General features: G+C 45.8%; 1 protein-coding gene across 1 annotated transcript; it reads left to right on the top strand.

Annotated features, from left to right (window-relative positions):
• Positions 1–32692: 32692 nt before the first annotated feature.
• LOC144829274 (uncharacterized) lies at positions 32693–107504 on the top strand. The gene is made up of 2 exons (XM_078688230.1): positions 32693–33603; positions 105407–107504. Exons 1-2 carry the CDS (start codon positions 32697–32699, stop codon positions 105754–105756), a joined length of 1257 nt encoding a protein of 418 aa, XP_078544356.1. The 5' UTR covers positions 32693–32696; the 3' UTR covers positions 105757–107504.
• The last annotated feature ends 36675 nt before the right edge of the window (positions 107505–144179 follow it).

A 144179-nucleotide genomic window follows, 5' to 3' on the forward strand; every position in this document is an offset into this window, starting at 1 on the left:
ATCAAAGCTTTCTGATTTCGGCTGCTAGGTGTGTAACACTCATTAAATCAAAGCTTTCTGATTTCGGCTGCTAGTTGTTTTCCTGAGGAGCAAGAGGTATGTGCTTCAGTCTCAGCTTGCCCACGTGAACGTGTGTGATCTTGGCTAGATACATTTATTTACCTGTGCTGCGGTCCCTTTCCCTGCTAAATCTGAGAGCACTTAGAAAAAGTCTTAACAGGAACATGGAGAACTGTACGAAAAACAGATTTTTAGACAAAATGTAAGAACAGAGTAAATCCAAGTCTTTTTATTTAAATGCACTCTCTTTGGAACTTGATTAATAATCTACTTTAGGTCTGAAAAAACGTGTGCGGACATGTTTTCTCACACCTTACACAGACGCCCACGTTGACAACAGCACACAGACATGCAACAATGATTGTATGCACGTGGACACACATACATGTAGCCTGGACTTTAAACATGCAGCGATCTTTTTTTGTACAATGTATCCCCTTCCCAATTTATCCCCCCACCCCACCCCGTCCCTACGCTTGTATACTACCCCTTAATCTTGCAAAGCGCTCTGATACTCTCACGGGTCTGGTTTGCGCTCTATAAAACTATAAAATAAAAAGAAATAAATAATAAATAACATAGGCACACAAAAATACATAAGCCAATATGCAAAAAACTATAATGCAAAGTATGTGTCACGTTCTCTAGCAGTATTATTTTCAACGACTAGAGCTAGAAACATTAAAAAAAATCCAAATAATGTGAAATATGTGGCGAGTACATTTAAGCAGTAAACGATGCAGTTACAAGATCGTATAAATCCATTGGCCCTCACAGTTGTCCATTGTTTCATGAACAATTTATTCATAAAAGTTGTACAAAACCTAAACGTAAACGGTGCTCATTGTTACCTGTACTTTGAAGTCAACAAGTTTTTCAATGTAACTACCCCAAAGTGAACATGTAAAATAAAAAATATGTAACAGGTAACTGGTGAATTTCAGTGGTTTCTTTTGTTTTAAAACTGTAATATTTTTATTATTAAAAGACTAATATGTAACTCCACTTTAACAGTTGGTCTTTTCAGTGATTTTTTAAGGCTTTCTTTAAGTAGGTAAAATCTTACTCCTTACTTACGTAAACTTCCACTTAAACTTTTTTTTCCTAGTAAATTTCCATTTTTTTTTTTTAAGTAATGTAAGATCTTATTATGAAACATCCTAGGCCACCCACTGCCGCGTGATTGTAGGGTTGTCCGCAGTGTCTCTGCCTCAAACCCCACAGGCAGCCAACTGGCCACAGACCACCACAAAACAATTTTGTTAGTTCCCGCATCATGACTCCCCTAGGAGTACGACAGGACCACACGAGGAGCCGCACTGGCCACTGTAGGAATCCCGCGAGGTGGGAACAACTTTTTTTTTTATTGCACCCAGAGAGGGTCACTCTAGGTCCCCTTACCGCCACCCAAGGGGTCAGGGTATCCCGGCACTGCTTCCTAATATAGCATTTCATTTGATTTGTCAATAATTGGGAGACCAAGTCTGAGAGTACTGTAATGGTGACAACAACATTTTTAGGGCTCGCCTGGCATTGCAGCGCGAAGCGCTGTCGCTAGCGAGCCTTATTGTCGTTGTGAAGGCCTCCCCAAGTGGTACAGACCGGTGCACGAGCAGACACCGGTCTGTGAACGCGCGAGCCACAGGGAACGCCAACGTGCACGCTCACGGCGTCACGCTCCTGCCCTCCCACGTCTCTTCCAAGGCGCGCTCCAGGCCGACTTGTTGTAGGTTTGTTTACTTTCCTTTATGGCGCAGAATTCCCTACTGTCAAGAATGGCTGGCAGTTCGGCGTTGCCTGCATCTGCGTCCGCTGCCTGCTGTTGGAAGCCCGAGCCTGTAAGAGCTGCCTGCTGGTGAAAGATGCTGCAGAACATTGCCTGTTGTTTCTAAAACCTGCCTGCTGTTTCTGGGATTTAACTATTGCCGAGCTAAATGCACTGCTGTTGAACTGCGCTTGCTGCCGAGCAGCCTGCCTGCTCTGAATGGTACGGCTGCCCGCTGCTGATGAACAGGGTCTCCTGCTGCTGAGATCCACCTGTTGTGAGCCCGCGGCCGAGCTGCCTGCCTCCTGCTTCGGAGAGACACCCTTCGAAATGCTCATGAGAACTGTCTCTTTGTACCTGTGATAACTGCCTGTTTCTGTCTGTGGACTCTGACTGCCGTGCCTGTGACAGCAGCCTGCTTCTTCCGCTGCCTGCTTGAGCTGTGGCTTCTCGGCGCTGCTCGGCAGCGGGCAGCTCTGGCACCATGTGAGCTTGGGGCTCGAAGCCGCACCATGGTGGTCCTGGGCGGCTGCCCCAGGAGACACCTCTCATAGCGATTCATAGTGCAGCGGGTGCAGTGGCACCAGGCCGAAGGGTGAGAGGGGCTGTCTGCACCCCAGTTTGAACAGTTTACACTACCTAGCAGGGATTGTGGGGGGGGGCAGTCAGAATAGCACACCTCTGCGAGCCCCTGCCGCCCCCCGTCCTGCTCTGCTGGGCTCCGCTGCTGCTCTGCGCCCCGGAGAGCTCCGCGCTGGCAGACTTCTCAGGTAAGACCCTCTGCGTCACAGCCTGTCCTCTCGGCAGGTGCCTTCCTTACCTGTGGTCGTGTCCCGGCGGCAGCAGGCAAGAGCGTGCACAGCATCCCGGAAGTAACAGCCCTAAAGCAATCAAGGAGTACACCCCCCCCACAATCCCTGCTAGGTAGTGTAAACTGTCCAAACTGGGGTGCAGGCAGCCCCTCTCACCCTTCGGCCAGGTGCCACTGCACCTGCTGCACTAGGAATCGCTATAACACTTGAGCAGGCATGGTAGAGTTAACGCCACGCCTTGAATGGAACTACTAGGATGCACCTTACATGCAACGTGGGCACAGCGCAGGCATGACCCTGTGAACTGCACGCCCCGCAGGTGGAACAACAGTTTCTCATCCGGGGGTGCGCAGTCAGAATAGCACACCAGTCTTCTCTGCGCCTCACAGGCATACAGGGCGAGCAACAAAACACACCAGCGGAAGTACAGGCATGGTGACTGCACTTTACAGTCACACCAGGCGAACATTTGGCAGAAAAGTTGCGACAGGTTAGAACGTTCTGAAACAGGTACATTGCTAACACGCCTTCAACCCCTAGTCCATATGTGTGGTCTAAATGTCACCTTGCCCGGTTGCTATATTACACCGCCCGCCCTTTTCACCTCACCACTATTAAAGAGCGCGCGCCCTTAACCCCCCTGCGTGTTTGTGATTTCCTCTCAAGGTTTGGTTTTGCAGTTATTTTCTGTAAGGCGGCACTTGCTTTTCAAGACTATTATGGCTGGGAAGAGCTCGGGAGAAACTTTTAGCAATGTCTTGGAGCCGCCGTAGTGCGTTAGGTGACAACGGTTGGGCTTTCTTTTTCCAGATTTTAATTGTGGCACAAAATGAACCTCGGATGTGCCAACGTCACGGGATGGCAAAAAGACAACCTGGTTTGCAGATTGTGCTGATGTTAAGCATCATGTGCCGGAAGTGCCTGCTGTCTCTCCAGAGGCAGAAGTACTGTAGTATAGCAGAGACGTTTTAATGCATGGGCAAAGGGGGCCATTGCCCAGGGCCCCATTTTCCAAGGGTCACCCTGAGAAGATGAACTTTCTCATCATGTGACCTCTATTTATTCAATTTCTTCATGTAACCCTCTCTCCCTGTCTCTGCCTGTCTTTCTCCCTGTCTCTGTCTGTCTTTATCCCTGAATCTCCCTCCCCAGTGGCATTTGAATAATTTTTGGTTCCCACACACAACAAGTTTCTCAACGTTTATTGTATAATTCAGTACTTCAACCTTGCTTGAGTTGAAAGGAAATTGGTAATCATTTCAAAGTTATTCTAACAAGCATTTGCAATGCAATAGGTCTCGCAGTTGTGAGAGTTTGAGCTATTGGCCTTGTAAATGGCAACGCCTTTTATTTACGTGTTGGTTTTTAAAACATACATGAAAGGCATTGTCATTTACAATGCCAATAGCTTAAACTCTTGCAAATGCGAGACCTATTGCATTGCAAATGCTTGTTCTTTATGTTATGGCTGTCAATCATATTGTTTAGTCTGGCGAGTGTCCCATGGGCCCTGCCAATCAGCAAGCTTTTTTGTTGTTTTTTCCTGTGGTTGACCGGCTAGAGTCTTGTGGCAGTAGATATGGCTATTTTTAAAAAAAAAACGTAATTTCTCTAAAATGGCTTAAATTTATACCTAATCACAAAAAGCACACTTTCTGGATAAATATTTAGCCCTCTGCCAAATTTATTGTAATTCTAGTTAGTCCTTGTTTCTGTATTGTTGCCTAATTTGTCTTATGGATGTTGCATTGGGAAAAAGCTGTTTATGGTCCTACCCTTTTCCTGGGCCCCACTCGACGGGTCACAGCAACATTTTCCAGGCAGAAGCTATGGTGCATTAACTTTTTGGGGAACGTTTTGTGAACATTCATAAAACCACACCACATTTATCATTACTTCCACTCTGTAATATACATATCCACACCAATATATACACACACACTCTTATATGTACATATATAAATATATGTACATAGGTATATAATAAATATAAAGAAAACAGTTAAAAAAAGAAAATGATGGCAAAGAAGTGGTTGAGACTCTTGCTTATAACCCCAAGTGAAGTACCTTCTTTCTACTTTCTTTTTGTAGATCATTTTTTTCTTGCTTGGTGAGGCTCCTCTTGATTCTATCCACAGACACAGCTAACAGAGTGTTACCTTGAATTGTCTGCTTTTCGGCTTTACTCCTCGAGATCAGCCATACTTACTCTGACTCAACAATCTCACCAAGAGCGGTTAAACTCCTTGTCAAAGATCATGAACAAGCATAGCGTAACAGGGGCAAATCTTCAAGAGATGGAAATTAGGTCATAATAGAAGAAGAAATAATCAAGACTTAATCTTTAAGCCTGACTACCCGCTCTTGATCATATTGTGAATCCCAGTCGGATCACCGTGCTTTTCTGTTCCTCAGTTCTGTTACCTGAAGAAGGGAAAATGATCAGAAAATAGTTAATTTCCTCTAATAAGTGGTATATAAACTGAACATTTACACTTGCATCAATATCAAATTTGGCTTTAATAATTTGATCCCTTGTATTAACCAGGAATAAAAGTAAAAACACCCCCAAAAGGATAGTGGAAAATCAATTTTAATGGCGGCTAAATATTCAGCTTACAAAACTATAAACATAACATTATGAAATACAGTGTTGTCTTGTTTAAATTCCACATTTCCTAGTTGCAATTGTATCCAACTCAAACGCATCAATTTTCACAGTCCTCAATTCCAATTTTTTAAATGCCAAATGAGTTCCACTATAAAAAGATGACCTAATATTTTTCACAAATTCAGACATAAAGTTATAGCTATTTGTTCTAGTGATAAATCGAAAAAAACAGGTAAGCATAACATCATAATGTATGAAGTTTATAAACTGCTTTGTAAATAATCTAGGGCAACTTCAAAATAATGAAAATATCAGAATATGTCAAATAAAAATAGTGACACAGTGTTTAGAAAAATACAAAACAATTGATTCAAAATTCAGAAAATCTATTTTAGATATAAAAACATGATAGATCAAGTCTTACAGAGACCATGATTTGTACAACATCCTAGCTACAAACATCCATCACACATTCACACTACATTCTATTGTTCATATCAATATATATAGTCTGTTTGGTAATAATACGAATCACGGATAAGTCAAAGTTGATATAACAAAACAGCTAATTGAACACATGATTATTAGGGTGGTTTCCAGATTATCTCTACGTGCGTTTCGGCAGAACACTGCCTTCCTCAGGAGTTCAACCACCGAATGTTGTGCTCAAAATGGTAAGTATTGCAACAGATGAGGATGTAGGATAGAGAATGAGAAAAATTCCAGGTTCAAACCCAATATTATTTTGGATGAAGAATGCCTCAAAATGAGATGGAGCCAGAAAGCCACAGGTAATGTATTTAGTTCTTACAAGAGAAAGGAATACATATTGCAAACTTAATATACTGACAGTAAAGAGGTAGAAGATCTTCTATTATAGTATCTTAACCTTCAGACTGGTACATGATGAACCTGGCAGGGTGGACGAGCTGCCAATCCACTAGCTCTTGCAGCATGTGCTGTGTGCGTTCACGCTATGAAAGGTGCAGACAGCTCTTTCACTGACGCCGGTCACATAGACTGAAGCGCCAAGGTATAAAAATACTGTACAGGTGCACGTCTGACAAAAACTAAGAAAATAGTACAGAATCATTGTCATAAAAATATTTATTGTATTAATCTAGAACACTACTTAATGGACAATTTCCAAGACTCTATTATAAAGTATTTCCTACTGTGGCTACACATACTTCCGTTTTAAGTAAGCCAATGTAAATTTATTTGGAGCTGTTGCACTGTACAGGGATGCTGTCCTTCCTTATTGCATCTGTAGGGTGTTTTTTTTGCCAATGTGTTACTGTGACAATCTGGCAAGTGGTTATTGTTTATATCACTTTCTAGCAACTTTACATATTAAATCTTCACCAGTGGGCAGTTCTGGTAGGGTTAGTCTTGAACATTCAAATGTGCACATCTGTAAAAACTGATGGCAGATAAAGATATCCAGGCCCAGCTAGGACACTCATATCTCAAACAGCTGAAACACTATAGACAGAAGTTTTTCCCAGCTCGGCTTATTGTACCACTCATTATTATTATTATTATTATTATTATTTTTATTACTCAATATGTCTCTATTACAAGCCTATTTGAATGATGGTAATTTTGATGGAAATTATCCTACTAGAGGAATGTTAAATGCTCTTGTATAATTGTATAATTACAGACTCCCTCCTCCAAACCTTCTTTCATTGAGCTTTGCTCAAGGCATGGCTACTGAAATATACGCAGCTCTTCTACGTTATTTAAACTCGTACTTGTCTTCTATCAAGTGTCGTTCTCCTCGCCTTCAGGCTAGTGCATCTCTGTTTATAAGATTTCTCAAACTGGGTGTGTCCCTTCTTGGTAGTGCTAATCTTGTCATTCTGTACATGAAGATATGGCCTATAAAACATGCCCCAACACTTGTGATTTTGCTTTCATACTTATCCCAGTGCTTTCATATTTGTCCTAGGCCTCTATAGGATAGCGTTAGCATTACATGGTGCTACATTCTGACCTCTGGAAGAGCTAAAGAACTAGTAAGAAGAATGGTTCCTGCGAGAACATCATAGAAAACTGACACCCCTTAATCAGCCTTATTTTTAATTATATAAAGGCACCTGATATGGGGGAATTGGCTTAAATCAAGTGTATTAAAAATATTGCTGTTGTAGTGCTGTGTGCTTAAGGTAACTAAAAGCACTTTAAAGCTGTACAGGAATTCAAAGAACACATACTGGTATCATGAGGGTGGAGGCAGGTTTGCGGTTTGTATTCAGAATTATGTTTTCCTACAAGTTATTATATCACACAATGTTTGTGGCCTAATGGGATTGGATTGCTTTAGTTCGATCTACCGTAATCTCCAGAGCGAAAATGGTCACAATAGGACAAATCACAGTTTTTAACTTCTAGAGTAATATTTTAAAATATTTTATTTTTATTTGTTTATTGATTTAACCTTCTATTGGGCAATATAGTGACTGAATAAGATGATGTCACTATTTTCACCTGTAATCTGTACCCAGCACCACTTTCAGACCAGTGGTGGTAGTGTTCTGCTGTGTTTTTAGTATGAATCCACAAGATCATTTTCTTCACAGTACAAATGGCGGGTCTACCAAGTATGGGTGGTGCCATCATATAGTATTGGTTGTCTACCCATTGGTAAATTGCCGTATGAAATTTGCAGTTTCCTTTTACCATTATAAATATTTACTTTAAACCCCAACCACCACAAATTCTGTTGTCTACAAAGTCAGGACTGGTTGAATGTGGCACACATGAAACCAGTTCTTTCACAGGCTGGATCTTGAATCTTTTATATTTCTAAAAAAGGAAGGAATGGAAGATAATCTTCAAAATCTGTGCAGTAATTTTAGATTTTCTGCAAAAACAAGGGTAACTTTTTTATGGGGTGGCCTACATCAGTGGGTAAATGTGGAATGAATCCATGGCAGATTCCCCTGGCTGAACACTAATGTATATGATTTCAGCTTAGATGAATTGATGCAAATGCATCTTATAGACATATCCTGATCTTCTGATGTGGCTCCTGTCCTCATTGACCTAGGCTGGCCACTCAGAGCCTACATAGTAGCTTATATGTTGGCCATGAAACAAAGAGGCCCAAGCTTCAATCTTGGCTTGTACACTTGACCCCATTGTGTAATTTAAAATGAATCAGAATGTCGCTTTGGGAATCAGATCCTTGATTTGCAAACATTTTAGAGTATTCGGAGACAGGTTGAAGACCAAATTAAACCACTGTAATTGTGTTACCTGAATATTATTATTTTCAGCCTCATAGGTATTTTCAGAAGCATCACCCATCAAAAATTATTGAATTTTTTTTCCAGAATTGTTACTGGGATCATTGTTGCCAAGAAGTGTGAATTGTCACATTGTTGTAGTACATGCATTATTGTTTTTTTAGCGGGTGATGAGTATTGAAACTAAGGAATTCTTCTAATTTTCACTTATGCCGTAGAGTCCTTTCCTTTTAGACGTGATTATCAGCTGAGAGAGGGACAGCATTCTTAATTGGGCGTGTGGCTCAGTGAAATGCCGTAGGGTGAACAGTTTTTTTAGGTGGGTTGCTGGGTGAGTAGATTGTCAGATTTGATCTTGTATGTAGGTGGGTGAGGTGTACATGGGCGGGGAGGCCTGTGGGTGAGTGAGAGAGTGGACGGTGAGTAGGGGAATTCGGGTGAGGATTTATTAGGTAATGTGAGTGAGCAATTGGTGTGGAGCGAATTGGTTGATGTTTGGGTGTATGAGCACTCACCAATCGCTCTCACCACCAACACCACCACCACCACCACCAACACCATCTCCATTACTCCTCTGGACCCGACCTTATCTACCCTCCAACAACTCAAAGAGGATCTCCTACAAGTCAAAAAGGATGTCCACGACATCAAAGACCTCCTCCTCTCACGGCCCAGCCTACCTCCCACCATCCCACTACCCTACAAACGATGCACCCCCCCCTACATACACTCGCCTCAAACGATCCCCGAGATGGCCGACTATCCCCGTTCGCAATAACTCCCACCGCCCCCGCCGTGTCCTCAACTCACTGTCTGACCGCGACCTTTGCTCTCTCCTACACTCCTATGGCCCAGGTCCTGTAAAACACATATCCAACACACACATCCCCATACCCACAACTCACTCAAACCCTCTGAGGCTCCCAACCCATAGCAACAGAGTTTCCGTCCCTAGCAACCTCAGAAAAATCCCCCTCTCTCTAGAAGGTTCGACCACCCTTCTCACCCCCAAACTCAAATGCATCCTACTCAACTGCAGATCGGCCCAAAGACACTCCTCCGACATCGCTGATCTCGTCTCAGCAATGGAACTGGACCTAGCCATTCTGACGGAAACGTGGCTTACTGAAGCCTCTACCCCGATAATGGACATATTAGTCCCCCCCAATTATCACATCATTAGACTGGATAGGCCTGTCAAGACGGGCGGGGGAATTGCATGCATCTTTAGGAGCAACCTCTCCGTCACTAAAGCTGCCTCCCCCTCCCTCACCTCCTGTGAACTCCTCTGCCTCGATATCACCAGCGAGGGCAAACAAGTTTGTGCTTTACATCTCATCTATCACCCGCCTGGCGACAACCTCATATTCACCCAACAACTCATGGACACGATCACCTCCAATGCCGGTCGGCAGATCACCCAAATCTACCTGGGTGACTTCAACCTCCACTGGAATGATCAGAAAGACACAGAGGTGAACAGTCTCAAAACTCTCCTTAATGCGCTTGACCTCACCCAAATAGTTGATAGACCAACACACGACAAAGGCGCAATACTCGATCTCATCATCGCCAAGGAGGACTCCACCAAACTGGAGGCGATCGAACCTTGTGACTGGTCAGATCACCACATTATCACCTTCTCTATTAACGAAAAAGTTAAACCTAACCCGGTTCAGCCCACCAAATCCAAAATCTGGAAAAGGGACATGAAGAGTCTTAACCCCACTACGCTCCCTCCCCACCTCGACAATCTCCTCCTCCCCCCTCCAGGTGTCTCGGATGCCCAAGCACTGACCGACCACTACCTTGACTCTATGAAACTGATAGTCAATGAAGTCGCTCCACTGCAACTGAAGAGAGTCTCCAACAAAAGTTCTAACCCCTGGTACGATGGCAGACTCAATGACGACAAGCGCACTATGCGAATGGCAGAGCGTACCTGGAGATCTGACCCCTCATCACTGCATCTAAAGACGCTTAAAAAAAAGAGAAATGACTATTTCAGGAAAATAAAGCGCACAAAGTCTGACTTCTTTAGCCGTCTACTGGACCAAGCAAAAAACAGGCCAAGGAAACTGTTCGAACTAATCAAGACTCAAACAAAGGCACAACCCTTACAATCAAACAAAGCAACAAGCGACACCCCACACTGTGAAGCCTTCTCTGCTTTCTTTAAGCAAAAGACCGACAACATAAGAAATGACCTCGTCATGGACCTAAGCCGATTCCCCAATCACACCAGAATGTCCAACATTCAACCTAAAAACAATGCATCATGGCTGCACTTCGACAGCTACACGGAAGAAGATATATACAAACTACTCTGCACCTTGAAGCCCTCTAATCACCTCACAGACCCTCTACCTGCTAATGCGTTAAAAGACTTCACCCCCTTGCTCCTCCCTCTTTGGACCAAAATCATCAACAGCTCCCTTCAACAAGGTCTCATCCCAGACTCCCTCAAGGTGGGGCAAGTCACGCCTATACTCAAGAAACCCACAGCCGATCCGTCTGACCTGAACAACTACCGGCCCATCACCAATATCCCCACCCTGGCCAAACTGCTGGAGAAATGTGTCCAAATCCAACTAACAAAACACATTGACCAATTTGACCTTCTCAACACTCACCAATCAGGCTTCCGAGCGAAACATAGCACGGAAACAGCTATGACACACATAATTGATGACGCCCTCCAAATCCTTGACCGCAATGATTCCTGTCTCCTCATCCTTCTTGACCTATCGTCAGCTTTTGACACGGTCAAACATGAGAACTTATTGGAGCTGCTAAGCACTAGAATGGGTCTCTCGGGAACTGTTCTCAAATGGTTTGCTTCTTTCCTTCATAACCGGTCGCAGAAGTTCAAGATCGACAATGTGCTATCTAAACCAGTGCCTGCAGACCTAGGTGTCCCACAAGGATCCTGCCTCTCCCCCACACTGTTCAACCTCATCATGGAACCACTCGCCACCTTGCTGCAAGCATCCAATGTTCAATTCCATATGTACGCCGATGACACACAACTCTACCTAAAGCTACAATCCCCGGAAGATATCAAACTACTGAATTCCACACTTAGCAACACTCAATCCTGGCTGGCCGTTAATCACCTCAAACTAAATGCGCTGAAAACTGAGTTCCTACTCATCTCACCCCCGGCGAAAACTTCCACCACCCAAACGTGGCTCAATAACCTAACAGCACTCAATGTCCAACCTACTATCGTGGACTCAGCAAAATCCCTAGGCATCACAGTTGACGCCAAGCTCAACATGCAACAGCACATTAGCATAGCCACAAAAGGGGCTAATTTCCATATCAACACACTGAGGAAACTCAAACCCTTCCTCCCTGCCAAAGACTTCCAAACTGCTGTACAAGCTTTAGTCATCCCTCGCATAGACTACGGAATTGTGGCCCTCAGCGGACTCCCGCTATCCACAACAGCACCCCTAAGAGCCTCCCTGAACGCTGCTGCGAGACTCATTACTGGCTCGAGAAAACATTCGCATATTTCCCCAGACCTAAAATCTCTAAAATGGCTGCCTTTTGAAGCCAGAATTCAACTAAAAAATGCAATAATGACACACTCGGCGGTGCACCACAAAGCACCCAACTACCTCGCGCAAAAGTTGTCTATATCAGGAGGGTCGAGATCCAATCGTAGTACAAAAAACCTACTTTTGAAGCCTAGTAGATTCCGGAAAGAAAAAACATACAAGCGCTCCTTCTCAGGAATGGCACCCAGGATCTGGAATGCGCTCCCTCCGGAAACGAGGCTTATCTCCTCCACGGCACTCTTCAAGAAAGAGGTGAAGAGAATCCTTCTGGCCAAGATCTCCTGAACATTACAGAGACTGGAACTGAGTCTCCGCATCGCGCTGTATCTCTGATCACCCTGCCCTTTGGCACTATCCTACTACCTAGAGGGGCACTACTACGCTACTCTCGTCCTATCGACCAATATATGCTACTCTTTGTTGGATTTATATGACTTGTTTACCTGACTGTATTTTGATAGGTTTTGATATGTTTCTGTACATTATTGTTATCTATGTTTACTCTATGTTTATTGACCACTATATTGCTCCCATTATTATGTTCAGTCCTGTTGCCCTTGCCCCTGTCTCTGTGAAGCGCTCTGATATCTGTAAGGATCTTGTTCGCGCTATATAAAACTTTGAATAAATAAATAAATAAATAAGGAGCAGACAGATGAGTTTGTGAGTCAGTGAGGAGGTATTTCATAAACAGGTCGGGTAGGGCAGCGACTGAATGGACAGGCGAGTGGATGAGCTGGTGGGTGAGTGAGCTGGTTGGTGACTGAGTGAATTGGTAGAGCATGAGTGATTGAGCAGGTGAATGAGTGCAGATGTGTAGGCTAGAGAGTGCCACAGGTTGCCCTTCATGACCTCCAAATGACCTGCCTATTGGCGCTTCACTCAATCCTCTTGAGAAGACTTTCTGTGCAAATCTGCTCATCAGCACTATACCTCGCTCTGACTGCGGCACAGACGTAATAGGTGCTGACCTCTGCCCTTTGTCACCTCTGGACACGTCAGGAAAGAATCAACATGAGGGTACTCCATGTTAAGCCCACTCCTTTCCCAAAGGACGGGGAGGTTATCAAATGCTGAGCATGAGGGTCCCGCGGGACACGTGATGCATTAGGCCTAGTCACGCGCTCTGGTACGCCGCTACGCTTTGCATACGCATGGTGCCCAAGCTCATCGAGCGGCGCGCGTCAACCGCCCATCTGCGGATGACAGGCCAGGAGAATGCTGCTGAATTAAACACAGGGAGCACTGTAAATATTAATTAAGAAGCCCCCGCGAACATCATCAACGCCAACCCTCCCCGCTTATCGGTCTCCGCAGGAAGGAGCCAGATGGGCTGTGGACCAGCCTCTCCCCGGATCCAGGAGCAAGCAGTAGGCCTGGGCCTAATGAATTCCACCCTGGCTCCTCACAGGACGTTTTTACATAAAATCAATGGCAGGAAACAAGGCTTAAATATTTCATCAGGCGATCCATCTTCCGAGGTATGTAAATCTGAATGCCGTAGCTCGCACAGAGGAGGTGTGGGCTGGGGGAGCTGGGGGTGTGAAGGTCCCGGGCCAGCCATGGCGCTTCCAGCCAACTCTACTCAAGTTCTAACGGGGATGAGAAGCAGTAGAAACAGCTACAGCCCAGGAAAGCCTCGTGCAGGGCAACACCAACCAGCAAAAACATTGTCATTGTCACTCAGACAGAAAATATTTTCCAACAAAATTTCCATGAAAAAGTACAAATTGAAAACATCATAGTTAGAAGAATTTAGTGAATTTATTCTGTACAATTTGCATTTTTATGCAGCTTTTAGGACAGACTGTTAATAAAAATTCAGATTCTTTCCCCCAAAAAATGTCTGTGTTGATTGAAGCGACCCATCGAGGCTTGTATCCTCCAGATATTCTCAGTATGACGTCACAATAACCTCATCATACCGTCGTGAACACAAGATTGTCCCCTTAAGGTGGCCCCCGTGCACCTGCTCGGTGTGTCCCCCTTTCCTGAGGCTTGTGCAAGCACATCTTTTAGGGTTGTGTCGTCATATCCTGTGCACTGTGTGTCTGTACACACTGGACTGTGTAACCTCAAACCCGGATTATGCTCCCATTCTATAATGCTATGTTCGCAAGCTCTTTAAATTAGGTCTTCATTTATGTTTCTAATTTCACCCTCATTGGATTGAACTTGTATAGTGCTTCCGCTAAAGATTTAAATAGCAAAACTGAAATACTACAAAAAAGTGGTAATGCACACGAAAAAACACAGCACGATACATCTTGAGGAGAAGATGCAGGTGGTCAGTATAGCTGCTGGATCGTGGCATTTTACTTGGGATTACCTCACCTGTCTCTGGCCCTGATTACGAGTTGGTCGGTATATTCTGACCCGTGCCCAGGGCTCGAGTCGGGGTACCACGCGGGTGTCCCCCCACTTATTTTACCGGGAGCTCGATAACTGGAGCAAATGGAGCCACTACACATTCACTCTTTGGCCTCTCTGGGGCTAGATCGGAGCTCATTCAGAACGCTGCTCACGCGCTGGCTTCTCTGATGCAATCGCATCTAAGGGGTGAGCGAGGGGAGGCAATGAGTCTGATGGTGCAAGCCACCTTTCGTGACATCACTTCCTGTCGTGACATCAGCGTCCCCCCACTTCTTTTTTTAGGACTTGTGCCCTGCCCGTGCCTAAACCCCTGTTTAAACATTAGTCGGAATTATGAGTTGTTAGGTACTTAACACATCCGACCATTATAAGAAGCGTTTAATACCTCAACCTTCGCTACATTTCGACAGGTCAAACCTGCCGAAATTTAACAGGTCAAAGCATGAGGTATTTACCGTATCATGCAGTTTTGGTGCGTTGAACACCAAAATTCGCATGTTATTCTCCACCAACTCTTAATAGGTGTTATCTGTCGCACCCGATAAATAACATAGCACGTGTTATCATTATTTATCAGGTGCGATAAACAACATTTATACTTGTAATCAGGCCCTCTGAGTTTTGGGTCACCATGCCCCCAGGAGTGCCACAGTGCACCTGTGGGATTGCCCTTTTTACCTTAACCCCTTCACTGCGGCGGCTATTCCGCCGCAGTGCTAAGGGGGCGGGGCGGCCGCGCGGCGGGCGCATGCTGGTGACAGAACCGCTCCGTCACCAGCCGCGGTTGCGCTGTGCTCATGACGGAGCGGTTCTATCACGGCCCCGCCCGCTCAATGGAACGCTCAGCGCAGGCGCGGAATCCGCGCCACGCAGGCGTGCCGAGTGGGCCGTGACGGAACCGCTCCGTCATCAGCACAGCGCGACCGCAGCTGATGACGGAGTGGTTCCGTCACCAGCAGGGGAGGGGTTAAGGTTGCATCCCTTTTGGTGTGCATGAGTGTACAGTGGGGATTGGGTTCTACTTTAACCTTCATAATTCTAAATTCATTTATTGTTGGTTCTTTGCCATCCGTCCTCCTTGCTACTACATCTATCAAACTTAGTTCCAGTATCATCGGGTTTGTGTCTTCGACCATCTTGGGGATTGGCGCTATGAAACATTAAATTACTATATCCTCAGATTGGGGTCGCTGTGATACCTTTGCGAGTGAGCTATCCATCTCTAGGTTAAAATATCCTCAGACTGATCATGTACCCTACTAGCGATTGAGTGGCCTAAATTGAAGTTATAGTCTGCTTGGATTGGTGGTGTTGTATACTCCTTGGAATGGGGCTAACAACACCAAGGGCTGAACCTTCCTTGTTTACTAACCATCACAGAAATTTGGTCCCTGTCTCTTGCTTTAGACCTGCCTAATGTGCAAAGGTATTCATTTTTGCGTGTGGTCGCAGGTGGTGGCTGTCAGCTCTCAATTTTTTTGATACTGGGGCTTATTTTTCATCATAGGAGCAAGAAAGGCATAAAAGGGAGAAAGAAGGAGGAAGGGAAAGTTAAGAAAATAGTGGCAAAGGGAGAAAGTATGAACTATCACGGGCGAAAAAGAGATAGGAAATGTCAGGTTTAGGAAGACAGAGGCATACGCTCTATTTCTATTGGAATTTTTTGTTTTGTGTTACGCATAGTATGCCAGAAAGTGAACAGCGCCTTAGGCGTCACAATAACATCAATCAGAAATGTAAAAGAATAATAAAAAAGCTAAAAACCAAAGCCACATACAAAAGATCACAACATTTAACACAAAAGAGCCAACAGTTTGCTAGCATCTAGCATGGCACAGCACAGCCTAGGGAATCAAGATTTGGTAGCCATGGACTCAGCAGCCCCGCAGATGGCTCCTCAGGAACACTTTCACACAAGCACTTATTCAAAATGGAGCCCTGAATTGTAGTCGGGTCCCTGCCCACTCCGGTGGGGTGTGTGCCACCCACCTGCGACCCATGCTCAGTCTCATCAAATGCAGATGTAGATCAACAGCCATTTTATCAGATGTCACTGACCACATTTATAAGAGGGGTCTGTTCAAGATAGTTTGTGCAAAACTGAAACACATTTCCCTCCTTGTAATGACTTATCCCATCATGACTCTCTTTTCAAGCTGATCTAGGGTTAAGAGTAGGATGCAGACATCCGGGTATGACCTGCAAATCGCAGGATAGTTGAGAACCGAGATCTAGAAAGGCAGTCAATAAGGAAATGTTTTATTTAATTAATTTTCGTGGGTGCTCTTTATTAATTGCTAATATTTTCAGTATTATTGCACATTACAGGGGGGCAATTTCCTAAATAAACTAATATGACTCAGCCCTCAATGTTATCCACGCATACGCATTCATAGAGAGTAATCAAGTTGAATAGCCGCGTCATTGCACATCAGGTTGGGATTTGCACAGTTGCAATACATTTTAAATATTACTTTTACAGATATTTATACTTCTAGGCACAGGGACCGTAAGAGATTTTTTCAGAATCACGTAATTTACAGTCAAGTGGCAAAGCTGGGATTGGGACCCATCCCCCCCAGCCACTAAGCCAGCAGTTTAGTGTGCACCTCACACCTACTCTTATGTTTTCAGAAGCCAATGAAAGGAGAAGCAATCAACGTTCTACTGATTTGAACTATTGACTAGAGTTCCCAACCAAGCACGCTATTTGGGAAGACCTGGAAATTGTCTGCCAGGCCCTTTTAAGAACTGGGGGAAGGCACCACCTCCAACTATATCTAATCCTGTCTCCCTCCCTCGGGCACTCTCCTGCAGCGGCATCTAGGGGTAATATTCCTTACCGTAGAAACTGGGCTAGGCCAGACTATGGCCAGGTGGTGTCAGGCACCAGCTTGGCAATTGCACCACCGCGTTGTTGTATCTGGTTTGCCAGGAAGTCCTTAACGTTACCTTGCGGAGATTTAAGTTAGTGGCCATTAATATGGGACCAGCTGTACCCCATCTATGCTCTAAACTGGGATATCCTTTGGACCATCCCTCACACACACACACACACTCTGTGGTACATGCACGCAAGTGCAAGAAGCAATCCTAGGGATTGCCAGAGTGGGAAGCCTCGGCACTCCTTAAAAAGTATTCTCTGGAGTTGGGAAGCCCTCCTTCCATCGCAGAAGTACCACAAGGATTCCCTCTCTGGGTCTACGCACATTTGAAGACCAAAGAGACAATCCTCTGGGATTCTTCTTTTGGTGTGGGATGCTCTCACGCCTCCTGGGAGGTTAGGATAGAGATTAACCCCTTGCATGCTGGTGACGAACCCCAGCCGTCACGCTCCGTGGTGCTCGTGTGCTGATGACGGCTGGGGTTCGTCACGGCCCCGCCCTGTTCGTTTGTTTACCGCACAGCGGCGGAAACGGGCCAGCAGCGAAGGGGTTAACAATATATTCAAGATTACAAACATGACTGCACAAGTTTCACCCCTTTATGGGACTTAAAGAGTCCTCTGATCTCCCCTGGTATCCTGTCAGAATCCCACCCGCGTCAGCTCTGGGGTGAATTGGCGGGGCTCACAGACACACAGGAATATGAGCTATTGGAGCCCCAGCATGGTTGAATTGAGAGTCGCGAGCCTCTACCGGATTCAAACCTGGTGGTTCAGTGGTCGACTGCCTCTGCTCCTGCCCTCTATTGGCAGTCCAGAGATGGGTAGACAGATTTTAGTGGAAGGAGGCTAGCATCCTACTCTGGCAATCCATACCTAAATATACCCTGATCCTCTTTTATAAGAAACACCTAATCCATTCGACAACCCATATGTAGTTTTCTTAAGTGCAAAACACGCCATCTATATAGTTGAACATCTTCCGTTTGACCTGATGTTAGGGCTTAGTCATTATAACTGCAAATAAATAACTCTCCACTGCACTTCAATTCAATATAGTGCAAGTTATTATTAGATCTTGTCTGAGGCAGCTTTCGTTTTTTCTCTAGCCTCATGCAATAAAAGATATAAATAAAAAATACTAACAAATATACATATAAAGAAGGGCTCTGGGTCAACACTCGTTACCTATTGGCCTGTCAATATAACATTCACATCTCGCTTCAGCTCACCACAGCATACAGCAAGAGGCAGTGGGCTAGCCCGCTTCAATTATTGGCTCTCTTGCACTATGAAAGAGGGCATTTGCCTGATTGTTGGTAATAGTTATGTGTTGAAACTGTTCCTTCAGATTACAGTAATTTAAAGCCAGTAGTACCTTTTCTATATGCCAATAAATATATTTTTCATTATGCTAGAAAGCACCTTAATAATGCAATAACAATTATAAGTGATGATTCTGTTTTTAATTTAAAATTTGTATTGCAAGCATATTGCCACCATATTTAGCCTGCATGTTTTCTTATTTTTGTGGCATATGTCTGCAAATAAAAATAAAAATAAAACAATAACATCACAGCAGCTTCCCAAGGCCCGGCCTATTGACTTTAACTGTGCTTGTTTTTATACTTGAATCCATTGTTTATCCAGCCCCAAGTGCTCCTCACATCGAAGACCCAAACTTCATTGCATTTAGACTGCTTATTTTGTTTTTGTAAGTCAAGATTCAAAAGTTGATGCCTTACAATTGTGGGGGTGGGTGGGTTGGTTCTATTGTCTCCAAGCTGAGTACATTTAATAACATATGCATTGGTGTTGGGACACCCTATTGCTACATCAGCGTGTAGCAAGAGAACAGAAACTTCTCATCATCTGGCGTCCACTTCTCAGTTTCCAGCACTGTGGGCATCACGTTTGAGCTGAGGCGGGCTAGTTCTTGCAGCTGGTACAGTGCACATTGACCATTATGGCTAGCAATGGATGGGCAGGTGAAACTGATTGAGCCCACCATGTTGGGTAGAGCATATATGGGACATGGTGCAGCTAGACATTGGTAGAAGGATGCCTCAGTGAGTTACATGCTCGCCGCTGACACAGGAGGCAACAGGCCACCAATAGGAACTCAGCAAAGATGTCAGTTTTTTGTGTGCTTTTTATTGCTGCTCCTTGAGCAGTGGCGGCTGGTCCATTGGGGGCGTTAGGGCGTTGCCCCCCCGCCCGCACCCGCAGCTCCCTCGGCGTACTCTGAACTGAAGTAAACTCTCAGTTTACTTAAGTTCAAAACACCGAGGGACAAATGCCTGTCAGTCAGCATGACACAGGACGGCCCACCCCCTTCAGAGTCTGAAGGGGGTGGGCGGTCCTGTGTCATGTTGACTGACAGGCATAAGGCATTGTCTGGTGCAGGCAGCAGCATATGCGCACGAGTGGGGACGGAGGCACATTTTTCAGCCTTGCCCACGCATGCGCACTTGTGCCTGTGCATGCCCATTTGAAGAGCGAAACCTCGCTCTCCTAATGGGCAGGCGGGCAGAAAGTAACCATGCCCTGTGTCGATCAGGATTGGCTGAGGACGGAGGGCGGGGGTAACGGTTTCCATGAAGGCGCCAAGGTCGGAGGTCCCAGGATGCGGAGCTGACGGTCGGCGGTCAGGTAAATTAAAATTACCCTTTTTAATTCTCTGCTGTGAAGAAATGCAGCCGGCTTTTCGAAACAACCCAGAGCTACGTAACATAAGTGAGGTAGCAAGGCAGTCGACAGGCCCAGGTGGTTAAGGGGTGCGTGCGTTCAGTCAGTATTATTGCCCCCATAGTGTGAACAACAGTTTACCACTTTGAGTAACTGACCGATTTGGAAACCAGCAGCGGCGTTGGGGAAAATATTTAAATCAGCCCTGGATCTTTCCTTTCCTCGAACGACCTACCTTTCTCTTTCCATCAATCCATTCTCCTTCAGTGGGAGCGTGCAGTTTTTGGAGGGTTCTGGTATCTCTGCCAGGAGCATCCGACATACGGCTTCGGTCCCAGGGCCAGGGTCGAACTATTCTGATGGCTGGGCAGAGACTGGTGCACTTTGTGACGGCGGAGGGTGAAGCTAAGCTACTACCAGCAGCGGTGAGCCATGGACGGTAGTACAGACAAACTGAGACCTGTTTGTATTTTGCAGACAATGTTTTTCCTGAAACCATTACTTTGTTTTTTCTGCTCCTGCTGATTGTGTAGCGGCATGAGGCAGTTAATTTTGATTTGTGGTGTGCGCTGCATACCACTCCAGTCTACAAAAGGTCAACTTCTCCACAAAATCACATCGTTTTCCCCTGAATGGAAACGATAAATGAGAGGTCAGTGGTTTGGGAGGGAAGGTTGACGAATGTGGGATATTGAGGAAAGCCGTTCAGCCCTACGGTGAAACGAAATTCTCATGGTCTGTTGTGGGGGTGGGGAATTTTTATATTGGGTATGTTGAATTTAGGAATGGCCAAAATAGGTTTTATAATTTTCACAAATGCGTAAATCTGGGTTCAGCGAATACAGACAAAACTGAACTGAATCAATGTGTTTCTGTGAAAATGGTGTTGTTTTGCCTCCATTCTATTTTTCACAAATTGTTTTGTTTTCAAGAACGATTCGTTTCTACACAAATCAATTCATTTGTGACATAATTTGATGAATGTGTGTGAGCTTGTTTTCTTATTTGATGTATTTTCATGGAAACGTTTCTATGCAAATTAATAGTAAGCATGTTGCCTTACGATAAGGAGACATATCCGCATTGATTAATAACATTGGTAATTATTTTATAAAATGTAAACAATGCACCTACTCGTCTATCTCACATCATTGGAGCCTTTGGCCAGTAGGCGACTGCCAAGCTCTGCACCTCGTGCATGTACCCACTAAGTTATCTTATGGGGCATTTCTTGTGGTATGCAGGATAACCGCAGTCATCAGCAGTAAGTGCAATCACCCAGAGGGCTATCTTAATCGAGCTAAGATCTCCTCCCTGCGGGTTTTGTGTATTTCTATGCAGTTAGTATAGCAGAGATGTCTTTATGGGGTGCAGGCCGGACTGAGTGGAGGCCCGTTTTGTAGCAGCACAGTAACTTTAAAAGCATCAACTGCAGAGTCCCTCTACATCCAGTAGTTTCAAGATAACTCTAATGAGTAATGTTTTTCCTGGAGAAAGATCACAGTTTTGACTCATTGAAGGTAGCTGCACAGAGGGTTCATATGCCTGCTGGAAATAACATGTACTATACAGATTACAGAACAGCAGTTGATGTGCATAGCTTAGTGGGTTACTGCTTTTGTCACAGAGGTCCTTCTGTTACTGTGCAGTTCATACATTACAAGTGTATCTAACACAGTAGCTGCATGCAAGTTACCTGGTACAGGTTAGAACGTTATGTTTTTTTCTAAGTCTTTCATTATCCTAATGTTGCTAAAAAAGGGTTTGTTTGGATATAAATAAATTCTTATTAGCAAAGCTAACACTAACCACTGTGTTACGTCTGAATCCTGAGTTTGTGTTTCTCCATATCACCAAGCGCTCTTAAAAATGCCTACTAATATAGATGACCTGAATCCTACATCTTGTAGTCCCCTTTGTCTTATGTAATATTTTCTATACAATGATTTACACAAATATGATTCATTGTTAACTCAAAGTCTGTTATGCAGTTCTATGGTTATACTGAATAAGCAGCTGCCTAAGTCATTATCATATGTAATCTCTTTATTGATGTCATAACTACTGTTTCGTAATTATTTTATTAACCTTCTCACTTTCTCAAAATTGTTTGAAAATGCACCATTTGCCCACACTTGTTTAAAAATGTTCTTGTGGAGAGAAGCCCCCAGAAACACCCTTATGGCGATCATGCTCGCTTGCTACTCTTACCACAGGGCACTCAGAACTTTTACGCCCCACTAGTTTCAAATGTCACCAGCCGACTGCCCTCCGCCGTCACAAAGTGCACCAGTCTCTGCCCAGCCATCAGAATAGTTCGACCCTGGCCCTGGGACCGAAGCCGTATGTCGGATGCTCCTGGCAGAGATACCAGAACCCTCCAAAAACTGCACGCTCCCACTGAAGGAGAATGGATTGATGGAAAGAGAAAGGTAGGTCGTTCGAGGAAAGGAAAGATCCAGGGCTGATTTAAATATTTTCCCCAACGCCGCTGCTGGTTTCCAAATCGGTCAGTTACTCAAAGTGGTAAACTGTTGTTCACACTATGGGGGCAATAATACTGACTGAACGCACGCACCCCTTAACCACCTGGGCCTGTCGACTGCCTTGCTACCTCACTTATGTTACGTAGCTCTGGGTTGTTTCGAAAAGCCGGCTGCATTTCTTCACAGCAGAGAATTAAAAAGGGTAATTTTAATTTACCTGACCGCCGACCGTCAGCTCCGCATCCTGGGACCTCCGACCTTGGCGCCTTCATGGAAACCGTTACCCCCGCCCTCCGTCCTCAGCCAATCCTGATCGACACAGGGCATGGTTACTTTCTGCCCGCCTGCCCATTAGGAGAGCGAGGTTTCGCTCTTCAAATGGGCATGCACAGGCACAAGTGCGCATGCGTGGGCAAGGCTGAAAAATGTGCCTCCGTCCCCACTCGTGCGCATATGCTGCTGCCTGCACCAGACAATGCCTTATGCCTGTCAGTCAACATGACACAGGACCGCCCACCCCCTTCAGACTCTGAAGGGGGTGGGCCGTCCTGTGTCATGCTGACTGACAGGCATTTGTCCCTCGGTGTTTTGAACTTAAGTAAACTGAGAGTTTACTTCAGTTCAGAGTACGCCGAGGGAGCTGCGGGTGCGGGCGGGGGGGCAACGCCCTAACGCCCCCAATGGACCAGCCGCCACTGGCGGAGGGTGAAGCTAAGCTACTACCAGCAGCGGTGAGCCATGGACGGTAGTACAGACAAACTGAGACCTGTTTGTATTTTGCAGACAATGTTTTTCCTGAAACCATTACTTTGTTTTTTCTGCTCCTGCTGATTGTGTAGCGGCATGAGGCAGTTAATTTTGATTTGTGGTGTGCGCTGCATACCACTCCAGTCTACAAAAGGTCAACTTCTCCACAAAATCACATCGTTTTCCCCTGAATGGAAACGATAAATGAGAGGTCAGTGGTTTGGGAGGGAAGGTTGACGAATGTGGGATATTGAGGAAAGCCGTTCAGCCCTACGGTGAAACGAAATTCTCATGGTCTGTTGTGGGGGTGGGGAATTTTTATATTGGGTATGTTGAATTTAGGAATGGCCAAAATAGGTTTTATAATTTTCACAAATGCGTAAATCTGGGTTCAGCGAATACAGACAAAACTGAACTGAATCAATGTGTTTCTGTGAAAATGGTGTTGTTTTGCCTCCATTCTATTTTTCACAAATTGTTTTGTTTTCAAGAACGATTCGTTTCTACACAAATCAATTCATTTGTGACATAATTTGATGAATGTGTGTGAGCTTGTTTTCTTATTTGATGTATTTTCATGGAAACGTTTCTATGCAAATTAATAGTAAGCATGTTGCCTTACGATAAGGAGACATATCCGCATTGATTAATAACATTGGTAATTATTTTATAAAATGTAAACAATGCACCTACTCGTCTATCTCACATCATTGGAGCCTTTGGCCAGTAGGCGACTGCCAAGCTCTGCACCTCGTGCATGTACCCACTAAGTTATCTTATGGGGCATTTCTTGTGGTATGCAGGATAACCGCAGTCATCAGCAGTAAGTGCAATCACCCAGAGGGCTATCTTAATCGAGCTAAGATCTCCTCCCTGCGGGTTTTGTGTATTTCTATGCAGTTAGTATAGCAGAGATGTCTTTATGGGGTGCAGGCCGGACTGAGTGGAGGCCCGTTTTGTAGCAGCACAGTAACTTTAAAAGCATCAACTGCAGAGTCCCTCTACATCCAGTAGTTTCAAGATAACTCTAATGAGTAATGTTTTTCCTGGAGAAAGATCACAGTTTTGACTCATTGAAGGTAGCTGCACAGAGGGTTCATATGCCTGCTGGAAATAACATGTACTATACAGATTACAGAACAGCAGTTGATGTGCATAGCTTAGTGGGTTACTGCTTTTGTCACAGAGGTCCTTCTGTTACTGTGCAGTTCATACATTACAAGTGTATCTAACACAGTAGCTGCATGCAAGTTACCTGGTACAGGTTAGAACGTTATGTTTTTTTCTAAGTCTTTCATTATCCTAATGTTGCTAAAAAAGGGTTTGTTTGGATATAAATAAATTCTTATTAGCAAAGCTAACACTAACCACTGTGTTACGTCTGAATCCTGAGTTTGTGTTTCTCCATATCACCAAGCGCTCTTAAAAATGCCTACTAATATAGATGACCTGAATCCTACATCTTGTAGTCCCCTTTGTCTTATGTAATATTTTCTATACAATGATTTACACAAATATGATTCATTGTTAACTCAAAGTCTGTTATGCAGTTCTATGGTTATACTGAATAAGCAGCTGCCTAAGTCATTATCATATGTAATCTCTTTATTGATGTCATAACTACTGTTTCGTAATTATTTTATTAACCTTCTCACTTTCTCAAAATTGTTTGAAAATGCACCATTTGCCCACACTTGTTTAAAAATGTTCTTGTGGAGAGAAGCCCCCAGAAACACCCTTATGGCGATCATGCTCGCTTGCTACTCTTACCACAGGGCACTCAGAACTTTTACGCCCCACTAGTTTCAAATGTCACCAGCCGCCACTGTCCTTGAGGTCTGTAAATTGAGTACCATTAAGTTATTACTGACACTGTATAATATAGTGCTAAGAAATCACAGAAGTACAGTATGAAGTGCTACATAAAGTAACGGAATACTTTCAATATGTAGATTTTTTGCTAGGTTTCCTTGTTGGCTTCTGTCAAACATGTTCACAGCATTCATCAACATTTTTAGCCCACGATGGGGCTTTAATTTAAAAAAAAACTAAAGGAAATGAAAGTATCAGGTTCTTTCATTATTATTTTTAAAAAATGTAAGCAGAGCTCCACTTTAAAGTTTCTTCATCAGGCCTACCCGACAGATGTGGAGACTACACTGCACTGCTGAGGCCCGGGAAGGGGGAGAACAAAAAGTCCTTAACTTGTACGTCACAAACTGAGAGCGCCTCCTGAATTTCCAACAAGTGGTGAAATCTTCAATTAGTGGGGAAAAAGAAGAAAAACTATCAGAAACATCTGATACTGCGACCACGACTCGGGAAACTAATTTTTTTGTTACAAGAAATAGAGCCAGGGCCAATGCATGTGTTGGTCTGGTTCAGGGGAAACTGATTACGGTTTGCGACTTCATCCGCAAGTGAATGTTGTAACCATGAGGAACCTTCTCTCCGCCCAAGGCAGATGTGTTATAAATACAAGATTGTTGTTTCACCAATAATCCTAGAAGTTTTGTTTTCTCGCCTCCCCCCCCCCCCCCTTCCATTCTCCACACTGGTACATTCCTACAGTTTAGAATGCAGCGTTCTGAGGTATTCTCCTGTGAGAAAGTAAGCAGGAAATGGTGAATAAAGAGCTTTTCCTGACTTACCTGTGCTGAGTCTTATCTACGACAGTGCCTCACTCATCTGTAGACACTTTATGAAATAAAAGAACTGATATAGGCATAGAATGGTGATAAAATGAATTATTAATTAAAAAAATAGACAAAACGTAAGGATTCTGTGCACACTGGCCTATGGGCATATTTATAAGCCCCTATCGCCACAGGAAGGTCACTTTTCATGAGGATCCTAAACTTAGCGGGAAAGGGCGTGCAATGGGTGTTGCAGTGGGCGTTCCACTGCAACACCCATTGATTTTTACGCTGCCCCCTATTTACAAAGGTGTCGGAAATAGGAGGCAGCGCCAAAATTAAGATCATGGAAAACCTGGTCTTAACATGGCAAAACGAGGAGAAATTGTTAATTTCTTGTTTTTGCTGTTTCTATGTGTGCTGCATTACAATGCAGCACACATAGAAACAGCAAATCGCCATGAATGATTGTTTATGTGCAGGAAGGTGTCCCTTCCTGCACATAAACAATCATTAACAAAACTACGATTTACAACTTCTATGTGTGCTGCACAATGCATCACACATAAAATGTACAATTTGCCGTTGTGGATTGGTTTTGTGCAGGATGGGACACCTTCCTGCACATATACAAGCATTCCCTCCAATGCAGACACCCTTGCATTATGGTGCAAGGGTGCCTGCGTTGGGACTGGACAGTCAGATTTAGCACCAGCGCTAGGGGAAATGCAAGGGTGTGCCGCACTCTTGTGAATACGGCCTTTCAACCAACAACGTTATAGGCGCCATCTTGTAGAGCTGAGGGGGGGTTGTTTCACCTGAATGTGCTTTCAGTTGAATAGCATTCATACCTCTACATCTTATAATACTATTTTAACATGCAAAGATGGTCGTTATTTTTCGCGTGAGTGCGCTGTGACACCTTTAGGAAGGGAGGATTCTCTTTTCTGAGTAATACGGCAATTGGTCTGAAGGATTTGTGTCCTATCACATGATTGGGGCATATTAGTTTCTACTCAGAGTAATAGGAGGTCATCTAAAAGAAATGTGCTTCTGGACGATATTTCGTGCTCTGGCAAGAAGGGTGGAGAAAATGCGACTTCAATACGTGATGTCGCTCTCTAAGAGTGGCCTGCAGCGAATATCTCAGGGTCGCTTTACGCAATCAACTGGATGGATTGGAGTGATGTAACCAGGGCACTTGAGTTGTGTCATTCTGCAGTGGCTGCGTTGTCTGCACAGTATAGGATTTGCCACACTGCTGACCTATCAAAAAAGTTTTCTTTTCTAGCTCAAATGGATCAGAAGTTACTAAACTAAAGACTCCACATGTGCAGTGGGGAAGCCAGGATGCCATGGACCAGGGTGCAAGCAAGAAGAAATGGCCCTTTGACTTCTGTTGGGGTCGTAAAATACAGTAATTATCAGAGTTCAATGGACTTCAGTGCTCTGTGCCCCGGTGCCGCTGCACCTGTTGCATCATTGGTAGCTAATTGCTGGTCTCTGTGCTGAGGTGTTAAACTGGTATTAATGAGGTGAAACTTTTGCCCAGACAGTGTTAATGTGTGTTAAAATGACAAAATAGTATAATGATACTACCAAAGAATATGCTGCACTAGACAGTCTAACTTGCTTTTTCTTGCACAATAATGATGTCAACCCTTCCACATAATTAGCAACAGCGGCTGGTGACTTTTAAAAGTGGTCGGGCATTTCACGCTCCGTGTACGATCGCAACTAGTAGCACAGACTGCATTAAGCGCAATGTTTTATACAACTTACCTTAGCGCCTGCCTTCAACTTCAATAAGCTGTGCCCAAGCTTTTCTGCTGCATAGCCCGCGCTCCCTGCGCCACGCTCGGATACCTTCTCAATTCAAGTGCAGATGATGTTTCTATAAGTGAACAGTAGGACAGCAGCACCCGATTGGTTAGAGCGGGCATAGATAACGCTCACAGGGAGGCTAAGCTCACTGACGTAGCCCGTGATCCAAACCAATCCCGATGCTGCTTTCATACTCTTTGTATAAGTGAACAATACGCCAGCAGCATCCGATTGGTTAGAGCGGGCAGAGACAACGCTCACTGGGAGGCCGGGCTTACTGATGCAGTGCTAGTTGCAAGAGCTGAAGTACGCATGTCTGGTTGGCCGTGGTTAAAGAAACGCGCCAAACTGACATGCGCACTTCATCTCACAGGGACAGGCAGGTTGGCTGGCAATCATCATGCCTTAGCGAGCAGCTCACTTCTCTACCCGGGGTAAAGTAGTGGGCAGAACAGACAGAGAGCAATACTTGACCCGTATGTGACAGCTCGTTCACACATAGCGGGTCAACGCCCCTAGCGCTCCTTAGACGAGCCGCCCCTGGTAACTTGGTCCTCCATTGTCACACAATTCCATGGCCTGTATATAATGTCCTCCTAACTAGAATTGGCTGCAGTGGCTGTCTCCACTGAGTGAGGAGATGTCCTCTGACAGGAATGGCTGACCGAAGTGACTATGAGTGAAACAAAGTCCTCTGCTAATATGAAGTCTCAGCACAACAGAGCTGTGGTAGGTGCCATCTTTATCTAAACTTTGAATGGGTTGAAGTGGTGGCCTTCTGCAATCCATTTAATGTTAATGGAACGCCACCTGTCTCGTACGATTAAAATGAAGGCCTCCTAAGTGCTTAATTTATGAAAGAAAGTTTGCAGGAGCCGGAGTCTCTGCTCAGAAGCCTGTGGCTTGTGCAATTAAACGTCAGCGCACCGAATACCAAGGCCGGTAGTCCTTCCTCCATTAACAGACACTCCCAGTCCCATTTTTTTTCCTCCCGCAAGTTCCTGCTTTCTATTTGCTGTGCTTTTTGCCATCTTTTTCTTCCTCTGTCTTTCCGATTTGTTGTTTTTATCCCTGTTGTATTCAGTAAATATCTGATCCTGAACAATAAGTGCTGGTCCACAAAATAGGGCTTCCCAAAGGCAAACACTGGCTCAAATTAAGCACTGGACATGAATGGAGTACAGCTATGAAGGGATTGCCTTCTGTCTACGAAATGGTGCCCTCTAGTATGAATGGGCAACACTGAAAGCCACACTGAGTGATCTAATGAATGGGCTTGAGTGATTGTCACCTCTTTATCCCATCCTCTGATAGAAATGATATGGAACGTACTTTAAATGAAACCCCAACCTGTGCTCGAAGTGCAGGGGATCCATTCGGATCCCAAACCCGGCAGTTCTTTTTGAGTCAAAAACGCCCCGGACCAGTGAACTGTGCAGACTTGATGAAAACACCAGGGCACATTCATGTGTGTGGCACTGTAAGTGCTTGGTATTCAGTGCATCTACCTGCAGGGGCTAGAGGGGTCTCTTAGTTTCAGTTCCCACTGGGTGCAACATAAATGCCTCAATGTAAGGGCCATCAGCACTCCATTTGTTGGAGCCTTTTTCCTGGCTAGGGGCTAGCTGAAGCTTCAACAACTAGATGCCAGAAAGCAAACACAACCAGCCTGTCACTTCACAGGTACTCAAGAGAGAAACCATGATTTGGGGCAGGTTGTTAATTTCCTAAGCCTTGTAGGGAAGGTATACCTGCACTGTAAGAATGTCAGATAACCATTTATATAGCACTTACTAATAAATAGTTGTAACTGCCCAAAGGAGGCCTTTTTTGCAGCCATGGAATAATACAACATTGAGAATAAAACAGCAAGGCTCTAAACTTCTGCTTTGCTGTTTACACGAAGCTCCTTGACGCCAGTTTTTATCAGCAGGCTATATTAAAAGGATTGTAACTTGTGTCACAGTAGGGTTTGTTTATGCAACATAGGCTGTAACCCTCTGAGCTACCTGCATAAAATGCCCATCCGTGTAGCGCCTGCTACAAGCTGTGCTTCCCAGCAGGCACAATAGCCTTCTATTCGGTGTTGTGATTAGTCAAAGCTGTGACTAGGCTACTTACAGAACTCTCCACAAAGTGCATTGAAGCCCAGATGTATCGCCTCTCTCTTACAGTGACGCTGCCTCCTCGTGCCCAGCCAATAACGAATGAGAACACTGCCTGGTGTTCAGGCTTGGCTGACTGAGGGCCTCCAGCCCTCCTCAATAAAAGGAAATAAACATCTTACCATCAGTGTCACACACTTCCAAGCAGGCCTTGGCCCCACCACCCCCTTCCACTACTTGCCTCTATTTTGTAGTCGAATAACCGTCACGTGACTGCCTGTCACGGCGCGGGGTGACGCTAAATACTCCATGAGGCTGTCAATAATTCGCCATTGCCGTTTCTTTCTCCCAAGCCCAGCACTGGTAGTCACTAAAGCCAGACCTCTACAGTTTGGAAACCCTGGACTGTACAGGTCGCACAGCTAAAGCAGTCTGACAAACAGACCGATTTCTGTGGTTTATTCTGGGGCTATTGAAGTGTGCGTGATGACGTACTGGATTCGTGACGCCATTTGAAACCTTCCTGTCACATGAGTGCAGGCACAACTTAACGCTTGTGTCACACTAACGCTTGTGTCACACTATCAGAACAGAAACCTCGCTGCTTCAGCCCTGCGGCAGGCAGCTCAACAGTGTGCGCATAAAATGAGCCAGAAAGAATCTACACAGCGCCAAGACACCCCATGGGAGTGAACGACGTGCTAAACAAATATCCCAAATAAATAAATAATTTGACGATAAAACATTGCTTAAGTTACTAGCGCAGAGGAGTAGCTGTAACGCCTCGGTGATTATTAGGCGCAGGGATGTGTCCAGCTTCGTGGCACTAAGGAAGGATACGGGAGTATGAAAGGCTCAGCCAGTCCCTCCCTTTAAGGTTGCAAGCTGAGATCTGCAGTATGCGCATTAACCCGCTGATATACCTTACCAGCTGCTGAAGGAATTCAGTTTCAGGCAGCCCACGCAGTGTTCCAGCCCCTGAGCGTCAGGGTGCATGCTTAGCTCTCTCCCGTAGGTGCATTAACCTATTGACCGGCATGAGACGGATGAAAGGCAGAGAAGGATGAAAGGCAGAGAAGGATAAAAGGCAGAAGTGTACGATCATGCAACTCCTCCCCACTTCCTACAAGCATAAACACAGGCAGAGAGACAGACAGAGATATCTGCAGTGAAAGCTCACTCACCCAGCTATATGAATGAGTGTTAAACTGAGGCAAACATCACTTTCCTAAACCCGCCTCCGGTGAATGTCCTGTTCCTCCCCGTACGAGCGTGCTAGCTCCAGCCGTCTGCAGCCACATTTGGCAGTGCTGCTCACACACAGACCCAGGGCTCTAAAGCTGTGAATGAGTCTGTTAATGCGGCGACGAGGAAGAGGGGTTTTAATGGGCTCCGCCGCCCCAGCCCGGCCATTAAAAGTTGAGCGGGCGGTGGAAGCGGCGGGGCCGGGTGCAGCCTGCCATGTGTGCGGTGTCAGGATGATGGATGCGCGGGGGGAGCGGTGTGCAGAGTGGCTGCGCCGCCGCTCTCCGGCGGAGGCCCGCTTTAATCACGAGCACTCCCCATAAAAGCAGAAGGCAAGGCGGGAAAGGAACAGCCCCTCCAGGGAGGACGTGGTGAGGAGCTGAACGCATCTCATCTGCCAAAATACAACAATTAGGGAGAGCTCAGGTGGGCAAAGAACAGCAAGGGCGCGTTTTACATAGCGGCTAAACACCTGGGTATCGAGGCGCTGCTGTGCTAATGAATGTTACTATTGCCAGCCACATTGGCACCGGCGAAGGGTAACACGCAGAGTTTTGGAGCTTTCTGACGTCCTGCGCACAAACCTAAATACCTCGAAAAATACATATTTGATTGGGGAGGGGGGTTCTCCTACTCCCAAGCCTGCTGACAAGCAACAGATTTTTTAGACAGAATTAAACTGTTGTGCTGCTGTTTAGCAAAAAACACATACACAAGGAAAATGCAAACAGCGCTTCCAAGCGATTAGCGTGCAAAGTTTTGCGGTATATCACGTGCAGGTAGTGTTTAGCCTTAAAATTCTCCACAACACTATTAAAAAGTGTGGCGCAAACCAATTGAATACCCTCCTCAAAAACACCGACCACTGTAGTGAAAACACAGGACCAGAAAAACAATTTGAAAAGAAGCTGAAGTTTGCAACAACTGCGGCGCCTGGGTGCAGCCTGGACGGGGTACGGGCCCTCGCAGGGTTCATTCTCAGAGGGATAACTAACGCCACGGGTGTTCTATAGCGCCTCTTAGGGGGTGCCTCATCACACCGCCCCACTGACGCATCACTGACGAGCAGGGGGAAAGATCGCTGTGCTCTGCCAAAGTGTCAGGTCACACACACAGCAGGTGGTACACACACCGCACCCCTCCCCCGCAGCGCTGGACAGGGTGCGGACACAGCGATCAGCGCCTGGCACGCACTCTGGGCATCTCCTCACCTCCGCGTTGACAGATCTGGGAAGATCTTTACGACTGTGGGGGTGAAAGTTATGGTTGCAGACACCTGCTGACCCCCAAATGTGACAACTGAACTAAAAGTCCAATGGTGAGACTCACTGGGACAACGATCCAATGAGGGAGTGGGTGAATCGAACATTCATTTATACAACGCAATCAAAAACAAAGGTGCCTCTAAGCGCTAGAAAAATAACAAAGTTAATACAAGGCGCTGTATTCAGCAAATGGTGTTTCGTGGACAATCTTGTGCCCCCCAGCAAACCCTCGCGCCCCCAGACATCCACTTCTGGTTCCATGACAGTGTTTGAGTGTGCAACTCAGAGCACAGCGCCACACCCACACACACAAACTCTTAGATCGCGCGCGCCGCACACCCACGCGTTACTCTTTTCCACAAACACGGGCACCCCATGCCAGCCCCGTCACCCCACAATGTGCCTACCTCTGGGCTCCACCGGTGGTCCAGGAGCCGGCGCGCCTCGCAGTCCGGGCACAGGGGCAGAGATCTGTTGCAGAGACGGCTCCCTCACGCTCCCCTGAGTGGAAGAGAGAGCGCTGAGTCTGAAAGTTACGGCTCGCAGCCATTAGTCCATCACACGCACCCCCCCCTGCCAGTGAACCCGGGCCATTGGCCGGGGGGAGCTCACGTGATGCCCTGCCAATATATCGAATTTCATCTTCGCGTCGGTCCCCACCTCTCCCCCCCGTCAGTGGGCTTCGGGAAGCAAGTGTCCAACTTGACAGGCTGGGGTGAGGCTGGCAGGGCAGGTGCCACAATGATGAGCCCTTACCCCCAGGACCTGCGGTGCGTTGGGGAGGGCAGTGCCACCTACCCAGGGGTGTGCAGTAGGGGGGAGCCCAGGCTGCAGGATCCACAGAAGTCCTACAGTGCCAGCTGCACAGGAGAAGGATGGGCGTCCTCCGGCCCAAGGGGGCAACTTCAGCTATCAGTGCATGTTCACCAACCCCACCCACACCACCTGCGGCACCCACCCAGTCAGCAGGCGCCTCAGCGCCCCTACAGCTCCCCCCACCCAGGTGCCGCCGCCTTCCCCATACCAAGGAGCCGTGCCAGCTGTGCCCACCCTTGCCAGCCCGCCCCCCACAACACAGACTTTCCTGACTGCAGATCGTCGGGTGCACCGGGGTTTCTAGGCGCCCCTCAGGCCTTCCAGTACCCAGGATGTGGGCACGAACACTTCGGATTCCTCCTGTCCCTGCCCTCTGAAGACGCGAGGGCGGTTTCTCCACAGGACACCCACAGCGACCCTCGAACTTTTGACTGGATGAGAGTGAAAAGGAACCCGCCCAGACTAGGTGAGATGAACAAACTTTACGGCCGAAGAGAACACTTGAAGGAAATGTGACCTGCGTAGTTCTATCAAACCACCGCTGAATATTGGGTGACACACTACACAACATTAGCTCATTCGTCCTAATTTCAAGTTGTTTGAAACTCACCTAACAATATCAAGGCTATTTATATAATATATATAATATACTATCTCGTAGGAAATACGAATTTATTATGTACAGTTTCAAGCAGGTGAAGTCGCAAAAAGAAAAAAAGAATGTAAATGTTTAGAAAATATTACAAACATTTAAGTTCCAGGAGGAATTTAGAGAAACGTTGCACATTTTAACGAAATCCTGTTTCCTTTCAAGAAAAAGAGCAGTTACTTTAGTGAAATACAAACACTGTTCTATTTTCCTGTGTAAGAAAATATAATTTTATAATACGCACTTTTGTTACATTTATTTATTTTAAGGAGTGTTAACTTTAATAAAGTGTGTGCTTCGGGAAGGGAGTGTGCTACATAAAGCGTTAGTACCCCCAAAGAAAAAGGAACACACTTATGATTATGTTTCCTCCCACCCCTTGCCCAATTTGCCCAATATTTACCACAATTGAAGTCCCCCCGCGCCCGCGCCTGTCCCCCGCCCCAAAGCCACGTGCCTTCTTAATCTCTGCTTTCTGAGGATCGGTTTCTAGAAGCTACTTGGAGATTAAGACGTGCTTTGGAGATAACTTCAAAAGTCAAGTGTGTTTGAGATACACTCGTGAGAGCACAGCTGTTACCGTTCCTACACGCGCACCATGGGGTTTGTTCATCATTATCCAGAGGCTAAAAGTATGAAATAAATCTATCTATCTATCTATCTATCTATCTATCTATCTATCTATCTATCTATCTATCTATCTATCTATCTATCTATCTATCTATCTGTCTGTCTGTCTGTCTGTCTGTCTGTCTGTCTGTCTGTAATCTAGCTCAACAGGAATCTTCAGGCATGCATATACACACACAACTACATGCCCATACGCTGTACACACGCGCACCTGCACACTTTTGTTGTTATGCACAGTCTTTAATCGATATAAATGTGAGTTGGGTAATAACAAAATACGTTATTGCTAAAGCCCATGTCCGTGTTCATTCGTAACTGGAGTTCTAAAATGAGGTGCATACGAATACTTTCTATGAGTGTGAGGATGTGTTGGAGAGAAACAAACAAAGGACAAGAAGTGCCTATATTTCTTCAAGGAGTATGGTGTAGTGGGTGCTAAGTGTTTTCTAGGGTTTACTATCTTTAGACGGTGTGTAGGAGGGGGCAAAAAGAACAAACAATGGGTTGAAAACACGCAGCAAAAGAAGCGGAGTGAAAAGGACGCAAGGCACAAAGAGAAACAGTAAGAAATAAAAGTGCGGATGTGTTGAAGTGCCATTTGTGTCCATCACCTTAAACGTAATACAAATAAAGTAAATATCACAGACGCAGTTCCGAACGACTCTCTGTCCTCAAGTTATCGTAAAGAGCAGACCTTTTTATTTTTTTTAAAAAAGGTGGGATGTCCAACAAATCAATTGTGGTCATTAAATGTCACAGAGATAGTCGGAGGAAGTTGTGACTCTTTGTAGCAGAGTTTAGAACTAGAAGCGAACTGACTGCAGAGTATGCATATCCTACTCTAAAATAATGTGTGTGTGTAGGGATCTCTCTCTCTCTCTCTCCATCTATCCATCTGTCTGACCATGCTTGTGTCTATCTGCCTGTGTAGCCATTTGTATATCTATTGGTCTTTGTTTGCTAGAAACTCTCTGAAACGTTTTGCCCACTAGACACATGTTCAGCAAACTTAAAAAACACAGTTCAGGGAAACTAAACCCAAGTTTGTTGCAGATTTCTTACAGGAGCTAAACGTTAAAGGCCACCAGCAAATCTTTCTTTGTATGAAAATTAGTTTGCAGCATTAACTATCATGTCACTGTAAACTTGTTTTTTTCAGTATATATATATATATATATATATATATATATATATATATATATATATATATATATATATATATATATATATATATCTGCTGATATTGGAATAAAGCACTGAAATTGAAGTACCTGCTGTGTGGTGGTCGGTTCCTGGTTTCGCTATCCCGAAGAAAGAGGAAAACGCGTTTTGCTATCAGGACTGTGCCTGCAAAACAAAAATAATTTTTTTATATATATATATATATATATATATATATATATATATATATATATATATATATATATATATATATATATACACATATATAATATATATATATGTATCTCCTGTACTTCCAACCCGAACTCCAAAAAGGAAGGAAGGGCACTCCTTAGAGCTCAAATATCCATTGAGGTTTTATTTCAGCATGAAACAAAAATTAGTAGAAGAGCGTCTACGTGTTTCGGCGCAAAGCCTTTTTCACGACGCTAGCTCACAGTTACTAACCACAGTTTAACATGGTGGTCAGAGCTAAACATAGATGAGGGGTGCAAAACATTTCATCAATTGCAGCAGCCATCTTATAACATGGTTATACCACAAAAACATATATATTCACTGAAAAAAACAAAGGTTACAGGGATATTCTAGTTATATATATATATATATATATATATATATCAACAGCATTAGTTCGTCCCAAACACTTCCCGGACAAACTCCGACACTCCACAGGGGTATGTAAGCTTCAATAGTTTTCAGGCATGGCTGCATATCTATATATATTCACTGAAAAAACCATAGGTTTCAGGAGTTATATAGTTAGGAATTAGTTTTAAAAAAAACCTTTGAAATTCACTCAAAAAACTATAAGTTTTGGTGGTGTTATATTTAGCAGGACATTTTACTCATACAAAACCAATGAAATTGCTCCTATATAGTTAGTTGTACTAACTATATTTCGCGCACCCGCAATCCACTGCTGATGATGTCACATATTAGATCATTCATGACATGGTCAGTGACATCACTGATGACATCTCAAATGACATCACTGATGACATCACTGATGACATCATCCAGTGAATGTGGTTTGCTTCGTTATTTAAATATGCATTATATATATAGCAATTTACATTGAAGAATGAGTGGATATATATAAATACATATTTGGATAGAGGATTTAGTAGCAGTGTAATTGACTGTTTACTTGACCAATTTATAATGTCTCACTAAATATAGTGGATAGTGACTAAACTGTGTGAATATCTGTATCACTTTGTCAGTTGTTGTGTAAACTGATTCTACAGTTGGTTACTAGCTATGTGAAAGTCTATATTAGTTATTGATTAGTTAACTGAGTATTTGTATGGGAGTGTGAAAGTGTGTGTGGTTCGGTGGGGGGTGTGTGACTGTCCACAGATGTGTGAATAGTTGATTCAGTAGATATATGAAGTTAAAACTACATGTTCTAACAGTTTGGGTGAGGGAATCTCTTTATGGGTGTGGTGATGAGCAAATATATTTCTCAAAGGTACAGGTCCAACAAACTAGAAAAATAAAAGGCAGTGTATGTGTCAGTTGTTGTATATAAATAAGTATACATAAGACACAATGATAGTGTGAGTGACTGTATGGATAACTGTATACTTGTAATAATGATTTTATAATTCACTAAGTATGACTTACTATCTAAATGAATAGAAGAAGTGGTGTTTGTATAAGTGTTTTGCTAAGTAAATATGTAAGTATGATCCATTGTTTGCATAAGTGAGTAGGATGACTTCATATGTGAATAGGATGCGTGCTGTTGTTTAATGTCGATATAGATGTATAAGTATTTTTGATAGTGTTCTATTGTTCATTGACAGCATGTATGAGTGAATCCATAGGTAAGTGATTAGATGTGTGTATACATCTATGAATCACTGAGTGGATTTTTAGATACTTGTATTGCTGTGACAATGGATTTAAATATGATACTCTGTATTTTACAAACAGTGATGAAAAATTGTAATAGTGTATGAAAAGGTGTATGTGATTGTCACGTGGATGATGTCATCAGTGATGTCATCAGTGATGTCATTTGAGATGTCATCAGTGATGTCACTGACCATGTCATGAATGATCTAATATGTGACATCATCAGCAGTGGATTGCGGGTGCGCGAAATATAGTTAGTACAACTAACTATATAGGAGCAATTTCATTGGTTTTGTATGAGTAAAATGTCCAGCTAACTATAACACCACTAAAACTTATAGTTTTTTGAGAGAATTTCAAAGGTTTTTTAAAAACTAATTCCTAACTATATAACTCCTGAAACCTATGGTTTTATCAGTGAATTTCAAAGGTTTTTTTAAATGCTAATTCCTAACTATATAAGGCCTGAAACCTATGTTTTTTTCAGTGAATTTCAAAGGTTTTTTAAATGCAGATTCCTAACTATATAAGGCCTGAAACCTATGGTTTTTTCAGTGAATTTCAAAGGTTTTTTAAATGCTAATTCCTAACTATATAAGGCCTGAAACCTATTGTTTTTTCAGTGAATTTCAAAGGTTTTTTAAATGCTAATTCCTAACTATATAAGGCCTGAAACCTATGGTTTTTTCAGTGTTTTAAAAAAAAATGATTGGTTAACTGGTTTATTAAGTGTATCTTAGTGAATACATATATTAGCGAGTAATGTTTAAATATTTAAATATATGCATGAGTGATGTAATATGTGACGTCATCAGCAGTGCATTGCAGACGTGCAAGTTATAGTGAGTCCAACTAACTATAACGTGGGAATTTCAATGGTTTTATGCGAGTAAAATTTCCAGCTAACTATAACTGGTGTGAAACCTATGGTTTAGTCAGTGAATTTCAAAGGTTTTTTAAATGCTAATTCCTAACTATAACTGGTGTGTAACCTATGGTTTTTTCAGTGAATATATATATATATATATAAAATTTCTATGGCTAAATGAAACCCCTCATTTTGTTCCTTTTCAAATTAAATGTATTAAGTGTTACCACTTTATTCCAATCAAGATGACTTCAGGTGTGCCATACTTTTGTCATAAGTAAGACTGTTAGCGTTCTAGTTGTTCTTTAGAACACTCTGGGACATTCTGTCATTGGGCTATAGTTGGGCTACATCTGTCTGATATTTGGGCTACATTTGGGCTCTTTTGTCTCTGGTGGCCATCTTGGGAGACTGCATATCAGAATTTTTTTTAATGAAATATAAGAGGATTTGAGAAGTCACTCAAAATGTGCCCTAATTTTTCTTTCTTCAGCACTAATCATAATTTATATGGCAAAATGAACCCCCTCATTTTGTTCCTTTGCAAATTAAATGTTTTAAGTGTTAACACTTTATTCCAATGAAGATGACTTCAGGTGTGCCATACTTTTGTCATAAGTAAGACCGTTAGCGCTCTAGTTGTTCTTTAGAACACTCTGGGACATTCTGTCATTGGGCTATAGTTGGGCTACATCTGGCTGATATTTGGGCTACATTTGTTTTTTTTTTGTCTCTGGTGGCCATCTTTGGGCTACATTGGGCTACATTGGGCTACATTGGGCTACATTGGGCTACATTTGGGCTCTAACATATATATAGCCCAATGTAGCCCAATATATATTTTTTCAAAGTAAATTTTCGTAAAAACCACTGAAGCACATATCTTGAGACATAGCAAAGGCACATCGGGCTACCAGTCCCTACAATTTTGTCAAGTTTGGTGGAAAACCATTCAGCCGTTCAAGCTAAAAGTGAGTCCAACCGCCCTATGGAAATTAACATGGGAAAAACACGTTTTGGGACCCCCCTTTTATCTCGGCCCCCGCTTGACGAATCCCCCCCAAACTTTCAGGGAAGGAGGGGAGCACCGCGAGGCAAAGTTAAGGAAAATTTCAGGAAGATTCCTCAACCGGCGCCAAAGTTATTCCCAATAGAATGTCGCGATTTCCCTATGGAAAACAATCCTAACTATATATACCTACTGGCTATCGCCAGTAGGTAATATATATATATACACACCCATGTTTCTGTGCATATATGTACGCCCTCAACACAATGGCAGATGTAGTGAACAAGGCGGTAACGCCGAAACGCGTCTAAGCAGCAACTGATCTAAGAAATAAAAGTTTGGATTCAGATTCACGGAGTCAGCGCCTTCTTTGATCGTGAAGTATGGCATGTAAGAATATACATATATATATATATATATATATATATATATATATATATCCAACAAAACGTCGTCCTGATAAAACAAATGTCATGTGATTCTTAATAAATAGTGAAAACATACTCTCAACAGTTTTTCTTCGTTTTACATTTTTCTGGTATGATTAATCTTCTGTACCATAATTTTGTTGAATCGTCAGCGGTCTGCATTCATATATTTAGCAGCATTGTGAACATTATTTAAACGCATAACTTCACATATCGGTTGTAATACCTCGGACTACTCGTCCCATAATTCATTATCGGTTACGTTTTTCATAACGGAACAGTACAAAATTATAATTCTCGACTTCTTGGGGAAAATAATTTTTATAAAGTGGGCACCTTTAATATTCTTTCTGTATCCCAAGTATCCTCCGTTAAGCACAAATCTTTTTCGTATCCAAAATCAAGCCCCAGTGGGCATAAAGATAAATATTTAATTCCACAGAGCAAATTTGATCACTCGCCCAATAAATACTTTACGTCTGAGTTCAAGCCCCAGTGAGAGTATGTTTTCACTGTTTATTAAGAATCACATGACATTTGTTTTCTTTTGTGTATATAACTTTATTGTTTAAACACGGAATTCACTCGTGATCAAGCGGCTGCGGCTGCAAAATGCGTTGGGTGTGATCGCTAATAAATATTCACCTTGAATGCATCTGGGCCTCAGCTTGTTGTCTTTTGGAAAGATATCAGTATTGCAAAGTGGCGCGGGCTGATTTCGCCAAGCGTTTGGATATATATATATATATATATATATATATATATATATATGTATATATATCCAAACGCTTGGCGAAATATATATATTATATTATATATAGAATGTTGCGGATTTCCTATGGAAACTAGGTCCTAACTATATATACCTACTGGCTATCGCCAGTAGGTAATATATATATATATATATATATATATATATATATATATATATATATATATATCAAGCTCACTACCCGTCTGCTCCCCTTCACTCACGGCCGGGTGCTGTTACGGCGGGAGACGGTACCTCGCCAGTCCAAGACTCAGCTCCTGTGCACAAAGCACTCAGCACTCAGCACTCACGGGGGACAATTCAAATATTTTTATTTAAATATATATATATATGTGTGTATTTTTACTGAAAAAAACAAATGTTTCAGGCACATTATAGTTAGGCTCAGATTTCACTCCTACAAAACCAGTGAAATTCAGCAGTTATGGTTACCAGAGCTAACTATAACGTACGCCCCGCAATGCACTGCTTATGACCTCACACTTTAAATCACTTCTGACATGGTCAGTGACATCACTAATGACATCTCAAATGACATTACTGGTGACATCATCCAGTGATTGTGAGTGTTTTCTAAAAGTTGTGTGTGTTAAACGTATATACTAAGGTACAACAAAAGTTAAATTAGTATACTATGTGTATTACTAATGAGTGATTCCTTTTTTTTTAAACATAGTTTATGTAAGTCGCTGTGTGACTCTGTGTATCTGTCTGAGTGGGTTTCTGAGTGAAATCTGAGCCTCACTATAAGGTTCCTGTAACCATTGTATTTTTCAGTGAATTTCTAAGGTTTTTTAAATTCTATTTCCTAATTACAACACACCTGTAACCTTTGATTTTTATGTGAATTTGTAAGGTTTTTGTAATTTCTTTTCCTAACTGTAACCACTAACCTTTAACTCTGACTGTGTGTGTCTCAAAGGGTGCATGAGGGTCTGAGTATGTTGGTAAATGGGGGTGAGAGAGTATGAGTGGGGCTGTAAGTGGGTATGTGAGTGTCTCATTGGGTCTATAAGTGGGTGTGTGAGTCTCTGCGCTGAGTTGTGCTTATTGTGAATGAGTGTCCACGCTGTTCTTTGTGAATTCCAGACCAACCACTGAGCAGCTAGCACAGGAGGTAAAAAGCAGGATGGGATTTCCTTAAACACCGGCATATATTAGCATATATCTGTATATGATATTAATATTTACTTGTGGGTGTGGGGTTTTGATGTCTATGGCTGCTTAATTTGCTAAAATGTGAGACATCAAAGTATGAGTGCATGCTTATGAGTTAAATACCATGTTTATTAATTGAATAAATGTGTAAATATACCATTTTACAACTCCATCTATTCTCAAAACACAAAATAAATGTGGATAAATACCAATAAGATGACTAAACAAGCATTGGCATCGCCAATAGGTCTCGCCATTGGGACCTTATAAGTGTTTAGTTGTGCAGCAGAGTATCCTTACTGCAACAACATTAACTGCTGCATGGCTAAACACTTATAAGGGTCCAAAGGCAAGACCTATTGGCTATGCCAATGCTTGTTTTTACAAGGAAAGGTTGTAAATTGAACATAAATACAACTTCGAAAATTGAGAAAACGCAGGATTTACCGTACTAAGCACATTACAAAAACCAATAAAGTTTGAAATACAACGCATTGCAAGCTAGAGAGCAGAGTAAGACACTGGAAAAGGAGCAAGGGAGCGAACATGCCTAGAAAATGGTCTTTTGGTGAAAGTAAAATAGTGCACGAGATAGAAGGGAGTGGTAATAATGCCATTTTAAGACTAAATTGCGTTATGTGTCAATGCAGCGGCACTGGAGGGGTCTGTAGCTGGGAGAGCAGACGTGGGTGGGGGGCACGCTGGGTGGTCAGTACTGCGGTAAGTGTGGGCCTAAAATCCGTTCCGCTCGTGGAATTTGCGGATTTTCTGCAATTTCGCGATCCGCGAATCTCGCGAAATTGCAGAAAAATCCGCGAATCCGCAAGCGGGACAAATTTTACATGAAGCAGCACTTACAGGGTTACAGCAGGTGCCCAAGTTGAAGCTAATTTCTTTGTAACCATTTACAAAATGGTTACAAAGAAATTAACTTCAACTTGGGCACCTGCTGTAACCCTGTAAGTGCTTCCTGAGCGGCGCATCGTTGACTACTTGCAACTATTCTCTGACCCTGCTCTGACCCTCGAAGCAGGGTCAGAGAATAGTTACAAGTATGGCAACGAGGCTCCTGTCACAAAAATTAAACCTCAACAGGAAGCCCTTACAGATATAAATAAAGCAGGTGCCCGAGTTCAAGCTCAAATTCAGTAACGTTTTAATCAGCCCAAAAAATTAGTGAGCACGGTCGAGGCTGGGCAAGTGTGCTTAATCCCGTCTCTGCCGTCGAAAATTAGCCGTAATACTTCGGGGAGGTCTTTGCATCCATGAGTTTCTCGAGCGTGATCCCCGTGTGGCTGTGGCCAAGAGGCTGCTTTCTCCTCCTCACCTGCTGCCCTGCTCGCTCTCTGACCCATACACAAGAGGCATGTGAACACGCATAGAAGCCCCGCCAGTTTGGCCCGCACACCACACACTAGCGGTATCAAACGTCTTCCCTCCTTTGCCCCACTATGATGGGCAGCTCACTCGAGGGACCTCGACGCCTTTTGGCGCGGCGGCAAAGTTACAGGCACACATGGTCCATGGGGACAAATCATCTGGCCCTTCGAGCGTGATCCCTGTGTGGCTGTGACCAGGAGGCTGCTTTCTCCTCCTCGCCTGCTGTCCTGCTCGCTCTCTGACCCATACACAAGAGGCATGTGATCACACATAGAAGCCCCGCCAGTTTGGCCCGCACACCACACACTAGTGGTATCAAAAGTCTTCCTGCCCTTGCCCCACTATGATGGGCAGCTCACTCAAGGGACCTCGGCGCCTTTTGGCTCGGTGGCAAAGTTACAGGCACACTTGGTCACTGGGGACAAATCATCTGGCCCTTTACGCAGCTGCAGTGTAGGAAAAGCACTATACATTTACCCAACGAGGTAGTACTTACTGATTAGCCAGTAGAAAGTACTCCAGTTGAGTATGGTGCAATCGCAAAAAAATTCCCGGATTGTTTTGCGATTTTGCGCGAATTCGCGGACCGCAGATCCGCAAAATTCGCCCATATTTATACTGTGGTGGCGTGGACAGCAGAGTAAAGAGTAAGAGAGGCTGAGGAAGCAAAATGTGGTTATAAGGCAGGATCTTCGACCACTGAGTATTCACCTACTTGGGAGCAGGCGAACCCCTGTTGCTTAGAGCGGTTCCTGGGGTATATTGCAGCCGTGAAGCCTGTGCGGGCGCAGCTGCCCCACTCCCTGCTGAGCAGACCCTCTGTGACAAACACAAAGAGGCCTTCCATTTAGATTCTATTAGGAAAGGGGTGACCACCAGAGAGGCTCAAAGGATGGTGCACCCTTCCGCCTCGCCCAAGCAGGCTCAGCGACGCTATCACAAGGTTAATGCCAACTATCAGGACCAGGATATCACGGCTGGGTCTTCGCTCAAATTTTGGCTCTTTTACCAAGCAGGTCGCACTTCACCTAAAAACACCCGTCAGTCCTGCCTTGCCCTCAGATGTGCGTGGGAACCGCTCCCACATACACACACGTGGTCGGTCGGCTCTGATGTGTGAGCGGGGGCCCGTATACGGGGCCCACCCCGGAACAACGCCGTCCAACCGAAGCACATAAAAGGGATCGGAGAACCAGCCCCAGACTGCTTGAATGGGTGTGAAGTAAATGGCAGAGGGGGAGGGACTGGAAACTCTCTTCCCTGCTATTTTTCAGGCAAATATAAAAAGGTTATTATTCTTTTCATTCTAAATATGTGTGGCGGCAGGGGAGGAAAATCGGAAAAGGGAGGTGGCGTTTTAATTTTAGACACACTGGTGTCATATTTTCGCCCATTGTGTGCATATGATAAAACTCCGAAGAAGGGATGGCCTCCAGAGCCAAAGTAACCACTGTGTTCTGAGAGTTTTTTTTTCTTATTGATAAAATTGCTTTCATTGCTTGACAGCAAAGTACATAATTTCAAGTTAAGCTGGAATTAAACATACAACAAGCGAGCGCGAAAAGCATTGGCTCTGCCGGCGCCGAAAGATAAAGTGATCGCGATGCACTTAATAATAATTACCCATGTCGGAGAAAAGACAGATGGCGGCTGCGCGCGTGCAGGCGCGCGTTACCGCCATCTTGAGGCCAGCAAAAGCCTCCGGTAGCACTTTGAAAACCCCCTTACTAAAAGTCGAGCATGCAGCGCATGCGCTGCTCTAGGCTCGACCTCAAAAAGAAATATGAATAAATAGAGAGAAATGTTAAAAAATAAATACCATAAAACCAGGAGCCCTAATTATAATGTTACTTTAACCTTTGTTTTTTTAAGTGAATTTGCAAGCTTTTTTTAATATGTAAAGTAAGATACCATTACCATATCTAACAATAACATCACTTTAACCTTTGTTTTTTTCAGTGAATTTCTAGGATTTTTCAAACATAAAGTAATAGATTATTAACATACCCTACTATACCAAATCCATGCCATGGCGTGGGGTGCTGGGCCTGGACTGTGGTTAGGACCTGTGCCCAATCTCACATGGGCAGCCAGCCTATATAGTTGAGCATTGCCCCCTCATTTTTTTCACAATGCTGTGGATCCACGGTTCCCCAGAGAATTTACACAGGGGCAGTACTGGGTGTCGTGCTCGGTCCACGGCTCCATGGAATTGTGAAAAAATATATATTTATGTGAGTGACTCCACCCGCCCCACCCCACAAGGCCCATTGTGTCAGGGTACCAGTAAACTGCCCCTTATGCTTTTTTATTTCCTGGGTCACAGGACCAGGTTCATGGGTCCTGAAATGGCGGCTGTGTAGCTACTATACCAAAGTGAGGTATAGTGTGCACACAGTCCAGTGGAACCCCAAAGGTAGGCAGAGGTAAATTTAGAAAGCACTTCACTCTCTATTTGTGGTAGTGTGGTCGAGCAGTAAGGCAGTATCAGGAGTCAGTGTTAAGCATTTGTTGTGCTCACTCAGTCAGCAAATGAATTCACACACTCAAAGACTAAACTTCAGACTTTTCTGTAAAAATATTCTGTTAGTTATTTTATTTTCTAGAACCAAGCAAGCCTGGCACAGGTAGGTGATAAGTACTTTGCAGTAAATATACAGTTGTAATACAGCTTGTATTTGTAATAGTAAATGCACTTTGTTTTGACTTACAGTACGGTTTCAGAGAAATGCAATACTTTGAAAATACAGTACATAGACTTGAATAGGCTTTTCAGTAAAATTAGCGGTAAGTTACTTTTGAGATTACTTTTCTTAGTCACAGTATTATACCTGGCTAATACTCTGGGACTTTTCGTGTAAACAGGTAAGTAAAATAGTTTTTGTTAGTTAGTGCAATTTTAAAGATTTTCTTTAGGTTTTCAAACTCCACACTTTGAACCTTTTCACAGAAAAACAGTCAATGTTATCCAATGGAGGATAATAGTGTTATTGGTTTTGAGGTAAGTATTTGGTAGTGGGAGTTGAGGTTCTAGGGTTAGACTCAGGTGTCCCCCAGGGTCAAGGATGCACTCTTGTTACACCCTCAGCGGCACTAGAGCAGCCGGGTGCAGAGTGTTGAGGTCCAATGTTATCCAATGGGGGATATGAGGCCTCCGGTTGGTGGCTGCTGACTAGCCGGCCAATTGGTTGTGGCAACAAAGCTCCTGGACTTTAGCTCAGGGCAAATGGGCACACCACTTTCAGTGGTAAATTGAGAAGTTAGGGGTTGGCTAGGCACCATTGAGTTGGGTACACAAGGCTGTGGGGCGTCGGGTGCAGGGGTGCCTTTTGGGGTCGGATCTTCTTACCAGCTCTTGGTCGCAGTTGGGGGGACCTTCTGGATTTAGGCTGCAGGCGTGGCTGGAGGCTTGAGGCAGGTCAAGGGTTGCCGGATGTCGGGTCAGGATCGCTGGGGTGACCTCCTCTTGGTGTTTGCCCACTCCAGCTCGGGCCGTGGACGGCGGTTGGAGAGTGGTGCAGATTTGCCGTTTCCTGCCAAGGCAAGAGGTTGCAGATGAACAAATCCGGTGTTCACTGGAGACAAAGTCTTTGAGGTTGAAGGCAAGCAGGTTCTCTGGGGTTTTTGAGGTTGCTGGCTGCAGGACACACCAGGATTTCACAGGAGCAGGTTCAAGGGGGAGACAGGCCGGTAGGGCTGGGGCCAAGTCAGTGGGCATCTTCCTCTTGTTAGCTTCTGCACGGCTGTTCGATCCTTCTTCTTCTTCTTCTTGTAGTTTCTTCTTGTCTGAGATAGCAAGGTTCAGAGGTGCCCCTAAATACAAGATTTAGAGATGTTACAGGTAGGTAAAAGCTAGGGGCCAATGGATCCCTGACCTGGGATGGGTGCACACCCTATTATTCCACCCTCCAGTGGGAGGGGGGCATGAGTCTGTCCCTGGTTGGCTGAGTCCCTCCATCTTGCGATTGCGAGCGTGTGTGATGTGTGGATCGTCCTGAGGCGGAAGCCGGGACCTTGCCAGTGACTTTTCGAGTGTTGACAATTGTTACTGTGTTTTAAATTATCGTCTCTACTGCCAAGTATTTTAAACTTATTGCTCTTGCTATTTTGCACTTGGTCTCACCTTCATTGGAGGCTCTTCCCCCTGGGTCCCGCCATCTTGGGTGAGGAGGCGGCCGAGCAGACTAGTGCTCCGCTCCTCCCGCCCCTTCCGACATGAAAAACCCGGGCATTGTCGCATCCCGCTGATTGCGAGCGTGTGTGATGTGTGGATCGTCCTGAGGCGGAAGCCGGGACCTTGCCAGTGACTTTTCGAGTGTTGACAATTGTTACTGTGTTTTAAATTATCGTCTCTACTGCCAAGTATTTTAAACTTATTGCTCTTGCTATTTTGCACTTGGTCTCACCTTCATTGGAGACTCTTCCCCCTGGGTCCCGCCATCTTGGGTGAGGAGGCGGCCGAGCAGACTAGTGCTCCGCTCCTCAAGCCCCTTCCGACATAAAATGTCACTTCCACCTAGGAAGAGCAGCGGACAAGCGCAGCAGACAAGCGCAGCGGGCGCGCTGGCGGCGAGCCCGTCTGCGCCCGTCCGCGGCCGGACGGGGACAGGGGCCACGACCCCTGGTCAAAATGGGACAATGATATGCTGGAGCGCACAACAACTCCGTGACCTCTGTCCCGACTATGCCAAAGACTGTCTCCACAGTCTTAATGCGGAAGATACCAACAGCTGCAAAGTGTGTCAGTACAATTGGCAGAATAGACCTCCAACCAGGGCTGAGTATACTAGGTTGACGTGTGGGCTACTCAATACCAGATCCATGAGGAAACATAGTCTTGATATTTATGAACTGTTTCAGACATGAAACTCGATCTACTGTTTCTCACGGAGACCTGGCTCGATTCCAATTCAGAGCCGGACATAGTTGCTTCTCTTCCTGCTGACTACACTCTGGTTCATCTGAATAGATCTGTAGGCAGAGGCGGGGGGATAGCCATAATATCTAAACAGCCATTGTGTTGCCAACTTGAATCTCTCGATATCGCTGACAGCGAGACTGGAGCTTTCTCCATTAAGGTTGACACGGGGAACACAGTGAATGGCCTATTGATTTATCGTCCACCTGGTCCCTCTACCCAGTTCACCACCTGCTTGACGGAAGGCATTACGGAGACTGCCCTGCGTAGGGATAAGTTTCTGCTTTTGGGTGATCTCAACATCGATTTGGACAATCTAGCAGACAAAGGAATCACTGACCTCTACCAGCAATTACAATCCCTCCAATTATCCATTGGATCAATGGCCCCTACCCATCTAAAGGGCCACTTGTTGGATCCCATCTTTGCCAACTGGGAAGGTGTAGAAGTTCAGTCCCCAGTTCCCGTCCCCTGGTAAGACCATTTTTAGTACCTTTCACAATAACTATCCCTGCTAGTAATGCCCAAAAGTTTTCCACCACTAAATACCTGCGTCGCAAATGGACTGCGTTCTCCAAAGCCAAGTTCGACTCTGCCCTCACCAAAGGGGGCAGACCAGGAGGTGAGGATGCTGCCACAGCATCCGATAGACTTGATGATCGTATTACTAATGCCTTGGACGACATAGCCCCTCTCTGTTACAAAACACCTTGTAGTAGACCTCATAAATCTGCCCCTTGGTTTAGCGAAGAACTTCGCCTAGCTAAAGCTGAATGTAAGCAACTAGAAAGGCAATGGAGGGTGGCCTATCTTGATCAAGCAAAACTGAGATATATAGGCAAACACAGGGAATACCATGGCCTGATTAGGCGTGCCAAAACTAATTATTTCTCAGGGAGGATTGGAGAAGCTCATAATTCCACCAAGGAGCTATTTAAAATCTATAAAGAAATTTCTCTATGCGGCTCATCTGTCGACCCTTCCTCGGTTTCAGTGGAGTCCTGTGACCGCATTGCCACCTACTTCTCTGACAAAGTGGCTACTATCTATTCCGCTTTCACAGGGGGAAGGGAAAAGGCAACAGAGTTCAGTGAAAATTTATCGTTAGATGAAGGTGCTAACAGGTTAGGCAACTTTGTCATTACACCCTCTAATGAGCTTCAGCAGATCTGCTGCTCTATCAAGTCAGGGTCCCCCCATGATCCGGCCTCACCGAAACTTCTTGGAGGGAGCATTGAAATCCTTGAACCTTATATCAGAGATGTTCTGGATCTCTCCTTCAGGACCGGCACCGTACCTAAAAGGTGGAAGCAAGCGATTGTGCTTCCGCTCCAAAAAAAACCGAATCTCAGCTGGGACAGGCTGGATAACCTCCGACCTATTTCCCTTCTCCCCTATATGGCCAAAGTGGCAGAGAAGGTGGCCAATCTCCAACTTATGACATATGTGGAGGAAGCCAACCTTCTTCATCCTACCCAGTTTGGATTTCGCTCACGCCACTCCACGGAGTCGGCGCTGCTCCTGGCCACCGAGACCATCAGGCAAGGGGTAGATGAGGGACATACTATGGCTCTCATCTTACTTGACCTAAGTGCCGCCTTTGACACTGTAGCACATTCCACCTTGCTACAGTGTCTTAACAATGGCGAAGTAAATGGTGTGGCACTCAGATGGATACAGTCCTTCCTGACAGAGAGGGGCTTTCAGGTTAGACAGGGAGAACACTACTCTCGTGTGTTCTCGATCAAGGGGTTCCCCAGGGCTCTGCCCTAAGCCCAACCCTGTTTAACTTTTACGCCTCCCCTGTAGCCACTATTGTGGAAAGGTATGGCATCCAACTAGTATCTTACGCCGTCGACACACAGCTGGTCATCTCTCTGTCACGGGCACCCGGAACTGCGGCATTCAACTTCAGTGCTTGCATGCAGGAGCTTGCCTCCTGGATGTCTAACAACTGCCTGAAGTTGAATGGGTCCAAGACTGAAGTGCTCGTGGTGGGAGGGGGCCCGTCTGTGTGGTCCTCGGCATGGTGGCCTGACTGTCTGGGCTCTACTCCAGCGCCGTGTCAACAGGCCAAAAATCTCGGGGTACTATTCGACTCCGAGTTGTCTTTTGCTCCCCAGGTAAATCGGGTGGTGGGAATGTGCTTCGGGATTCTCAAGAGCTTACGTAAAGTCCTTGACCTACTCCCTGTTGGTGCCAGACAGACTCTTGTGCATGCCTTGGTTACATCGAGACTCGACTATGCCAATCTCTTATACCTGGGTATCACGGCTAGAAGTCTCAATCGTCTCCAAGTACTGCAAAACGCCACTGCCCGGCTGGTGCTGAGGCTTCCTAGGAGAACGCCCTCTAAAGCCGCTCTAAAGTCCCTTCACTGGCTTCCGATCCGTGAAAGGATTACCTTCAAAGCTTTATGCATGTGTCATCGCATCTTTGGAGGTAGAGCACCAGCTCCCCTAAACAGCCTCATCACCCCTTATAAACCAGAGCGGATGCTTAGATCCTTTGGCACTGGTCTGGCTGTTGTCCCCAAAATCCGTAAAGCTCGTATGGGGGGGCAGATCGTTCAGGCTTCTCGCAGCCAAGAATTGGAACCTGCTCCCCATGGAATTACGCCTCGAACCCTCTGAGGCCAAATTTCGCAGAGCCCTCAAAACCTACCTTTTCCGCCTAGCACTGATCTAACCTCCTTACCTATCTCACATGCTCACTCTCAGCGCGGGGACACGCCGGAGAGCGTAACCAAGCGCTTTATAAAATTCCATAATAATCTGCAAGATGGTGTGGACTGAGAGTTGTGCTTCACCTCACCTCCCCCACCTGAGGGGTGGAGTTGGCAGAGGTGAGCACACCTCTCTTCCTCACTTGTTTTTCCCGGCAGTTCTCCCACCCAAAGTGAGGGTCAGAACCAGTGGGGACCAGTCGCTGAGAGCAGCAAGTGGCCTGGGGAAGCTCACAAAGGCGGCAAGCCTTTGAAGCTTCCCCTTCGTGAACCCTGCCATCCTGGGGGAGGAGGCTTGGCACCTCGTCCTAGGATGTGCATTGTTTCAGGCCCCAGAGAGCAGCAGGCTCTCGACCCAGGGGTCCAGAAACATGTCTGGTGGTGGCAGCTGAAAGCAGCCACTCAGCCTTGACACTAGGGGTAGGTTAGTTTTCAGGGGGCATCTCTAAGATGCCCTCTGTGTGCTTTTATTGCATTAAATCCCACACTGGCATCAGTGTGGGTTTTATGTGCTGAGAAGTTTTATATCAAACTTCTCAGTTTTCAGAGTAGCCATTATGGTGCTGGGGAGGTTGTAATGGCAAACTCCCAGCACCATATACTCTTAATGGCAGCACTGCACTTACAATGTCTAATAATGGATTTGGACTCTGCAGTGGTACAGGGCTCATGCAGCTGTACCCTCACTACTGGTATAGTACACCCAGCTAGAGGGGTGACTGACCTATGCCGGGGCAGTGGGTTGTAGGCATGGCACACAGAGATGTGTGCCATGTCGACTCTTCACTTTGTTCTGCACCAAAACACGCAGCCTGCAAAGGCAGTGTGTGAGTGTCAGGGTACAGGACCTCTAAGGGTGGCACAATAAGTCCTGCAGCACTTAGAGGCCTTATCTGGTCATAGTGCCCTGGGTACCTGTGGTACTATTTACCAGGGGATGGCCTGTGGCCAGAGATGCCAATTGGGTTTAGGCTTCAATGCATTTTTAGGGAAAGAACATAGGCCCTGAGTACCTGATTAGCAGGAGCCCAGGGCACACTCAATCAAAGCACAACAGCAATTCAGTAAAAAGTGGAGGCAACCATGCAGAAAGAGGGCATTTTCTCACAGCAGCCACAACTGTTTCTTCCATTTGCAGCCAGCTAATCAGATGGCATAGTTTTAGCTTGTGGAACTGCAAATTTTCAGGAAGGCGTTCAGGTGGATGAGACTTTTTTGGAAAGTTTCATGAAGATTCGCCAAACTGCACCAAAGTTATTAGCAAACCAAAAATTCAATTTTCTATGGAAACATGGTCACAACTGACAACCCAGTGGAGGCCGCTCCAATATACAACTGTGGAATTCCATATTCAACAAACTTTGTGACTGATTTTAAAGGTCCATGCACAAGTCCTTATATATTAAGAGCAACACATGTATGATGTAACCCCACTAAATGCCTGTAAATCAGTACATTTATAAAGTAAGCTCCCTTGATATATTGCCAATAACTTAATTTGAATAAAGCTGGGAATGGGGAATCATATTTTAATACAACTAGTATATCTTTCTGAATGAATGTTTTGTTCCATGTGTATATCAGTGGCTTTGAAATCCTGCAATAGAAGTTCTGGAGAGACAACAGTAGCCTGGTGTTATAAACCTTTTCAACTGTATTTGCCTCCTATAGAGCTTTGTCCTTTAACACACAGTTCACAATGTACTTCAATAACAGTCTTGCTTTATACATTTAACTAAATCAACAATGGGAATGGTAATTTTAGTGAAATCCTTTCAGTAGACTATTTACTATGGTACCGACCTGCATTTTGGGATAAGGAACTGAAAAACACTAATGAAAAAAATAACGACTTTGAAAAGTTGTGCTGTTCAAATAATTATTTCAAACCACCAACTATAGGGAAATTATAGCATAACACTCAAGCCCCTGTGTTCCAAACAAGCATAAGAGATTTCAGTCCAGCTGAAATAAAAATACATGTTGTGAAATAAGGAAATTCAAAAAAATTGAACTTTTAGGGAATTGAGTTACAATTTCGTTTACCATTCCATCATACTGAAAGATGCAGTAGTGTGAGAGCACTTTTCATTTCCATTCGTATGGAATTCAGAGCTTCGTCGGCTCACCAGAGTGTGCAGGATGATTCCCAAGAATGGCAGGGCTAATGTGGTGGCGGAGGAGTGTGAGCAAAACCTAGTGAGTAACATGAACAGTTTGGTTCTGTGTGAGTGTGTATGAAAAATATGTCCCCATATCAGGGGACCTAGTTGAAGAGTTTATAGTGAGTGGTGTGGTTTCGTTATAGATAAACTCTAGCTCAAAGATATACATTATTTAAAAAGACCCTGTTGAGGACTATGCCAAGCTTTGCACCTCACTGTTATTAGTCATGAATGGTACAACGGTACCAAGATTAATCTAGAGGGGTACTTTTTTTTTTTTTTGTAGAGTTTTATATAGCGCGAACTAGACCCGAACCGAATCAGGTATCAGAGCGCTTTACATAGCACCAGTTACGTTACATGAGGACACACTTTCATTTTTTTTTTTTTTTAGGCACAGGGAGATTAAGTAATTTGCCCAGAATCACAGGAGGTTTTTGACGTCGTTACCGAGACTCGAACCCAGATCCCCAGGTCCGAGGTCGAGCGCCTTAGCCGTTAGGCCAACCCCTCTCCCCACTTTGAGATGACCGTTAGGTTCAGAGGACACAAGGTGAAATGCAAAGTATATGTTTCTGTTGGTGGACTAGACATTCTGGGGTGGCATCACCAAGGTTGTTTGGGAATTGCTCAGACTAGAATGGGCCTAGCAAGTACTACGGGCGGAGGATATGGAGGTGAGTGAGTGAGCGAGCGGCTGGTTTGGTGGCAGTTCTTGAGCAGAACTCAATATTATTTTAGCAAAAGCTTGAGAAACTGGAAGGAATCACAAATGAATTAAGTTGAAAGAGGGAAGTGCATCAGTGAAGCATAAATTGAGATGTGTGGAGATGATTATCAGGGGTGAATTAGATAAGTTACTTGAGCAGGTCTGTGCTGAAAGAGTTATTGAACTCAGCAAATCATGATTGTCACCCACAGTCATTACCCTGACAAAAAATAATGAACTAAGGACGTGGATTGACCTCAGAAGCCTCAATATGGCTATTTAGCAGAATGTTCATCCCCTGACTAGGCTAGATAAGATGATTACCACTCTAGCTGAGGCGAAATGTTTTCCCAAATTGGATATTCACTCCATCTAAAACTAGGCAGTGTTGGTGAGACATTTTACTACTTTTTTAACACCTAGTCATTCAGTTTTGAGGGATGTCATTTTGGCTTGCCTCGGTTGCAGCCATCTTTCAGCAGGTAGGGTGAGGTGCTCAAGGGGCTCTGTGCTGTGCTGGTTTTGCATAATAATGTTTTAGTCTATGGTAAGGCCTGAGAGGAAAACTCAGAGACTTTATGCTTTCCAGCAGGCTTTCAAGTACAATGGGTTGAGGCTGAGGAAGGACAAACATGAATTTGGCGTGCGCGAGGTGAAATATTTCGGCATGTGATTTCTGGTCAGGTAATTGCTCCACACCAGGGCTATTGAATACTTTAGAAGAGGTACCATATCCTGATGATCAGGAACAGCTCAAAGCATTTTTAGAAATGTGTGAGTTTTAATGGGAATTTTGTGATGGAAACGGAACCTCTTCAAAGGTCATTGAATAAGAATGACAAGTTTATTTGTAGGATGGTGGGTGGTGGGTACCGGAACCTGCTTTAAATGAGAAGTAAATCTTAAAACAATATGGGGCAACCCAGTGTTCCTAGGAACCTACCTGATTATACAATACACTGAACAGTGGTTCCCTCGGGGGAAGCTCTAAGCCTGTGCTTCCTAGGCAAAAATAAAAAAAATCATCTGGTTGATGATTTAAAAAAAGAAAATACACGATGACTGTATTCATTGTGTGTATTGTTTTTCCTTGTTTCTTAAACTGCAATAAAATGCTTTAAACCTAAAAAAAAATACACTTGTTTAATGGATGTACATATGCAACATGGGCTGCTTGCAAGGACCCAGTGTCTGATAGTTGAAGCGCGTGTTTACCTTGGATTTTGTAATCATTTGTTGATCATCGAAAGCGGATCCATCATTTTATATGCCAATAGATTATTCCTTGTTCACGTGAATCATGGCGAGAGGTGTACCAGTATGGTCCTGATGAAGACTCCACAACAAGTGTTTTTAGAGGGGTCAAAACATCGATGTATAAATGTTGACATGAAATGGATGATACTGGTAATATTGGAACCTGTATGGCCATTATGAGTCTCGGTTCAGAGGAACACTTAAATCTTTAGGTGAACATTTTTGGTTTTATGTATTGCTGCACACTATCGTTCACTATCCTTCACTAACCACAATCACTGCACCATCTATTTGAATCACTAACCATCTTTTTTTCATATTTCTTGTATTGTTGATAAATGTGTGTGTGTGTATATATATATATATATACATATATATATATATATATATATATATATATATATATATATATATATATATATATATATATATATATATATATATTAGCTCCTTTGCCTGACACCAAAGATTGAGCAGCACTCGAACACAGGACCAAGGTGGCAAGCCTTTATTTCGAGTACAAGTGGCACATTGCAGGCAGTTTCGATCTGATAGCGACTTAGCCTGACGCGTTTCGAGGGTGTGTCCCTCTTCCTGCACCGTCTCTGTGGAGCACAGACCAGGGCTTAAAGTGGACGCTGTGAGCGGTGGCCCATCTGTGGGCTTGAAAAGGACAGAATATTAGTGCACCATCAGTGGTTGGATTTGCCGGGACCACAAGTTCCATGATGCCGTGGGACACTTGACCCGCCCATTCTGGGCGTTAAATAGGCATGTTGGGACAGGAACCGGATCACACCTGCAACCGCGATTGCCTCTGAGGAAGAGGGACACACCCTCGAAACGCGTCAGGCTAAGTCGCGTTTGTGGCTGTCAGATCGAAACTGCCTGCAACGTGCCACTTGTACTCCGAAATAAAGGCTTGCCACCTTGGTCCTGTGTTCGAGTGCTGCTCAATCTTTGGTGTCAGGCAAAGGAGCTTGTATTGTTTGGCGGCAGCCCAGCCGTCGAGCGGCACCACCCTGTGAAGAGAGAGAGAGGCCACAAGGCAGGATATATGCCTGCACCGTCTCTGTGGAGCACATACCGGGGCTTAGAGTGGACGCTGTGAGCGGTGGCCCATCTGTGGGCTTGAAAAGGACAGAATATTAGTGCACTATCAGTGGTTGGATTTGCCGGGACCACAAGTTCCATGATGCCGTGGGACACTTGACCCGCCCATTCTGGGCGTTAAATAGGCATGTTGGGACAGGAACCGGAGCACACCTGCAACCGCGATTGCCTCTGAGGAAGAGGAACACACCCTCGAAACGCGTCAGGCTAAGTCGCGTTTGTGGCTGTCAGATCGAAACTGCCTGCAACGTGCCACTTGTACTCCGAAATAAAGGCTTGCCACCTTGGTCCTGTGTTCGAGTGCTGCTAAATCTTTGGTGTCAGGCAAAGAAGCTTGTATTGTTTGGCGGCAGCCCAGCCGTCGAGCGGCACCACCCTGTGAAGAGAGAGAGGGGCCACATGGCAGGATATATGCCTGCACCGTCTCTGTGGAGCACAGACCGGGGCTTAAAGTGGACGCTGTGAGCAGTGGCCCATCTGTGGGCTTGAAAAGGACAGAATATTAGTGCACCATCAGTGGTTGGATTTGCCGGGACCACAAGTTCCATGATGCCGTGGGACACTTGACCCGCCCATTCTGGGCGTTAAATAGGCATGTTGGGACAGGAACCGGAGCACACCTGCAACCGCGATTGCCTCTGAGGAAGAGGGACACACCCTCGAAACGCGTCAGGCTAAGTCGCGTTTGTGGCTGTCAGATCGAAACTGCCTGCAATGTGCCACTTGTACTCCGAAATAAAGGCTTGCCACCTTGGTCCTGTGTTCGAGTGCTGCTCAATCTTTGGTGTCAGGCAATGGAGCTTGTATTGTTTGGCGGCAGCCCAGCCGTCGAGCGGCACCACCCTGTGAAGAGAGAGAGGGGCCACACGGCAGGATATATGCCTGCACCGTCTCTGTGGAGCACAGACTGGGGCTTAAAGTGGACGCTGTGAGCGGTGGCCCATCTGTGGGCTTGAAAAGGACAGAATATTAGTGCACCATCAGTGGTTGGATTTGCCGGGACCACAAGTACCATGATGCCGTGGGACACTTGACCCGCCCATTCTGGGCGTTAAATAGGCATGTTGGGACAGGAACCGGAGCACACCTGCAACCGCGATTGCCTCTGAGGACGAGGGACACACCCTCGAAACGCGTCAGGCTAAATCGCGTTTGTGGCTGTCAGATCGAAACTGCCTGCAACGTGCCACTTGTACTCCGAAATAAAGGCTTGCCACCTTGGTCCTGTGTTCGAGTGCTGCTCAATCTTTGGTGTCAGGCAAAGGAGCTTGTATTGTTTGGCGGCAGCCCAGCCGTCGAGCGGCACCACCCTGTGAAGAGAGAGAGGGGCCACACGGCAGGATATATGCCTGCACCGTCTCTGTGGAGCACAGACCGGGGCTTAAAGTGGACGCTGTGAGCGGTGGCCCATCTGTGGGCTTGAAAAGGACAGAATATTAGTGCACCATCAGTGGTTGGATTTGCCGGGACCACAAGTTCCATGATGCCGTGGGACGCTTGACCCGCCCATTCTGGGCATTAAATAGGCATGTTGGGACAGGAACCGGAGCACACCTGCAACCGCGATTGCCTCTGAGGAAGAGGGACACACCCTCGAAACGCGTCAGGCTAAGTCGCGTTTGTGGCTCTCAGATCGAAACTGCCTGCAACGTGCCACTTGTACTCCGAAATAAAGGCTTGCCACCTTGGTCCTGTGTTCGAGTGCTGCTCAATCTTTGGTGTCAGGCAAAGGAGCTTGTATTTATTTATATATATATATATATATATATATATATATATATATATATATATATATATATATATATATATATATATATATATATATATATATATATCTCGCTCCACTGCCAAGAAATTGACCAGACCAGCACTCTCAGTAGATTAAATCTCCTTCGATTTATTGCACAGTCAGCTTTTGCCTTCGTCAGTGTCCTATATATATATATTGGTCATGTGATCAAGGCTCTTTGGGAGCCGAAACGCGTCGTGGCAGACTGGTGTTGGGCGCAATAAATCTTTAGAAACACCACGAATTGGGTCTCGTCTCGTCCTTGTCAGAATTTGGCTGTTGGCGCTACGTACCGCATATATATATATATATATATATTATATATATATATATATATATGTATATATATATTCACTGAAAAAACCATAGGTTATAGACCATATATAGTTAGGAATTAGCATTTACAAAACCTTGAAAATTCACTGAAAAAACCATAGGTTATAGATCATATATAGTTAGGAATTAGCATTTAAAAAACCTTATTTTACTCACACAAAACCATTGAAATTCCATATATAGTTAGTTGCACTAACTATATATCGCGCACCCGCAATCCACTGCTGATCATGTCACATATTACATCATTCATGACATGGTCAGTGACATCACTGATGACATCACTGATGACATCTCAAATGACATCACTGATGACATCACTGATGACAACATCCAGTGACTGTATGTTTCTGTAAAGTTAAAATATGTCTTACATATTGAAGAATGAGTGGATGTATAAGTGTCTGGATGAAGGATTTAGTAGGTGCGTGACTGACTGTATGAGTGAGTGATTAAATGTGTCTCACTGAATGCATGGGTTAGTGACTAAACTGTCTTAATTTGTGCATCATTATGTCTGTTGTGATGTAAACTGCTGCATGTGTTGATCATTAGCTATACGAGAGGCTATATGTGTTATTAATTGGTTGCCCAAGTATTTCTATGGGAGATTGAGTTTGTGTGGGGGTGGCTGGAAGGTGTGTGACTCTGTGCATAGATGTGTGAGCAGTTTATTCACTAGGTGTATGATTTCAAGAGTGCATGTGGAAACAGCTACATGGGCAGTTGACTGTGTGCATGAGTGTATTGATGAGTGAATGGATATCTCAATGCTACATGTCATAGTAAGTACATATGTAAAACACAGTACATGTGAGAGTTGGCATATATAAATAACTGTGCATGAGAGCCACTGAATGAGTGAGTGGTTGTATCGATCATTGTGAACTTGTATCAGGGATTGTATAAGAGAGTAAATATGTGTTAGTATATGTTTCAATAAGTAAGGTGTGTATAACTGTATAGTTGAAGAAATGGAGGTGAGATTGTTTCTTTGCATGACTGACTGGGTGTGTGAGTAACTCCATGGATGAGTGGCAGTGTGTGAGTGTCTGTATACACTGAGTGTATCTAAGGTTATATTAGAGTCTGAAGAGGTTTATCGTATTAGCACAAGAATGATGTCAAATGAGATGTCATCAGTGATGTCATCAGTGATGTCATTTGAGATGTCATCAGTGATGTCATCAGTGATGTCACTGACCATGTCATGAATGATGTAATATGTGACATGATCAGCAGTGGATTGCGGGTGCGCGATATATAGTTAGTGCAACTAACTATATATGGAATTTCAATGGTTTTGTGTGAGTAAAATAAGGTTTTTTAAATGCTAATTCCTAACTATATATGGTCTATAACCTATGGTTTTTTCAGTGAATTTTCAAGGTTTTGTAAATGCTAATTCCTAACTATATATGGTCTATAACCTATGTTTTTTTCAGTGAATTTCAATGGTTTTTTAATAGCAAACATCATAAGCTGTCGAATGTCAAGTACCTGGTAAGTAAAAACATTTTCGTGTTTATGCACACTGATCTGCTTTGAATGCTGCCCCCCACCCCTCATTTCTATTAGGAGTACTCTCTCTTTGCAGATAGTGAAGGGTAGTTAACGCAGGCCTTTGCCCCCGTTGTAATCCGTCGTGCCTGCTTCTCTCTCCATTTGATTGATTGTTCTCTTTGGTTCATTCTCTATTTACAAACAAGCACAGAGTCGCAATACTCTGTTTAGTCTTTGCAGATAGCGAAAAATCGTGTAAAAAAACAAAAGGAATCGAGCAAAATCAGTAGGCCACTAATGGGATCTCTTTTTGACCTCCCTAAAATAGAAACATTAGGAACAACCTGTTGATAATACCAATGTGTATGTACATAAGCGGCGTTCATTTGTGTTCACAGTACCCCTTGTTGATTGTTTGAATCGAGCATTGAATTGTTCGAAGTTGGTTCTCTTAAGGATCTTCTCTGCCTGCAAACGAGGAAGAATAGGAATATTCTCTCTCCCTTTGCAGATAGTGAAGGGTAGGTAACGCAAGCCTTTAACACGTCGTACCTATTTCATTCCTCATTGATTGATTGATTGTCCGAACATTGACTGTTTGGGAATTAGTTCTTTTTGGAGGTATTCCCGGTTTGCAAATAAACGTAGGAAAATCTTTGCAAGTAGTGAAAGGGTACGTAATGCGGACCTTTCTCCCCTGTTGTAATCTGTCATGCCTATCTACTCCCCACTGATTGATGCACCTGTTCGACCCGGACCATTTACTAGAGATAGGGCATCTGGCCCGACCAGAGAGCACCCCTAGTGAAAAGGACATATGCAATAATAACGAAGTGATCACTGTATCCTATTAACAGAAACTTTAGCATGAAACAACCTGGAAAGAAAAGAATAGGAAAACGAAAATCAGTAGGCCACTGATGAACATGAACTTTTATTAAACAACGAACAAAGAAACGATAACATAACGTAATGATAAAACCTATTAATGTCCTAGAAACAAGAAAACGTTAAAATATGCCAGTGGTGAGAGACCAGAAAAACAGTAAGAGAAACCAAATCACCCCTCGCTGTCCCACCGCCTGCCACGCCAAAAAAATCGATAGACTAGGGAAAATGCAAGTCAGTAGAACATCCGCCCCCACTCTGGAAACTACCAAGGTGGGGCAGGGTTGCGGCTACGCCCAGCCGGGAGCTGCCCATATAAGGCGGGTCCTGCTGCCACGCCTCGGCCAGGAGATCCTAACGTAGGGTGTAGCCGGAGGAGAGGCCGAGGCCAGCGGGACCCGGCCAGGGGATTGCCTTTACAACGCTGAACAGTTGCAGGGGGGGGAATGTCTCCTCGACCCTCCCCTCTCTCTCCCAGTCTGGCCGCGGTGGCCCTTGAGAGTTGCAGGTAGTCCCGCCACATGCTCTTCCGGTCCGGCCACCAACGGTCGGGGGGCCGAGGCCGACGGGATCCGGCTGCAGCCGATAAACCAAGAAACCCGTTCATGGGGCCAGAGCCAGGGGCGTCCGGCCGACATCTACCGGAAGCCCGGCCCGAAGACGGACGGGACACTTCTTCTTTCTTGAATAATGGCTGCGACAACACTGGGGGGGGATGTCTTGCACATGCCTCCGACCACCCCCCCCCTCGTCCTCATCGCCTGGTCCGGCCATAACAAATGTCAAGCGAGACACCGTGGGGTGCACTGGGAGGGAGAGACGGTGCAAACAGGCCTCTCCCGCCTCCCCAGGTGGAGGCTTCCCAGCTGCACCCTCAGCGCTCCAGGCGCCCGGAAAAGAGTTCTTCCACTGTAGCCATGCTGCAACGTCTCGCCCGGCAGGGTGGAGCCCGTCCGCTCATTTGACCCCGCGATCGCCAGTAGCTACCGAACTCTCAAAATGGCGGTCGACCTGGCAAGAGCGGGCCCAGCATAAAGAAATGGCCCGGTCACTGGTTGACTCCACCACCGTAGTCCTCCACGACCTTGAAGATTCTAGAGGAGCCGCGGGAGTCTCCGACCCCCGATGGGGAATGACTGCCATGATCGCCCGTGGAGTGACGAAACTGTATCCGCGGGACGTCGGCGCTCCCATGCTGGCGCCAGCCTCACTTTGAATTACTAGAATCCTGCAGACCTCAGTTCCGGTGAAAGCACAGTGTGACCCGGTAGGAAAAATTGTTGCACCCCCTCCCCTTTTTGACTGATAGTTCAAACCACCGATCCTTTCCTTTGCCCTTTTAACGGAACTTTGGACTGCCTCCCCCTCTTTTACATTTTCTAGAGAAAACAAAACATTAACCACTACATTAGCATAGCAGTTGACACCAGAACTGTTTTCAAATTGAAAACCAACAACATCTTCAACAGAATCCTTTTTGTTTCTGCTGTGACCCTGCTACAGCACAGGCATTGTCCCCAGCAGTAATTCTGCAATGCCGGTAAGAATAGCTGTGGTGCCTACTGGACTCACTCACCCCCGCGGCGCCCCACGCCGTTATTTGCTGGGCGGCAACTTACTAGACATCACTTTCGTGCCATCTAGATTTCAGCGCGTTCTGCTGCCTTGGAACTATTCGCACAACAGACTGCTACTGACGACCCACCCCCAGGCAACATCTTCTGAATTTTCATAATTTGAAAGAACTAATAACATGTCCTCATCAGGAATTTCCTCTTCAATCATCTCATCAGGAATTTCCTCATGAAAAGTCTGCAATGATGATTCTTGTAACTCTATGGTCTCCAAACATTCGATAAATTCGCCATCAAGAGATTGATCAAAAAAATCATTCAAGTCATCTCCTCCTTGTGAGAATATTTCATTGTTGGTGCTGTCAATTTCAATAAACGTAGTGGATAATTCAAAAGAAATTGCCACGGTCTCTTCGTTGTTTAAATGTTTTTACTGTTTTTGTTTTGTTGTATATATTTATATGTTATTAAAGTTTTATATTCCTACTACTTTGTTGGAGTGCTATATATTTTTAATGTGACACATAATTGTAAAAACTTTGATGTACAAAGAGTCATTCCTAGAATCTTCCGCTTCAGGCTCGGTCCCCTCCCCAATCACAATACAGGATGGTTTTCAGATAGTAGGAACACGTGTGGTGTGACGGATCTCATCGGGTGTGGGTCTTGATCTACTATAACTCCTTTGAAGAGGGGTGATTCTTTACAGCTGGAGCCATAAACTACATCTGCAGGGCTAGCTGATAGCCTGGACAATCGGACACAGAGGAAGAGGAGTGTCAGAGGGTGCGGTAGTGAATAGGGCGAAAGAGAGGTGTCGGGCGGGCACAGAGTGTGATTTTCAGGGAAGAGCAGCGCAGATGGGGGGAGGTTTATTGCCGATGCATAAGACAGAGAGCGGGGGTGACCAGTGCCTGGGGAAGATGCTTGCGAGGGTGGGGAGCCATGCTACGAATCGACACCGTGCAGAGAGTGGGTCTGCTCAAGGCATCTAAAATGGCTGCCGTGCACGACAAAAGTGTGGCATTTCAAAAAAGGCAAGATGGCGCAGACAATGTTTTTCAACACTTCCTCATTTCCTTCCAATCGAACGTTAACAGACGTTGGTGCATATTACCAAAGTTAAGCGATATTTATCGCTAACGATGCTTACCAACGAATTTTTTTACCGCTAAGCATCGTCAGAAATTATCGAAGATAAACCTTGCTATTATCAAGGTTTATCGCAAATGCGATAATAAACGGCCGCAATGCATGAATATCGCTAAAAAGTCAGCGATATTCATGCATTACCGAGCTAATGCTCTTAGCCATGTTATCCACCTCCCATTGGATAACATGGCTAAGAACTGCTCAGGGCAGGTGTTACTTTTTGGAGATATTCGCGCTTAGTGCGAATATCTCCAAAAGTTGGTAATAGGAGATAGATATCTTGCATGTTGTAATGCAAATTATTGTGGTATATGGAACTCGTACCATAATCTCTCAGGAAAGCAGAAACTGATCCTTTTGGGACCGCCTAAAAAGGCCTAGGGGGTGAGGGGTACTCTACTTTGCCCCCTTTTCACGTTCCGAACTATTTTATTTTACTCTCTTCTGTAATTACACAAAATAGCAGCGATAAGATGCATCGGAGACACACAGTGAGAGAAAGGAGGCCGGAGATGAAGAAGAGATGTCAAATACACATTGGAGATAATATAGTGGCAGAAGGGAAGTAAATATGAGTAAACTTACCATGTAACATAAAAATGTTGCACTCTATACTATAAGTCTCATTTTATACTACAATCACTTCGCTACAACCTCATAAATTAAAAATAAAAATGAATAATGTCTCAAACAATTTTTGATTTCTAAATATAAATTTATTCTTCAGAATTTTCTAAATTTGAAAGAACTAGTACCATGTCCTCATCAGCAATTTCCTCATGAAAAGTCTGCAATGATAATTCTTCTAACTCTATGGCCTCCAAACATTCGATAAATTCGCCATCAACAGATTGATCAAAAAAATCATTCAAGTCATCTCCTCGTGACAATATTTCATTATTGGTGCTCTCAATTTCAATCAATGTAGTGGAATCATTCAAGTCATCTCCTCCTTGTGACAATATTTCATTATTGGTGCTGTCCATTTCAATCAATCTAATGGAATCATACAAGTCATCTCCTCCTTGTGACAATATTTCATTATTGGTGCTCTCAATTTCAATCAATGTAGTGGAATCATTCAAGTCATCTCCTTGTGACAATATTTCATTATTGGTGCTGTCCATTTCAATCAATCTAATGGAATCATACAAGTCATCTCCTCCTTGTGACAATATTTCATTATTGGTGCTCTGAATTTCAATCAATGTAGTGGACAATTCAAAAGAAATTGCCACGGTCTCTTCATTGTGAGCCATTTTATTTTGAAATTGCTTGCTGTAAATTGCAGAAAAAAATAATCACTTTCATTTATCGTTTTTAGTAATACATAATATAAAACTAACTTTATCAAGTATTTAGTATAACAGAAGGACTGCAAATAAATAACAGAAAACATTTTTCAAATTATCTTCAAGTGTACAACATAGTTCCCCTTACAAAGAAATTGCCACGGTCTCTTCATTGTGAGCCATTTATTTTGAAATTGCTTGCTGTAAATTGCAGAAAAAAATAATCACTTTCATTTATCGTTTTTAGTAATACATAATATAAAACTAACTTTATCAAGTATTTAGTATAACAGAAGGACTGCAAATAAATAACAGAAAACATTTTTCAAATTATCTTCAAGTGTACAACATAGTTCCCCTTACAAATTAACAACTCACCTTTTTAAAAGTAGGAAAAGTGTTAGTACTGTGTAAATCAAACACCAGAAATTCACCACCAACAATTCCTCACAAATGTACCTCAGACAGTAGTATCACAAAATGGCTGTGGTTTCCTCTCATTTGACATATATACATAACCAATTAACTTTCATCACACACAAATACAAAACCAAAGTAACATTTTAATTGGTTCTAAATTTCAACACTTTCAAATGTGTTTTCCCCATGCAATTTTCCATAGGACATTTACATACGTCTACAGCCTGAATGGCTGAACGGAATTACACCAAACTTGGCAAAATGGTACATCAAACCTAAGAGGTCAGGAAGAATCTACTATGCCCCCTTATGGTCATTTCCCCCTTCGCTTTGGCCTCCTCTTGTCTCTCAATCCTACCGAGAGACAAGATGGCGGCCGCTACGGACTGTTTGGAATGTTGACTGACGCCGGAGAACCAATCAGCTTCGCAAAGCTCCGTAACACGAAAAGTACGCGAAGCGGAGCGCTGTTACAGATATATATCTTTTTTTGAACGTTAATTTCTCAAAATCCACTGGAGCACATATATTGAGACCTAGCAAAGGCACATCGGGCTACCAGTCCCTAATATTTTGCCAAGTTTCGTGCAAATCCATTCAGCCGTTCGATTATTATTATTATTATTTTTTTTTGCCCCGCGAGGCCCTTTTAAAACCTCCACATCAAACCTAGGGGGTCAGCGAGGATCTACTATGCCCCCTTATGGTCATTTGCCCCTTCGCTTTGGCCTCCTCTTGTCTCTCGATCCTACCGAGAGACAAGATGGCGGCCGCTACGGACTGTTTGGAATGTTTACAGACGCCGGAGAACCAATCAGCTTCGCTTCACAAAGCTCCGTTGCGCGAAAAGTCCGCGAACCGGAGCGCTTCCCGGTCCGCTGTTACAGATATATATCTTTTTTTTAATGTTAATTTCTCAAAATCCACTGAAGCACATATATTGAGACCTACAAAAGGCACATCGGGCTACCAGTCCCTACAATTTTGCCAAGTTTCGTGCAAATCCATTCAGCCGTTCGGGCTAAAAGTGAGGCCAACCGCCCTATGGAAAACTCAATGTTAAAAACACGTTTTGGGACCCCCCTTTTTTCTCAGCCCCCCCTTGACGAACCCCCCCCAAATTTCCAGGGGCTGCTCAGAAACAAAATGTTCCATTTTCCAGAAAATTTCAGCCAATTCCGTCCACAAACGCCAAAGTTATTAGACATAGAATTTTCAAAAATCCCATAGAGAAAAAATCCTAACTATATATACCTACTGGCGACCGCCAGTAGGTAATGTATATATATATATATATATATATATATATATATATCATATGTACATATGGGTGTATTTACAACCATACAACTGTTTTTCGAAAACATCAACTAGATGATTTTTTTTTATTGTTGCCTAGGAAGCTCTAGCTTAGAGCTTCACCCGAGGGAACGGCTATTCAGTATATTGTTTTCAATGAGAGCAAGATAAAAGTGTCTAATGTTCTCCCTGTCTAGCACATACATGTCAGGGAATCCTTTATATATTACTGTATATGCGAGCAGCATGGGAACTGGTGATGTTTCTTCCCATGGGATGGATGAGTTTGAAAGATCCATTATGTTTGTATCCTGCACCCTGAGACCACCGGAGAAGTTGTGTTTAGTGTTTGAGTGTGAAATGCTTGCATGTATGTCGAAGGATTAGCAGTTCAAGGAGTATGTGTGGCCGACCAGGCTTCTTTTGCACACAGACCATAAAGTGCTTGTTCAGTTCTTGAATGGGACAACTGCTGACTTCACCAAGGCAATCCCAGACTATTAGGATTGAAATGATGCTTCAGCAGTGTGCCACTCAATGTGGAGTACATACCCTGTGTAATGAACAAGAAGGCTGTTTGTCTCTATCGTCTACTACAACCATGTGATACTCTGGATGGGATGTTGGATGAGCAGCAAGATATTGACTACAGTGTGTGTGTGGTGGGTTGGAAACAAATGTGTTGGTGAGGAGCATTTGAGGAAAGTACTTTGCTGAGGACTTTACTTTAGGCAAAGTAATGTAGTATGCAAGGAAGGATTTCCCAAGACAAGGGAAACTCCCCAGAACTACAATCATTAAGTAAGGTGCCGACTGAATAGCCAGTAATGAGTGGGCTATTATTTCGAAGTGACAAACCTGGTTTCACGTTGTAGCACCTGAAATATGATGATGGATATTAGTCATGAGAGGCATCTTGACATAACATATAATAAGAAAATATAGAGGGAAACATACTAGTTGCTTGCAATGGATAGAGGTGGGTTGGTAAGTATGTGATTTGTGTGTGAAATGACATGGGACCTAAGTGTAGGACGGCGCCCAGAAGTGAAGTTGGCTGTCTCGAAAAGTTGTGCGAGAAAGTATACATATGATTTGCTCTCGTTCCAGTGAGCAGCCTATCCAACTGGTAGGAGGTGAGGTTTGTAGTGGAACCAAGTACTAATAGTGTGACCACATTCCTTATTTTTCCCAGAGAAGGGTGTCCATAAACGTTGCTGTGTGACAATGGAGTGCAGTTCACATCAGGTGAGATGAGGAAATTCTTAGTGAGTGCTGGGATCAAGCACAAGAGATGCAGTTTGTGTCGATTGCAAGGTAATGAATAGGTGGAAACAGTGAACAATGTTGTGAATGAGTTAGTCAAATAGTGCGGAGGATGCCATTTGGACTATTTTGTGGGCGTTATTAGCACTCCTCTTAGCATCCTCAGAGTTTCTCCCTTAAATGCTCTTCCGTGGAGGTCCTTTGTGTCTTGCATGGTGGAGCCAGTTGAGAAATGTTTTGCCTCATGGGGGATGGTCGTGGGATGCCCTTTGCATCAAGTACGCACATGTGAAAAGCGAAGGTACAATATGACCAGAAAAAAGTTTGCACTTTAGAGAAAGGATATTTGATTTGTGTGAAGCTGCCTGAAACAAAGGCAATGAAAGGAAGACTGGAATTTGGTCCTCAGTGCAAGATGGTGGAGGGAATGTAGTGCTGTAAGATTTTCACATGGTCAGTGGTGGAACGATGCATGTGTGGTGAATGTGTCTGGCAACACCGTTGGAGGATCTGATCCCAAGTGGGGACATTTTTGTTGAACAGAACAAGCAAGCTCTGCTCTCTGAGAGGGTTTCAAACAGCTTAGTTTGGGTATCCCACATGAAGGACTGAACCGCACACCCCCCTCCCCTCCATGTTTAATGGATTATGTTATTAATTGAGTCTTCATCGTTGCTTATGTCTCTACAATTTTTATGACTATTTAATCTCTGTGTATTGTTTGTTCTCTGACCTATTCTTGATGTTTAGGGCTTTCATTTTCTTTTCAGGATATTCTATTTCTTTTTCTTTTGTTTTCTTGTTTTGGGAAGTTGGAGGTGGGTTAGGTTCTACCTAAATCCTGACTGAGCCGCCTTACTTCTTTCCTCTGTTGTGAACTGTTGTTATATGTTAACAAGAATGAGTGGGAGTGTCAGAAAAGGGCAGTTAGGAGGAACTTTTTTGCCTGTTTTCAATTCTCTTTACTTAATTGTAATTGCGATTGTATTTATATAGCACGTACTACCCCTGATGAGGCATTGAAATGCTTTTCTGCGAGTAGCACACTACTCCGGGACCCAAAGGATTAGTACTGGATTAGTATAGGGAAATATAAGTTGTAAATGTGAGCGGTTGACATGCGAGTCTGTAAGTTTGATTGAGAACAATAAATGAGGGATAGAAGCGGGAACAATCTAGATAGTGTTATTTGGGAGATCAGATTATCAGATGACGTTTTAATAAATACATTATTTTATATATTCATCGGTCTGTAGTGTACCTCACTGTGCAGCAGTACTGTTACACAGCATATCATTTAGTGCCCTTTTTTTATCTAAGACAAACTTCGTCAATAATTTGGGTGCATGATTAATCATATAACTTTATAAAAGTACCTCAAACTTTAAACCAATGCTACAGTGATTTCCATTGTGGATTTTAATACAAGTTTTATGCGGGACCCAAAAAAGTACCCCTTTTGAACATATGGGATTTTTAGCGCAGTTTGTTTTGATAAAATTATTCAAAATAAGAGGGGGGACATGAGTGCATATATTGGTGTCAGACATGGGTATGTGCTGACCGCGGTCACATTAGGTCTGCCTGCTACCTTGGCTTTATCTGAGCTTTCATTGTGGAGAATTGGTCCTGGAAGATATGATGGCCACCAGTTGCAATCATGTTTACACTTTGCTGGGAGAATAGAAATATACAAAGTTAGCAAACATAACTCACCCGCCATACTCTGCTCATGACCTCACACTTGGTATCATTGACATCTCAATGATCAATAACACCTCTGTTGACATCATGCTGACATCACATACACCGTGACATTGAACACGGTCTGGGCGCAGGGTGTGGTGAAAGGACGCCTCTCCTTCCCATCCCCCATTGCACACGAACATCGAACATGCGCAGTTCATTCTTTAGAGCAGCCATTATGGATTCCAATGGAATAAAATAGCACCACTGCACATAGTCAAAAGTCGTGTACATTTGCCTTAGAAACTTTACCATGCTAAGTTAGTTTGGAAGGAAAATGAGTGCAGGATTTGGACAAAGGCAGACTCTTGTGCTTAAACCTCACTGTGCGAAGCCAAACGTCATGCATGTTGTGCTCTGTGGACTCCCGATCTGTGGGATGTCAAATCTGCGGTTTCACACTTTTACGACAGCATCAACCGCACAGCGGGTTGATGGGCCAAGTTCAGTTCTCTGGAGGAAGAGAGTCTAGTCTCCAGCCAATTCTTGAGTTCTCTTTGCATTAATCTACTCCACCTCAAACATTATCCCAAGGACATGTGCAACTTCATTAGTCATGTTACATCCCAGCCATGTTGCCCACAGCCAAAAGCCATGCACAGCTTTTTTTTAAGAACCAAAGGTGGGCTGGAAGGAGCGGCCAAAGGTCACATCTTCCTCTAAGTGCTTACTTGATATGGCCGAGGACTGCCTGCTCAGTGCTTTCTAGACATGTGCCTTTGTTAGAGTTACCTCTATAACTCCCACCATGGACTCCTCATAAGGTTGGGTCACGTTCAGTTCATTCGTGGTGTAGACTTGGGTTTTAACCATCTCCTTATTTCTCTTCTCATGTACACACTTTGTGTCGCACATTATCCTTCTAACACACAGTAGTTATCAATGTCATCAGTGATGCCATTGAAGATGTTATTTGAGGTGTCAACAGTGATGTCCTGTGTGAGGTCATGATTTGTAAAGATAAGGGTACCCTTGACACAATTTCCTAAATCAGGGTATGTAAATCAAATGTAAATAAAACAAATTTAGAAAAGTAGAATGTGATTTCTGGACCTAAACAGCTTGAACAGTATAATATAAATACACCCTGTCAAATTCAATGTAGAAAAATATCTTTTTTAATTTATATTTTATATTAGAACATTACATTTCTGTACAATTTAAAAAGAACATGCTGAGAGGATGATGCCCTCTACAATCAAGAAATACATGATGTTTGCAATTTTATAATCCTATTCCCTATTATACATCCTGACGCTGTGCTATAAATCTGTTTCCTGTCACAGTGTAAACAATAGATATTGTAGTATATGGAATTAATTAAACATTCATCAAGAAAAAAATATATATACAGTCCCTGTAAACAGATCTCTCACACAGACTCCTGAACCATTACAGAGTTTTTGGGACTTTTAAAGTGCTGTTGTTTCATAATCATCATAACAACGACAAATACTTTGAATGTCGTCATCATCAGCATAGCGATAGTCGCCGTCCTTAGATATTGGGGTCTGACACTTCAGTTGATGAACCTTGATGTGTTTACTCTCTATGAACCAATAAGTGACCCGTTTTGGATAACGACAATCATCATAAAAAATCTTTTAAACCTTTTTCTCATCCATCTTTTATAGAGCATCTATTGCACTCACCAGTACTGTGGTTATAAAGTCTGACCTATCCAGAGGCTAGAGTACTCCGCATATATGATGAGGTTTTCAAGACCTATGTATGCAGCAGAAGTCAAATTAACGGAGGTCAGGATTAAAAAAAACGAAGGGGCATATTATTAAGCAGGCCGTTAAAAATTATCGCTGTTTCAGAGGCAGAAAACTGCCGCTAAAGAGGCGATAATGGACTTGATAATATGGCCTTGTGAATTTCAATAGAAACCCATGTTCTGGTGTGAACATGGGCTTATATTAGAATTCTCCACTCTTAAAATAATAAAAAAAAGACTAGAAAAAATATGTATTAACGTTTCCTGGACCGGTCATTTTGGGCCCACCTAGGGATATGAGGTCCATGCACCATGTTGGTGAAAGACCCTAGGCCCCAGTGTAAGCAGGAGCCCTCTGGGCCTGTGGCACCTATAAAGATCAACAATGTTTCATAGCACAGGTTTAGGGCAAAGTGAGTTTGGGTGTTGTGGGATAGGTTAACACATCGGCCCTCTTTCGTGGTTTCTTTTCGCCTTCTGCACAGTTCAACAAGTCACAGCATGCGCGTGTTTGCTCACCACCCACTTGAACTGGTTTTCCCAGCTGCTACTGCAGCTTCGCATTTGACCTATGGTCAAAACCTCTGTGTAGCGCCCTACCCCATCCCTCCAGAGCACACACCCTGCCTTTAGAGCAATGTTTATCCTAGGTGTACGTGCTACTTCTATTTACATGTGCGTCATCGGCACGTACGGCCGAACCCATGACCCCAAACTGAGGCGTGGGAGTTATGAAAACTGGGTGCCCCTGCATTGTTTCAAAGTCCGGAAAGTTACGGTCCTATGACCAGAACTTTCCACCAAAGCCCTGTGCAACTTCTCAACCGCTGCACGTTGTGCTTTGTTTGACATCTTTTTAATCAGAGTTCAAAGCACTTAGAATACACATACAGGTCTCAAAGATAACGAAACCACACTCCCAGGCAATTCCTTTGGCTTCCAAGCTGGGCATGGTGGTTCTTTTGTCCTCCTCGGGCCACTTCAAAGTGCTCTGTGCGGTCGGGAGGGAGCTAACTCGAGGCTGAATGGGCCAACCAAAGTGGATAGGGCAGGGATGAATAACTGTGGGGGAGATTGAGGCTCCACCCAAACTGTAACTATACCTTATGCATTAAACTCTGTTGATTCTGTGATTTACCACGCAAATGTAACTTGCTTCTGTTCGACAGACATGCACACCAATACCTTTTTGATTACCGAGAACAGTAAAATACATGGAAGAAATAATTAATGAGTAACATTTTCTGAGGTGATTCCTGAAAGCACCACAAGAACGGCTGTACAATTGCACCCAACATAAAAAGAAACAATAACAAGCATTTGCAATGCAATAGGTCTCGCAGCATTAAAGTTTGAGTTATTGGCATTGTATATGACAATGTGTTGCATTACATTTTTAGCAAAGTCTGTATTGGTGTATAAAGATGATTTGCAAGATGATAGCTGCTGCAAAATATTAAGCAATGTTGGCAATAATATTATATTATAATAATATTGTAAGTTACTGTTGTACTTATAAGCATTTTGGTAGCGCATAGTGATGTAGTGGTGCCCCTGAGGGATGCTGTGGTGGTGCGTAGTGATGCTATAGTAGGGCACCTGATGCGTCTATTTCCTTTTGTTTTGAAAATAATAAAAAGAATTATAAAAAAACAAAAAACAATACACATGATAGGCACTTGGCGCGCATTTGTAGTGCCTCATGTAATTGTACCAGCCTGCATGGGTAAAGGTTTATTTCCAGGAAGCTTTGTTTAATGTCCTTTAGTTCAGAGCATCTTAGACATGCAGCAAGGATAGTTGTGTTAGTGCCACGTCAGCCAACACAACATCCATATGTGCGTACTACCCACAATATGGCCCAAAAATATACACCAACATTACCCTGGAGTTATAGCGAATTAATATTAATTTATTGCGATAGGCTGCTCTAAGTGTGCTGTAATAATGAAACTTCAAGCTTCCCCTACCAATTGAATACAAATATGATACTGCATAGATTAGGAGAGTTCGGGCCTCTGGTATATAGTTACAACCCAGATCTAGCACTGGTATAATGTGCATTATACAATGGTGTATGCAAACTTCAGCACTGCAATTCAATAAAACAGTTACATTTGCGAAGTAGCCTCTTCGTCGCTGCCTGATGACCTCACAGCGTGCTCTCCTGACTTGCAGTTTTACAGCAGACATGAGGACACGGTGATAAAAAGTCGAGCAGGCTACGGGTGTTTAACGAGTTTAAGCTACTGACATTGTAATTAACAATGCCTTTTATTTATGTTTTAAAAAACAAAAAAAATAGGCATTGTCAAATACAGTGCCAATAGCTTACAATGTACAAAAGACTTCGCAAACACTATGCAGGCGAAACATGAAAACCAAAATCTCATAAAAACACTGCATTTGTCAGACCCTCCAGGATATTGAGGCACAGATTAGCAAATATGGCTGCACACAAATGAGAATTTAGTGGCATAAAACTCAAAATGTCGCAGCATTTTAGCAGTACAGTTCTTCTTTTGCCATGGTTACTGGTGTGCCCTGGCTGGACCACAATTAAGGGGCAGCATAAATATTTGCAGGACAGATAATTCATCAATAAAAAGGGCGGAAGGGCAGTCTTATACAGTTAGTAATCTCAAGGTGTCACCACAGGACCTACAGTTCTTTCAATTATCGTACTGTTAACACTAAACAAAGGCAAAATACTTTTGTATGGTCAACCAAATCATGAAAGTCTATGCCAACAGCGCTAGTCCGTGGGAGCACAGCGCTCCTTCCAGGAACAGGGCGAGGCAGGGGAGTGTGGCACAGTCTGTGCCAGTCACACGAGGTGCCCTCCGAGACAGGGGGCTGCTTCTGACGAGCACCCGCCGCCGAGGGGGCACGTGCAGCTCCCAGGTCTGAACTCCGTCGGAGCCAACTCACCTTTCATCCTTTTGTCAAGGATGAAATGAGTGCCGCTAAAAATAATTTATACTTCATTGTGTCCAATTCCTGCATCGAATCCATCGTGTTATCTCCCTGAGGCGCCTACATGTGCTGAAGTGCTGCAGTGTGCGCTATGTAGCGTGATATCCATTTATATATCACACTGCGTTAGGGAGTTGCACGAGGGTGAAGATGGAACGACGCCTGTGAGTTCAACAAACTTTTTCCGGAAAGAATCGACTGAGTGTTAAAGTTTGAGATGCTTTACTGGGGTGCTGGCAGGATGGGGAGGGGTGCAAAGACCCCCCCCCCCCCCACACACTTCACTAACAGTGGGGTGGACGTGCGCTCCAAACTATGTGTGCGGCCCCGACCCCCTTCTATCGCGAGAATAATACTCTGATCACTCGCTCGTGGGTTCACAAATTAATGTGTCCATTGCACTTCTGTTGTTCCTAACAAAATATGGCTCACGTTATCCTGACAATAATTGTAAAGCAGTAAAACATAGGAGAATGTTTTCAGCGGGGTGTCGAGCAAACCCGACTTCCAATCCGGGCTTTCCCTGTATACAAAAAGGTGTGTTCCTGGGCAAATTGCTTTCATGTACGGGCTTCATCTGCAGCAATTGAGAGTGTTTAGAAACAAAGCTGGATCGACTGTTGAGCGCTATTTGTAACAAAAGCAGACCATTAGCTCATCGCATAGAAGTACAGTTACTTCAAAACAAGCAAGGTAAACAGGCGCTGAAATGTCCAGTCGGGATTAAATAGCCCACGCAAAAGACTTTTTTTGGTTTATTTCGTAGAGAATTTATGAGCGTTTGGATAGCGCAGAGGAGACATTTATTTACTCCCACGGTGTACATTTTATCCGCTGTGTTTTTAAATTGTGCACTGAATATGGAGCACTGTATTTACACACATTGCGGTGTTATTGCAGAAATTAGTTCATTTCATTAAAAATCCATGTGTTCAGTAAAGCGCCACTTGCCAGTGAGGCTGCTGTCGAGCGCTGAAGTGTTCTGACACAAGTTACGCAGCATACACCACATACCCAAGATGGGCATGGTGCAATACTGCTTGGCGGGCATACGCCTTCTGGTGCACGGGATTTACATTCTTAAGGTGTATTTGTTTGCGAGGGACGGTAGTCCGCAGCGCCTAGCAGCACTTTCGGCGCTATGGGCACATGCAGTGGGTTTGGAGAAGTGCCTTTGCCTGCTAGCCCCGAACTAGTCATAATAGGTGCCATAGTGCAATGCCCGCAGCAAGCAGCGGGTGGGTTTGGAGAAGTGCCTTTGCCTGCTAGCCCGAACTAGTCATAATAGGTGCAATAGTGCAATGCCCGCAGCAAGCAGCGGGTGCTGGTGAGATGCAGCGATGGCCATGCCTGGCATAGCCGTGCAGTGATGCAGCCTGCAGTGAAAGGTCACCACGAGCGCAGTGTGACAGCCAAGTGCGTGCGTCCACGGGTACAGCGCCCGCCACAGACTTCACAGCCTCTGGGCACAGGCTGGGAACAGAAGCGGTGAAGTTTCCAGTTGTGCAACGGCGCGGGGGACTGATTTCTAATCCCACCTTCCTAATTTTACTTTATCGTGTGATCTTAACCACTTTCATTTCCCGTCACCAGTTTGCCTCTGAAGTGTTTAAAGAGTGCTCAGAAATCCGTTAATTACATACCAAAAATCAGCACTATATAAAACAGACATGACAACCCTCAAGCCGCAGCTCTAAACTTCTTTACGAGGCGAGGGTTGAAGACAGACACGGACAGCTCTCTGTCTAAGGCAGCGCTCGAAACCATCGCCAGCCCGTCTCCCACACTCAGGGCGCCTGCCTGTTTATCAGCGCCCCTCTGCTAACTCCCCCTGCATTCCAAACTCGTGAAGTGTTCACGAGGCGTGCGTCGCGATCCCGTCCTTTCTGCCATGCTGTCGGCAGAAGTTCACGCACGCAACGTTATCCTATGGAACAATGCTGCGCGCGCGGCCAGGTCTTGTCTCCACATTCCAGCTCGTTGTCGGCTGGGACGACAGCTATAGTTCTCTGGCGAGAACGCTCTTCGCGCGTTACTAGCCGAGACCTAAAAAGGTGGGACAGAGCAAATTTTTTGGTGACAAAGAAGGAGAGCAAGAAGGCAAGGAAGGGTTGAGAATAAAAGAGTATATTAGCAATCAGCAGGAGTTTGTATAGAGTGGCTCCTCACAAATGAGGGTCTCAAGGCGCTGGGGGGTCAAGTGGGCGGGCTGCTGATCCATCAGGGCATGGAGATTCAGTCAAAGAGACCGGTCTTGAGATCCTTCCTGAATTGGGTCAGCGATGGGGATTGCCTGGGGTGGAGGGACAGGGCGTTCCAGCAAGGCCACTGTAACGATCTGATTCAGTGGAGTTTTCTACATAATTACGGGTTTAAGGAATTGCCTCTGAGTGCACTATCTGCTCAATAGTTTGCCGGTTTAAACAAAAAAAGTGTTACTAGATCAAACATATAAAAGGTTACTAAAACAAGCATTGGTAATGCATCGTTTTTGCCTATGTAATGAATAAAAAGCTGTTTTCCTCAATCATCGTCGGGAGAAGTGAAGATCTCCCTGACAAATAACACAGGAGTGGAGGGGATGTAGAGCAGCGTCCAGAGCTGCTGACTCTGTAGCAGGGGATCCAGGTTCGAGTTTCAGTTAGAGTTTTGGCAGGGTATCCGACATCCTGTGATTCTATGCAAATCACGTAATCTCTCCGGGCTAAGGCTAAGGCTTCCCAGCGCTAAGTGGTCAGATACTGAATAGGTGCTAACCATGTCTTAGAGACTTGTATATAAATTGTTATATAAATATGCTGCAGGAGTAAAATGCAAAACTTTATGAAAATATAGTTTCACCAAAGCGGATATTAACAGTATTTCGGAGGTGGGAAACTGATAAAAGAAGCAGACGAAGAACAAGCATTGGTAAGTGCAGGAAAATATGCTACAGCCATTAGAAATGGAGGAAAGGTAAGTGGCACGCACAGGAAACAATGAGAAGCTAGGGAAGAGAGGAGGAGGGTTGTAAGTCCCTTTTAAGTTTATATTAAAAACAATAGATTTCTCAAGCACAGTGCAAGCGCTGTGCAGGAGAAACCTAAAAAGTAAAAGCTTAATGCGTGGTGCCCCTTGGTTGCAAACACACTAGAAAGGTTACCATTCCACTTTACAGTAGTTGATTGCTGCTGTCAAGTATCAAACTGGTACTCATGAGGTGAAACTGTCAGGCCAGTATTCATTTGTGTTAAAATGACAAAACAGTGAATTAATACTGCTGAGCACAGAATGTTTTGCTTTACCCTGCATAATGTAATCAACCCTGTGACTTAGTTTGGTTCTCGGTTGCTGCATAAGCCCAGAGGCCCTCCTTATGTGACAGCACTTCCCACATTTCCGACCCACTTCTCCATTGCTCTCCAACAAAATTGTGCATACAGCTCTCCTATTCCGTCTCACTCACCGAAACATCTCACTAAAATGACGGCTTTGTAGTTGTGAATTGCAGGGGGCAGCTAGGGACACCCTTCAGTTCCCTTAGGTCATGGGGTTCTAAGAAAATTAGGATTTTCACAGAATGCAGTTTTTCCCAGTCCTGACGCACCGCGCCATCCTTTCCTTCCTTGGGGATGCAGTAGGCACACTGGCGTTTAGCTCTGGCTTAAAACGGCCCTTTGTTGAAAATTAGTACGGTTTGGTGAACATTATCTGCGCCATCTTGCCTCTTCCCCTGATGCCACACTTTTGTCGTGCGCACCCGCCATTTTAAGATGCCCTGATCAGAGCGAACCCTTTTGCATGCCGCTGGCCCCTGATATAGCCCTTCGCCCTCACTAAGCCTGCACGCTGATCAACCCCCTGCTTGCACCTGCCTTGAATCATAAACCCCTCTTCGGCGCTGCTCTGCCCCAGGCCCTCATCCTGTTCCCAGCGCGACACCTCCCATCTTCCCTTTCATGATCCCCGGCCCTTAGATGCAAACCCCCTCTTCTCCCCGTGTGCCCGTTTGTCTTCCCCGTTCCCAGGCCGACACCCAGCTCTGCCGATACCATTCCTTGCCCCTCCCCGTACAATAGAAAGCTTCCCCCATCAAAGGATCCCCGGGTTGATCAAAGCCCCCACTCCATGAGATCCGATCAAACCCCCCACATTCCGTGAATCGGCGGAATATCCAGCTGCGCGATACTCATCACCTGTTGCGACTAGGGTGGGGACTTCAACTGTAAATGTGTGTGGGAACGGGCCCAAAGGGGAGTTCCGGGAATGTCTTTTCCATACATCAAAGCTTTAACATGAATATGTAATCTGCAATAAAGTCATAAAACAGTGTATAAGAGGCCAGGCCTCAGAAATGTAGGTAGAGCACCTCAGAACGATACCTTCTGCCCGTTTTGTTGTGTTCTCCTCCGGAGAGAATAAAAACCTTGTTTCCTGCCTTCCAGTCTCCAGCGCCTGCCTCTTCATTGATTAAATAACTAGAGGGCCACAGAGGCAATACCGCCGGGCAAATACCGATTGTCCCCGACCCGACTCAGGTTTAACAATTGGCGTCCCAAGCGTGGGGCCCATCAGCGACTCGTGGATCCAGTGGGAGAGGTCCCGACGACAGAGTGAACGACTGCAACGATCGGGAGAGCTCTTGCCCAATAGACCCTCGTCTGGCAGCCGATCATCCGAACTTCACTAGTTCCGAACAGACCTCTCTCGAGTGATCTACGGTCCTGACTGGGAACCATTAGGAGTGCCGTGAGAAATACGAGAAAAAGAGGACGAACGGGCGCTGGATTCGGAAGACAAGAAACTGTCCACATGGTCCGGGTAAGGTCGTGTAATCACGACAAGTTGCGAAATGATTGCTTGATTGTTTGATTGCTTGATTATTTATAAAATACTAGTATTACTCTTTGTTTGACCTATTTGGAGATTCACTGTCTGCACACGGAGAAACAGTAGGCTCCTTCTCTTTTGCAAACGGTGAAGGATAGGTAACGTAACCGTCGCGCCTATCTTTCTCCCCCACTGACTCTATTATTTCTTAACGGTTTTTGGGAGACTCCCCACTCCCTCACTGATTAACTGGGTTCTTTAACCCCGAACTACTGTTCACAGATTGTCTTCTGGAGATTCTCTGTCTGCAAACCGGAAACAACAGCTTCCTCTTTGCGGTTAGTGAAAGGGTAGAGGACGCAGACTTTTGCGCCCTACTTACTCTCCCCATTGTCCTTTTTCTATCCTATTTATTTATTTATTAATTGCTTGATTGTTCCGCGTTCTTGGTTACTCTTTTTTTATTTTTGTTCATGAGGTATTCACTGCCTGCAAACAACGTAGAATAGGAATATTCTGTCTAGTCTTTGCACCTAGTGATAAGATAGGCACTGCTGACTTATTAGTCCCTCGTTACGAGCCGTCATGTCTGTCTTCTCCCCATTGATAGATAATTGGTTCAGCCCGGACCGTGTATTAGAGGTGGACCATATAGCTCCACTAGAAGGCACCCCTAATAAGGACATGTTCATAAACTATGGATTAGTTACCATAGCCTATAATAAATTGTGGCACAGGTATACCAAAGAAAGTCAAGACAAACAGTGGCCACTGGCAGGATCCTTTGACCTTGATAAAATAGAAACGTTAGAAATAGCCCTTCGAAATAATAAGACAACGCCTATTATGCTCGACAGTCTCGGTATGTGGCGCAGAGAGGCTATGCAACGACAGAAAAAAGACGAAGACAAACCAAGTAGAGAAATATACCGACAGGACAACCCCAGGACACCGCTACCCACAAGTTATCCCCCGACACTACGCAAAAGACGACCAGACTTAGGGCCAGACCAATGCGCTTTTTGTAGATATGTCGGACACTGGAAAGCCCAATGCCCGACTCTACTGAGCGTGAGTAAAGGCAAAGGGCCGACAGGAATGACAGATCAGCAGTATGAGAAAAAGCGCGAGACAAAGAAGAACCCGACTTACATAGACAGACCAGATAGAACCACCACGTTTGATTATGCCCGATGGCACAGATTTCGCCAGGACAATTTCAGCGGCATGCTCAAGTTCTCCTAGGTCGGGCAACGTCAAGACGGGAACCCAGCCTCGCTTTAAAATTCACAGACGGAAAGAGATAATTATGACCAATAACTGTTTTATATTCGTCTTGGGTCTTTGTATGTCGTACTTGTACTGTCCCCCCGTCTGAGTTTGTGTGTATGTAATGTACGAATCTGCGTCATCCCTCTACACATGTTTCCGTGTTACTCAACCTCTGTTAAGCAGAAACTTAGCATAAAAGCAACCTGGAAAGAAAGAAATGGTACAACAAAATCCGTAGACCATTGATGAACTTGAACTTTTAATTTAACACAGCAAACAAGAAATAATAACGGTAAACTGTAGAAAATGAAAGTCAAACAGAACATTCGCCCCCCCCCCATTCTGGAACCTTCCAAAGTAGGGCAGGGTTACGGCTACGCCCAACCAGCGGCAACCCATATAAGGCGGGCCCCGCTGCCAACTCTTGGTCAGGAAATCTTAACATATGGGGAAGCCGGAGGAGAGGCAGGGGCCAGCGGAGTCCAGCCGCAACGGCCCTAGGTAGTTGCCGGTAGTCCCGCCACATGCCTCCTCGACCCAGCCGCAACGGGCCTGGATAGACTTAAGTAGTCCCGCCACATGTCCAGAGAAGAGCGAGGCACCTCTTCCTTTTCTCCTCCGCGACAGCCGCAGCAGCTCTGGGCGGCGGATGCCCTGTCCATACCCCTGCAGGAATGCGTCCAGGTCGGGCTGGGAGGGAGAGGCGACGCGGACGAGCCTCTCCCACCTCCACCGATAGGAGGTCTCCCAGCCCCCGGCCCAACGCCGAACACCCCCAGTCAGGCGATGGTGCCAATACTTGCACAGCACCGAACACACCATGGTGGCACCCCAGTATTTGCGCAGCACCGAACGTGCAATGGTGGCCATATTTTCGGAACACCGAACCTGCAATGACTGCACCGATACTCGTGCCGCGCCGAATGCGCGCCACAGGTGGCCATACTCCCACAGCACTGAGCACAAGACTTGGGGAACACCGGATGTGGAGAGACCTTCATGCGGGGCGATGAAAAAGAGCAGCATGGAGTGCACCGGGAGAAGGAGACGGCGCGAACGAGTCTCCCTCGCCCCCCCAGGTGGGGGCATCACAGCTGCACCCCAGCCGAACGTCCCGCCTTCACACAACAGAGACCTCTTCCTTCCACTCCGAAGGATCTCTTCCACTCTTGCAAACTCGACGAGAGTGGCCCCTGTAGGGCCCCAAAATGGCGTCTGGGTCCGCTGGAAGGCGGGCCCCGGCCACTAGAGTAACTTTGACCAGCAATATAACTCGGACATTTGCCCACTGGGGCACGAGCCCCCATCTCCGACAGCATCTCCGCAGCCTTGAAGATCCTACAAAGGTCCCCGGCGGAACCTTCGGCCTCTGCAGGTTTCCGGTAAGGGACGGCTGCCTTGACCGCCAACGAAATAAACATGACATTGCCACTCCTTCTGTTAGCATGAATTCTAGAACTGCCGAAAAGGACTCTGGTCCAACTGCCAGTAATGGGAAACATTTCCCCCTGATGCTACTTCCGGACTGAGCCGGCCCCGCCCAAAATGGCGCCGGTATCAAGAGGGACTTGCGAACACCTCGTGGTGTTCCTTCGCACTAATATAAACTTGATGTTCTGAGACTTTATATGATCCTTTGGACACTTGGCTAGAAAGGACAAGGAGAGCTCACTCGACGAACAGTGTGAAAGGATCCCGCTAAAAATGTTGATTGCAAATGTACGGTATTATATTTTTATAGCTGATGTATAACCTCATTTACGACGCACACATACGGTATGCATATAGGAAATCTGATTGCAACTATTATGATTATGCTTCTAAATTATGAAAATAAATGCCCCCGAACCCCCAGCCAATTAATAGACGTTTTAGTTTCTTACAAATGAATGAATAAAACTTTCCAATGTATTTATTGCCGCAAGACGACACTCCCACTGTACGCGCTTTAGCCATTGCCATGTCCGACCAAATACGACTGCACCCTCATCATCCACGTACTGAAAATGATTCTGAGAAATAAAGGTTTTCGAAACTATGGACGGGTATTGCATGCTTTATTTTAAAAATGTGGGATCGGTGGGAAAGTTCTTTTCTATGCACCCTACTCTGCTCTCTCTTTAAGGTTGAAAGAAGATGGTTGCCCAGCCCTGGAGGACGGATCGGATCGACAACACGACACTCTGCCTTCAAAGTACGCGACTGACTCATGAACTCTCGCGTGGAGGAAGACCTTGACTTCCAAGGATGGGTAAAACGAACGGTGTAAATGAGGGAATGTAAAAGGAGGGTGAAATGAAATGATGTAAATGTTATAAAGTACAACGTTCCAAGGTATCAGGGAACGGAGCTGACCCAAGAACCGAAGAACCTTAGAACGCCACAGCGTTGAAGGAGGTTTAAGGATCCCGATAGTGAGATACATCCTTTGACTAGATACCTCGCACTAGGCATCTCTGGTTTCCTTTTCACGTTTCCCCGCACACGACCTATATGGACACACTGCCCCCCCCCCCCGACTCCAGAAACCATATCCCCGGGGACTCTGCCCCGAGGAGGGAAGACGAGTAAGAGGTGAGTAAAGGACTCTTGAATACATGTATTTAAATATGCGCGAATGCTGTTCCCTCCCCTCCCCCTTTTTTTTCCCTCCCTCTGCAGGTTACATCAGAGATTACAGCCGAGGTGTGGCGAAGATCTGAAGCCTTGCCATGTCTAATACACGAAGCAGACTAGCGCCGCAAGGTGGTGCCTAAGCACGCCTGCAAACTACTCACGTATCGAACAAACCCGAAAAATTAGCACGACCTGATAAAAAGTGATCACCCTTAAACCAGACCGGACGAATGAACCCATGTCACGTATGATGCGAAACTATGAGAGAATGTGTGTGTGTGACCGAGGCGCTGACCCAACTGGTCGAAGGACCGAGAATGCGAGAAAGTGCGACAAAATGGTACCTCCTTTCTTCTTTCCTTTTCTCAAAGCACGTCCCCTCTACCCTGTCTAATGCTCAAACTGCATGATTACAAGATTCTAACGCAGACCCGTGAATGTCCTTTACTGTGTAATGCACTAAATAGCCTTTCTTGAATACACTGCCACCCTCTCTGTTGCACGTGTACTATTTAGCCTGCCGTTGCACTCTCTCTCTCTCTCTCTCGCTCTCTCTCTCTCTCTCTCTCTCTCTCTCTCTCTCTCTCTCTCTCTCTCTCTCTCTCTCTCTCTCTCTCTCTCTCTCTCTCTCTCTATTTTTGCACTCCCACTCTTCTGAGCGATTAGCCCCGAAATTGGCAGACTGCCACCCCTAGCGCACCACCTAATTGGCTTCAAATACCGTCAGTATTTGCACAAAAACTTGTCTTTAATACAATCACCCTGAGACCGTGTCATTACCTCTCCTTTTCCGCTAGAAGTCAATGAACCGAGGTTGGGCCGTAAGGGAAAGGACAGGTAAGACGACAGAGGTCCCCTAATCTGGCCCGTAATAAGGGAACTACATGTCAACGGCTCCTATGGTATAAAACAAGGACCTCAGAATACGCGACCCTCCCCGCCCCGAATTGTCGCAATACCCAGACAGGAAAAATTATCACCCCTGTTACATCCCCTGTATCAGCCGCTCCAAACTGGAGTTATGAAACTACCCCTCATTCCCGGTTGTGAGGAATGGGTCGATTTACGCCCTTACCACAAGTTTCTATGTCCCTAGTTGTTTCCCATAAAACCCCTGTCTTTTCTGATTAAGTACTCAGGCCGTAGGAAGCTACGTAGGAACCAGAATGATGTTTTACAAGGTTAAAAGACTAGACCAAAGTGAAGAAATCGTTGAAATGAACCCTGCCGAAAGTGAAAAATGTTTAGTTGAAAAACAGGACGCATTGATAAAAAGAACTGTTTAGCCTATGTTCGTCTCTCAGCAAAATATCTGTTTAGTACCATGTCGATAGCACACAGTACCCTTGGTAAATATAAAGCCCTAGAGAACGGCATATCTTTGTCAAGCCCGTCTTACGAAGGTGGGTCTCCATCAGATAAACTGTCGAAACTGTAATAAATAATTATGAAGGAAAGCCATAGTACCTCCAACAGGCCCGTCATCGGTCATTTATATGTTAGTTGTGAACCCTAAAATAACGGACGTTTTCATTTCTATCTGAAGCTGGGAGAGAAATAGACTTTTGTGATTACCTTCCTCTGCAAATTCTCTAAAGACTGTCTTTTCAAACTCGTTTAAGGGTACGGCTGTCAGGAGAGAGAAGGACCGGATGTGGGAGCACGAGGCCTGACTGCAGACTATGGAACACCTACGACATGGGCCAAGGCGAGACCGCGACAGAACAGAGCTACAGGACGAGGCACTACCTCCAGCAAAGTGAGAAGAAAGGGCTAACCTGATGCCCCCGCTCTATGTTCGAATGTGTGCCGAAAGGTCCCCGCTCTCTAGACTCGGTCATGAGCCCGCCCATCTGAAGTCTCTCGTTCCCCTAGTTTGTTCCTAATTTGGCCTTGCTCCATCCCCCTTTTTCTCCGACCTACCCTATGGACTGTTTTGTACGCTCTTCTTCCATCTGAACTTTCTGACAATCACCTCAAAGGACACAGGGCGAAAAGGACCTTTCCGACCAGAAACGCGAGGAAAGGGTCGTGCCCTGCAACGCAGAACTTAGAATAGAGCTGGACTTGTAGCTCCACCGCCGATGCTCCACAGCGCCAACGAAAGACAACAAAGAATAATGAGAACTCGTTAACTTCGAACATTTGACATCCTCAATCGCCGTTTCTGCTATGCCTCATTTCTCTCCCAGCCGCCATTGTATTGATCATGCTCCAATCCGAATCTGATATATGTAATAACCTACCAGTCCACGTTATGAAATGTACTTGCTGCTCTCGCTACAGAATCGTTTTTGTATTGCATTCCTATGACTTTCCTGCTAAACAAATTGATCAAAGTTTATCAAATAGGCCCACCTCCTAAAACTAGAAATGTTAAAATGTATTGTTTACAACTCTTTCCATCTAGGGTTCCTACCGTTTTCTTTCTCATGCCCACCACAATAGAACCGAGTAGAAAATGAACCAGCAAGATGTCTTGAATATGTTAAAGGGAGGACTGTTGAAAATTAGTACGGTTTGGTGAACATTATCTGCGCCATCTTGCCTCTTCCCCTGATGCCACACTTTTGTCGTGCGCACCCGCCATTTTAAGATGCCCTGATCAGAGCGAACCCTTTTGCATGCCGCTGGCCCCTGATATAGCCCTTCGCCCTCACTAAGCCTGCACGCTGATCAACCCCCTGCTTGCACCTGCCTTGAATCATAAACCCCTCTTCGGCGCTGCTCTGCCCCAGGCCCTCATCCTGTTCCCAGCGCGACACCTCCCATCTTCCCTTTCATGATCCCCGGCCCTTAGATGCAAACCCCCTCTTCTCCCCGTGTGCCCGTTTGTCTTCCCCGTTCCCAGGCCGACACCCAGCTCTGCCGATACCATTCCTTGCCCCTCCCCGTACAATAGAAAGCTTCCCCCATCAAAGGATCCCCGGGTTGATCAAAGCCCCCACTCCATGAGATCCGATCAAACCCCCCACATTCCGTGAATCGGCGGAATATCCAGCTGCGCGATACTCATCACCTGTTGCGACTAGGGTGGGGACTTCAACTGTAAATGTGTGTGGGAACGGGCCCAAAGGGGAGTTCCGGGAATGTCTTTTCCATACATCAAAGCTTTAACATGAATATGTAATCTGCAATAAAGTCATAAAACAGTGTATAAGAGGCCAGGCCTCAGAAATGTAGGTAGAGCACCTCAGAACGATACCTTCTGCCCGTTTTGTTGTGTTCTCCTCCGGAGAGAATAAAAACCTTGTTTCCTGCCTTCCAGTCTCCAGCGCCTGCCTCTTCATTGATTAAATAACTAGAGGGCCACAGAGGCAATACCGCCGGGCAAATACCGATTGTCCCCGACCCGACTCAGGTTTTTAGGGTTGAAGACAGACACGGACAGCTCTCTGTCTAAGGCAGCGCTCGAAACCATCGCCAGCCCGTCTCCCACACTCAGGGCGCCTGCCTGTTTATCAGCGCCCCTCTGCTAACTCCCCCTGCATTCCAAACTCGTGAAGTGTTCACGAGGCGTGCGTCGCGATCCCGTCCTTTCTGCCATGCTGTCGGCAGAAGTTCACGCACGCAACGTTATCCTATGGAACAATGCTGCGCGCGCGGCCAGGTCTTGTCTCCACATTCCAGCTCGTTGTCGGCTGGGACGACAGCTATAGTTCTCTGGCGAGAACGCTCTTCGCGCGTTACTAGCCGAGACCTAAAAAGGTGGGACAGAGCAAATTTTTTGGTGACAAAGAAGGAGAGCAAGAAGGCAAGGAAGGGTTGAGAATAAAAGAGTATATTAGCAATCAGCAGGAGTTTGTATAGAGTGGCTCCTCACAAATGAGGGTCTCAAGGCGCTGGGGGGTCAAGTGGGCGGGCTGCTGATCCATCAGGGCATGGAGATTCAGTCAAAGAGACCGGTCTTGAGATCCTTCCTGAATTGGGTCAGCGATGGGGATTGCCTGGGGTGGAGGGACAGGGCGTTCCAGCAAGGCCACTGTAACGATCTGATTCAGTGGAGTTTTCTACATAATTACGGGTTTAAGGAATTGCCTCTGAGTGCACTATCTGCTCAATAGTTTGCCGGTTTAAACAAAAAAAGTGTTACTAGATCAAACATATAAAAGGTTACTAAAACAAGCATTGGTAATGCATCGTTTTTGCCTATGTAATGAATAAAAAGCTGTTTTCCTCAATCATCGTCGGGAGAAGTGAAGATCTCCCTGACAAATAACACAGGAGTGGAGGGGATGTAGAGCAGCGTCCAGAGCTGCTGACTCTGTAGCAGGGGATCCAGGTTCGAGTTTCAGTTAGAGTTTTGGCAGGGTATCCGACATCCTGTGATTCTATGCAAATCACGTAATCTCTCCGGGCTAAGGCTAAGGCTTCCCAGCGCTAAGTGGTCAGATACTGAATAGGTGCTAACCATGTCTTAGAGACTTGTATATAAATTGTTATATAAATATGCTGCAGGAGTAAAATGCAAAACTTTATGAAAATATAGTTTCACCAAAGCGGATATTAACAATATTTCGGAGGTGGGAAACTGATAAAAGAAGCAGACGAAGAACAAGCATTGGTAAGTGCAGGAAAATATGCTACAGCCATTAGAAATGGAGGAAAGGTAAGTGGCACGCACAGGAAACAATGAGAAGCTAGGGAAGAGAGGAGGAGGGTTGTAAGTCCCTTTTAAGTTTATATTAAAAACAATAGATTTCTCAAGCACAGTGCAAGCGCTGTGCAGGAGAAACCTAAAAAGTAAAAGCTTAATGCGTGGTGCCCCTTGGTTGCAAACACACTAGAAAGGTTACCATTCCACTTTACAGTAGTTGATTGCTGCTGTCAAGTATCAAACTGGTACTCATGAGGTGAAACTGTCAGGCCAGTATTCATTTGTGTTAAAATGACAAAACAGTGAATTAATACTGCTGAGCACAGAATGTTTTGCTTTACCCTGCATAATGTAATCAACCCTGTGACTTAGTTTGGTTCTCGGTTGCTGCATAAGCCCAGAGGCCCTCCTTATGTGACAGCACTTCCCACATTTCCGACCCACTTCTCCATTGCTCTCCAACAAAATTGTGCATACAGCTCTCCTATTCCGTCTCACTCACCGAAACATCTCACTAAAATGACGGCTTTGTAGTTGTGAATTGCAGGGGGCAGCTAGGGACACCCTTCAGTTCCCTTAGGTCATGGGGTTCTAAGAAAATTAGGATTTTCACAGAATGCAGTTTTTCCCAGTCCTGACGCACCGCGCCATCCTTTCCTTCCTTGGGGATGCAGTAGGCACACTGGCGTTTAGCTCTGGCTTAAAACGGCCCTTGACCAAGTGCTACACTAATCAGGGCAGCAGGCAGTGGCTGTTGGCGCCATTAGTACACCATACTACCTATTCTTCTCTACTGGGCTACACAAACCTCCCGCTTACAAGGAGGGGGCACAGAAACAGAGGAGACTAGTAAAATGGAGCTGCCCTCCCCACTCAGAGAAGGTTTAAGAGGAAAAATCAGACCACGAGTGACTAAAAACACACAGCTACCTCCGTTTTCTGTCCAGAAATACGGTCTGTAATGTGCAAAACATTCAAAACGCGGTCCCAGAACCAGAAGAAATTAGCAATAAAGATTGGCATTTAAATTATGGAGTCCTATCAAAAAGGCTCCAGTGTTTAGGTACCACCCTGTTGTCACAGTATTCAAGTTAATCTTAGCCCGTCCTTTCTCATTCAGGCAGCACCACACTTCCAAGAGATATATTTTTAAGAATGTGGTATGTAACCGTAATCAACATGTTAATGAATTAATTTTATGGGAATGAACTCAGTGCGAGCACACTCCACTGACGTGCTCTGCGGGCATTTCTACAAGCATATTTTAGGAACATTATTACATTCATATAAATGTACTAGCATTATAAAGAGCAGTGAGCATGGACGTCAATCATGGATATCCTAATGATGCTCTTACTACCCCGGGACAAAAAGCTCAATAGAAAGGTCCATCAACAAAAAAAGTAAACAGGGATCTCTAAATATTTTATTTAGTTCTATGGTTTCACCAGGGGCGGCTCCTCCGTTAAGGCGGAGGAGTTTCGCCCAACTGCTCTCCGAGCATTGCAAAAACGAGAAAAAAAATGATAATAACAAAATATTATTGTCATTTTATTTTTCAGTACGGAGCCAGGGCGGGAGGGGCTTTGCTATCCTGACAGACAGCAGCATCCAGATGGGAGGAGAAGTGGTGGGCATCACAAGTGCACATGACGGTTTGACCGTCATGTGCACTTAGCAGTTCTCTGTCTCGCTGTGTCGCACAGCCGGGTGTAGAACCGTCCCAGGATCCCAGGCACTGTCTGAGCGGCAAACCAGGCAGCTCAGACCAATCACAATGCTTACCCGACTGATAGCAGCGTTGCGATTGGCTTTGGGGAGTCTGGGAGCTTGTGCCCCTTATAGTAGGACCCTAGAAATGACCCACCAAGAAAAATCAATGAATAAATATACAAAAACCAAACCTATAAGAGACATATAGATACAGAGGCAAAACTGAGTCAATACAAGCTGTTCCACTTTGAACTTATTATACCATTGTTGTAAAAAGTGAGGAAAAAAACAAAAAAAACAAATAGGAAACCACGGTCAAGAAAGTACCACAACCTCGGAAGCATGCGATGCAATCATGTCTTATGTATACAAGCTCGGAGAAGGTGATCTAAGTAATACCAGGTAAGAAAGAAAAAATAGCGCAAAAAGAGAGCGAAGTGTGTCCTTGGACCTTAAGAGAACAATGTCATGTCTCAGCCAAAAGTTGAGTGACAAAGAATGATATATGTTAAAAAGTTGTTAGTCATGCAGGGATGGTTATACAAAAAACCCCTCCCGGGAAGGTGGAAACCAGGACATGCAAAGGTGCCCAAAGTCAAGAGCACTTCATTACTGTCCAGAAGCGGTTTCGCTCTAAGCGATTGGCCAATATATCTGTGGCCGAAGTAGATGACTGAAGATCGGACAGCTCAATCACTCTGATAATAATCTAAGAAGAATGATGTTTCTAACATACATCTTTATTAGTAAGTTGGACTATTTAGTGACTATTTGCTGATAGTAGTGCCATGAAATGACAAAGTCCACTCACTTAAAATAGTTGTAAACAACTATATTCAAGGATCAGTTGCTGGGTGGATACAAGTCATCCAGAAGAGATAAAACGTCTTAAAACCAAGTGTGGTTGGCACAATTGAAGAGTCGATATGTCAATCAATTCCTTAAATAAACACTGTTCAGCAAGCAGCTGAATAACAAGGATCAAAGATAAAAATCCATCTTGACAGTCCGTCCTAGATGTGAGATGTCAAATATAATAATATAAGAACTATCAATGGTTATCAAGGGATTTAACTCTATAGTTTCCCATGGGGTGTATACAAGGCGATATATATGACTTCTGACTTATATAGCCCATGAATCTTCTGATATATAAAGAGTATGCCACATCAGATCTTTAGAATCCATAAAGGTTGGGCACCAAAATCCAAGAAGACTTTCATAAGTACTTTAATAACTTCCCTAATGAGACAATACGGCGGCCCACAATCACTTGACACCACCCCTACTCTACCGGGGTATAGGCCCACCCTTGCTATACAGTACACGTGGGCCCCATCATAGAGGGCACTTTGAAACCACTTCCAATGAGACACTCACCGTATGAGACGCCAGTACCAAGTATGCGGCGTGGTCTATCACCTTCCGGAGTATACGGCCCAAATTTTAGGTATGCCAGCAACAAGTAGAACACCATGTATGAAATCAGCAAAAAAAATCATTTTTGATATATCAATTAGTTCAGCACCTAGGTATATACAATAAAAATAAGATGTTTTATCATGACTGGCTAAGCTTAAACAAATATAATCGCAACATAGACAATACAAGGGGAGTTATAAAAAATGTTGAATCCACATCGCATACAAGAACCCCGTCCTATTGCAATATTCCCTTACACATTACGTGCTAAAGGAAACCCATAATATGTTGTATCATAAACCTATATCATTATCCATGTAGTGAACAACCAAGGCCCCAATTAATACTACAGTTGGTGGGTGAGACATATCCAGGTATATACGATAGTCCCCACTGTCAGAAAAGAAATGCCAAAGACTTACTTAGACCCATAATATTCATAGTGTGATGTCCCTGCTTGTCAATATGCTAAATGCCAAAAATACTGCCCCCTAGGTCCACTCACCATGTTAAGCTCCAACATTGAGAGTAGTCTAATCTCCGTTCTGTCACGTGAGAAAAACAAAGGTCGGAGACCCTCCGTTTATAAAGCCCAAACGCCAAAAATGGAACAAGAAACCCCTGAGGCGAGACAGCGCTTCAGTGTGAGATGATATCCACTGAGCATCATAACGTGCATTTTCGTCGCCATCTTGGGGTGACAGGCCACCGTTACTTTGCGGGGTGCATGGCCACAAGTATGTATATTTAACAATTGCAAACTTCACCGCACGTATCTGTCAAACGCCTGAGTAAATGGCAATAACCATAAGGCTACGAGTACTTAGTGGCAAAATCCAGCACATCCAAACTTGGACAGAATATTATTCAGGAGACTGATTTGAACCCAAAATGTTCCTCAGCTTAACATGTTCTCCTCAAATCAGTCTCCCACAGGTAAACGTTTTGCAAAATGCAACATTTTAAAAATATTTAATGAGTTTTGTGGAACCTGAAATTCAGGAATTTTACACATTTTAACAGGGTAATTAATATTTAAATTTGCACTATTTATACATACGCTCATTACTGAAGAAAAATAACTTGGACCAGCTGAACCCTGACAACTACAGACCAATTTCAAATGGACCTTTCCTGGGCCAACTGATAGAAAGAGCAGCTTTTGCCCAGATGTCACAATTCACTGAAGAGAATGCCATACTTTCAGACTTCCAAAAGGGATTCCATCCAGGAAGAGGCACAGAATATGCCCTCATTGCCATCGGGGTTGACCTGCAGAACACAGTTCACTGCAACGAGGCTACTGCGCTACTTCTCTTGGACCCATTCGCTGCCTTTGACACGGATGACCATGACACTAATATGAAGACTCTACGAAGTAGGCGTAGAGGGGACTGCTCTCGACTGGATCACATCCTACCTTCGTAACAGAACGAATGTCATCCATACCCCCCTTTCGCGTCCAAACCGTACTTGACAAAAGCAGGGGTACCTCAAGGCTCTATCATCTCACCCATGCTTTTCAACATCTACATGAAGTCATTACCAGCACTGATCAATCAATTTCACCTCATGTGCTATAACTATACAGATGACACGCAAATACTCCTTCAACTGCAATGCCCCAAAGACATTGGAAACTCGCCAGTTTTCAGTTTTCTCAGAGCTGTGGATCAATTGGTGATGTGGAGCCATCTCAAATTGAATGCATCCAAAACTGAAATGCTCCCGGGTGGCGATTGGAAACATTATGACCCGCTTGCAGCCTGGCCTCATGAACTGGGAACACCACCTAAAATATTGAAGAAAGTAAGAAACCTTGGAAAGGCCACGGACTCCAAGCTATTGCTGAATACCTAGTGGACAAACTAGCAAGATCAAGCTTTGTTACTATAAAAACTCTGAGATTAATCTTCCCCTATTTGGGATTTCCACACATGGTCCAGGCTACCATCTCCCTTGTTTTGACCAAACTCGACTTCGCCAATAGCCTCTTCCATGGATCACCTTTAACAACCATGAAAAGACTACAATGGATTCAGACCTCAGCTTCCAGACTGCTCTTATATATAAAACTGCGAGACCACATCTCCCCTTCCTTGAAAGCCCTGCATTGGTTACCGGTTGCCAGAAGATCCACGCTCAAGCTGCTTTGTATCACTCACAAAGCGATACATGGTACGGGACCACTCTTCTTCAGGAATAAAATCACCAAACACATTGAACAAAGGAGCCTCCGCTCCAGAGTGGCACCTTGCCTCAAAATCCCAAGATACAAGGAAAACCAATGGGTGGCACATCCTTCCCTGCTCAAGCAGCCAAACTATGGAACTCTCTATCCCCCCAACATAAGATCCATGGATAACCACCTTATCTTCAGAAAACTACTCAAAAAATGGCTCGTCCCCAAATAACCACCATACGCAAACAAATAGAAATATACAGCATATCTCTCTGTATATAAGCATTTATTTGTACTATCGATATATACCTATATATGTGTATTGCTTTGTATAAATGTGTAGAATACTTATGTTTAAAAAAATTGGTATATATGGATATTCATTAGTTCTGCTTAACAAATGTACATATTGCTGATAGTTACATTATTTTATGTTTTTAAAATGTATGTAACTGACTGCATATATAAGTAAATATTTTTATCATAACTATTTATCTACAATTGCTTCACTATTGATTTTAAATATATATATATATAAATAAATAAAACTAATTTAAAGTACTACAACACTTGAAAGCCAGTTTATTTAATGCATCTTTAATCTACATATACTACCTTCCTTTGTGCATCTATATACCTTCCATGTACTTATGGATCTATATCTTTATTACTTTTGGATATACATACTTATTATTTTTTAGGTCTCGCCTGTCGATGCGCATGCGCATCGAGCTTGCGAGCCTATTGCGGCTTAAACAACTTTTAACTAAGAAGCAAGGAATCGTGGCGATTCCTTGCAGTGCCCGTGACTTTTAAGCTCAATGCGCATGTGCATTGAGCTTAAAAGCGCGTGCACAGCCGCAATCGCCGTCAGCCGCATTCCTCCGACACCTTTTGAAGTGAAGCTTAGCTTCACTTCAAAGGCCCGGCTTCTTAACACCCACATGCCGCTCTCCCCGCTCCGCCCCCTCCCCTGCCCGCCTTATGCATTTCTCCTACACCCCCTCCCCACAGCAATGCCCTCCGTCTCCTGATCTTCACTCATAAATATATATTGCAGACTCTCATGCTCTGAGCGGGTACTGCCTCCTCCTGCCTTTGCCCTGTGGTTTTGTTTTCCTTTTCCCCGTGTTCCTCCAGTCCTTTGTTCTTTCCCCACCTCTCTGTAGTGTTTTTACCATTCAGCTTTACCCAGCTCCACATCCGCATGATTCTCTGCTCTGCTCTCATTTCTGTACTGCCAACACGCCAAGCGCAGGCTCGGGGCTTTGCCTGTCAAGCGCCTGGGGTTCGTGCCTTCGATTAGGTTCCAATTTGGAAATGTCACACTTTTTTCTGCAAATGTTTTATTTAAACGCCACTATGATTTGTGTCTATGTTGTTGTTTTTAATGGAATCGGTGCTCTTAGCCAATTGTTGGCAAAGTTTGGGCTAGCTTAACTCGTGCCCTTTTTGTGAAGCACCAGCAGACTCCTTAATGGTAAACAGAAGTCACTCAGCCCCATGTGCCTAATGAGATGTTTGTCCCCATTCTGCAGGAGGCCGACGAGCTCACTGGGTCTCTTACTCGGGTGTGTAAATGGATCTCACAGCTGAGCAAAGCACGAGTGTCCACACACCCAACCCAGCGCCAGTAAGCGAGTCTCTTATGCCACCTCAGGAAGCTCAATTATGTCCAACAAGTCACATATTGTCTCAAAGTAAACGCATTTGCAGGTACAAAAGTACATTGATTCATTAGACCAGTGCCTAATTTGAGCCGGTGGTTTCTGATGGAGCTACCGGCACTCCTTTTTTGCGCTAGACCTTACCCCCAGTCAGCTTTCCAATTAACTGGGGCGCTTCCTGCCTTTGTAAAACTGCCGAAGAACAGCTTAATAGCTTTGGCCGAGCCTTCTGCCTGCCTCCTGCCTTGAAGGCAATCTGCTTCTCCGCCCCCCTGGCAGCCAAACGCTCTTCAAAGGCTTTGCTCCACGCCCCCCGCCTGCACCACTCTCCATACTTCTCCTGTCCAGCCTGTGCCTTCTCTCCCTACCCTTAACCCTGCCCCCACCACCTCTCGATATTGCTGCTTGTTTTTCGTGCGTTCTTTCTATGTTCTGTTTTATCTCTGTCTTTGCTGACCTTTTTTCCTCTCCTCCATCTTTTATTCTTTCTTCTCATCCACCCTCCTCTCTTTTCACTGTTTCCTGCATTGTCCGCCCATATTTGCTCCTATTACCCGTTCTCTACTTCTGTTCTTTTTCTTGTCCGCTCTCTCCATATACAGAATTCATTATTCTCTTATTGTCTCGGTTGTTCCTTCTGCAGTCTTTCCTTATCTCAACCCATCTTTCGTTGCTTTAAAGTTCCTCCCCGTTTCATGCTCTGTCTGCTCCTAAGTATAGCGCCGCGAGGGGAAGCAGTGTGCTCTATTTCAGTGTATACAGTACACTCACTCTTTCCCTCAATTCCCTGGCTCCCTCACCCCTCCTCAACTCCCCGGACCCCCCCCACCCCCCCGCTCTTCAGACCCCCCCCCCCTCCCGCACTGCTGTAATTACTGCTTTGATGAGCTCCGTGCCCCTCCAGAACACACAGCGAGAATCGCCTCCGGCTCTCGTTAACACCCCTCGGTGAGACAGACAGGAGCCGAGGCTGCAGCACAGACTCAAGGGCAGGGACAGGGGAGAGTGCACGCAGCTGGAGTCAGACGAGCTGCACCACCCCACAGCGGGGGGCTCCTGTATCAGCATCCACAGACCTCCCAGCAATCACCATCCACAGACCTCCCCAGCCATCACCATCCACAGACCCTCCCAGCCATCACCATCCACAGACCCTTCCAGCCATCACCATCCACAGACCCTCCCAGCCATCACCATCCACAGACCCTCCCAGCCATCACCATCCACAGACCGCCCAGCCATCACCATCCACAGACCGCCCAGCCATCACCATCCACAGACCCTCCCAGCCATCACCATCCACAGACCCTCCCAGCCATCACCATCCACAGACCCTCCCAGCCATCACCATCCACAGACCCTCCCAGCCATCACCATCCACAGACCTCCCAGCAATCACCAGCAATCACCATCCACAGACCTCCCAGGTTCGTTCTTTCTATGTTCTGTTGTATCTCTGTCTTTGCCGACCTTTTTTCCTCTCCTCCATCTTTTATTCTTTCTTCTCATCCACCCTCCTCTCTTTTCACTGTTTCCTGCATTGTCCGCCCATATTTGCTCCTATTACCCGTTCTCTACTTCTGTTCTTTTTCTTGTCCGCTCTCTCCATATACAGAATTCATTATTCTCTTATTGTCTCGGTTGTTCCTTCTGCAGTCTTTCCTTATCTCAACCCATCTTTCGTTGCTTTAAAGTTCCTCCCCGTTTCATGCTCTGTCTGCTCCTAAGTATAGCGCCGCGAGGGGAAGCAGTGTGCTCTATTTCAGTGTATACAGTACACTCACTCTTTCCCTCAATTCCCTGGCTCCCTCACCCCTCCTCAACTCCCCGGACCCCCCCCCCCGCTCTTCAGACCCCCCCCCCTCCCGCACTGCTGTAATTACTGCTTTGATGAGCTCCGTGCCCCTCCCCCCTCTCCATTTACTTACACAAATCTCGCAGATACCCCAAGCAGCAGTGCCCGCACTACCAATCCTTCTGTTATGCCACATCTCTCAGCTTACAGATTCGCACTTTCTTTTCCTCTCAACGTTTCTGCCTCTTTCACTCTCTCTTCCAACTCTCTCCCCCCTCTCCATTTACTTACACAAATCTCGCAGATACCCCAAGCAGCAGTGTCCGCACTACCAATCCTTCTGTTATGCCACATCTCTCAGCTTACAGATTCGCACTTTCTTTTCCTCTCAACGATTCTGCCTTTTTCACTCTCTCTTACAACTCTCTCCCCCCTCTCCATTTACTTACACAAATCTCGCAGATACCACAAGCAGCAGTGCCCGCACTACCAAGCCTTCTGTTATGCCACATCTCTCAGCTTACATATTCCTTCGCTCTTTCTTTTACTCTCCACGTTTCTGCCTCTTTCACTCTCTCTTCCAACTCTCTCCCCCCTCTCCATTTACTTACACAAATCTCGCAGATACCCCAAGCAGCAGTGCCCGCACTACCAATCCTTCTGTTATGCCACATCTCTCAGCTTACAGATTCCTTCGCTCTTTCTTTTACTCTCCACGTTTCTGCCTCTTTCACTCTCTCTTCCAACTCTCTCCCCCCTCTCCATTTACTTACACAAATCTCGCAGATACCCCAAGCAGCAGTGCCCGCACTACCAATCCTTCTGTTATGCCACATCTCTCAGCTTACAGATTCGCACTTTCTTTTCCTCTCAACGTTTCTGCCTCTTTCACTCTCTCTTCCAACTCTCTCCCCCCTCTCCATTTACTTACACAAATCTCGCAGATACCCCAAGCAGCAGTGCCCGCACTACCAATCTTTCTGTTATGCCACATCTCTCAGCTTACAGATTCGCACTTTCTTTTCCTCTCAACGATTCTGCCTCTTTCACTCTCTCTTACAACTCTCTCCCCCCTCTCCATTCACTTACACAAATCTCGCAGATACCCCAAGCAGCAGTGCCCGCACTACCAATCCTTCACACACGCAACGCCACTCACACACGCAACGCCACTCACACACGTTACGCCACTCACATACGCAACGCCACTCACACACGCAACGCCACTCACACACGCAACGCCACTCACACACGCCACTCTTCCACGCAACGCCACTCATCCACAGAAACGCCACTCATCCACAGAAACGCCACTCATCCACGCAACGCCACTCTTCCATTTGCAAAAAGAAAAATGTCTAACTATTCTATTGCGAGACCTATTGCATTTCCAATGCTTGTTCTTATTTATTACTTTTCTTCTAATTAGGCATATCTAATGCACTACCCTATTTTTCCCCCTATACTGCTCTCAATATATCCTCTAGCTCAACTCTCTGACTCATCTCAAAACTCTTTCTACTGCTCTTTCCAATGTACTAGCCTATTCTCACCCAATACCTCTATCAATATAGCCATACCATCACTCTCTCATTCATCCCAAACCCCAGACCACTACTATGACCCCCAAAATAACCCTTTCGAGACTCTTCCCTACTCCACCCCTCCTTGTATCATCTCATACCTCTTTTTTTATTTACTATTACGATCCCCGAAAAAAAGTGTTTTTAAACCCTCCCTCTGACTCATCCACCTCCACCTCCTTTTTATTCATCTCCCTCCACCCCCTTTACTCATCCCAAGCGTCCTCCTACTGCTATGAGCTCCAAAAGAAACAAACAAAACTTTTTTTAAATCCTTCTCTTCTATTCCTCCACTCCTTTACAATCCAAATAACAGACAAACATGTCCAACACTGATATGTATTTCATAGTTCACTACACTATTTCACCACTAATCCTTTATGGGTTCCGGAGTAGCATGCTAATCACCGAAATAGCACTTCAGCACCTCATCAGGGGTAGCAAGCGCTATATAAATACCAACCTTTTTACCTCTTCTACCTATTCACGATCCTTCTCAATCCAAATAACCGACTAACAAATCCACTACTCAAATTACTTTCATATTTCACTATACTAATTCACCACTAACACTGAATGGGTTCCAGAGTAGTGGGCTACTCGCCGAAAAAGCGCTTTGACGCCTCGTCAGGGATAGTAAGCATTATATAAATGCAATTACAATACAATACAACACAATACCAGAATCCTCAAGCTGCTCCACTGACTGTGAAACATCTTTTCCAGACCACATAGACATTTGTTATGCACAGGGCATGTCATCGTTCAACATCCTTCAGGTCACCAGGACTGCATAAAGCAAAACTGTTTTAAGATAAATAATAGTCTCATTGAGAGATGTTTCTTGGGAGAGTACTTCAGAGGAAATTCATGTAAAGTGTGTTTAGTTGTTAAGCTAAGCCACATTGGAAAGTGATCAACCCTCGCAAGACAGCATACCTGGACACTCGTTCGTTGGGGAGCTAGACGCATTTGTTCTAGTGCAAGGCCAGTCAAGTATATTTTTCTGAGAAGACTCTCTAATCATTCCAGGTAGAAACGTGCCAACACCTCTATAATGAACAACAGGTAGCCGTTTTGAAAAGGCTGATAGGATACCAAGTCCTTTCCAGAATTGCACAGCCATTTACCCCCGATTCATCCCTTGGTGTAAAGAACAAATGGGCAATTCCTTCAAATAATCTACCCGTACTGCAAAGACATTAATTTAATTGCCCATTATCACAAAAAGAAGGTGTTGGCATATATCTTTTTATATATATCTTTTTTTTATCTAACTTGCTTTTGTATCACTCTGTTTTTTGTAAATGTCTTTTGTGCACATAAGAATTCTGTATTGTGTGTATTCCTATTCTGTATATGTTGTGGTGTATTAAACCTATGTATGACCACATTTATAATTTCTATAAGATGATTTTGAATGAAATGTTACAAGGATCAAGTCATTTGTTGATTGTTCCTTTCAATGACATAATCGTCAAAAAACATTGACCCGTGAGGGTTTTTTTTTGTGTTTGTAAGTTATCTGTTAGTAGAGCACCAAGCTGATTCATGGGGAGGTGGAAGATAACACAGTATAATATGGAACCCTGGGGGACATTGCAGGTGATAGAGATCTTTTGGAACTTGTATGTACCCATGTGAGCAAACTGGTGTCAGCCGGAAAGGTTGGAAGAGTTATAGTTAGACATACAGGTTTCAATCAATTAGGGTACAAGACTCAATCCAAGATAAGAGGGCTATTTTTGAATTTTGTTTCAGTGTGATTTACAGAAACTTGTCTGTTAGGAGTTTCATATAGGCAATGACTTTACATCCATCTTTGGATGTTATTGAGAATTTTTGAAGGCTGTATACCATGATGTTAGAAGATGTGATTTTCACATAGAACTGGGTACCAGTTAGTATATTCATGGTACAGTACCCATAATTACTGGGTATGGCCCCAAAAGATTAGAGACAGTCATTACAAAAGAATCAGCAACAGGATGCAGTCATGAGGGGTACCTTATTAGGCTGGCCTTGCTGGATAAAGCATTGCCAGTTTTCACCATTTGGATTCAATTTCAGAGGTAGGGAAAGAACTAGTCTAACACTATACCAGCAATGCCTTTTCAATCATTAAGGAAGACGATGCGAGTGATATGGTTGACTATGTTAAAGCCAGCTGAAAGATCTAGGAGAAGAAGTGTTCAGAGTCTGTGAAGTGGAAAGCATTGTCAAGAACCAGTAAAAGAGCAGCTTCAGACCTAAAGCACTGTCTGAACCAGATTGAAAATTGTTCAGAGATTGTTTATGGGATATGGTGAGAAAGTTGGACAGTGATACCTTTCCCTGAAAAAGTAAGTCTGCGGAGGGGCGGAAGTTGAAGAGGTCACTGGGGTCTGCAGAGGGCTTCTTCAGAAGGGGATTGGCTTGATCTCTTTTCAAGCAGTTGGGAAATACACCTTCAATATGCAATAAGTTCTCTAAGTTAGTCCAGTATGGCAACACGAATTTGACCATGTCTTTATGAAGTTTACCCAGAACTGTGAGAGTTAAGTGGTTCAAGTGTTTGACATTGGTATTGGTCTTGAGAAGCTCATGTTCCGAAGAAACTGTAAATGACACAAAGAAGTTGCAAAGAAGTTGCGGCTTTCATGACTAGATTTTCATCAACCGGGTGATATCGGTTGGAAGGTATGAGAGTTAAATCGATTTGTCCTTTTCAGTGAAGAATTTTACATCTGGATTTGGAGACTCCCTTTAGGCCGATCATGGTGGGACTCTTGGCCTGTTTGACTAACAGCTGAGCCTCTAATTCTTAATAACTATTGCCCCATTTCCCTATTACCGCTTCTGGGCAAACAGCTGGAAAGCATCATTAACAGACAGCTAAGCTCATATTTGGAATCTAATCAAATCTTGGACTCATCACAGTCTGGTTTCTGCCCAGGCTTCAGTACTGAAACCACCATCTTGGCAGTGATGGATTCCCTCAGGCAGACCTTAGACGCGGGAGGATCAGTAGTACTGATCCTCTTAGATCTCTCCGCAGCGTTTGATACCATCTTGCACTCAAAGCTTGCGGAGACTCTTCTCCTGCTGTATTCAAGGGACAGCCCTGAAGAGGCTGCAACATTTTTTGTCCGACAGAGCACAAACCATCATGTTAGGACCCTATACTTTTGGAAAAATGCATCTGGATAGGGGCGTTCCTCAGGGCTCTTGCCTGAGCCCGACTTTATTTAACATATCTATGGCTCCACTAGCAAAAAGAGTTGAACAACTAGGATTTGAGATCATCTCATAAGCTGATGATACGCAGCTTATGTTTACCATCAGCTCAAACCCACATACAGATAAGACTCGTTTCGCTACTGGCATGCTCGCAATTTCCAGTTGGGTGACCGAAAACTATCTTCAACTGAATCCCGGCAAAACTGAGGTCATGCTTATGAGGAAAGCCTCAGAGATCTGATCGGACGACTGGTGGCCCTCTCAACTGGGAACTGCTCTGGTTCCCAAACAATCTGTTAAAAACCTAGGTCCAAAATTGGACCAGGCAATGACTGTGAAGGCTCACATTGATGCCACTACCAGCTCCTATTACTACAGTCTACGTTTGCTCCGAAGAATTCTCCCCTTTATGCCTACCAGCTATCGTAGAACTTTAGTTCAAGCAATGGTAATCAGTTGGTTGGACTACGGAAATGCTCTGTTGGCTGAAGTAGGAGAGATCGTGCTAGCTAAATTACAAGTAGTTCAGAATACTGCAGCCAGAATGATTTTAAACCGTCCTGCAGGTTCTCCCTCAACTCCTTTGCTCAGGGAACTGCACTGGCTTCCAGTAGAAAAATGATGTTTTTTCTAAATCTGCTGCTTAACTTTTAACACTCTGAAAGGCAGAGGTCCCCTCTACTTGCAAAAAAAACTCATGCAACACTCACCTTGTAGAAACCTAAGATCTAGCACAACTGGCCTTCTCAAGGTCCCCCGAATTCGCCTAACTCGCACAGGGGGTAGAGCATTCTCTTATCTTGCTCAAGATCTTGGAATAAGCTGCCGGTGGCCCTGTGCAAAATCTCTAGCTATTTTATATTTAGGAAACAGTTGAAAGCCTTTTTGTTTTAAGTGTCTCCTCTGATTTGCACTGGTCCATACAATCTTCAGGTACTATTTTCTAAGCAGCGCCGAGATGCCCCAGGGTGAGTCGTGCGCTTTAGAAATAAATATAACATAACATGTGACTAGGCCAAATGTAGGTCTTGGGCTATTTTTGGTAGGGTCCGAAAGAGATTTGTTGTATGATGATTTGGACTTGAAAAAATGTTTATTGTAGGTGCTTCTAGTCTCCTGTAGTATGCAAGAGTCCCAAGAGAAGGGGATTGTCTCCAAGTATTTTATAGTCTAGTAAAATAGGTTTACCTCTTGAAATCACCTGACAGCCAAGGCAGAGAAAGTTTCAGTAATTACTTCTCAGAGGAGCACACTCCTCATCAGGGTGAAATAAGTTCTAGATACCAAAAATGAGTGCCTCTGCCCACCATCTGCAACCATCAGCATAAAGTAAGTCATGGGTAAGGAGTCCCATACACTAAAGCCCGCCTGTAATTGCTGAGCTGGGACCAGGAACATTCGCATAGTGTATTATACAATCACTGCCTGAGGTCGACGTTTCAACTTTTGTATCTGGAAGGTAAAGTCAATTCATTCTCTACCACCACCCTCCACGTATAATATTGATTTTCAATGTACAATATTTCGGAGGGCAGGGCCTGCGTTCCTTTTTATCGACGCAGCAGCAGTTATTTCCAGGCTGCAAACAGGAAGCGGCCATTTAAAGGTCAGGCGCCTTTGTCTACACCCCGCGCCGCGTTTTATGAGTATTTCTCGCGGCGCAGCTCCAACGGCGCCCGTAATTTCTCCACTCTGGCCTTATTTACTGTTTTATTTGCAGGTGCCAATAAAGCAGGCCGTCTCCAATTCCTCGTGCACGGGTTAATTGATGTTGAAATCTAGATGCGATAGCTTTCTCTGAATTATGTCACCGACGGCCCTGCACCCGGAGCGGTTATGTACGTTTATGGCTCTAGGGGAGGGGGCGCGTGCGTTCTGGGGGCATTAGCAGAAGAACATTTCACAATGAATCATGTTTGCTAATTTAAATGTGATGAAGCGCAAAGATGCCTTAACACTCGACAAGCCGTTTCCAGGAGGGAAAGCACTTCCGCAGGTTAACCCTTTCACGCCCGAGCTGCGGCCTGTTTCCCTTCCTCTTCGTCGCCATCAACTTACCACCTTATTATTAGGCCCTGAGAGACAATAGTGAAGAAAATACCGTTGCATCTTCAAATTCGGAGAGAAGTAGTGGTTTATTGGTAACACCAAAGTCAAGATGTGGCGCGCATATTGTGACGTCACTGGAAAGTATCACCACAATGAACATTATAAACATCCCACTCTTCATCAGTGCCCCTGGCAGTTTTTCGGTGGGTGATAAGCCCATTAAGTAGAGTATTCGGGAACAGAACCCACTGATTTATAATACCACAGCAGGAAGAACTAAACACAGCCTCTTACTTCCTGCTCTGTTTCCTGCCTACCCACTTGACCTACACAATCTCGTGTTAACTTACATCACCTCCACCCCTCCCCCCCCATCCCTCCCCCCCTCAACTCACCAACAGCCTCACCAGTGATTCCAATCTGAACGAAGTGGAAAACAGTAAAGGCCGCCCAGGTACACATTTTTTACTCTCGAATTTTGGATGGTTCTTGCAAAAAATCTAGGAAAAATAAACAATGTCGTAAAGTTCCACTCTAGGTGGGCTTTTACGTGAAAGACTGTACTTTCGAGTATTTTGTATGCGAGATGGGGCTGATGGGCCAGGTGAATAATGCATCCACCACAGGCATCCGTGACTAAGCCATTGTAGGTTACAGCCTTGGCAGGTCCACCCCTTTTCATCCTCACAAGATCAATAAAGGAATAAAATGGTGTTGGGTAACAATATATATATGTGTTATTCACAGCCAAGGTACTCACACATAAACGTGCTCTTTAGACATGCATGATGTTCAAGAGAAAAGTTTTAAGTATGGTAGGCACATGCACACAAAATGCTCGTGAGTTACTGATTTGACACAGTTTCAGAGAACCAACGAGAAAGGGTAAGCAAGTAATGCAGTTTATAGAGAATTATAAATTATGCTTGGGGAGCAGGATCGATTTGCATATTGATATTGATTTGCATATGGCTGGGTCCATAACGTGGTGGCATAGTGAGCAAATGAATGATGGATTAAACCCAGATCTCTTGACTGTGGGTGAGTGGCTGAAATGTTTCAGCGCTCCGTCCATCATCTTGTGTTTGCTTTGTTCGCCCTTAGTTGTTAGGGTATGCCCAGACGTGGGTCCCTTGCTCGCTGTGCCACTGGATTCAGGCTAGCCTGCCTGATATGGGGTAATACCCTGAAAACCTATCCCAGGATGCTTGTTTCTGGTCCAGGAAGGACCTGGCCTGGCAGTTCGGGCTGGACTGTTCCCATGAGGAGTAGGGTCCAGACTCATTTGCATATGGCTGGGTCTGAACTGGGTTGGCGAAGTGAGATAAAGAACGATGATGGATTCAGCCCAGATCTGTGACTGGGGGTGAGTGTCTGAAAAGTTTTAGCTCTCCCTCCATCATCTCCTTGTGTTTGCTATGTCAGTTTCAAGTGCAACTTAACACTTGTGAGATGAAACTGCAAAAGTAGTACATAGGAACACAAAACCCTGTTAACCAGGGGTAGCTAATAGTTGGGAAATCATGCTCTCAAAAAATGTGCACATCTTTTGTGGCAATGACAGTGAATGTAGTGGCATTGTATACATTTCTCTTAGGAAACACTTGTGAGTTATACTCTTGGGAATTATAATTGTGTTACCTATTTGCCCTGAACACATTTTTCTATTGCTTAATTCGATTTTGTACAGGCTAAGGGTACTTCATTCCTGCCAATCATAAAATTCTCTAAAAAATCCCTCTCAATGTGTCACATGTATGTTCTATGAGACTTTTTTAGGGCGATCTGATGCGTCTTCAGATAATGCGCCAAGAACTCTTAAATATTAGTTTCTTGCTTGTTCCTCAAAGCCACCCTTCATAAGCAGAATGTTGCATGCTAGAGTCAGCACTGTTAATCTTTCGATTTTCATGTACATCTTTGCTGTAGAGAAACATATTCACATATATACATATGCCATTCTCTATAAAGAGGCCAAGGACTGTAAGGACAGAGGGGCTTATTTACAATCACTTGCGCCACTTGCGCCACCCTTATGTCACTTTTCCCATGTTAAAAATGACGCAAAAGTGGCGCAAGGGGCTTGTAAATCTACCCCAGGGAATCTGATGTACCTTCTTACCTGCCAAGGCTGGTTTCATGTGCATTGGTGGGTAGTTTCAGTAGCTCACTCTGAGATCTGAATCTTTGGAGTCCAAGTGTCTCTTAATGGAACCTTTCTCCATAATAAAATCCACAATATAATTAGTGTGCTAGGATTTGGTATTTATTTGTTTTGACATTTCTATGTGCATTTATCCGCTTTTTTCAATCACGTTCTCTCTCTTTTTTCCATATTTATTTTGTGAAAAAATGAAGTTGCAATTAGTTCCTTATGTCACCGATAAGTTTACACTCATATTTGGCTGCCTGGTGGGTTTTAATACTGTAATTACCAAATATATGATATGCTCATATCGAAACATGACCATTGTAACATAAACATGTGCAAATCTGCATCTTTTCTAAAGAATACGTCCAAATGGCACTGATGTCTTTCTTTTTCACTCTTTGCTTAGCCAGAGCTGGAGACTGCCACCTGCCCGGCGAGCCATGTGGGGGGCTGCAACGGACCAACTTTAGCACCAAGCAGCTGACCGAGCTGGAGAAGGAGTTCCACTTCAGCAAGTACCTGACCCGTGCGCGACGTCTCGAGGTGGCCGTGGCCCTGCAGCTCAATGAGAGTCAGGTGAAGATCTGGTTCCAGAACCGCCGCATGAAGCAGAAGAAGAGGGAGCGAGAGGCCTTCCAGTGGCTACCGCCCAGCGGCCAGGGGCAGGAGGATCCTGCGTCTTCAGACAAGTCAGACTCCGCCTCTCCAGCCTCCTCACCGTGTGGCAACACTGAATGTGACACTCCCCCTCTGTGACACTACTTCTGTCTTTGTTCGCAAAGATTACCCTCAACAGGTGTGACAGTTTCCAAAGATGACTCTACTACCACCCATCACCAGCAGTAAACAAAGAGTTTGATACTACTTCAAGTCCATCTCCAAAGACTACTCTTCCACAACCCCCTGACTTGTAGTGAGAGTTTTACATTAGTTCAAGCTTCTTTCCAAATACTACTCTTCCGCCACCAATGATCTGAAGCATAAGTTCAACACAACTTCATGTCCCTTTCCAAAATCTACCTACCATACTGGATTACTATACCAAGCCCTCGGTAGCCTGCAATAGTAAAGCGATATTGTGATATGACTTTGTGTGGAAAACAAAGCGCTACCTAAATTCTATAATACATTGCCCCTTCTCTATTTCCAAAGCTTATTAATTTAGATATTTTTTCTGGCCCGGTTTGCGATCTGCAGAGATGGTGTGACACTATCTGAGGTCACTTTCCAAAGAACTAACACACCACAGATTACTTCTCATCCCCCACCTGAATCATTCCAACATCTACCCTGCTTGTGTCACACCCCCAGAAGCCCTTGTCCTGAATTGCTTATTTCACTTTACACTGATCTTTAAACTCATAGATCACTCTTCCAGTCATCACTCCACCATCCAGAGACCAGAACCACTTGTCTTGCCTACCACAATCCTTCACCTGGGGTGCTTCTGTTACAGCAACCGTGCCCTTGAACTGCATTGTGCTTGTAACTCTGCCACGTCACTTTCCAAAGTTCTCCAAACTCATAGGTTATTCCTTCACCCATCACCTCCCCTATTTGCAACCTGGATTGCTTGTCTCATGCTGCCACAATTCTTCCCCTGTGTTGCTTTTGTTATAGTATCCCAAGCCCTTCACCTGGATTGTGTGCGCACTGTGTGGACGTTCCAAATATCCCCAAACTCACAGATTATTTTTCCACCTACCACCCCACCATTCCATGACCTGGAGGGCATGTGAGACACCATCATCTGTCACTTTGTGAAGGTCTCTAAATTCACAGATTATTCTTTCGTGGTCTCCTCCTCCGACACCCCCAATCCTTGATCTGGGGAGCATGTGTGACACAAGCATGTTACTTTCCAAAAATCTCCAAGCACTCTAGATGATACTTTTATGGATTTTCCTCCTCAACAGCCCCAATCCTACTGTCAGTCAGGCCGTCTAGAACCGGCCACCCACCACCTATCCCTATCGCTTGTCCCCGTCACCTTACTCATCTGGCTCTTCTCATTCCCAATGAAAGGGTGCGAGTCTGTATCAGTCAGGGCCTCCACCAATGAAAGCGAGCGAGCCTGTATCAGGCAGTGGCTCTAACTTATTGCAAAACTTTTCCCAATGTAAAGCACAGAAGGCCTGCACAATGTTTTAATTATTGCTAATGTGTAGCTCTTTGAATCGCAGAGTGCTGCAGGCACCTCTCATTCCAAAGAAACAATGGAGAGCTTACTGTTTATAAGAACTTCTGAGTCACAACTCGGCAAAAAAAGGATCTGGAAAGTCCAAGGCAGCTGATGCAGACACCACGCACTAGTTGAGGGAGGAACACCCCTCACGGTGCCACAATGTTAAATGTCCTTCGTACAGGTGGAGTGGGGTGCAAAGATTGACCTTTGCAAATCAGATGTTTTATAGCTTTGCTTGCAGCAAGATGCGTGAAGGCACATTGCTGCGCATCACCAAAGAACCCTTGAGCCTCATCACAAACGGATCCTGGCGGCCATTTTGGAAACACTGTATGGTACATCATACGCGGCTGAAAATACATGTATTATGGGTCAAGTTATGCTGCCGAGCCTTAAAATTCATTTCCAAATCGAAGTAGAATAACAAACCCTGCAGAGCGGTTCCCTGACGCATTTAATGGGGAGTAAATGAAGTTGGGAGCCTGGTTCATCTGTCGTGCTGTGTTGCCGAGGTGTTTACGTACATTTTTCAAGGAACCAAAGGTATTTTTAATGGAGAGACCATTTAATCGCTTAAACGAGCTCCCAGCAGAAGAAACTGCGGAGACAAAAACATTAACGACATTTAAGCGGCCTGTGACATCGCGTGGAGACATGCCTATAAAAAAAAGGTTACATTTCGAGACTATGTGATCACTGTGTCGAACTTTAGCGTTCATTTCCCTTGATTATCGTGAACCAGACACCCCTCCAGAGGAGAGCCGGGAGTCACGTGCATTATCGGATAAGGGCCCAGAGCATTAATACTGATGCAAGCGGGGAGGAGCGGCGCGTGCACGCAGCCCGCGCGGTCGGCCATCGCTTACTGCGGCGAAGCTCCCATCACAGAGATGTTCATTAGCGATTAGATCTGCGGCCGCTGTGAAGAAGCACATAGTTCACTTTAAGAAATAAATTACCGCCGGTAATTTATGGGCTCCGAAGCGGAAAGTGACGCCCGAGATATAACTTACCACCGATATGCGAGATAGGGAACGGGTCCCGTGAAGGGACACTGATATTGGGGGCGCGGGGAAGGGGTTCCTGGTAGTTTATTGAGGGCGGTGTCAGGTTTGCGCCACCCTGGCAGCAGCAGACTTGGGCATCATATATATCAGCACATCTGAGAAATGAATCAAACATATTTCAGGGGATATTCACGATGAACTGCAGAATCAAAGGGTTTTCAGCACATTGTTTTCAGTCAAAATAATCTGTGGGTCCGTCCGTCGGTCGGTCCATCCATCCATCCATCTATCCATCCATCCATCCGTCCATCCATCCGTCCATCCGTCCGTCTGTCTGTCTGTCTGTCTGTCTGACTGTCTATACAAAAATATTCAATTTCAGCACAAGATCGCCACTCGACAGGGCTCCATGAAGGAGGAGAGATTGCTTAGGCCCCGTGTAGCTGATGCCGGATCACTTACAATAGTAGGAACATGACCCGGATTCATTACAACATTGTGTCCCCAAATAACAATTTTGGCGGCATATTTATTCCACCCTGCCCTGTTGGCCTTACCATAAATTCTGTGGCCTTTGTCATAACAAACTCTCCAAACATGATGTCAACCCTGCTAGGAAGATGTTTCTATAGAAATTAGGATTTATTTATCTTTCGTTTGACAACAGGTTATTTTCACAGCAAGTTTTAGGCCCATCCAAAGTTAGGCCTGGACAGACAGTCGACCCTTATCCTTTGTCTGGTTTCATATGAACCAGGCTGAAAGGTCTCAGTCCCTGTATGATGCTCTTCCATACCTTGGCACCTCGAAAGACTTCTTATTCAAAGAGATACTGGGGGGAGAGGGGGGGGGGGTAGTTTACTCCCATGTGTTAGCGTGGGGAGTCAGTGTCCGCCTTCATCTCAGTCCCGCTTTGTGTATCATAACCAAGTGGATATCAGGAAGGAAACGACTAAAGACTAGAGCAAGAAAAATGGAACATTAGAAAAAAGTAAAACTGTTAAAGAAAAAATTCACAGCAATGTGTGTCAGGCACTCCGTGTGTGAAGACCAATGTTTGCAAACAAACTGTCAACTCGACAATGTCTCTGCAAAGAGCCTTTACCACAGACACACGAAGCTGAAACCTAAAGTGTTGTAGTGCCACTATTAACTTGCATGTTGCAGGTAAAACTTTAACACAAAAAAGGAAGCGTTTATAGCAGAGTTCTTTTTTCTTTGATGCCCCTGTTCTCTTTTGTGCTTAAACTTCCATTCTCTCTAGTTTTTCCTTCCTCAATTATTTGCTTTATTTTTAAACATGTTTCTTTCTTGTGTTCCTCGGCTCTGTTCTGCCTCAGTTTCGTGCTTTACTTTTCCTTCTTTTAATTTCATTGCTACCCACTTCCTTTTTGTGTTTTTTGACTTTTGCCCCTGTTCTTGCCCCTCTTTCCTTTCCGTACCTTTCTTTTTTACAAATATTGCATTTGTGGTAACGTTTCTTGGTGCACTTTGTGACTAAATGATTGCTTTTGCTGCTATTACCACTGTTTATGTGAAAAGCCTTATTTTGTTCTGTTTAAAGAGATATTAATTCTGTGTTTGTTTTCTCTCTTGTGTTTCTTGTTCAATACTCTAAGCACCTTAACTGAAACCGGGATCTTTATTTATCAAAGTCTTCAGTTTCCTTAGAGACCTAATGAGAAATATTTGCTACATATTTTCCTCACAGTGTCTTGCAAATAAATGTTCTGTTTGCCCTGCGCAAACCACATGTTGGAAATTTTCCTATTTACTATTATGTGAGCTGTACTTTAGGATATACAATTAAGAGTTAACAAACTCTGCGTTTAAAAGTCATAAATCTCCTCCCGATGTGTACATTTTCTGTTGAAATCCAGCCTGTTGGTGAGAAATCTACAGAGCTCATACATTACTAATACCACAACTTGTCAATATTATCTAATGTGGGTTTACCATAAGGTGGAAAATCGCAATGCCTGAATTGTGTGTAAATGTGCCTTTTTCAAATGTAATTGTCTTATTTTATTTTCCCTATGGAACAAAATCCCTAACCTTCATAAAATTATGAGTTGTTTCCTACCCTGGAAACCCATACTTAAGCTTTTTAAAGTAATCTTATGAGATTTCCAGTTTGGGATATACATGTTAGTGTATGTAAATCCATAAATACTTATGAATTTGAGGGCATTTTGTGAATTTTGGATGGCTAATCTCCTATTCCAGCCCATCAAGTCAGCACGGTTTAAAATCAGCCAAACTGGTGTATTGACTTTTTTGAAATCTCACTTATCTGAATCAGAATATAGAACTTAGAATCGCAAAAGCCTTCCTGTGCAACTAAGTTACATTTAGGCTTGTGATTAGGGCCCACAGAATCAAGCGATCTTGAGATAGACACAAACAAATTTGTTTATACATTTTGCAATGCCAGTAATAGTGCAGGTTGGACGTTAGTATGTGACTGAAAACAAGGAAACAAAATGAAACGGTTGACAGCTAGACAAATTACTTTTGATTCACAATGTGTGCAGGGTTCTGGTATTAAGATGATTATATTTCATTGGTGGGGGTGGAGGTGGAGGATTGAAGTAAAAAAAAAAAATATCAAACAGTAAGATCCTACCTCTGTTTGCCAGGACAATAAATTGAAAGAATTATACGGGTTTAACCTTAAAACTATGATGCATGTGAAATCAGCCAATAAATGCATATTGATGTATCGCTATATCTGCTGAGTGTGCTGTTTTCTGAAGAACGAGGGGTCTGTGTGAAGGGTAAACCTCTGCACGGCTGGGAAGGTGGATAATGCACCTGGCTGTCCACGGACCGACGGGAATGGTGAATCTAGCTCAGCAGGAGAGCGCCGGCATCTATAGGCCCCCTGTTCAGGTACCACAAGTCTCCCTGTCACTTACTTGGTGTGATTCTCTCCCACTGGGACATTCCTACCTTTTGAAAAGTGTTAATGTTTTCAGACCTGCTAACTCACGCAGTGCTGAGTTGTGTCACACGATATGGGTTCACTTTATGCATCGACCTGGTGAAGAGATATTATTTATCACAGGGGGAGCTTTAAGGTGAGCTCAAACCCTTTAGGTAGAGTAGGCGTCTAGCTCATCTGTGGACCTTTTGCCCTGTTTTGACACACTTGGAGGTGAATGATAAGATGGGGCTATGTACAGGTGACAGACGGTCCCGCTGTCTGTCACCACCAATGGGTATGCGACGTTTACGACGCAACTATTACAACGCCGTTCCATTACGACGCGGTCATAACAACGAAAGTTGTTACAACGAATTGCGCTGGGGGGCGCTCAAGGATAGTAAACCATTTAATTTACTATCCCAACACCTTCCCTGCTATCCACGGGGACTGGTGTTGGAATAGTAAATAAAAATGTTTTAATTTGCGCCCCCCCCAACGCAAGTCGTTGTAACGACTTGCGTTGTTACAACCGCGTTGTAATGGAACGCGTTGTAAAAGTGTGTGTCGTAATGACGTACATCCCCACCAATGAACCGAAGGGACTCCTATCAGTATGCTTGGCACTTGTAGCACTGTGCTGCTGCACATAGGCCGTGGCCAGCACAATATTCTATAGCAGTGTTTCCCAAACTGTGCGTGAGGTCCCACTGGTGAGTCACAAGCCGATTTTTGGTGGTTCAAGAGCATTTAATCACAGAAAACCCGCATGGCTGCGAAGTGTTTCGGCCCTCCTGGCCTTGATCATGCGTCCAGAATGTAACATAGTACGCCCATATAAGTGCATAATCATGCTCATAGAACCAGGACAATGCAAAACAATGCTCAGCACATAGGAAATGACTGTAGTCGTATTATTGGAGTGTATACTCGCAAAAACAAAGCATAAGTATATCTTATTAAATTGCATGCAATGAGTTTCAGAAATAATACAAATAAAAATGTGCAATTCATGTTGAACGCACCATGAACTAAATCAAAATAAGCTATAAGTGCATTGAAATGGAGTGTGCGTATATCTGAGGCAGCAGATCAAGCCCCAGAAGTTAATCTAAATAGCAGGTCATACAAATCATATGTGTTGCACAGCGAACAACAATTTCAATAAATACACAAATTAACTTATAATGTCAAACGTAGTTGGGAGGGAACCGTCCTGTAATGAGCACGTCATATGCTTGCCTACAAGCTGATATATATATTTTTACAGAGTTTTATATAGCGTGAACGTGACCTGGACCGGGTATCAGAGCGCTTTACATAGCACCAGTTGCATTACATGAGGACACATTCATTTTTGTTAGGCACGGGGAGATTAAGTGATTTGCCCAAGCTGTTAGGCCAACTCATCTCCCCAATATATAATGGCATGCAAGAATTGTAAAATGACATAGGGTAAGTCTCGGAGATAGGTCTCAATTAAAGTAATGCCAGTTAATACCCGCCACACGCCAGAGGCGTGCCGACATGCAAACGATCAGGAATTTCGGGCTTACAAACATCCAATGACAGAAGTCAAGCCAGGGAAGGTAGGACCAATATTTTTTTAAGTATAGCAGTGCAAAATAAGGTAGGCATGACAGAAATCGGGTGAGCGGCCCATACAGTATACAGAGGAAATGGCAGCAAAAGGTGATGCTGTGGCCAAGCAACCTGTTGCTCAAAGTTGGGCCCATGTTGGGATATTGAAACTCACAGAGGCCTAATGAACCAGAGATAACTGGGAACACAAAATCATGCCATAGTGGGCAAACATCTAATTGCTCATAGGTTAGCGCCAGAGTTGGCCAAGCACAAAACCGTATAGAAAGATAATCAAGTAGTGCTCATGTCTAAGTGGGCAAAAGAGCAGTATCTTAAAATGAGTGATGCCCCATGATTGCTATTCTAAAACTTGGGTCGTAGTTCTGAAAAGCTTTTGAAGCACTGGTCCCACTGTCGCAAATGAGAAATGCAAGCCCCGCCTAGAGCGAGCAGCGCTGCCAATAATTGGCAGATGAAGTGGTGGTTTGGGCTCAGCATCACAGCTGCATGCAGTTCATTATTTAGCTCAATGCAATAAGCAGACAACATGCGACACCTGTGCCTAGAGCACGTAATGTACGGCCCCATAACTTAGCACTTGGGTAACACTCTGGTATATACATCTTTGGCAGTATATTAAAATCGTGCTAATATAACATCTTTCGAGTGAATTCGAAGCATCTATACTAGAGGTGGGCGAGACACTGAAAGGTCAAGCCAGACGCTTGGCCCTGGCACAGCTCGAGGTCCTCTTGGAAATTCAAGCCCAAAATGAGCCGAGCCTTCATGTGGCTTCTGCAAGCCCCCGCGCGCTAACCTCATGTCCCAAGAACTAAAGGCAGAGAGCGAGTTCCCTGCTCTCCCATTGATGCAGGTAACTCAGTGTTGGAGGGCAGGCCCGGGCTGTCCTTCACAGGGCCGGACTGGGAACTAAAACTGGCACTGGCAAAGAGCTCGGCCGGTCCGTTTGCCAGGGCTGGTTTGGGCCGATTTTGTTACAGGGGCTGATGGCCTTGTAACAAAAACGGCCCCCAGAGGCCCAAAATCGTCCCCCACCCTAGCGGCCCACCGGGGAAACGCCCTGTGCCTGCTGCGGCCAGTCCGGAACCTGGTCCTTCATCTCTCGCAGACAGACTGACATGCTGTGCATAGCGGGGAGTTGTCAGCACGGTCGGTCCGGGACAGCGAGGGAGCATGGTCTGTGACCGCACAGAAAGAGTAGAAGTCACGTGCCACGGACGGTGCCATTACTCCTCTCCATCCCTGATGACGTGCAATGTCACCTTTTACTTCCGCTCAAGAATGTCAAACTTCAGACATCCGGCAAAATGGCCGGGGGATTGATACACTACACATCCTGTATGAACATGAATGGGATAGACCGGGTCCGGGTCAAATATTTGATGACTCTGCTGCAAATGCAGTGTTTTTTGTTTTTTTACAGCAAGCAAGTTTCATTTTTTACACAAATGTATACATTTTCGGATGAATATCTCTTTTGGTTAATTCTGCACCTGGGGTTTTGCGGGCACGCGGCAGCGATGTAAACGCCCCTAAACTGAAATGGAAATTGAACAGGCGCTAAAGTGCTGCTGTTGCAATTAGTTATTTAAGCACACATTTATGTACCAACTGCTGTCTTTAGCAGGCGCGCAACACCCATTGGAATCAAAGGGCTTCACCCCCCCCCCCCTCTCGTGTGTTGCATCCCGGGCTCAGACAGCTCCTGGGCTCACACACAGCCGCACCCGAGCACTTCACAGGTCTTTAAAAGACCATGTGCATGTTAATGAGGCTTTGATGTTGTTTCACCCCTTTCAAGAGCCCCTGCAGCTCCACTCTGCCTATCGCTTAAAGTTTCAGCCCCCCACCGAAATTTTTAGTCCCATATCCACTCATCCTTCTCTCACCCTGAAACACATATCATTCATTCGATGAACAATAACATATGTTTTTACAGGTAAGCGGAGACTGAGTGCTACATAAGCAGCCACTTAGTTACGAGATTTTGGGCAGGAGTATGCGTTCCCGCATGTTTTACCCCTCATCCTACTATTCCGTTCATGCTCTTGCACCCGTTAGTAAAATGATGAGTTAGCACCTTCAGGATGTCTTAGCACACGTCATAGTCAGTGGTATAACCAAGGGGTGACAGTAAATGGAGGCTTTTCCTCTATGCTATCACTCTATCCTGAACGATAAAAGACATTCTTTGTGATAGTTGCCGATAAGTCGTATTCACAACTTTGTTGTTCGGTTGCACTTTTTGCGGCTTTGTCAGTGACCACGAAGGCCTTGTGATCGCAGTTTCCATCGTGACACTGAGGATGTTCGGTTAGAAGAACGGTCTGATTTCTGATACTTAGTAACACAGGGGCTACGAGGTTCCAAATGTTGAAACAAACACAAGAGTGCCTTTAACCCCTTGCGTGCCGTCCGACGTCACGGTGGGCGTGTGCGGAGGACGGCCGGGGGCTGTCCGAACCACGACCACGCCATAAATCACCCGCACCGCGGCGGAATTTCCGGCGCGGTTAAAGGGTTAAACTATGGACGTTTCATGGTTGTGTCATTGTATTTGAAACTTTCCCACATTATTACAAATCTGTGGTGAAACTCTGCTGGTTGATCTCCAGACACAGCCTTTGTATACAGTGATGCTTCTCACAGCAGGTTAGTCTTCAACAAGGCCAGTCCTAGGAATTGTGGGGCCCTGGGCGAAATGGAAGATGCTAGGCCACTCTAATTTGCATGTGACATCACAAGAAGTGACATCATAGAAAACCAAAATCCATTGGCAGAGGAGGGCCGCCCTACTGCTTTTAAGCAGTGTCACTTATGGAAAAATAAAATGATAACTACGTTTTTATTTTATTTTTTCCTTGTTGCGGCAGCTTTGCGGGCGGGACTGGGCGGGGCTGCTCTGCTGACACAGCACGGGAATGAAGGAGTGGTTTGCACTCCCTAAAGTGCGCATGAATGTTTGGCCAGCCCTCGGGCCAGTCAAACATTCATGCGCACTTTGCATGTTCTCCATGCAGGCTGCATTACAGCCTGCATGGGGAACATGCCCAGCCTACCATTCTCTGGCTGAACGCAGAACCACAGTGCTCCGACCAATCAGAATGCTACGTTGAAGCATTGTGATTTGCTATCAGGAGGCTGGGAGTGGGGTGCATCCTGCTTCCTGCCCTGGAAGTGGGGAAGAGGACCAAGGGGAGGTGGCGGTGATGTATAACTGCAGATCAGTAGTTTGAATCCAGGTAAGGCACAATCGTCCTTCCAGGGTCCAATATCTGAGTGTCATTCAATAGTATAATAGCAACTCCATACAAAAAGGAGAATGAACCTCTTTTATATGGTAGTGGTAATTCAAATGACAGCTAAAAATACCTTTGACACACCACCACATAGGTATTGTGCTTTTCACCTCTGTGTTAATACTCAATGTGTTGTGTGCATCTTTTCATGCTAAATATTCTAGGCAAAGGCTTAGAATAACATCACCATGAACAAGCATTGACAAAGCCAATAAGTCTCACCTATAAGAGCTATTGGCTTTGGCAATGTGTATTTGCCATGTTGTACACCAGTGTGGCTGCTGTTCAGCATGGTTAAGTTAGTGGCACAGAGTGGCCTTGAGTGGAGTGGTGGGATTAGAGTGTCATCGACTGGATTTGTTGGAGTAGTGTGTCGCAGAGTGGAGTAGGGGGAGTACAGTGTCATACAGCTGAGTAGAGGGGAGTAGAGTTTGGTGGTTTAGTGGCAGAGTGCAGTGTCATATAGTGTAGTACGATAGAGTAGAGTGCCGTAGAGTGGAGTGTGTTGGGATCGGGTGGAGTGGGTTGGAAAGGATTGAGGCAGTGGGTAGATTGGATTGAAGAAGATTGGGGTGGATTGGATTGGACTGTAGAGTGAGTTGGATGGAGTGGAGTGAGGTTTATTGAAGTGAATGGACTGGATTGGATTGTAGAGGGGTGGATTGAAATGGGGTGAGTTGGATTGGATTGAGGTGGATTGGAGTAGGGTGTATTAGATTGGTTTGAGGTGGATTGGATTAGAGTAGGGTGGTTTGGAGTGGATGTGAATTAGAGTGGACAGGAGGGGGTGGATTAGACTGGATTGGAGGGGTGGATTGGATTAGACTGGTGGAGTGGGGTGAATCAGACTGGAGTGCGTGGATTGGAATGTGGTGGTCTGGAGGGATTGGATTTAGTGGGGTGGATTGAACTGGGGCGGGGTGGATTGGATAGGGGTAGAGTGAGGTGGATTGGAGCAGATTGGGGTGGATTGAACGTCAGTGGGGTGGACTGAATGGGGTGGATTGGAATGTGGTGGATTAAAATGGAAAGAGTGGATTGGAGTGTAGTGAATAGGAGTGGGGTAAACCGGAGGGGGGTGGGTGGATTGGAGTGGAGTGTGGTGAACAGGAGTGGAGTGGGGTGGAATGTAGTGAGGTGGGGCGGTTTGGAGTCAGGCAGATTGGAGTGGATAGGAGTGGGGTAGATTGTTGTGGACTGGAGTGGGGAATAATTGGAGTGTGGAAATTGGTGTGGGGCAGTTTGGAGTGGGGTGGGAGGATTGGAATGTGGTGGAGTGGGGGGTCAGAGTAGCACTAAAGAATGTTCAACAATCACATGCGCAGCTGCATTTGGATCTCTTCAGAGATCAACAGGATGAGCAAAAAAATCAAGATCTGTAAGAACCCTCGAGGTTTTTCATAAGGAAGTGATTTGGGGCTGGGGCCCATGGATAAAGGGTGGCCCTGACTCGAGTAGTAAATGAGAATACAACTATACCTTTGCACATTACACTTGATAGGCATTTCAATGTCTTTCCACTCATCATATCAAGGAAGTTGCTTGCTATTTCTACATTTGAAAAGGCAGGTAGCGTGGTTTCGTGGCTGTTGACTGACAGCGTGTCGCACTCTTTCACGACGGGAAACCATGGCTAGCTACAGTAGATCCTTTCGGTCTGCCCTACAACCCACCCTCACTGCCCTGATAAACAAGACCCAGCAGCAGCACTCATCCTGGGCTGTCAACATTGTAACTATGAAATCTCCTACAAGTCATTATATGGACAAGAAATTACTAATTCACAGGCCCTGGACATAAGTGGGCCTGGGGACTCAAAGTGTGTCATGGAGCAGTTAATCAGTAACAATCATGAAAAGAGGGGCCACAGACCTCCCTGCTGGGGAAATTGGGTGGTTATCAGGTTTTCTGCACTTAGCTGCATTTACCCCTCTAGCCCTCTAAGTTTAGCTCTGTTGGCCTGGTCTGGGAAGCAAACATGCTAGTCCCTCAGTGGAATAAAATTGTAGTGATCTACCAGTATAGTGCTGCGAGGCCAAGGACAGGGCCAACCAGCACTACATAATGGATACAAGGCCCTGCAAAGGGGGCCCCACACCTGGACCTTGCAGCCTAATGGAATGTTGCCAGGCCCATCTGCCCTGGGTTACACAGCACTGGATAATGGGCCAAGTCCCAGTGAAAGGGCCCCCACAGATAACTTTGTAGCCTGATCCAGTGCTTCTGGCACATTGGATGGGGAAACACCTCCCCTGTGCCTCAAAGCAGTAGCGCAACACTTTGCTAAACACTGCACCTCTGTGCTGTGCCAGTCTGATCTGGATGCTTCCTCCTCACCTTAGCCACCTCTCCTTACCTGTGAATGCCCAGCTGGTCCTGGAAACAAAAGAGGCTTCTGTTGCCTGGAAATGGAAAACACAAAGGGCAGACAGGACTTCACCACAGGTTTTTAACAGAGGAGCTGCCCCACCCTTGTCCCTGAGAGGCGACATAATTGTTGGCCTTGCTGCTGTCACGTCCTATACCCAGTCTTTCCTCACCCCCCTACAGGGTTGGATTGGGATTAAAAATCGGCCCGGGCAAGTAAAAAAAAGTGGCCCACATTTGCATATTGTCTTTGCAAAACACTGATTCGGCAAAGTTTTATAAAAAAAAAAGGGGGGGGGGTAAAAAAATGCATGGATTAGCGTACACTGGTGAAACACACCTGAATACAAGTGAGGCCACTTTTGCTCGGCCCCCTGCCCCTGCAAAATATGCATATGTTAATGGGCCGGCCCCAGCAAGAGAAAGGGAGTGACACCTCTGACCTTTGATAAAAGGGAGGTAATGGAGGCCCATCTACCTCCGGAAAGGCCACTCAGACACCCACTGGGCCGCTGGCGGCATCTGAAAACCACTGAACCCGCCAAATCACCCCCAGACTGCTCAAAAAAGTAACTCACAGCTGGAACTGGACACCGGCCCCTCGGCATTGCCTGAGAGCCCGCATTACCAATCCAACGCTGCCCCCTTACTACTCCACCTCTAGGAATAACACAACACCCTGGCCAGCGAGGTCGGAACACCTCGCTTAAAAACGAATTAGCGATGTGATTGGTTTCTGAGCTGAGCGCCGGGCCCTGGGTAGCTGCCCACACTGCCCATTCCTAGCACAGGCCCTGGTCTCAAGCTGGAGTACCCACAACATGGGCACAATGAAGTGTGATGTTTCTGTACCTGTTGTCAGTCTCTCTGACATAGTAATGAGGGGCAGACAAAAGGGAAAGTCTGAGCTACAAACTTCCTCACCTTGCACAACAAAAATTGGAGTCCCAACCCACACCCTACCACCAAACAATGGTTAGGGGTAAAAATCTAATTTCCTTACAATACAGTGTCTGATGTAAAACAGGCACGAGAGATTGTCTATTCATAGGGCAATATTATATTTATTTTCACATTAAAGCACAATAAAGAAGTGCACTAGAGAAAAAAATCTGTTGTGGTTGATTTAATAGACTAGAATCAGGGTCACTGGGATTATGTGACAAAAGAGGGTCACATCAAGCAGCAGGATTTAGAAAATTATGTGGCAAGAAAAATCAAAGTATGCGGCATAATGTAGCACATTTTTTAAATAGTATTTCTTCAATATTTTCTACTTTTTGCACTTATTAGCACTGTCTGGGCATTGGGTGCGCCTCTTTAGACCAGTTTAACACCCAAATATAGCAACAAGCAACAGAAAGGTGACCATTCAACCTTTCCAAAAGACCTTCCACTCTGCAGCACGTGTCGCTGCTTTTTTAGTAATTTTTTAACCGTTTGAGCTTGAAACGGTTTTTTGTTGAAATCCGCAGATTATGCAGCAGATGATGGATTATGTGGCAAATGAGGCAAATCTATAATCGTGCAGAAATCACAGCGACTGCACAATCGCATAATTACAGTGGCCCTGACTATAATACTATATATGCGGCGCACTTGATAATTAACTTGGCTCTTACTTCACTAACAGCATTGTCATCAGGGTGGAACAGCAAGAATGTTTCTAAAATCATGTGTTAAAATATCACCTTTAATAAATGCCTCCCAGAGCAGTGATATGATCTCATGCTTCCTTGTGCTAAAGAAATACACTTCTTTGAATTTTGAAGTGACTTAAGCTTATTTGTACATAATGTTCGTTGCACAATTTGCATGCCAAATAATACTTATAATGCCGAGGTTGTGAGTTCCTGCCTTACCTGGCGCTCCGGCTAAAGTTCAAAGGAGGTCATGAAGAAGAGGCCAAAGTACCGAAAAATCAATCTACAAGTCAAGAAAAGACGTCTTTTTTCTGTTAAACTTTGTATTGTACTCTCCCTGTTAATTTGTTCGATCTCCCACCTTTAATTTATACATGTGTTGTTTATTGATAACGAAGGCTTTCAATTACATGACGTGGAACAAGGGCAGACACCCAAGGCAACTCACTTAACTTCCTTTTTCACTCACCGCAGCTAGCTGGTTCCAAGCCAAAGCACCCCCCTGCAGGGAGGATGGGGAGGCCGAGGTAGCCTCAAAGACAAATAGATGATGTTTGGTTGACTATTAGACTGTGGGGGCAGAATTCTGCTGTGCTGCTGCTTTTGGTACAAAAGGGGGTGGTGATGGGCGGAGCATCTGAACCAATCAAACACTAACACCCAGTCAACAGATCTAGGTTTAATCCATCACCGTTCTTTAGCCCACTCTGCCACCCCAGTTCAGACATGGCCATATGCAAATCAGTCTGACCCTGTGCCTCATGGGAACAGTCCAGCCCGAACTGCCAAGCCATGCCTTCCCTGGACCGGAAGCAAGCTTCCGAAGACCAGTTCCTGGCATTTCAGCCGTCTTCAGCCCGGCTTGCTTGAATCCAGTGGCAAAGTGAGCAAGGGACTCACGTCTGAGCATACCCTGACAACTTATGGCGAACAAAGTGGTACAAAAGGGGGTGGTGATGGACGGAGCATCTGAACCAATCAAACACTCACACCCAGTCAACAGATCTAGATTTTTTCAAGCAAGCCGGGCTGAAGACGGCTGGAATGCCAGAAACCGGTCCTCGGAAGCTTGTTTCCGGTCCAGGGAAGGCATGGCTTGGCAGTTCGGGCTGGACTGTTCCCATGAGGCACAGGGTCAGACTGATTTGCATATAGCCATGTCTGAATTGGGGTGGCAGAGTGGGCTAAAGAACGGTGATGGATCAAACCCAGATCTTTTGAATGGGTGTGAGTGTTTGATTGGTTCAGATGCTCTGTCCATCACCACCCCCTTTTGTACCGTGCTGCTGCTTTTGACAGTGCTAAGGACAGGTAAGAGGTCCTACTGGAGTAGCGTGCTACTCGCCGAAAAAGCGCTTCGACACCGGGGCAGTAAGCGCTGTATAAATGGAATTACAATACAATACAAGACATCAAGTTGCACAATTACACCAAGAATAGGATAAATAGGCAAGATCTAGCCCATCTTCGACAAAGCTAGCGCCTGGACCACCAGACCCATCTACTAGTCACGGGCAGGGCACAGAAAGGTAGGTGGGGACCACCAGCACAGGTAGATAAACTGCCTAGACTGATCAGACCACCTCCAGGAAAGGGTCCTGATGATAAGTTGGTCAGAATGTCAAGATCTGGTATCTGCAGCCCTGATCACCAACACACAGGCTGCCAACCGAGGAATGAACCATAGTCCGTGGGCAGTCATACAAATGCTATTCCATGGTCACACCTTGAGCCCACCCAACCTTCTGAAAGTATTCATTGGAGGTTCTTGACTAGCTTTGGGGCAGGCTTAGGCACCCAATCTTGGACTGCTCTGCTAAATACTGGCCAAGGTTTTCCACTCAGTTGCCAGGCATTGCCACCTCTTAAAACTGGGGCAATAGTACAGTCTCGATAAAGTAGAATGTCTGGTCAGCCTAAGTGAGACCGCGGATGGCAGAATCTCAATGGTCAATGACTTTGCATGAGAATCAGCTGTCTTTGTTAGGCAGCAGATTCTCAGATCAGTTTGCATCGTTCACATGTACAATGTATAAGACTTGAGATCTTTAGTTCTGTATGTGATCATAGAAAAGGAACATCAGTGAACTGCTCTATTCTGTAATAGATTACAGGCATTTGCCATTATTGTAAATACGTGGTGTGCCCAATTTTCCCTTTCTACCTCCGTTACAAAAAACAGTAAAGGTAGAAATGGGGTACAGGGTCAGACAATTAATTAAAAGCAAGAGTGTGCTGGAGTCTCACGCCAGAAGAATTAGGGCAGACCCCACCATCGTCTAAAAAATGTCAGTGTGTGCAAAGAGGGGGCAGAGCCTGAAAGGAGACTTGTTTTAGTGACGAACACAGCCTGAGGCACTTATAACCGCCTCTCCAACCCCTCTACTAAAAATAAAAAATAAAACTTCTAAGCCTGCCTCTGATGTCCTGGGGACATTTCACACCCCATAATGGACATTGGCTGTAGAGGGCCTTGAAACACGAGCCGGAAACCCACTGTGTCAAGTGGCTTCCAGCTCATCTTTTGCGCCAATGTGTGATATGTGCTCTTCACTTGGAGACTGTGTGAAGCGGACTGATATTGTATAGCGCAAGGTACTTCAAAGCCAGGAAGCCAAAAATGTGAATTGGAAGAAGAAGCAGGAGCCACAAACGGTAGTCTTAGCTGTGAGGAAGTGACTCTGTGTGGCTGGTCATCCCTATTGTTTGTGGAGTGATAATGCTGGTTTTTAGGTCTCGCTTGACGTTGCAGGGCAGAGACCTTCCCCGCCTCCGCGAGAGATTTTGTGAGAGAGGACCTTTGAGAAGAGGGCTTCAAGCCCCGCCCCTCATTCCCATTGTAAACGGTGGCCTGCCATTGGAAATTAGGGTTTTTGGTGGACGCCCTTTCGCCTCCGAGCCGACCCGGTGGCCTGCTTTGCGTCTGTGGCAAAGCAGTTAGAAACTTATAAACACATGGCCCCATAAAGACAAGAGATCGCCGCCAAGCTCCGGCTGCAGCGCAGTCCTCCTTTCACTTTTGGGACTTCTAAAAACTGAGAGAAAAAGAGCTGGTTTGCAGGAGTAGTGCCCTCCGCCTCCCTCGGTGCTTTGGGATTGGATCAGGACCGCGGGAAGCTACCTGCCAGAGCCATTAACCAAGACAGACACAAGAGGTAACGCAGAGATAGAACTGTGCCTGCCTTTTACATACGAAAAAAAATCCTCTCTCGGCCCTGTGCTAAGTGTGCTCCCCATGTCTCCTGCGACTTCGGAGTTTCTTCTTTATTACACTTTAATTGTGTTATTATTGTCGGTTCTAACTGCAGGTCCGCAGAGGCTCTGCCCCTCAGGCGAGCACCTGAAATCTCTATTTCTTGCACCTCTCCGCTGGTGCTGATCCTGTTCCGACTACTCTGGGTGCACACATTTCATTTGCTGAATGAATTAATGTCTGTGTGATAGAACCAAAGCACTTTGGGAGATCTCAGCCTTAAGTCGCCTGCGATGTTTCTAGCGTGGCTTCTTCCAGCGGATGAATCCACTTTTCTTTTCCTGCTCCACTCTGTGTCTCTGTCCCTTCTCTCAGAACACATCACAACTCCACTGCCCCTTCTCTATCTATATTCTCCCTTGAGCTCCATCTCGTCTCCGTTCATCCTCCATCTCCACCTACCCATCCATCCATGCCCTCGTAGTCCCCAATCTCATTCTCTTTCCACCTCTCTCTGTCACCATCACGCCATGCCCCCCCACCATTTGTTATTTGTTGCCCACCTCTCTCTATCTGCCTATTTGTGTTTCTCTACCACTCTCTCTTCCTCCGTCTCCAGTCTCCATCTTCACCCATTCATCCACTTTCCCAGCCCCCTTTTTAGGTCGAGGACCGAAGGCTGCGCTTGCGCAGTCTCCGGTGGGAGATTTAATGTTTTTAGGTATGGGGGCTTGAACCCGCCTCTCTCCTCCATTGGCTGGCTTCCTAAACGGAAGCCAGCCATTGGAGGAGAGGGGCATCACTCCATTCAAGCCCTGTCTTTTTTGGAAACGGGGGCGTGTTTTTTGCGTTCTTTCGCCCTGGGACGTCATCTGTCACTCAGAACGCAAAAACACGCCACCGATTCCGAAATTTTCAGACGTTTGCGGCCGCCATTCTTTTTTTGTGCAGCTCGGCCCTGGAGCCCCGATCCCGCTGCCCGGAGCAGCCCCAGAGGTCGCCCATGTTTGCCCTGGACACCCAGCCGTCTCCCTGCTGATTGCCGGGGTCTCTCGCTGCTGCTGAAGAAGCATTCACTCTTTAATTGTTGACTAGAAGAATCTAATAACGGTTGTGGCAAATGAGGCGTGAAATACAGTGCATGTAAAACATGGGACGGGAAAGTTCACAATTGCGGGATGTTGAGCCTAGGCTGGGATTCGAACGTGGCTACTCGGTTTCAGAGTCGCCAACTCTGGCAGTTGGGCCGAATCTCCGTTATTAATCTTTACCTAAATATTTTTTTTTTGTTTCTACACTTTAGTTTCGATGATAGTATCTTTACTTTTCATTTTCTTGTTAAGTAGTCTGTCTTCTTTTTCAATGCTTCGGTGGCACTTCGTCTTCCCTCCCCGTAGCCTGTCCTTTCTCTATGTTTACTACTCTCCACCGGGTCCATTGTCTTCATTTCCGCTTCCTGTTCTTCGCAAGTTAAGCATGGGGAAACGCAGGGTGAAGATTGCAGCCCGTAGGGAGCTCACGTTCGACGAGGAGAAGCGACGGTGAGTGGGCAGAGAAGACTATATGGAAATGAGGAACGCTAAGTCCCCCCTACCGAATAAAACCGTTTGTTTTCACTGTGAGAAGTTGGCCTGATATATAGTGTTCACTATTCTAGTGATCACTGTGTATCATACCAAACAACCCTTATTGATGATTGGTTGTAAGTCAACCTTTTAGACCAGCTATCTTAGTAGCATGGACACGAGCAGTCTTCAGGCTAAACTCTAGAGGGCATCTTAAGCCAGCTGTTTTACCATCACATATACCCCTTGAACACCAAGTGAAAAGACACCACACAAGTTGTTATGAAAATAAAGGATATTTATTTATAACAAGTCTACCCTGAACTCTTTATGAGTCAGGGAGCTAAGCACAATACAAAACTCTTAAGAAAATACTTTAAGTTGCACAATTTACACAAATGCCCGAGGGGCACGAAAAACCATATACACAAAAAGTGGAATGCAAAATGCTAACAGGTAAGTAACAAGATCCAGAGGCTTCAGGATCGCTAGGACTACACTACTGAACCCTAAGGTTAGGAGCAGGAGGCCTAGGGAGATCGTGTGCAGAGTGTGCACTCTCACGCGGGATGCGGGAAGAAGTCTATGAATTCTAGCATTTCTAAAGTTACTGTTTCTGGACGAATCCGACTAGATAGACTGAAAACGACAAAGGATCTGGACACCTGGATAGTGAACCTGTGCTGGAGTACCGAAATACTCAAGTTACCAAGCCCAGGGGCCGCGGCTGCATAGGGTTGAAAAGACGTCGGGAATCCTCGTTGAAGTCTATGGAGCCTGAAAGAAGAAGTTGCTGGCAGGCGACCAGTGAAGATGTTCGGTGTGATCCAAGGCTGGATCAGTGAAGGAGACGACCTGAAAGCAGAGGGGATTCAGTTCTTAATCACTAGCCAGTGATTATGTGGGCACCAGGATGGCACCGGATGAAGTCACCTCGACCAGGTGAGTGGGCGACGCTGGACTCTGCAGTCACACGGGCTAGGAGGCGTTGTCGGCGTCCAGGCTGGAGGTGCGAGCTGTCCCATGAGGCTGTCGGCTGTCGGCGATGCTGGACTCAGGATTTGAGCAACAAACCTTGGCAAAGGCAAGCCCACGCGGTGGAGTCAAGATGGCGTCTGGAGTGGACCAGGAGTGTCCGGGGTGCTCCTCTCTTGGAAGGGAGCAAGGGCCAGTCTGGAGCAACCAGACCAGTGGTGAAATCGTCGTGGTACGTCGTCAAGAGGGTCACTAGCCAACGGGCAAGTGACCGGACAACGTGGCAAGCAGCAAAGAAGCAGAAGGGCCCCACGCAGATCTCGTGGATGCTGGGAGGCTGGACTTCGGTGCTGGAGCTGCTTAGGGTTAGGGCTTCTCAAACCCCAGTGCACTTACTCGAGGGTCTCTCGGGGGTCGTGCTGGAGAAGCGTCGTGCAGGTGTTGAAGATGGCCGGTCCCACGGGTCTCGTCGCACCCACGAATCTCAGCTGGGCTGGATGATGTAGGTAGAGGTCAGAGATGGCAGGGAATCCGGGTCTCATCGAGCTGGGCAGTCTTGATCCTGAGGATGGACTTACAGCAAACCGCAAGAGCTTCGATGGTGCCTGCTGGTGCAGGGTGGCTACTCCTTAGCCACAAGGGAGAGTCTTCAAAAGAGTCAAGAGTTCCTTTCGTGGAAAGTAGTTTCAAGATTCAAGATTATCTAATTTGGGAAGGGGGCCTGCTCCTACCTTTATACTAAGAAAAGGGGCTGGCACGCGACTAAGTCCTGCCCTATGGGTGGGACTAGGAGGGGGGGTGGTTACACCCCTCTCCTTTGTCCGGTCTCTCCCCAGCTCAGGGGCTGGTGTGCCCCAGGAACTGGTTTGCGCCGGCATATGCACAGTGAGCACCGGGCTGCCACTTGCAGTCACCTTCCTTTCAGCCCTGCCTACCTGGGATACACAAAATCCTGTCTGGGATGGTGCTAGCACCGCCCCTGACAGGAAACCCTTTGTCCAGGCATCCGTTGCTGGAAGGACTCCCGGCAGCAGGAGGGCAGACTTGTGTCTCGTGGCAGCATCCATTTTGTGGAGCTGAGGCTATGTCTGACTTTAACCGGGGTTCACAGTTACATACATGTTGTGTCCCTCTAGAAGGGTGGAATGCTAACCCCGTCGCCAGAATTGGCGAGGGGTTAGTATTCCAATTCGTATGACACCTTACTCGACATGTTTTGATAAAGCTATACCAAAGTTAGCATTTAACCGCGAGGATTATAATGCACTTAAGAGTTTATGGTATAGCGTTATCATGGAACAGCTATTTGGACTTGGTTCCGCAAGCTGCAAACGGGCTCAGCTCATGCCAGAGCACCATCTCACATAATTCCAAGCACTCTGCCTTCAGGATTGATAAGGCCTGCCATAGGAGTGACTGATAGCAATATATGTGTCCATTTTAGGGTTAGATATAGGTATACTATATCTAAAGCAAAGGGTGATTACACCACCTTGCCCCAGCTGTCTTGCAGCCAGTTGTGTCAGTTTTGGATGGCCAGCCAGGGGTGGCATAATACATGCTTCAGCCCCTGGTAGGCCCTGGGTACACCTATGCCCTGGATACCTAGGGTATACTATACAGGGACTGATAAGGTGACTCAGTATCCAATTAGATATGTACCTAGGGTACATGGAGTCCATTTTTAACAGAGAGTGCAGGAAGCCTGGGGTCCTGGATAGCAAGATCCCAGGCCAACTAAGTCAGAAACCAGCAAAACACTAGGCAAAAAGTTGGGGGCAACCATAGACAGGTATCCACCTTCCTACATAACCCCCCCCCCAAACGAAAGGAGATAAGGCTATCCTTGACCAGGTAAGCCTATATTGCCTGAGTGGCCATATGAGGAGGTGCATGCACTGGCATGGTTACCCCCTATCTCATGGTCCACTAAGCAATCCCTCACCCTAAGGGTATCTGAGGGTCTCCACCATAGGGAATCTCTACCTGTGATGTGTTTTGGTAAAGAAAAAGGCTGGTGCTGATATGGAGTACTGAAGTGAGGCTCCACTAATTTTGGGCTCAGCTTCCTCCAATCACTATCCACCTTACATGCCTTTCTTTCCAGGACTGAGTTGCTGTATGCTCTCAGGGTCAACCTCTGGCTACCTAAAGCGGGAGGCTGGGTCCCTCTGGTTGGCTTACTGGAGGGACAGGTAAGGTTTGGGGTCCTTAGGTCCCAGGTTTGGCTGTGCCCAACAGTGTCCATCTGTGGGAGGTCCCTAACTAATTTTAAGGGGGATCCCTCAGGAGTTTGTTTTATTTTCACTTGGCTAGGACTACTAGCTTCAGTGCCCTTAATCTGCTGAATGGGGAGTTCTTTTGGACAGGGGTCCCATTGGGGTCCACCACTGGCCTCCCTGACCTCCACAGCCCTGGGCTGACTGAGGCAGGGTAGAGAGGGGCAGGTTACCTGCTCCAGACTGGGTCCCACCTTGGAAGGGTCCACTGACATCAGGGGCTCTGCCAGGCTAGGCCTGACTACCTCTGGGGCAGCTCCTTCACAAGGGGCAAGATCAGTTCCCTGAGGAGGCTGATCCTTTCCTAAAGTCTGGTGGGAGGGAGATTTCTCTTTCTCCTCAATGTTCTCTGTTTGAGTGGAGTGATCCATAGTTTCAGGCTTCACAACACTAATATCAGTCTGAGTTTGGGCTGTGGCCATCACAACCCCACCAACCTTTTCAGGAAAGGACTCAGTTTGGGTATGGGCTGTTACCATCACAGCCCTGCTAACCTTTTCATGGAGGGAATCTACTTGAGATTGGGCTGAGACTGGCACAGCCCTCCTAACCTGTTCAGGAAGATTTACCATTTTAGAATGGGTTTCTTGTTCTACCTCAGCCCTGGCTGAGATCTCTAAATCATTCCCCAGTAGGCAATCTACAGGCAAGTTTGATGACACTGCCACTCTCTTGGGGCCAGTGACACCTCCCCAGCTGAAATTTACCACTGCTATGGGATGACTCTTCTGCACTCCATCAATGTTTGTCACCTGGTATGTGGCACCAGGTATAAGTTGCCTTGAGGGGACTAGGCTCTCAGTCACCATAGTGATGCTAGCCCCTGTGTCTCAATAGGCCTCAACTTTTGAACCATTGATGAGGGGCTCCTGGCTGTATTTGCCCAAAGTGTTGGGACAATCAGTGAAATTGGCAAACCCCATGCCATCCTCACAGACAAGAGTATCTAAGTTAGGGGACCTGGTTAGGCCAGAGTCCCCAGGAACTCCCAAAGTAAAACCACCCAAATTCTTGGGGGCACTCCCACCACCTGGGGGATTACTACTAGTAGTAACAGGGGGCTTGGGAATGTTACTTGGGGGTATATGCTCCTTATTGGGGTTCTTTGGGCAACTGCTGTCAGTTTTCCAATGACCCACCTGCTTGCAGGTTTGACAATAAGGTTTCTTCTGGGTATTGGAAGGATTCTGGGACCCACCCCCCTCAGAGGATTTTTGGGGCCCTGATGTGGTTTGATCTGTAGATTTATTCCCACCCTTCTCTTGAGGCTTGGTTGATTCCTTCTTCTGGTCACCACCTTGGTTCTTAGGCCTAATCCTGGTTCTGACCCATTTGTCTGCCCTCCTACCCAATTCTTGTGGAGAGGTCAGATCAGAGTCTACCAGGTGCTGGTGTAATAACTGGTTCTGACAATTATTTAAGACTTGCTCTCTCATAATAAGATTATACAATCCTGTGAAGTCAGTTCCTTTACTACCCAGTAGCCAGCCTTCCAGAGCCTAAGTGGCACAATCAACAAAGTCAGCCCAATCCTGAGACTGAATTTTCTGGGTGTCTCTGAACAGCAACCTGTACTGTTCAGTGGTTAAGCCAAACCCATCAATCAGTGTATTTTTCAAGACTTGGTAATTGTTAGAATCCTCAGCTCTAGTAGTGAGGAGCTTATCTCTACCTTTGCCTTCAAAGGAGAGCCACAATATAGCTGCCCACTGACTCTGGGGGATGCACTGGACAGTGCAGGCCCTCTCCAAAGCAGTCATCCACTTGTGGATGTCATCCCCTTGTTTAAAGGGGGGCACTATTTTACTCAGGTGTCTAGTATCAAAACTCCTGTCTTTATCCTTAGAGATATTGCTGCCACCAGTGGGGACTACCCCACACAACTGTTGCTCTCTAGCAAAGGCAAGCTTCTCCTTGGCAAGGGCAAGTTCTTCCCTCTGAATCCTCAGATTAGCCTGTTTCATCCTTGCTTCATGTTCTCTTCTCTGAGGGGAAGTCAGTCTCCTCTGGGGAGAGATCATTCTCCTCTGAGCAGAGGCATGAGAGTGCACAGATCTATTGGAGTCCCTAGAATGAGACCTATCTCTTCTAACTCCAAAGTTAGGCCTGCTTAGGGTCAGTACTGGGGGTCCCCCAGATCCTTCCCTATGCAGGTCTAAGTTGGCCCTAGTAAGCCTGACTAGCTCAGGACCATTGTCTGCCTCATCCCCAGAAATAACCTCTTCATCCTCCTCCTCCTCCTCCACTTCCTCAGTTTCAGTGAGGTCAGGATCTCCAGGGGTACCTTCTAAGGGGGGCATGCTCCCATCTGTATGAGTAGCTTTTCTAGCATCATAAGTCTCTAAGAGACCTAACAGAAAAGGAGTGGTAGGGTTAGAACCCTGTTTTAGTTTCCTGGAGGTACACAATTGTCTCATCTCCTGGAAGCTAAGGCCTGCATATCTGGAAGTGACCTGTGGAGGGTCAACAGCCACAAGGGGAGTCTCTGAAGACTCTCCATGGGTAGACATGCTTCTAGTGTGGTGTAAGTGATGCACCTACCTACACTATGGGTTTACCTACTGATCCCTTGCTAAGAGTTGTAGTCAGGGTGTGCTAAGCCCTGTTGCACTACAACAGCTGGTTCAGTAGAACTCAGAGTATTCTAAGTTAAGTTATATGTACCTGGGTACTTATGTGATCTTTCAATTGATATTCTTAGGATATGTGCGAGGTAAAACAACAGCAAGCTCAAATCCCAACCGCTGCACACCAATGTGAGAAGTTGGCCTGATATATAGTGTTCACTATTCTAGTGATCACTGTGTATCATACCAAACAACCCTTATTGATGATTGGTTGTAAGTCAACCTTTTAGACCAGCTATCCTAGTAGCATGGACACGAGCAGTCTTCAGGCTAAACTCTAGAGGGCGTGTTAAGCCAGCTGTTTTACCATCACATATGAACACCAAGTGAAAGGACACCACACAAGTTGTTATGAAAATAAAGGATATTTATTTATAACAAGTCTACCCTGAACTCTTTATGAGTCAGGGAGCTAAGCACAATACAAAACTCTTAAGAAAATACTTTAAGTTGCACAATTTACACAAATGCCAGAGGGGCACGAAAAACCATATACACAAAAAGTGGAATGCGAAATGCTAACAGGTAAGTAACAAGATCCAGAGGCTTCAGGATCGCTAGGACTACACTACTGAACCCTAAGGTTAGGAGCAGGAGGCCTAGGGAGATCGTGTGCAGAGTGTGCACTCTCACGCGGGATGCGGGAAGAAGTCTATGGATTCTAGCATTTCTAAAGTTACTGTTTCTGGACGAATCCGACTAGATAGACTGAAAACGACAAAGGATCTGGACACCTGGATAGTGAACCTGTGCTGGAGTACCGAAATACTCAAGTTACCAAGCCCAGGGGCCGCGGCTGCATAGGGTTCAAAAGACGTCGGGAATCCTCGTTGAAGTCTATGGAGCCTGAAAGAAGAAGTTGCTGGCAGGCGACCAGTGAAGATGTTCGGTGTGATCCAAGGCTGGATCAGTGAAGGAGACGACCTGAAAGCAGAGGGGACTCAGTTCTTAATCACTAGCCAGTGATTATGTGGGCACCAGGATGGCACCGGATGAAGTCACCTCGACCAGGTGAGTGGGCGACGCTGGACTCTGCAGTCACACGGGCTAGGAGGCGTTGTCGGCGTCCAGGCTGGAGGTGCGAGCTGTCCCATGAGGCTGTCGGCTGTCGGCGATGCTGGACTCAGGATTTGAGCAACAAACCTTGGCAAAGGCAAGCCCACGCGGTGGAGTCAAGATGGCGTCTGGAGTGGACCAGTAGTGTCCGGGGTGCTCCTCTCTTGGAAGGGAGCAAGGGCCAGTCTGGAGCAACCAGACCAGCGGTGAAATCGTCGTGGTACGTCGTCAAGAGGGTCACTAGCCAACGGGCAAGTGACCGGACAACGTGGCAAGCAGCAAAGAAGCAGAAGGGCCCCACGCAGATCTCGTGGATGCTGGGAGGCTGGACTTCGGTGCTGGAGCTGCTTAGGGTTAGGGCTTCTCAAACCCGAGTGCACTTACTCGAGGGTCTCTCGGGGATCGTGCTGGAGAAGCGTCGTGCAGGTGTTGAAGATGGCCGGTCCCACGGGTCTCGTCGCACCCACGAATCTCAGCTGGGCTGGATGATGTAGGTAGAGGTCAGAGATGGCAGGGAATCCGGGTCTCGTCGAGCTGGGCAGTCTTGATCCTGAGGATGGACTTACAGCAAACCGCAAGAGCTTCGATGGTGCCTGCTGGTGCAGGGTGGCTACTCCTTAGCCACAAGGGAGAGTCTTCAAAAGAGTCAAGAGTTCCTTTCGTGGAAAGTAGTTTCAAGATTCAAGATTATCTAATTTGGGAAGGGGGCCTGCTCCTACCTTTATACTAAGAAAAGGGGCTGGCACGCGACTAAGTCCTGCCCTATGGGTGGGACTAGGAGGGGGGTGGTTACACCCCTCTCCTTTGTCCGGTCTCTCCCCAGCTCAGGGGCTGGTGTGCCCCAGGAACTGGTTTGCGCCGGCATATGCACAGTGAGCACCGGGCTGCCACTTGCAGTCACCTTCCTTTCAGCCCTGCCTACCTGGGATACACAAAATCCTGTCTGGGATGGTGCTAGCACCGCCCCTGACAGGAAACCCTTTGTCCAGGCCTCCGTTGCTGGAAGGACTCCCAGCAGCAGGAGGGCAGACTTGTGTCTCGTGGCAGCATCCATTTTGTGGAGCTGAGGCTATGTCTGACTTTAACCGGGGTTCACAGTTACATACATGTTGTGTCCCTCTAGAAGGGTGGAATGCTAACCCCGTCGCCAGAATTGGCGAGGGGTTAGTATTCCAATTCGTATGACACCTTACTCGACATGTTTTGATAAAGCTATACCAAAGTTAGCATTTAACCGCGAGGATTATAATGCACTTAAGAGTATATGGTATAGCGTTATCATGGAACAGCTATTTGGACTTGGTTCCGCAAGCTGCAAACGGGCTCAGCTCATGCCAGAGCACCATCTCACATAATTCCAAGCACTCTGCCTTCAGGATTGATAAGGCCTGCCATAGGAGTGACTGATAGGAATATATGTGTCCATTTTAGGGTTAGATATAGGTATACTATATCTAAAGCAAAGGGTGATTACACCACCTTGCCCCAGCTGTCTTGCAGCCAGTTGTGTCAGTTTTGGATGGCCAGCCAGGGGTGGCATAATACATGCTTCAGCCCCTGGTAGGCCCTGGGTACACCTATGCCCTGGATACCTAGGGTATACTATACAGGGACTGATAAGGTGACTCAGTATCCAATTAGATATGTACCTAGGGTACATGGAGTCCATTTTTAACAGAGAGAGCAGGAAGCCTGGGGTCCTGGATAGCAAGATCCCAGGCCAACTAAGTCAGAAACCAGCAAAACACTAGGCAAAAAGTTGGGGGCAACCATAGACAGGTATCCACCTTCCTACATAACCCCCCCCCAAACGAAAGGAGATAAGGCTATCCTTGACCAGGTAAGCCTATATTGCCTGAGTGGCCATATGAGGAGGTGCATGCACTGGCATGGTTACCCCCTATCTCATGGTCCACTAAGCAATCCCTCACCCTAAGGGTATCTGAGGGTCTCCACCATAGGGAATCTCTACCTGTGATGTGTTTTGGTAAAGAAAAAGGCTGGTGCTGATATGGAGTACTGAAGTGAGGCTCCACTAATTTTGGGCTCAGCTTCCTCCAATCACTATCCACCATACATGCCTTTCTTTCCAGGACTGAGTTGCTGTATGCTCTCAGGGTCAACCTCTGGCTACCTAAAGCTGGAGGCTGGGTCCCTCTGGTTGGCTTACTGGAGGGACAGGTCAGGTTTGGGGTCCTTAGGTCCCAGGTTTGGCTGTGCCCAACAGTGTCCATCTGTGGGAGGTCCCTAACTAATTTTAAGGGGGATCCCTCAGGAGTTTGTTTTATTTTCACTTGGCTAGGACTACTAGCTTCAGTGCCCTTAATCTGCTGAATGGGGAGTTCTTTTGGACAGGGGTCCCATTGGGGTCCACCACTGGCCTCCCTGACCTCCACAGCCCTGGGCTGACTGAGGCAGGGTAGAGAGGGGCAGGTTACCTGCTCCAGACTGGGTCCCACCTTGGAAGGGTCCACTGACATCAGGGGCTCTGCCAGGCTAGGCCTGACTACCTCTGGGGCAGCTCCTTCACAAGGGGCAAGATCAGTTCCCTGAGGAGGCTGATCCTTTCCTAAAGTCTGGTGGGAGGGAGATTTCTCTTTCTCCTCAATGTTCTCTGTTTGAGTGGAGTGATCCATAGTTTCAGGCTTCACAACACTAATATCAGTCTGAGTTTGGGCTGTGGCCATCACAACCCCACCAACCTTTTCAGGAAGGGACTCAGTTTGGGTATGGGCTGTTACCATCACAGCCCTGCTAACCTTTTCATGGAGGGAATCTACTTGAGATTGGGCTGAGACTGGCACAGCCCTCCTAACCTGTTCCGGAAGATTTACCATTTTAGAATGGGTTTCTTGTTCTACCTCAGCCCTGGCTGAGATCTCTAAATCATTCCCCAGTAGGCAATCTACAGGCAAGTTTGATGACACTGCCACTCTCTTGGGGCCAGTGACACCTCCCCAGCTGAGATTTACCACTGCTATGGGATGACTCTTCTGCACTCCATCAATGTTTGTCACCTGGTATGTGGCACCAGGTATAAGTTGCCTTGAGGGGACTAGGCTCTCAGTCACCATAGTGATGCTAGCCCCTGTGTCTCAATAGGCCTCAACTTTTGAACCATTGATGAGGGGCTCCTGTCTGTATTTGCCCAAAGTTTTGGGACAATCAGTGAAATTGGCAAACCCCATGCCATCCTCACAGACAAGAGTATCTAAGTTAGGGGACCTGGTTAGGCCAGAGTCCCCAGGAACTCCCAAAGTAAAACCACCCAAATTCTTGGGGGCACTCCCACCACCTGGGGGATTACTACTAGTAGTAACAGGGGGCTTGGGAATGTTACTTGGGGGTATATTCTCCTTATTGGGGTTCTTTGGGCAACTGCTGTCAGTTTTCCAATGACCCACCTTCTTGCAGGTTTGACAATAAGGTTTCTTCTGGGTATTGGAAGGATTCTGGGACCCACCCCCTCAGAGGATTTTTGGGGCCCTGATGTGGTTTGATCTGTAGATTTATTCCCACCCTTCTCTTGAGGCTTGGTTGATTCCTTCTTCTGGTCACCACCTTGGTTCTTAGGCCTAATCCTGGTTCTGACCCATTTGTCTGCCCTCTTACCCAATTCTTGTGGAGAGGTCAGATCAGAGTCTACCAGGTGCTGGTGTAATAACTGGTTCTGACAATTATTTAAGACTTGCTCTCTCATAATAAGATTATACAATCCTGTGAAGTCAGTAACTTTACTACCCAGTAGCCAGCCTTCCAGAGCCTAAGTGGCACAATCAACAAAGTCAGCCCAATCCTGAGACTGAATTTTCTGGGTGTCTCTGAACAGCAACCTGTACTGTTCAGTGGTTAAGCCAAACCCATCAATCAGTGTATTTTTCAAGACTTGGTAATTGTTAGAATCCTCAGCTCTAGTAGTGAGGAGCTTATCTCTACCTTTGCCTTCAAAGGAGAGCCACAATATAGCTGCCCACTGACTCTGGGGGATGCACTGGACAGTGCAGGCCCTCTCCAAAGCAGTCATCCACTTGTGGATGTCATCCCCTTGTTTAAAGGGGGGCACTATTTTACTCAGGTGTCTAGTATCAAAACTCCTGTCTTTATCCTTAGGGATATTGCTGCCACCAGTGGGGACTACCCCACACAACTGTTGCTCTCTAGCAAAGGCAAGCTTCTCCTTGGGAAGGGCAAGTTCTTCCCTCTGAATCCTCAGATTAGCCTGTTTCATCCTTGCTTCATGTTCTCTTCTCTGAGGGGAAGTCAGTCTCCTCTGGGGAGAGATCATTCTCCTCTGAGCAGAGGCATGAGAGTGCACAGATCTATTGGAGTCCCTAGAATGAGACCTATCTCTTCTAACTCCAAAGTTAGGCCTGCTTGAGGTCAGTACTGGGGGTCCCCCAGATCCTTCCCTATGCAGGTCTAAGTTGGCCCTAGTAAGCCTGACTAGCTCAGGACCATTGTCTGCCTCATCCCCAGAAATAACCTCTTCATCCTCCTCCTCCTCCACTTCCTCAGTTTCAGTGAGGTCAGGATCTCCAGGGGTACCTTCTAAGGGGGGCATGCTCCCATCTGTATGAGTAGCTTTTCTAGCATCATAAGTCTCTAAGAGACCTAACAGAAAAGGAGTGGTAGGGTTAGAACCCTGTTTTAGTTTCCTGGAGGTACACAATTGTCTCATCTCCTGGAAGCTAAGGCCTGCATATCTGGAAGTGACCTGTGGAGGGTCAACAGCCACAAGGGGAGTCTCTGAAGACTCTCCATGGGTAGACATGCTTCTGGTGTGGTGTAAGTGATGCACCTACCTACACTATGGGTTTACCTACTGATCCCTTGCTAAGAGTTGTAGTCAGGGTGTGCTAAGCCCTGTTGCACTACAACAGCTGGTTCAGTAGAACTCAGAGTATTCTAAGTTAAGTTATATGTACCTGGGTACTTATGTGATCTTTCAATTGATATTCTTAGGATACGTGCGAGGTAAAACAACAGCAAGCTCAAATCCCAACCGCTGCACACCAATGTGAGAAGTTGGCCTGATATATAGTGTTCACTATTCTAGTGATCATTGTGTATCATACCAAACAACCCTTATTGATGATTGGTTGTAAGTCAACCTTTTAGACCAGCTATCCTAGTAGCATGGACACGAGCAGTCTTCAGGCTAAACTCTAGAGGGCGTGTTAAGCCAGCTGTTTTACCATCACATATACCCCTTGAACACCAAGTGAATGGACACCACACAAGTTGTTATGAAAATAAAGGATATTTATTTATAACAAGTCTACCCTGAACTCTTTATGAGTCAGGGAGCTAAGCACAATACAAAACTCTTCAGAAAATACTTTAAGTTGCACAATTTACACAAATGCCCGAGGGGCACGAAAAACCATATACACAAAAAGTGGAATGCGAAATGCTAACAGGTAAGTAACAAGATCCAGAGGCTTCAGGATCGCTAGGACTACACTACTGAACCCTAAGGTTAGGAGCAGGAGGCCTAGGGAGATCGTGTGCAGAGTGTGCACTCTCACGCGGGATGCGGGAAGAAGTCTATGGATTCTAGCGTTTCTAAAGTTACTGTTTCCGGACGAATCCGACTAGATAGACTGAAAACGACAAAGGATCTGGACACCTGGATAGTGAACCTGTGCTGGAGTACCGAAATACTCAAGTTACCTAGCCCAGGGGCCGCGGCTGCATAGGGTTCAAAAGACGTCGGGAATCCTCGTTGAAGTCTATGGAGCCTGAAAGAAGAAGTTGCTGGCAGGCGACCAGTGAAGATGTTCGGTGTGATCCAAGGCTGGATCAGTGAAGGAGACGACCTGAAAGCAGAGGGGACTCAGTTCTTAATCACTAGCCAGTGATTATGTGGGCACCAGGATGGCACCGGATGAAGTCACCTCGACCAGGTGAGTGGGCGACGCTGGACTCTGCAGTCACACGGGCTAGGAGGCGTTGTCGGCGTCCAGGCTGGAGGTGCGAGCTGTCCCACGAGGCTGTCGGCTGTCGGCGATGCTGGACTCAGGATTTGAGCAACAAACCTTGGCAAAGGCAAGCCCACGCGGTGGAGTCAAGATGGCGTCTGGAGTGGACCAGGAGGGTCCGGGGTGCTCCTCTCTTGGAAGGGAGCAAGGGCCAGTCTGGAGCAACCAGACCAGCGGTGAAATCGTCGTGGTACGTCGTCAAGAGGGTCACTAGCCAACGGGCAAGTGACCGGACAACGTGGCAAGCAGCAAAGAAGCAGAAGGGCCCCACGCAGATCTCATGGATGCTGGGAGGCTGGACTTCGGTGCTGGAGCTGCTTAGGGTTAGGGCTTCTCAAACCCCAGTGCACTTACTCGAGGGTCTCTCGGGGGTCATGCTGGAGAAGCGTTGTGCAGGTCTTGAAGATGGCCGGTCCCACGGGTCTCGTCGCACCCACGAATCTCAGCTGGGCTGGATGATGTAGGTAGAGGTCAGAGATGGCAGGGAATCCGGGTCTCGTCGAGCTGGGCAGTCTTGATCCTGAGGATGGACTTACAGCAAACCGCAAGAGCTTCGATGGTGCCTGCTGGTGCAGGGTGGCTACTCCTTAGCCACAAGGGAGAGTCTTCAAAAGAGTCAAGAGTTCCTTTCGTGGAAAGTAGTTTCAAGATTCAAGATTATCTAATTTGGGAAGGGGCCTGCTCCTACCTTTATACTAAGAAAAGGGGCTGGCACGCGAGTAAGTCCTGCCCTATGGGTGGGACTAGGAGGGGGGTGGTTACACCCCTCTCCTTTGTCCGGTCTCTCCCCAGCTCAGGGGCTGGTGTGCCCCAGGAACTGGTTTGCGCCGGCATATGCACAGTGAGCACCGGGGTGCCACTTGCAGTCACCTTCCTTTCAGCCCTGCCTACCTGGGATACACAAAATTCTGTCTGGGATGGTGCTAGCACCGCCCCTGACAGGAAACCCTTTGTCCAGGCCTCCGTTGCTGGAAGGACTCCCAGCAGCAGGAGGGCAGACTTGTGTCTCGGTGGCAGCATCCATTTTGTGGAGCTGAGGCTATGTCTGACTTTAACCGGGGTTCACAGTTACATACATGTTGTGTCCCTCTAGAAGGGTGGAATGCTAACCCCGTCGCAAGAATTGGCGAGGGGTTAGCATTCCAATTCGTATGACACCTTACTCGACATGTTTTGATAAAGCTATACCAAAGTTAGCATTTAACCGCGAGGATTATAATGCATTTAGGAGTATATGGTATAGCGTTATTGTTGGACCCGGTCCTTTGGGCAGGTTCACCCCGTGACTTTTTTGCTTTTTCCTAGCCTGTTTTTGGAACCTGGATTGGTGATTTTAGGCCTCTGCGCACTTTTTCACTGTGGTACAGTGTAAAGTGCGTGTGCTCTCTGTGGATGGATGGTGAGTGACCTGCCCTCCCATATGAATGAATGGGGAATATGTATGCCCATGGTAGATTCCTGATGCATGGGGAGTGCAGGGTCGAGTTTGATATGTGTAAACTCGTGAGAATGAATGCTGCAGAATGGTATATGCGGCATGGCTGTGTCTAGTCTAGAAGCGCTACTTTTAGAAGTTGGCATAATTGTGTAGTGAGTCTGCTGGCGCGTGATTGGCTGATGGGCCTGGCCCAGGCATGCCTGGGCCTGCTGGTAGATGGACTGTCTGGTGAGTAGGACGGGGTCTGCAGGGCCCCGGAGGAGGGGGTCTGAGTCAGCCGTAGATGAAAGGCCCCCATCTGCTGTCACGGATGGGAGGGAAGAGCTCTGGGGGTGCCAGGCTGTGCCTGTCAGCCCACCCTGCTGCCTCTCCCTCCGGATGGCCCCCTGTCACCTCTGACCTGAGGCTGACAGTAGAGGGAAACCAGATACACCCAGGGCTTAGGGCTCGCTTACACAAAGACTTCAAAAGACTTCAAAGCCTTTTCTGTGTATAAGAAGGGGCTGTGTTCCCTTCCAATTTGTTCTTGTTTTCTGACTTGAATCTGCCAGGGGCGTGCTGCTGCTTGAGCTCAGGGGACTCCCTGAGTCCTGCCCAGCCCCTGGACTCCTGATGGACTTGCCTGGATTCCTGGGGGACCCCTCTGCCCTGCCTGGGCGGATGGGGGGACTTGGCTTTGCCCCCTGGGAAACTCTGGGGCCTTGGCAGCATGGAGAAGCTGCATTTCCCTGGGGAAGAGCGCTGGAGCTGTATTCCTAGCGCCTGGAGGCGCTGTGCTTCCCCCTGAGCGCCTGGGAGCGCTCTGCCTGTTGTCTAGCGCTTGGGAGCGCTTCATTTTCCTCAAGCACTTGAGAGCGCTTTATCTGGACTTTTCCTAGCGCTTCGGAGCGCTTGATGTCCGCTTATAGCGCTGGACGCGCTGAGGTACGAGAGCCCACCTCGCTTTATCATTTACTTTGATCGCCGCCCGCCTGCCTGTCTGGATCGGGCCGCCGCGCTGCCCGCGGCGACCCGGAAGTGATTGACAGGCCGGCCAATCCTGTTGCGGCCGGCCGGAAGTCCCGCCCCCCGCAGTCGGCGAGGATTAGAAAGGAAGGCGCGGGAGATGGCGGCGGTGGACGGGGCTCCTCTCGGCTGAGGGAGCCCCAGGGAGACGAGGCGGCCGGTTGGCAGGGCTCCCGTGTGCCGAGGGAGCCCTGCAGAGAGGAGAAGACTCGGGATCGGCTGCTCGGGGCTCCCGGGTGCGGAGGGAGCCCCGGCGAGGAAGAGAGAAGGCCGGCGCGAGGCTCCCCGCATGGAGGGAGAGCCTCGAGGGAGCAGAGACCGGCTGTCGCCCCGCCCGCGATGGGCTGCCGGTAAGTCTGGGCCGAGTGGGGCAGAAGAGGGGAGGGGCGCCGGGGCACGGTGACGGTGTCCGCCCCCCCAGTGGCGCGAGCCCGCGCCGGTTGCCAGTGTGAAGCCACGAGGGCTTCAAGGGCAGCCCCAGTTGGCAGTGGGTCGTCCCAGCGTTTTGCGAGCCCAGAGAGGCTCAAGGGGCCTCATCTTGTTGGGCGAGCCCCGAGGCTCGTAGGGGCATAATGGACTTTGGTGCATCTAGGACGGCCCCAGTTGGTAGTGGGTCGCCCCAACGTGCGTGAGCCTCGAGAAGCTCAGAGGGGCCATATTCTGTTTAAGAGCCTGTTTGGCTCCAACGACCCCCACAGTTGTCCTAAGAGCCTGCTAGGCTCAGGGGGCATATTTGTTCAGAGCCTGTGTGGCTCCAACCTTTTGCGCAGTGTTGTTCTAGGGCCATGAGGGCCCCGGCGCAGTTTTGAATCTCCAGCTGCCCAGCAATTAGTGGGCAGCTGCACCGTTTAGGCGCAAGATGGAGAGTGAGTTCCCGAGAGGGATAGAGATGGCACAGAGGTGCCCGGCCAGTCTCAGCTGCGCAGCACTTAGTGCCAGCTGCAACGTTTAGGCCCTTGTGAGTGTTCCCAGGGGCCCAGCAAGTAGTGGGCCCCTGCATCGTTTAGGCCCCTGACATTGAGACTCAGGGCGTTGTAGCCCCAACAAGGCCAGTTGGCCTAGGGACTGCCACAGGTGGTGGCTTATGTAGGTTTTGCGCAATTGTATGGTTCTTGCACCTCTGAATGTGATTTCTTGCATCATGTCTTATCCCTGCACCTCTGAATGTTTTTAGACATCATGTGACTATTGCGCTACTGTATTATTCTGGTACCTCTGAATGTAATTTTATTGCATCATGTGCTTTATTCTTAACACGGCTGAATGTGTAGGTTTATTCATTATGTGTTTTTCTTGACTACTCCTCTGAATGTATATTTATGCATCATGGGTAATGTGTCCTTTCTTAGACCCCTAAAACGCTGTGTGCTACTTAGGTGGTTTTCCTTTACTACTCCTCTGAATGTGTTTCATACATCATGGGTAATGTGTTCTTTCTTAGACCCCTAAATGCTGTGTGATACTTAGGGGGTTGTTCTTTTTAGTACAGGTGGTCCTAGTGAGGTCCTGGTCCCCTGCGTGACAGTCTCCTAAGGGGTTTAGGGTTGCGTATGTGGTACTTACCTGTTCCCAGTAGTTACTGGCTGTGATCTATAACTGTTACTTTGTGTTACAGTGAAGTTTCTATACTTTTATTCTAATTACTGACAAGTATTTCTATATCTGCAAAGTGTTGATTCAGACAGTGGCCCATGTGGCCCTGTCTTGTAAATAATCCCTTGTGAATATTGCCGTGCCAGTTGGCACAATGTACATGTGTAATTTCTATCTGATATGTTTTGACAATACAAAAGTTATTTTAATATAACCTTGTGTGGAGTCTCTTTTGTGGTGTACCTAGTATGTTGTTGCTGTTGTGCGCTGACGCAAATGCTTTACACATCGCCTCCGAGTTTAGCCTAGACTGCTCGTGCCAAGCTACCTAGAGGGTGAGCAGGGGTTATCTTGGCGTGTGACTTCCTTGCCCTGACTGGAATGGTGGTTTCGGCCTGGCTTTGGCGTCAGCCTTAGCCTACCCGAAATAGCCGGTTTCCTACATTGTTGGTCAGCGGTGCGGATTTGGACGTGTGTTTGCGCAGTGCCATAGCAACAACTGGCTACATTACAAAACTCTGCATTTTTCAGATAGTCACATGTTTGGGATTATTGTTTGTGATTTTGTTTTTCCTCAAGAGTGTCATTTTCAGATGGTGTTCCTGCGCTTTATGTTTAGTGGCAGATGAGAGAAAATGACAGGGCGGGACGCCAGTAGAGAGGGGAGGTTCCCATAGATTAAGAATCCCTTGCTGGGTCCAGTGTCCAACTCCTATTCCTGTCCCTGTGTGGGTAGATGGAAGAGAGGGAGGGTGGAGGAGAAATTGCTTGCTTCGGAGGGTGGTTATTCCCTGAGTGTAGTGTGTGTGTCTGGATTCCCCAGTATGGTAGGATCCAGTGGTGGCAGCTTAAATGTGTCCAGTGCGTGATGTCCCATTCCCAGTTCCCAGAGTATGGTGCCTGGTGCTCAGTAAGAGAGTGACAGGTTGAGAGTCAGAGGCAGTGAGGAACTGTCTCACCAGTCTGGAGGGGGAGTGTGTGGATGAGTGGTGTCTTGAACTGGAGGAGTGCGTGTGAGTTTTTTTTAAGGAGCTTGCACGTGAGGGGTACCTCTGGTGGTGTGCAGGAGGTCCTGCAGAGGCATTGGACAAGAAGGTGGATGTCTGGCGGTGCGCTGGATGTCTTACAGAGACATTAGGGCGTGATTCTAACAGTAGTGGCTTGGGTATCTGATGATCCTGTGTAGGTGAAGAGGTTCATGTGTAGCCCGGCTAAGTCCCATTAGGATGGTAGGGGTGTAGGGGCTCACGTCCTGTCTCAGTGGAGGCGGAGTGAGTGTGGGACGGTGTGTCCCACGTTGGCCCGAAACCCTGTCTCAGGGCCTGGAGGGTTCCCTAAGGGAGCGCCAGGTCAGGGGCCTAGGCTGTACTTACAAGTCATTTGAGGAGGAGCTTCCTGTGTCTAGAGGACGGGGAGTGTCTGTAATCAGAACTCCGGCGGTCCTGGTGTTGGGCAGTACCGCTCCTAAGTGGAGGGTGCAGAAGTCCTGGTTCGCTGGGCATTTGACCGCCTAGAGTGCTTGACCATTTGTGGGGCCTCTGGAGGTCGTTCCCCGAGGAGGGGGGAGGCCAGGTTCAGGTTCAGCCGACCTGGAGGGAAGGGCATCTGTAGTCAGTGTCCTGACCGGTTATTGGCTTCCAGGGGTACCGCTCCAAGGTGGGAGGGTGCAGAACTCTGGAGGGGGGTGCAGAGGGACGGTGTCCTTACTTCTGACCCCGGTGGGAGGAAAGTGTGTTGCTGATACGCCGCTGGCGTGTGCTCTGTCCAGCCTGGAACATACTGAGAATCACCCTGTGATAGGGAGTACTGGAGGAGAGTGTGTCGCTGCTACGCCGCTGGCGCGTGCTCTGTCTAGCCTGAGACATACTGTGCCTGTGATCATAGAACTGGAAGGGGGTGCAGAAGGACGGTGTACTTCTGACCCCGGTGCAACTTGAGGGTTTAAATCCTATGTTGGGAGATTAGAAAGCTTCCAGGTCAAGAGGAATCTCTACCCAAGTAGATCAGCTGAAGAGACTGAGGGGGCTGCCCTTGCTGTGTGCTCTGGGGCCCACCTGCAGTTTGTTGTTTCCACTAAGGTAGAGGAAAGGGGGCTTTGCTGTGTGCTGTGCCCCCACCTGCTTGAAGAGGGACTGTGCTGTGTGCTTTGTACCTCAGAAGTGAAATAGTTTCCAGGTAGGTCCTGATCTGGTAGGAGAGTTGTGTTCTGGTGAGTGCTTTCCTGTGAGGGTTATTCCTTCATCATGACTAGAAGCAAGGGTCCCTACTGGGTCTAAGGTACTTACCTCTGCCAACTAGAGACCCCCAGTTCTAACATTGGTAGAATAGAGGTAGGGTGGGGCATTCTTGCCGTGACCTCTGGTCAGCCTGGGGGTGTGGTCCCTAGGTTGTAGGATCAGTGGTAGCGTAGCTTCACTGAGATAGAGAGTGGAGAT

Source organism: Lissotriton helveticus, chromosome 1_1, assembly GCF_964261635.1.
Source record: "Lissotriton helveticus chromosome 1_1, aLisHel1.1, whole genome shotgun sequence".
NCBI classification, from domain to species: Eukaryota; Metazoa; Chordata; class Amphibia; order Caudata; family Salamandridae; genus Lissotriton; species Lissotriton helveticus.

Coding starts and splice junctions, on each gene's coding strand:
- LOC144829274 (XM_078688230.1), top strand. CDS start 32,697: ATGCCAGCCCCGTCACCCCACAATGTGCCTACCTCTGGGCTCCACCGG. Junction 33,604..105,406: donor AAGGAACCCGCCCAGACTAG/GTGAGATGAACA, acceptor CTCTTTGCTTAG/CCAGAGCTGGAGACTGCCAC.